General features: G+C 45.5%; 3 protein-coding genes across 8 annotated transcripts; all 3 read right to left on the bottom strand.

Moving 5' to 3' along the window:
* Positions 1 to 10,836: 10,836 nt before the first annotated feature.
* On the bottom strand, positions 10,837 to 22,104 carry EXOSC2 (exosome component 2). Its single transcript, XM_035113988.3, has 9 exons — positions 21,928 to 22,104; positions 19,980 to 20,081; positions 18,722 to 18,767; positions 17,920 to 18,009; positions 17,188 to 17,253; positions 16,871 to 16,939; positions 14,405 to 14,581; positions 12,227 to 12,355; positions 10,837 to 11,410 (listed from the first exon to the last, which is right to left on the bottom strand). Exons 1-9 carry the CDS (start codon positions 22,092 to 22,094, stop codon positions 11,330 to 11,332), a joined length of 927 nt encoding a protein of 308 aa, XP_034969879.3. The 5' UTR covers positions 22,095 to 22,104; the 3' UTR covers positions 10,837 to 11,329.
* Positions 22,105 to 31,356: 9,252 nt separating this feature from the next.
* Positions 31,357 to 48,379, bottom strand: PRDM12 (PR/SET domain 12). Its single transcript, XM_088664753.1, has 6 exons — positions 48,115 to 48,379; positions 39,329 to 39,519; positions 37,248 to 37,403; positions 34,516 to 34,627; positions 33,126 to 33,188; positions 31,357 to 31,739 (listed from the first exon to the last, which is right to left on the bottom strand). The coding sequence occupies exons 1-6, from the start codon at positions 48,377 to 48,379 to the stop codon at positions 31,357 to 31,359; spliced, it is 1,170 nt and encodes a 389-aa protein (XP_088520879.1).
* A 30,258-nt stretch (positions 48,380 to 78,637) lies between these two features.
* FUBP3 (far upstream element binding protein 3) lies at positions 78,638 to 136,543 on the bottom strand. Of its 6 annotated transcripts, none has more exons than XM_060270199.2 (19): positions 136,510 to 136,543; positions 122,507 to 122,612; positions 112,133 to 112,183; positions 111,529 to 111,562; positions 109,948 to 109,994; positions 108,717 to 108,788; positions 107,590 to 107,647; positions 101,130 to 101,292; positions 99,861 to 99,959; positions 97,807 to 97,911; positions 96,418 to 96,520; positions 95,065 to 95,165; positions 93,412 to 93,553; positions 88,007 to 88,167; positions 86,671 to 86,744; positions 85,914 to 85,990; positions 84,022 to 84,093; positions 81,766 to 81,893; positions 78,638 to 80,277 (listed from the first exon to the last, which is right to left on the bottom strand). In XM_060270199.2, exons 2-19 carry the CDS (start codon positions 122,607 to 122,609, stop codon positions 80,269 to 80,271), a joined length of 1,599 nt encoding a protein of 532 aa, XP_060126182.1. In that variant the 5' UTR covers positions 122,610 to 122,612; positions 136,510 to 136,543; the 3' UTR covers positions 78,638 to 80,268. The 6 variants fall into 6 exon arrangements, with proteins under 6 accessions (XP_060126182.1, XP_034968872.1, XP_034968868.1 ...); XM_035112981.3 differs by having other exon boundaries at positions 136,403 to 136,541; XM_035112977.3 differs by lacking the exon at positions 136,510 to 136,543 and adding an exon at positions 136,173 to 136,340.
* Positions 136,544 to 143,856: the final 7,313 nt, after the last annotated feature.

The raw sequence follows: 143,856 nt of genomic DNA, 5'->3' as shown, positions 1-143,856 counted from the left end.
CCCCCCGCTGCAGGCTTGTTGACATTCTCAAAGAACTCTGGAAAATTTAGCAAGGCATGATTTAAAGCAAGGCAAGACTTGTTATTGTGAATACAGTATTAGGCAAGCTTAGTGTTTCCAAAGCTTGAGACTTTGTTTACTAAACATCTGGCAAATAAACATGCCTAAATCAGATCACTCTCTAGGGGTATCGGAAGATTTTCCAATGCAAATGGGCCTGATTTAAAAACATAGTACGGTACATTTGTACCTTGGTTGTCGAACACCTTGGTACCATACTCGTACATTTTGTGTTCCAGTACTCGTGAGTGCTCCGGTTTGCGAACGTTCTTTGGAACCCGAACGTCTGATGCTGCTTCTACGGCTTCCGATTGAGTGCAGGAAGCTCCTGCAGCCAATCGGAAGCTGTGCCTTGCTTTTTGAACGTTTTTGGAAGTTGAACGGACTTCCAGAACGGATTCGATTCAAGAACCAAGGTACAACTGTACCATAGAATTGTAGAGTTGGAAGGAACCACAAGGGTCATCTATTCCACGTCCCTGCAATGCAGGAATCTTTTACCCAATGTGGGACTCGAACCTATGACCCTGAAATTAAGAGGTTCATGCTCTACCTATTCTACGTTTTGGTAGGTGGAGGACAGACTCCATGCCACTACTGATAGCTTGCCATTCTCCATCCTGAATCCCCTCTCACACCCAGCTATGGAAACATACAAGGCTACCAGTCAGTACTATCTGTCATAGCAGTGACTGGTGGTCATTCTCCAGAATCACTAGTCTTTCTCAGCTTTTACTGTCAGAAATCCTTTTCGTTTCAGAACAGTGGCCCATGCATCTATGTGGCTGATGCCAACTGCCAGTGATTTAAGATAGGGAGTCTGCCCCAGCCAGAGTGGCTTGGCTTTGCAGTCAATGTTACGAGAGGAACAGAGGTCTCTACAATCACATGGCAGAAGATTGCAGGGTCTGCCTTTGGAATCTTTAATACTAACTGGCAGTGACTTTCTGGGGTCTCGTGCTGGAATCTTTCACAGTCCTTGTGTTTTAGGGAGTAGAGCATCTGCTTTGCATGCAGAAGGTCCCAGGTTTGATCCCCAAATAGGCTTGGGAAAGATTCCTGCCTGATGCCCCCCCCCCAACCCGCTGTCAGCATAGGCAATATTGAATTGGATAAACCAATAATCTGATTCATTAGGCCCAGTATTATTATTTTTATCCAGCTTGTCTCCATAAGAACATAAGAAGAGCCAGCTTGATCAGGCCAGTTGACCATCTAGTCCAGCATCCTGTTCTCACAATGGCCAGATGCCCCAATGGGAAACCTGCAAGAAGGACCCAAGCACGAGAGGACTTTCCCCTCCTGTGGTTTCCAGCAATTGCTACTCAGAAGCATCCACTGCCTCCAACTGTAGAGGCAAAGCATTGTCATCATAGCTAGCAGCCACTGGTAGTCTTATTCTCCTCCATGAATTTGTCCAATGCGCCCTAAAAGCTATCTAAGTTGGTGGCCATCACTGCTTCCAGCAGGAGCAAGTTCCGTAGTTTAATTATGTGCTGTGTGACCAATCCCTTCCTTTTGCCTGTCCTGAAGCTTCCAACATCCAGCTTCCTTTGATGTCCATGAGCTCTAGTGTTTTGAGAGAGGGAGGAAGGTTCTTCCTTATACACTTTCTCTATGCTGAGCATAGTTTTATAAACTTCTGTCTTGCTGTCTCCTGCTCGCCTTTTCTCTAAAATAAAAAACCCAGAAAGCTGCAATCTTACTATGTTTGCCTATATTTGAAACACTTTTATTTTTGCACCAGGTTGTGGTTTGTGCTAGTTAAGAAGAGGTGGTGTTCTAACATTGCTTGACGGAACAAAAACAAAAACCCTGCTTTAAAATTTGGGGGGGGTGGTGGTAGTATGGTTGGATTGGATGAATTGACTCTGGACCAATTGGTAGATAAGGAAGATTAATTCTATATGTATGCTTATCGGAAATGGCCCAATGGCAATATTTGCAATTGCAGAATTTGTTAATAACCCTGTTTGGCCAAGCAGTTTTTACAACATCTAAGACACCCAAGCTATTGGAACAATTGATTAAACCCTTTGAGACTAAAAAGCTGATGATCATTTTTTATAGTTATTTGGTATCAATAAATCAGTTTGATATGCAGATTCTGAGAAATGAATGGAATAAAAAAATGGAGGTTCCTCCTGTGTTATCTTCTAATAGTGGGAAAATGTTTTAGCTTCTGTAGCAAAGGTGTTGGATTTTAAATTATGTCTTTTACAACAAAGAATAGTATTTAGAATTTATTGGACTCCATAGAAAGGGACTCTCTATGAAAACATACTGTTGGAGATGTAATAAGGGTAATGCTTCTTTGAAACACATGTTTATGCAGTGTCCCACACAAAGTTCTGGAAGAAAATACTAGGTTGTATACATATTACTTTGGGGGAAAACCTAATACTGTCAGAGAATATTATTATTTAAAAGTATCTACCCACTACTGTATATGGAATTTGACAACTGGTCAACATAAATGGATTCTTCGTGCCCTCACTATGGCTAAAAGACTGATTGATCCAAAGACAGATAAATCAAGAATGTACAAAATTGCAGTTTTTTCTTATTCTTTATTTTATTTTTTCCCCTTTTTGTATTTTTATGTACTTTCTGTTTCCTTTTTATTTCTTCCATTTAATTGATATATTGTCAATAAAATATAAATTTTTAAAAGAACAGTTGTGTCACTGGAGATACTCTGTTATTTTGAGGCTAGGCTGCATGTGTGTCACAGGTTGGCCACTGTGAAAACAAGATGATGAGCTATTAGCCTAATCCAGCAATCTCTTTTTATGTTCTTACAAAAGCAATGTAATGCTGAAAAACTCTCTGAACATACAGAATAAAATTTCACCTAGGTCTGGCCTAAAGGATTTAGAGACCCTGTAGTAGCTGATGCATGCCCTCTGGTCATCACAGGTCTCCAGATGTCTGGAGCTACAGCTGTCTGGCTGAAGCTGGTGGGACATGTCATTCAAAACACCTGGAGGGCATCATGCGGACGAAGGCTGCTGTAAATCCCTGTTATTAATAACAATGTTATATCCTGCTCTTCTGAGGGTATCCAGCATAAATAAAACCATATCATATAAGTGAATAAAAGTGCAATGGTTTCCAAAATTGGTAATGAAGAATATGAAATACAACCAGCACTTAAAAACACCTAAATGGCAGCAAAGGAACATAATGGCAATAAAACCAGGTATTGCACATTAAAAGCCTGCCAAAATGAAACTGTCTGTCTTCATTTTCTGCAGGAAGACACATAAAAGAGGGAGCCTGACTTAATTTCTGTTGGGAGAGCATTCCACCGCCGCGGGGAAGAGGAGGGTACAAATTGGCATAAAGTTTGCGTATTGTAATTTATGTATGTAGGAGTAAACTGACTGCTATAATCTAAATAGAAATGTAGTATGTCTCACTATTGGGACGCAGGTGGCGCTGTGGGTTAAACCACAGAGCCTAGGGCTTGCCGATCAGAAGGTTGGCGGTTTGAATCCCTGCAACGGGGTGAGCTCCCGTTGCTCAGTCCCAGCTCCTGCCAACCTAGCAGTTCGAAAGCACGTCAAAGTGCAAGTAGATAAATAGGTACCGCTCCGGCGGGAAGGTAAACGGTGTTTCCGTGTGTTGCTCTGGTTCACCAGAAGTGGCTTTGTTATGCTGGCCACATGACCTGGAAGCTGTACGTCGGCTCCCTCGGCCAATAACGCGAGATGAGCGCCGCAACCCCAGAGTCAGTCACGACTGGACCTAATGGTCGGGGGTCCCTTTACCTTTTATGTCTCACTATAGTGGAGATGTGATCAGGAGACTTGTGTGCCTACTCATTCAGCTGTACATATGAACATAAGAAGAGCCTAGCTGCTGGATCTGGCCAATGGCCCATCTAACCTAGGATCCTGTGACACAGTGGCCAACCAGATGCCAACTCCAGGAAACCCACAAGCAGGACCTGAGCATCACACCACTTGCACATCCCAGCAACTGGCAGAAGAGGCATGCTGCCTCTGGAAGTGGAGGTAGAATGTGAGAAGAGCCGGCTGGCCCAGGCCAATGGCCCATCTAACCTAGCATTCTGTTCCCACAGTAGGCAACTGGGTGCCTCTGGGAAGCCTGAAAGTAGGACCAGGGCATGATAGCAATCGTGAGGCTCCTCCTCATCCTGGAGAGTAGTAACTAGTGGGGTGCCACAGGGTTCTGTCTTGGGCCCAGTCTTGTTCAACATCTTTATCAATGACTTGGATGATGGGCTTGAGGGCATCCTGAGCAAGTTTGCAGATGACACCAAATTGGGAGGGGTGGCTAACACCCCAGAGGACAGGATCACACTTCAGAATGACCTTAACAGATTAGACAACTGGGCCAAAGCAAACAAGATGAATTTTAACAAGGAGAAATGTAAAGTACTACACTTGGGCAAAAAAAATGAAAGGCACAAATACAGGATGGGAGACACCTGGCTTGAGAGCAGTACACGTGAAAAGGATCTAGGAGTCTTGGTAGACCACAAACTTGACATGAGTCAACAGTGTGATGCAGCAGCTAAAAAAGCCAATGCAATTCTGGGCTGCATCAATAGGAGTATAGCATCTAGATCAAGGGAAGTAATAGTACCACTGTATTCTGCTCTGGTCAGACCTCACCTGGAGTACTGTGTCCAGTTCTGGGCACCACAGTTCAAGAAGGATACTGATAAGCTGGAACGTGTCCAGAAGAGGGCAACCAAAATGGTCAAAGGCCTGGAAACGATGCCTTATGAGGAACGGCTTAGGGAGCTGGGTATGTTTAGCCTGGAGAAGAGAAGGTTAAGGGGTGATATGATAACCATGTTCAAATATATAAAAGGATGTCATATAGAGGAGGGAGAAAGGTTGTTTTCTGCTGCTCCAGAGAAGCGGACACGGAGCAACGGATTCAAACTACAAGAAAGAAAATTCCACCTAAACATTAGGAAGAACTTCCTGACAGTAAGAGCTGTTCGGCAGTGGAATTTGCTGCCAAGGAGTGTGGTGGAGTCTCCTTCTTTGGAGGTCTTTAAGCAGAGGCTTGACAGCCATCTGTCAGGAATGCTTTGATGGTGTTTCCTGCTTGGCAGGGGGTTGGACTGGATGGCCCTTGTGGTCTCTTCCAACTCTATGATTCTATGATTCTATGTGATTCCCACCAGCTAGTTAGACCATAAGAAGAGTGTGCTGGATCAGATGAATGGCCCATCCCACCCAACATCCTGTTCTCACAGTGACTATAGCCAGATGCCAGTGGGGAACCTGCATGCAGGATCCAAGCACGAGCACTCTTCCCTCCTGTGGTTTCCAGCAACTGGTATTCAGAAAGTGTTACTGTCTCTGACCGTGGGGGCAGATTCCCGGCAGAATACAGCCATCATGTGTAGTAGCCATTGAGAGCCTTGGTGGCTATTGCTACCTACTGTGTGTGTCAGGGGCTGACAGGTCTCGTGTAGCCAGTTGAATCCCTCCTCCATTCCATTTTTAATGTTTGAGGTTTTACTGTGTTTTCAGTATTTTGTTCAGAACTGTCCAGAATGGCTGGGGCAACCCAGTCAAAAGGGTAGCATATAAATAATAAAATCATCACCATCATCATTCCACTGTCTCCTAGAAATGAGGGAGTAGCAGTGATGGCCTCCATGTAGGAGAAGCCTAAGGTTGCATGTGTGCATCTAGTCAGATGAGGGTACATAAGCTGAAGTGGGGGGTGCATGGTCCCACTGTTGCTGCAACTGCTCCATACAATATGGACCTGTGAACAGCTGTCTAGACTCTAGATGCGCTGTGTGTGTGTGTGTGTGCATGTGTGTGTGTATGCATCTGGAGTACTTTGGGAGCTGTTGTAAGTGTGCACTTTTGACAATAAATAAGGGAAATCACGAATCTTCCGGCATCCAGCTTCTAGTGTTCTAATGTGGTAAAAGAGGCATAAAAAGTTTGCTCTATTCACTTTCTTCATGCCATGCCTAAGATTATAAGCTTCTATCTTTCTGCCTTTTCTCTTAAAAGTTCCAAAGGGGAATTGCTCCATCCCATAGATCGTTTCAGCTGCCATTTTCTGAACTTATCCCAACTCCACAACATCCTATTTGGGGTGAGGTGACCAGAACTGCACAAGGTTTTCTAAATGTGGTCGCGCCATAGATTTGTATAACGTGATTTGATATTAGTCGTTTTATTTTCTATTCCTTTCCTAATGACGGCATGATGTTTCATTGAGGGAAGAAGTACTATCTCCTGAACTACAGGGAATTGTGAACACAGCATGTTGGAGACATCCTCTGCTTCATTAACGGCCTCATCGCTAATAATGCCACTGCGGGGACCCCAATTTGCCTCTGCTTTCTGAGTACAATAATTAATCCAGTCATTTGCCATTTGCACAGAGACAATATCTTGCAAAAACTAGAGAGACCCAGAAGAAGACATTTCACTAACGTCAAAGTATCTCCTCTATCTTTATTACAGCAAGCAGGCAGCATGCCTAATCTGACACTAAAGCAGCCCCGGAGCTTAATAAACGTGACACTAAAATGCACATTTCTCGATTTATAGAACTTCTCACGTTGCCATGTGCCAAAAGCAGAAAACTGACTTTGCAAGGCAGCTACCATGGCATTCTGGAAGACTTGAAAAGGCTCTCTGGTGCATGTTTGAACTGTGCTGTAAACAAGCTGGTAAGCCTGGGCCTTCTCTGAACTGCCACGTCATAAATTTGCTTTCCCTGACATCCATATTGCTTTGGGGACAGTTTCATTCATTCCCCTCCCTTTTTTATGGCTAAACAAAAACACAGGGAGATGTCTGGGTTGGTGAAAATAATGAAAAGCATTCCTGGTATGAGATAATTAGCAGGGAAAAGCAAAAGTAAAGAGTCATGGAGAACTTAAGCATAGAAGGTCCCACTTTCGTATTTTCTTTTTTGTTCAAGAAAAAGCTGCTTTGCAACTATGGCTCTGCCATAGTCCAGTCCAGAACAGCAATTCCCAAACACAAGTGCTGCAATCAGAGATTCCCCGGGTCAGCCATGCCCTGGTGTCCTCTATGTTGAGCAATTATTCTTATTATTACCTCACCCAGCTTCTCTGGGGTGTTCCAAAGTATGGGAGCAACCACTGAGAAAGTCCTCTGTAATGCACTCTATGTGGGTCTGATGGGTGCCAAGTCCTTTGTTTCCATTTCACACAAACTGATATGTTCTCAAGTTCAGTTCAAGGTGCTGGTGTTACCCTTTAAAGCACTAAATCCCTTGCAACTTGGATACCTTAAGAGATGCCTCCTTCCATATGTTCCTCCTCACATGAAATCTAATGAAATCTAAGGTCCTGGCTCCAGCTCCCTCAACCTTTTGGCTTTAAGCAAGGTATGGTAAAATATCTTGGGTTGGATTCAGAGATTATAGGAACACAGGACGCTTCCATACACTGGGTCTACCAAACTCAGTATCGTCTACACTGACTGGTAGCAGCTCTCCAGGGTTTCAGGCACGGTTCTGTCCCAGCTGGACATGCCAGGGATTGAACCTGGGACCTTCTGTACCACTGAGCTACATCCCTTAACTACCCTTGGGTCCCATTGAAATTATTATTATTATTATTATTATTATTATTATTATTATTATTATTGCTTTTGTAATCACAATTTCAAATCATCAGTATAGATATCTTTTCCACAGTCTCCAGTCTGACTGGGTTCAAACTACTTTATATAAGGGCATAAATCTAGGAAGACCTAGTCTACTTGATTGTTTGATCTATTTTGCCCTGCAATGAATTTTATTTTTTATGTGATTTCACTCTTTCCATCAAGCAAAGCAAGATGAGCAGATGGGGAAGCTTGAATATATGTATTACTCTCTATTTCTTATTCCGTTCTTAATGCTATTCTTTCCTCCCTTCTTTGTTGAGTTTTATGTGCAAGTTATAGAAAAATGAAGAGTTTTCTTCTTCTTTGACCTTGCTGCTAGAATCCATGTATAAAACCTTTGTATGTGCCAACATGACATTTAATAAATACAGAAGTAAAGGGTCAACCTACCTTAGCTGTTCTGGTTACTGAAAACATCTAAGGACCTTGAAGCTTTGACAGTTTGTGCCTGCATCAAGGAAATAGGTTTCATGGTATTGGAGAACACTCACATGATTTTCTCGAGGAGACGTCTGCCACCTAGCGCTTAGCTCTTGCCAGCACCCTGGGATCTCCCCTCGTGAAGAAATTGGATACTGTAGTTCAAAGAATATCCCTCTCTCCATCCTTCCTGGATAAACAGTTGTGCAATGAGCTTAAACAAAACACAGAGGACTATTTGGGCTACCAGAGCTGTTGGTTGCTAGTGAGGCTGCCTCAGCCTCCCAAAAAGAATGCAAAGCATCACTATTTTTTAACTAGAATCACCTCCTCGCACATATACCTGTACCTGGAGCCCTGATATCCTCCAGGTGCCCTTGTCAAACAAGGTAAAATGGATCACTGCCTTTTCCAGAATGACCCCCCTGGCTATGGAATGCTCTCTCCAGAAAGGCTCACTTCTTAGTGTCAGATTAGGACCTGGAAGGCCAGGGTTCAAATTCCCTCAACCATGAAACCCACTGGGTGACCGTAAGCTAGTCACATACTCTCAGCCTACCCTACACCACAGGGCTGTTGTGAGGATAAAATGGGGAGAGAGAGAACTATGCACATCACCTTGAGCTCCTTGGAGGTGGGATATAAATGCAATAAATTAATTCAGATTTTAAAAGTAAATGTATTGCTTATGTTAGGTTGTATCGAAGTTATACTCAGTACAGTGGTACCTCGGTTTATGAACACAATTGGTTCCGGAAGTCTGTTCATAAACTGAAGCGTTCATAAACTGAAGCGAACTTTCCCATTGAAAGTAATGGAAAGTGGTTTAATCTGTTCCAGACGGTCCGCGGAGTACTTAAACTGAAGCGTTCATAAACTGAAGCGAACTTTCCCATTGAAAGTAATGGAAAGTGGATTAATCTGTTCCAGACGGTCCGCGGAGTACTTAAACTGAAGCGTTCATAAACTGAAGTGAATTTTCCCATTGAAAGTAATGGAAAGTGGATTAATCCGTTCCAGACGGGTCCACGGAGTACTCAACCTGAAGCGTACTTAACCCGAAGCATGGGTGTAATTGGTTCCGGAAGTCTGTTCATAAACTGAAGCGTTCATAAACTGAAGCAAACTTTCCCATTGAAAGTAATGGTAAGTGAATTAATCTGTTCCAGATGGGTCCGCGGCGTTCGTAAACCGAAAATTCGTAAACTGAGGTGTTCATAAACCGAGGTTCCACTGTATAGATATATTGAAATGAATTGGCTTCAGTTAGAGTTTGGATTTGATATCCCACTTTATCACTACCTTAAGGAGTCTCAAAGCCACTACCACTCTCCTTTCCCTTCCTCCCCCACAACAAACACTCTGTGAGGTGAGTGGGGCTGAGAGACTTCAAAGAAGTGTGACTAGCCCAAGGTCACCCAGCAGCTGCATGTGGAGGAGCAGAGATGTGAACCCGGTTCACCAGATTACTAGTCTACCACTCTTAACCCATACACCACACTGGCTCTCTAGACTTGCCTATTCATTTAAATGGATCTCCTCTTGAGTAGGATTAATGTTTGTTGTTGTTTAGTCGTTTAGTCGTGTCCGACTCTTCGTGACCCCATGGACCATAGCATGCCAGGCACTCCTGTCTTGCACTGCCTCCCGCAGTTTGGTCAAACTCATGTTCGTAGCTTCGAGAACACTGTCCAACCATCTCGTCCTCTGTCGTCCCCTTCTCCTAGTGCCCTCCATCTTTCCCAACATCAGGGTCTTTTCCAAGGATTCTTCTCTTCTCATGAGGTGGCCAAAGTATTGGAGCCTCAGCTTCACGATCTGTCCTTCCAGGGAGCACTCAGGGCTGATTTCCTTCAGAATGGATAGGTTTGATCTTCTTGCAGTCCATGGGACTCTCAAGAGTCTCCTCCAGCACCATAATTCAAAAGCATCAATTCTTCGACGATCAGCCTTCTTTATGGTCCAGCTCTCACTTCCATACATCACTACTGGGAAAACCATAGCTTTAACTATACGGACCTTTGTCGGCAAAGTGATGTCTCTGCTTTTTAAGATGCTGTCTAGGTTTGTCATTGCTTTTCTCCCAAGAAGCAGGCGTCTTTTAATTTCGTGACTGCTGTCACCATCTGCAGTGATCAAGGAGCCCAAGAAAGTAATGTTTAGTCTTGTGTTATTTTTACTGTTCTTGTAAGCTCCCTTACAAAGCTTTGTTGTTGCATGGCATATAAAAACGAGTCATTAACCACTAGGAGTGTGGGGAGTAATTGTTTTGTTACTATGCTATGCATTTTTGTCTTTTTATATTGTAAAGCACCTGGTGATCCTCAGATGAAGGGCGGTATAGAATTATTTTTAATGGTTTCTTAAACCATGGTTTGTTTGATCACCTGCATCCTACCTAAACTATGGTTTGCTTACTGTCAACAAACCACAATTTGTTGCTGGCTCACAAACCTTACCTTGCTTTAATTGTGGCTTGGCATTATGGGTGAACCTGGCACCCATCCTTAGCTATGGTTTGTTTGGCCAGACACATTAGTAGTCATCAGTAGCCTCATTCTCCGTTAATTTGTTCAATTCTCTTTCAAAGTCATTGAAGTTGACGGCTCCTATGTGAGCAAGTTCCATAGTTTAACTCTGCACTGCTTAAAGAAGTACGGTACCTTCGATGTGAAGACTCTCTCAAATACACATGCACTCATTTTTTTAAAACAACTAAAGTTTATTGAAATATCTCCAGTAAAAAGAAAGAATCCACCCCACCCCCCCTGCACACACACACATAGCTTGAAGCACCCATAGTATCACAGGTGCTTTTTACGATGCTGGCTACATGTGTAGAGGAATGTGATGCTGCATTTCGGCTAGGTCATGGGCTGAGGAAGCAGTAGTCATTGAGAAGCTGTTGGCCTCCTATCCTGCTGGAGCCCAATGTATCAGCCCCTGCAGGCAGTACAGCTGGTGGTTGGAGGGGTATGTGTGTGTGAACTGTAGTCCAGCCTCATTGGGAGGGCCACAGGATAACAAAGGATACCAAGATTCTTAAGCAAAAGTTCTCATCGTTTCCACAGTCCCCCCTTTTCTATTTGGTATGGGATTTGTAATGAAATCTCACACTGGGAGAAAAAATCATCAGGGAGGCTAGATCCCTGAAAGGAAAGGACCACCACTGCCTCGCCACTTTCCCTCTCCAATCACCCCTCCAGTTCCAGCAGTCTCTGACGCGTCTCCAGCACAATCTTCTCCATCACCTCTGGCTTGAGAAGGTCCTTGATCTGATAATTAAAAAAGAAAAAAAAGTTGAACTAGCATGCAAAGAAGATCACAACACACAGCACAGATGGTTCAGGAACACTTCCAGTCAATCTAAACCCACCCTACAGCTTTTTAGAATGCTTTTGTTTGAGCAGGAAGAAACCAGCACTGATCTGTAATGTCTCCAACACTCGCTCCCTCTCTCCCCCCCAAAGCAGCTTTGCAATTGTTTTAAAAGTACTTGTAGGTTTGGGGATATTTCTCACCACCAGAACTTTCAAGGAAAAGGATAAATGAGTAAGACAACATGTGCTCCAATCAAAATCTTCATAAAAGCGAATAGCCCGTCTGATGGCTTACTGGTGTACACCTGCAAACTGCTCAGTAGAAGCTGGGCTGACATCACTGGCAAAAAATATTCTCACATCCGTTGTTAAGAGATTGTGTTTGTCTTCAGACTGTCATCGTTCATGAACGGCTAATTCAGTAGTGCAGGATCCCTTCCAGATACTGAGAGCCACACCCCATTCTAACATTATACTCACACTAAGATTGTGTAAGAGAGGGGGTGGGGGAAGAGAGACTGCATGTGTTTCGGAAGTCACACCTTTAAGGCTTGCATTAATAACTGAAGGGGAAGTGGTGTCCTATAGATATACATGGGGCCAACTCATTGGTGGGGAGAAATAGACAACTCATTTCATTACAGGAAAACATTATGGCCTGTGGAAGCCAGCAAAGTGTGTGCACATGTGGATGTATAGCCAAGCCAGCCTGCTCCTGCCCCTGCCACCCTTCCACAGCCCAGAACAAAGAGCAGCAATTGGATACATCACCTCATGAGAAAGGGATGCCTCGTAGCAGTAGAGGATGCTGGTGTCATAGAGCATCTGTTTCTGCGCTGCCAGAGCCACAACGCAGTTCCGGAGTCGGGAAATCACTTCACGGTCAGGCAAGGGCACTGGCTAAAAGGGGGAAGTAAGGAACCCACATGAAGTCAGCGGTCATTGTCTCAGGAGCAACGATGGGAGGGTGGTGAAGGAAGAACCCCAAGTTCACATACGCAACACCAAGCAGCAGTTAAAACAAACCCAAGGTTTGCAACCCAAAGAATGGTTGCAGACTGTGGTTTGCTGGCAATAACAAGCCATAGTTAAGGTGCCAGTCAGAGTTCACACATAAAAGTGGGAGGTGGGAAGGTAACTAAAAGGCAGGGGAGGCACTGAAGGCATACAGATCTATCAGACTTTGAAAAGCTGGTGTCACAGAATCATATTCACCAATTTTGTTGAAATAATTAAATTAAATAGTTTTAATTACTGTTTTGAACTTTGTTAATATCTTCTTTAGTGGGTCATGCAAACCGCTATTCTGAATAATGTTTTTCACTGGGTAGTCGGTGACGGGGGGGGGGGGGCGTTTATAGAATCAAGGTGGCAGGGGTCTGAAAAAGTTTGGGAACCACTATGCTAACCTGTGGTATAACAGACCATGGTTTAGGGTTACATGTCAACCATACAAGTGGGATGTGAAAGACTTTAGACCTAACGTGAACAGGAAAGAAAGCAAAAGACAGCCTCAAGTGATGAACATTAGTTCTGGTGAACTGTCAGTTCAGGTACAACAGCAGTCTATAAGACACCAGAAGACTGTTAGTTTTGCTGCTACAGGCTAACACAGCCAGCCCTCAAAGTCAAACACTCTCCAGCCAATCTTCCCAGGATCTCACACAGAACTTCCCAGTTCGACAATCTAAAACTGTAATGATGGAAATTGTGGACATATTGTGGATGAAGCTAAATGTTGGAAGATTCGGGACAGATAAAAGAAAGTTCTTCTTCACTCAGTGCATAGTTAAACTGTCAAACACGTTCCCACAGGAGAAGGCGATGGCCACCAACTTAAAAAGGTAAAGATAAAGGACCCCTGAAAGTTAAGTCCAGTTGCAGCGCCCAAGTCGCTTTACTGGCCGAGGGAGCCGGTGTTTATCCACAGACAGTTTTTCTGGGTCATGTGGCCAGCATGACTAAGCCACTTCTGGTGAAGCCAGAACAGTGCACGGAAACGGCGTTTACCTTCCCGCCAGAGCAGTACCTATTTATCTACCTGCACTTTGATGTGCTTTCGAACTGCTAGGTGGGCAGGAGCTGGGACCAAACAACAGGAGCTCACCCCATCGCAGGGATTCGAACCACCGACCTTTCGATTGGCATACCCTAAGCTCAGTGGTTTAGACCACAGCGCCACCTGCACCCCAAAGTCACCAACTTGGACGGTTTTAAAAGAGGATAAGACAAATTAATGGAAAAGGCTATCCATGGGTATTAGCCACAATGGCTACAAGCTATGCTCGTTCTCCACAGTTGGAGGCAGCAATGCTTCTGAATACCACTTACTGGAAACCACAGGAAGGGAGAGTGCTATTGTACTTGGGACCTGCTTCCAGGCCTCCCACAGGCACCTGCTCAATCACCGTGAGAACAGGATGCTTGACTAGATGGGCAATTGGCCTGACCCAGCAGGCTCTTCTCATGTTCTCACTGCTCATCCCTTACCTTGAGAGGTGAATCAAGTAGAACAGGAGAATGCCAAGACTTGGCCGCAGGCTGCCAGTTGCAAACACCTAGTAAATAGCTTATTCATTCAACTCCAGCCACTGAGGTCCAGTGCCGAGGGCCTTCTGGCGGTTCCCTCGTTACGAGAAGCTAAGTTACAGGGAACCAGGCAGAGGGCCTTCTCGGTAGTGGCACCCACCCTGTGGAATGCCCTCCCACCAGAGGTCAAAGAGAACAACAATTACCAGACCTTTAGAAGGCATCTTAAGGCAGCCCTGTTTAGGGAAGCTTTTAATGTTTGATGGATTTCTGTATGTTAATGTTTTGTTGGAAGCCGCCCAGAGTGGCTAGGGGAACCCGGCCAGATGGGCGGGGTATAAATAATAAATTATTATTATTATTATATAATGGCTTTTGAGGACCCTTTCTCTGCTGCGTTCCCAAGGCCTGTTGGCTCACCTCCAGGTTAGTGACGAATCCCCCAGCCTCCTCATTCTTCTGTTTGGGCGTTGGATAGATCCAGATGAACCCATTGTTGCCAAGGATAACGGAAGCCCCACAAGTCAAGTCATGGAAGTGGGTCTTCTGCCGCTTCACGAGGGAAGGGGACACCTGGACGAGCACACCTTGGCCAAGCTGGAGAGACAAAGATGCAGACCTGAAGTCAGTATAGAGCAGTCAGGATGGGAAGGTGGTGGTTAATGCACCAAGGACGCAGGAGAAAAGCTCCAATGTGCTGGAAGAGGGCAAAGTGTGTTGTAGTGGTTAGCATGTCACACTAGGACCTTGGAGGCCACATGAAGCTCCCTGGCTCACCTTGATTCAAGACAGATAAAAGGAAGTCCTTCTTCACCCAGTGCATAGGTTAAATATGGAACTCCCTCCCACAGGAGGCAGAGATGGCCACCAACATGGATGGCTTTGGAAAGGATTGGACAGATCCATGGAGGAGAGGGCTATCAATGGCTACTAGCTCCACCTGCACGGCCAGAGATAGTAATGTTTCTGAATACCAGTTACTGGAAGCCGCAGGAGAGGGTGTTACATGGGTCACTGGTCATCTTATATTCTTGGGCCCAATCACTGTTTCTCACCTTTACCTACCTCACAGGGTTGTTGTGAGGATTAAATGAGGACTAGGGCCTGGGAAAGACCAGGGTTTAAATTCCCACTGGGCCATGAAACTCTTTGGGTGACCTTGGCCCAGTCTTCCCTCTCAGCCTATCAGGGCCGTCTCAAGCATGCCCCACGCCACCCAGCCTACCCCTAGAGCCGGCCCTCAAGCATGCCCCACGCCCTACGCCACCCAGCATACCCCTAGAGCCGGCCCTGCAGCCTATAACCTACCTCACAGGGCTGTGGGGATTAAATGAGGAGGGAGAGAATCATGTATGCCACTTTGAGCTCCTTGGAGAAAAAGGTGGGATATAAATGTACAGACATTAAGCCTTGAATGCAGTCATCCAAATGGCATCAAAACAAACCTGGAAAATCTTTTACATTACAGGTTCAGCTCACATCCACAGGTTATACAATCTAAAGCATAGATATAATTTGTTTGGTAATTGTTTTTAAAATTTTCACTACAGTTTGTTAAGGAAGGAAGGAAATGAATGATTAAGGAAATACCTTACAGAGTGGTTGTTAAGGGTTACAGAAAACATGGATTGCTTTCAAAGTACTATTGGAATACTAACTATTTAAGATCCCAGGAAGCAATTGATTTGAGCACAAGCTCTGGAACAGAGCCTAACAGAGAAAGAACTCTGTTAATAGAAGCAGAGAATGCAGGTGATATGTAGGTACAGGACCCTACATTGCTTACTGAGAAAGTTAAACGTACCTTGATCATGGCTACCAAAAAGGTTTAAAAATCCATCCCTAGAGTAATAGCAAAGGCTTAAGTCAGCCCATTTTAGCAGTTATACCTCACCGCATTTTTTTAATCCAGTTTGCTGTCCTTTCACCCTTTATTCCATAATCACACTTTTCCTTTCATCTTTTAAGTAAATGCTAATCCCCCAAAGTGGGTGGGTGGGCAGGATAATCCTCAATTGCAGCCTCTTCCCTGGCAGGGACCCTCCTTTCGCTTTTATCCCAAGATGGGGAAAGCAAAGACTGTAAGAAATTCCCAACCTCATAAAGCCCTAAATCTGAGCCCCAGGACTCAGAAAGAAAGAAAAAAAAGAGGAAGTTTTCCTGTAAATGTAATAATCACTTACGCTGAGCAGGTGTTGCAATTTCCAAAAAAAAAAAAAAAAAAAGGTAGGAGGGCTTTATGGTCTCAGAATGACAGCCCCAGGAAGATCAAAGTTCAGAGCCCAAAAACTGGGGAGTAGATTCTCACAATATTCTAATTGGGGAACTTGATCTCTTCATCTCCTCAGGCTGCCTTCTGCAGGGAATTAAAAGCACCTGGCAAGGACATGCCCTGTCCTAGGAGCAAAAACCAGTGGGGCAATCATCTGATCCCAAGAGCAAGCATTGAACGAAGAACCCCACTGATTTCAGGTGCCATATACAATGCATTTGCCTGTACGGTATCTCTGCAGCCCAGCTGGGCCTTTTAAAGAATGTAACAGCATAAGAAGAGCCAATGGCCCATTTAGTCCAGCATCTTCTTCTCACAGTGGCCAACCGGATGCCAGTGGGAAACCTACAAGCAGGATTCGAGCACAAAAGCAACTCTCCTCTCCTGTGGTTTCCAGCAACTGGCACTCAGAAGAATTACTGCGCCTGACTGTGGAGGCAGAGCATAGCCATCATGGCTATCAGCCCTTGATAGTCCTCTCCACCATTGCTTTGTTTAATCCTCTTTTAAAGCCTGGCACATGTTCTGGGATATGTCCAGATTTCTCTGTGGCACAATGACAGGCAAAGTGACTTCACCACACTGAGAGCAGCACGCAAGTAAAGCTGACCCACCTTTCCGTATTTCAGGCTCCGTGTGTGCAGCGATACAGCCCCATCAGAGAACACCGCTTGGACTTCTGCCTGTCAGGATCGCTTAAGGAAATCAGCCTATTTTGTACAGGCATTTGCTGATGGGGAGGAGGGAGGAGGGAATGCCTCTTCTTAGCTTAGGGAAAGAGAACCTATGGCAGATAGTGTTGGATTTCCCCAACTCCCATCAACCGCAGCCAGTATGGCCAATGGTCCAGAGGTGTCCAAGAACAGAGGGCGGTTATCAGATTTTTCACTGCCCTTGGCTTCCCCCTGGCCAAGTACTAGAGTATGGATACACTGATAAGGTCCCCTTCCTGCAGGTAATCTCGCATTGCCAGTTCATCCTCTGCCGATCGCCGCCTCTGAAAAACATCCAGGTGCACCCATTAAAAGAAGCAAAATTAGCAGGGCTATCATTCATTTAAATAGTCAGTTGAACTTGGTATCAGAGGTCCATCTCTCTCAGTATTGCCTACACTGACTGGCAGTGGCTCTCTAGGGGTTTGAGGTAGGGGGGATCCCTCCCATCCTTATGTGGGGATGCTGTGAACCTGGGATCTTCGGCATGCAAAGCAGGCGCTGTACCACTGAGCTATGACCATTCCTCGTACAAATAAAAATTCTAGTCGTCATGATTCTGATTTAAATATGAATATAGGGAGCTGCCTTATAGCAAAATCAGACACTGACTGGCAGTGGCTCTGCAGGGATTCACACAGGGAGTATCTCCCAGCCCTATGTGGAGATGCCACTGGGAATTGAACCTGGGAACCTTCTGCATGAAAAGCATGTGCTCTACCTCTGAGCCAAAAGTCATTTCCCCTAAATGAAATGAGTGCCTCTGAGCATATGCTTGATATCAAACAGGCAGCAAAATCACAACATACACACTAATCATTACTAGGAGTATTATTCTCTGTGTGCTCAGGAGTTAGCAATGGAGCCCTTGCTTATGTGAGGGCCCAATAAGACTGCTAGGGTGTCTTTCCAAGGTTTCCTAACTGATGCAGCTTTGTGAGGGCACTCACCAGCTCCCCTCCTGGAAGATTCATGGATGAAAGGAGCAAGACAGAATCCAGCCTGGAATTGGTCTCGACTTTCCACCGTTTCTGCTGAACCTGAAAAGGAAAAAACATTTTCTTAAGTACTTGTTAAAGTCAAGAGGTTTCTCTTCAATGGAGCATGGTGAGAGGAAGATCAGCCCGGCCCTATATCCACTGACCCAAGAACCAAGAGTGCCTGGATTGTGTGCAGGCATGTTATTACCATGTTATGTTATTACAGAGGAGGGGCACCTTTTTCAGCTCAAGGGCTGCGCTATCTCAGGAAGAGATTCTTGGGGGCCGCACGCCAGTGGAGGGTGGGGCCAGAGGCAAAAGCCCACACAGAAAGCTTTCTCTGTCCAACCAAGGGAGAGATGTAGTCACAATTCAAGGACATGATCCAGCTAGGCAAGAGCACTTGAGGAAGACTTGGTAGAGTGTGCAGCCTGGTGAGAGCCCCGAGGGCCTGACAGAGAGACCTAGAGGGCCACATGAGATTCCCCATGACAAACCATAAGCCACCTTGATGACCATTTGAGCATTTTCATCTCAATGTGTTCTCTCTCATTAAATACTTTTAAAATACAAAAGTTGGTATCTTTGTGTATGTTTCAAATCTGGAGTAGGGAAGCTGTGTGGTCTGCCCCTAAGATGCTGTTCGACTCCAGCTTCCACCAGTCCCTGCAGCCAGCATGCCAACGGACCAGAGTTGAAGTCCAGCAAAATCCAGAGAGGTGCACGTTCTCCACCTTCAGCTTAAAAAATAAATATATGATCACCTCAGTACCTCTGTGATTCGTCCAACCACAATATCACCAACTTCGCCATTGTATCTGCAAGGAAAATAAAACAGAGATGACTGTCAAAAGGATGGTTCTTTGGTAACCTGCATTCTCTTGACTGAAAGGCTTGGGAACCTGCACACTTCCCCTGCCCCCAACTGTTATTCTCAAGAGTCCACCTAAAGGCAGCAAGACTAGTGGTCAGGATTGATGGTGCAAGTTGGGGGAGCAAACGATATCATTTTTAGAATCAAGGAAAGCCCCTGAAACCAAATATTCACTGGGAGGGAGAGTAAATGTGTATTGTTTTTTAAAAGAGTCACCAGTTGCTGCATAAGCCCACATCAACACCACAAAACGTAATGCTCCACCCACATTGCATGTGTTTTTGTTCTTGCTCCTTATGGGTGGTTCGCCACCCTGACCTCAGCTCAAGAAGCTGTCAGCATGAGACAGCGGCCACACACCAGGAGCAGCTTCAACTGGCCAGCTAAACCAGGAGAGGGGTAGCCAATGAATTTCAAACCCTTGGTGAATTACAGGCTCCCCCTGCATGTGAAGACAGGCTCCAGCGGATTGAGTAGGCCAATTGTGGGTCCAACAGTCAAGAAGGAAGTTCCTGCACATGCTGTAAAGGGATGTGAGGGGCAGATGGGGCTCATCAACTTGGGAAGGTAGGAAAGGAAAGGAAAGGAAAACTCTGATCCTAAATCTCCACTTGTGCCTGGCAAGCCAAAACGCCAGGATCATGTGCCCTGTCTTGTCCACCGACCTGTTGCAGGTCAATGAAGACGGACATCAATGACTGTGAGCTGAAAACACTCAACGCTGAAATTGCCACTCTACAGGAAACTAGACTCACTTTGAATGGCTGCCTCTGAGAGAAGAAATACATATTCTTCTGGCAAGGAGGGCATCCAAAAGAGCCAACTATTCACTGCGTCATCCGCATGACAGACAAACTAGCCAACAAGTTTTCTTCATCTTGTATTTTTATGTTTTGAACCATCCTGAGAGCTACAGATGAAGGGTGGTATACAAATTTAATAAATAAATAAAATTAAGCTACAATTCCCAGTGTTAAACCACTCTAGGATTCGCAGCTCCCTGAGGGGAATAGAGGGGTCCCCTAACAACTCTTGGCACCCTGAACAAACTGCTGTTCCCAGGACTCTTTGGGGGAAGCCTTGAAGGGGTGCAATACTGCTTTAAATGCATCGTGCAAATGAGGTGTAAGACAGCTACCCTTCTGGAACCTCTCACCTTGTTTTCAAAGCTTTCACACAGACCAGCTTGTTCACCCTGTCCACAACACCAGCCACAGAGGCAACGAGTTTCTCGTCTCCCAGGTATGTCCCGTGGCCTCTACCAGAGAATAGGAAAAATAAATGGTCTGGCACACAACTCTGTAGATTATTTTAAAAAACATCAGAACACGATCATTGCTCATCTGTGCATTATACTGTCCTTATTCTGCTTCGATATATAGAATGCAACTAAAAATTTTTAGGCTTTCTAGTTTAGAGAAATAGGGGAATGAAGGGTTCTCTCTCCTGCCCTGCCCTGGTCACTCATTTGTCCATAAGGTTGTCTCACCTATGGCAACTACCAAGCGAGTGTTTGAAGACATGTATAGAATAGCACAGGCTTCCCCAAACTAAGGCCCAGGGGCCGGATGCGGCCTGCGAGGCTCTTTTATATAGCCCCCGGCGACCCCCCTGCCCGCTGCCGCCATGCGCTCTTAACAGTACGCTGCAGCTGCCCACTTCCAGGTCCCCAGAGCGTCAGAAATAGCTTGTGTGCATGCGCAAGCGTCATTTCCGGCGTGCTTCCAGACCGGAGGAAGTGCATGCGCACAGACTATTTCCAGTGTTCTGGCGACCCGGAAGTGTGCTGGAAATCGCATGTGCGCATGCGTATGGGCGCGCACTCCTGCGCGCTCCGGCCCACAGCAAGATCAGCACTGGAGGCACCGGCCCTCTGCGAGATAAGTTTGGGGACCCCTGGAATAGCATATGGTGTGAAGGAAGCTAGTAGTCCCCATGGTGGCATTGCTGCCTTCAACTCTCAGAATTCTATAATTTAGGGCAGGGGTCAGCAAACTTTTTCAGCAGGGGGCCGGTCCACTGTCCCTCGGACCTTGTGGGGGGCCGGACTATATCTTGAAAAAAAAATATGAACGAATTCCTATACCCCACAAATAACCCAGAGATGCATTTTAAATAGAAGGACACATTCTACTCATGTAAAAACATGCTGATTCCCGGACCATCCGCGGGCCGCATTCAGAAGGCGATTGGGCCGCATCTGGCCCCCGGGCCTTAGTTTGGGTACGCCTGATTTAGGGCATCCAATGAACTGAACTAGATTCCGGGGGATTGCTGCAGCTCAGTGAATAGAGCACATGCTTTGCATGCAGAAGGTATCAAGTTCAATCTCTGATGGCATCTCCAGGTAGGATTGAGAAGAGACCCCCCCCCCGCCTGAAACCCTGCAGTCAGTGTAGATGATATTGAAGGAGATGGACCATTGCTCTGGCTAAGTTTAGGGTAGTTTCCTGTGATTGTCATAGAGATGCACTTCTTTCACCAATGCAAATGATGTCTGAAATTCAATGTCACAAGCTGAGCCCCCCCCCCCCCGCTGGCTTCAATGACTTTAAAAAGGGGGTTCAGACAAAATTAATGGAGGAGGAGTATATCAACAATGATCCTGATTTCCTGGTTTATCTTTTGTAGGCTTCTTGAGACTTCTTTTCCCACAGTCAAGCAGGGGATATATCATGTGCAATAAATAAAATAAATAAATGAAAGTGCATGCTCCATGCATGTTCTTTCCCCCCTATGTATTATTTTACTGGTAGTATTATTATTATTTACTAAGGGCAGCCCTAAGTGACTTGCAACCAACGAATCTGTACCAATAGTGCCTCTGAGAGCACGTGGTTTAATATCTAAACAGGCACCGAAGCCAGCAAGATGCAATGCCGCCCCATTGCACTGGGAACATCGTTCTGCACATGCTCAGGGGTACTCTTGGCTGCTCAGGTCCAGGGGCGCCGATTAAGCCCCAAGATCGGGCTAGTGGCAGGAGCGCTTGGCCCATAGCGCGCACAAACACGGCAGATGTTTTACGGAGCAACCAGCTACCCACGTGGGCTCTTCCATGAGGAGGAGCCTGTCTGCCCGCCTTCCCTTCGCCTTCCCTTCACCTCATGTATCCTGGGTCGGTGGTGATGGTGTCCCCCGGGGCCACCAGGTCCTTGTCCCACTCGCCCGCCCCGCGGGAGAAGCTCTGAGCCAGGCGAGGGCGGGGAACCGGGAGCCGCACTTCCACGGATGTCGCCGCGGCCGGTGCTGCTGCTGCAGTTTCCGCCATCTTGACTGCTGGCACGCCCCGCGGGGAGCAGGAGCGACACGCGTGGAGGAAGAGGGGTGGAGGTTGGTGAGCCGACATCGATCACTTCCGGTGGTCATTCGACAACATCTCTCTCTCTCTCTCTCTCTCTCTCTCTCTCTCTCTCTCTCTCTCTCTCTCTCTCTCTCCTTATTTGAATTTACAGTTCGTAACTGGACATTTATTCCCATGTTGCACACACGTGTGCTTGTGAATGGGTTGTACGTATCCAACCAGGTTTTGCTCTGAATAGGTCCACGGCGGTAGTGAGTTCAAATGAACCAAACTTAGGTCCATCCCGTCGTCATGGACTTATATTCAGCTAGTGAATAGGCATAGCTAGCTGAGGTTCATTGATTTCAGTGGGTCTTCTTTGAGCGTACAGAAGTTTAAAATTAGCAATATAAATACGTTTGAAAAACAGTTAAAATACAGTACAGTATGTGTATGGTGTATTTTGGGATCCGGAAGTATCATCTACTTTCATGGACCAGGAGACAGTCCCCTTTGGCGGTAGAGAAGCGCCCAGAGAAGCGTGGCTGAGCAGCCATGATGGATTCTGGCGGCATCGGGCGAAAGCGCTTTCACGTTTGGTCGTACGAGAGGAAAAGGGCCCGGGCAGGTTTTGTGTGCCTTTGAAATATGCTTCTCTGGCTCCCTCTTCTGTTCATGTGTGTTATCTTTAAAAAAGCAACAACCCCTAATATCACATGCAAATATCGCTGCCTCTCCTCCTAACCTGCTTCAGAGGATTGTTGTGAGGATAAAATAGGGAAGAGGAGAACCATGTGTGCCACTTTGAGCTTCGTGGTGAAAGTGGGAGATGCGGTTGTTGTTGTTGTTGTTGTTAGTTCAGGTCCTGTTTGTGGGTTTTATCATAATGGGCACCTGAGTGGCCACTGAGAGTTGGGGGCTCTGACTTGGACCCCAGATACGGGTGCCTAGCAAGGCCGTATCATGATGTCACGTGCACTGGGACATCATAACATCACATTATGTCCCTCTCCCAGAGCTTTCAAGGCCCTGATACTTCCAAGGTCCTGCAAGGTCTCAGGCAGAAACTCTGGGACCTCATGAGAAACCGGAGGTCCGTCCCATCTGAGGCCTGGCAGGGCCTTGAAAGTGGCATCCTAGGACCGATGGGGCTTCCAATGTCGCTTCTGGTTCCTAGCAAGGAATGGAAGTGGTGTCAGAGGTCCTCTGAGGCCTAGGACGCCGCTTCCAACCCCCCCCCCAGTGCCTGGGGTTTGTGGGTTCCCAGGCACTCAGGGCCCCCTTGGAGTTTGCACCAGTCCTGTGAGCAAAGGCATACCTATGGTCCCTTGTGCCCTTCTCATAAATGTACAAGGCAAACACATACATAAGTATATAAACCACTTGTCTTGAATAGCACAGGAGAGCAATCCTGAAGTCATTTTGACTCTCCCAAACCATTTTGACTCTACCAAATTGACCTCTGTCTTAAGGGTGTATTTGTGTATGAATAGGGTGAGCTGGATTCAGGAATTAAAGTATTTACCATCACAAAAGAATGACCAGGCTTCCCAGGAAAAGCAGTCAGTGACCGTTGTCAGGTATCCTGGCAGACAGGATTTCTGCTGTAGACCGCCTCCTTATGTGATGTATCTATGATGTTTTTTTGGGTAGTCTTAAGCTACAGGGTGGGCTATTTCAAAAGTCTTAGTGGGTACGCCCATGATAAGGGCTTACACACCATTGTTCGGGGTTCCTCCTCCCTCCTGCATGTGGTGAGTGAGGACCCTGTTGCAACAGTTTAATAAAGATAATGCTTACCAGCCGCTTTGCTTCTCAATAGTCTCTGGTTGGCCTCTGTTATTTTCTCCTACTGATAGGGAACCCACTTAAGGACTCTATATGGGCTCTTGGATACCCCATAAGGGAAAAGGAGCAGTTTGTTTTTTTCTATAACACCGCAATAGCCACTAGCAGGCAGGCGGGAGCCTAGTTGGGTCCCCCAGGAAGTCGGGAGTTGGATGGTTGCACACGCACACACAAAATTTGGGAGAAGTTAAAAGCGGTTTGGTAGTGGGCATAAAAAAGATGGCATAGGCGGCACCAACTGTCCCATCTGCCAACCCCAATCTCATTTTCCTCTGAGGCACTTGTCATCCAGACAATCTGCCTCCTGTGCCTCTTGCATACCCTCCAAATTTCCCTGAAAATAGGGATGTCCTAAGCACAAACAGGACATTCTGGGATCAAATCAGAAACTGGGACGGCTTCTCTAAATCCAAGACTGTCCCTGGGAAATAGGGGCACTTGTAAGCGCTTGCCTCCCCATTCTGAAGGAGGAGCCAGAGTGGTCCAGCTTTAGTGGGGAGGCTATTGTCAAGGCAACCATGACTCGCCCCGCCCAGCCTATGTGACATCACTCACTGCTGGCTTCAAAGGCACCAACTGCAACTGATCAGCAGTTGGTAGTGAGGAGTGAAAGAGTTGGCAGTGAAAGTTTATGAAGCCCTGGCCCTCAGCGGCCCTCCTCTGCCTCATCTGGACTTCCCTGAGGTGGGCTGGGAAGAGGGAGGGGCTGGTCCAAGGTCAACTTGTGAGCGTGGTGGCGGAGGGATGTCTTGAACCCAGGGCTCCAATTTTTCAACTTCTCCCCATTGTCTCCTAGCTTCAAGAGGCTGTGAGAGCTGCTGCAAGAGGAACGAGGTGGACTCCTAACTCCTCTTGTCTCTGAGTTTTATTGGCCTAACTCAGAAGATAAGCCATTTTTTTGGCTTACAACACACCCCATGGCCTCCAAGGAAGATCCTTGTGGGTCGCCGGGAGGTGGAAACAGGCACGACTGGGGATCCAGGTGAGCAATTTTTCTTTTAAAATTTTTTTATTGCATTTTTAAAAGTTACAGAGAAAGCATTACATCCAAATATTCAAAAAGAAATAGAAAAAAATACAAAAAGGTAAAAATATAAAAAAGAAAAAAGAGAAAGAAAAATGATAAAAAGAATTAATCAAGTACACAAAATTGTTCAAAGGATAAAAACAGTAATTTAAATATTCTATACACCAGGCTCTCAGAAAGAAATACATTTGTAATCCTTCTTTTATTTCTTTACAGGTATTTTCTTTCTGTTCCAGAAAACTAATTTTAATCCCTGCTATATTAGTTCCCTCTATCTCTTTGTGGCTTCAACACTCCTCTTAAGTGACAAATATTCTGTATTCATCTATTAAAATCAGTTTTTCCATTATATCTGTGAGTTTAAGCACAACCAAGTATTATTTTTGAAACCATATTTTGTCAGGTAGTTTTTGAAGCAATCCCATTCCTTTTTTACCTTGTTGCCTTAGTGATCTCTTATTAAGGTAAAGGTAAAGGGACCCCTGACCATTAGTTCCTGTCGTGGACGACTCTGAGGTTGTGGCGCTCATCTAGCTTTATGGGCCGAGGGAGCCGGCGTACAGCTTCCAGGTCATGTGGCCAGCATGACAAAGCCTCTTCTGGAGAACCAGAGCAGCGCATGGAAACGCCGTTTACCTTCCCACCGGAGTGGTACCTATCTTCTTGCACTTTTTCATGCTTTCGAACTGTTAGGTTGGCAGGAGATCTCTTATTAGTTCTGTTATTTTTGGCTAGTTTGAGCTACTCGCACAACTTTAATTGCCACTCATCTTTTGTTGGTATTAACTCACTTTTCCAGTATTTTGCTATTAGCATTCAAGTTGCTGTTGTCGCATAAAGAAACACTCTTTTATTTTCATTTGGGATGCTTATCATTAGAATGCCTAATAGGAAAGCTTCAGGTTTCTTTAAAAATGTGTATCTTAGCATTTTTATAGTTCGTCATTTTAGATCATGTCCCATTTTTTTTTTTTTTGAGGACATGTCCACCACATGTGGAATAAGGTTCTTTCAATTTGTTTACATCTCCAACACATATTGCTGTTATTTTTATTTAGTTTTGCTAATTTGGATGGGGTCAGGTACCACCTGTAAATCATTTTCATAAAGTTTGTTTTTTTATCAGATAGCACACGTTGAATTTTAAGTCTTTTTGCCATAATTTCCACCATTTTTCCATCTTAATTGGAAAGCCAAAATCGTGTGCCCACTTCACCACCACTTCCTTCACCTCCTTGTCCTGAAGGTTCCAAACAATAACAATCTGTATGTTTTCGATAATAACTTTTTTGTTATTTAATAATAGTTCCTTTTCTAAATCTGATATCTTTGTGTCAAATCCATTAATTTTTTTTGTCTGATTTAAAATTTTGGTTTAACTGGTAATATTGTAGCCAGTTCACACATGCCTGCTTTAGTTCTTTGTATTTTTTAATTTTTAATTGGTTATTTTCTTCTTCTAATATTTCCTAATCTCTGTTTACTGTATGGGAAAGAAATAAAAAATTACTGGAACCCAAAACCCATTGTGGTTGTCACCGGTAGAGGCAACAGCAGTGGGGGGAAAAACATGGACCTATTGTCCCAGCCTTTGATGTCTAATATATTTGCATTTTTAAAAATCATCCATTCTTTAAGCCTTCAGCTGAGCAATTATTCTGTTGCTGAGAGGAAGACGATTGTGAGGCCTGTAAGACTCTGATGATAATGGAGTCCAGAGGAGACTGACCTCTGCTTCGAGGAGACTTGGAGGAAGGTAAAAGTGGGGGGTTTTTTTATACTTTCTTTCTGACCTTTCCCCTTTGTTTCACCTGCAGAGTTGCCAGCCCAGGGCCCAACGTTGGAGCTCCACTCTTTGAAGAGGTTCGCAGTGGAGCCCCTTGGGAAGATGATCTTCATGTGGCAGGTGAACTTAGGAAGGGTACCTCAGCCTCCACCATCTTTTGCATTTGAAGCCGAGCTCTGGGATGCAGTGGGGGCGCAGTCCTTGGATAGGACATGCCAACATGCCCCCCAAGGGGACCCTGGGGGCTAGAGAGACCGCCCCCACTGATATCAGGCTTGAAAGAAGTATATTTTGGTAGCCAACAGAACAGGGGCAGTTTGAGCTTGGCTTCCAGGGTTTCCCATCCCTTAAGTGGCTGTTCTCTTCTTTCCCTTCCACCCAGACGGAGTCATCATCAAAGACCTTGAGACAGGGGAGAGGGAGATCTTGCCAAGTTAACTCCATCCATGAAGAGCGACAACCATGGGCGTAGCCAGGATTTTGGTTAGGGGGCAGGCCTTTCGTTGGCGGGGCAGAGCCTCAGTTTGCTGTTGATTTTTATTGATGGGGGGCAGCTTCCCCCCTACCCCCCTGGCTATGCCTATGGTGACAAGAGACTTCCCAGGTAGGTTCAGATACAAGAATAAGATGGGAGAAAGCTCTACTCCAAGGTCCCCACAGAGATCTCTTTTGGCTCAAACCAGGGACCTCTCCCTACAAATGGCAAATGGTTGCTATTTGACATCACAATGAATTTATTTGTACACATAGGGGTGCCTCCCCACTATGCCAGGATCCTGAGACCCACATGCATATCTGGCAGGACTGCGCCAAACAAAGGGTCCTGGACCAAAGTATTTTCTGAGATCTTGTCTGGCTCTTTTGAATTTGTGTTTGGATCGAGACCTTAATAACAAGGAACTGATATTGTATCTGTTGACACCGGCTGGGACCACAACCGCCAAATTTAGGAAGACCTCAGTAGGGCAGATTCCTCGCTCCTTCCCAAAGATGAGACTGTCAAGGCCCTTCTTCTGTGGAGATCGGGATTGGCAACTGGAGTCCCTGGGACCAAACTGCCCTCCTGAGACAAATCAGCTTGTCTAAGCCACAAACATGTCTTGAGGAACTGGATTTCTTGGAGTCTCCCTCCTCCCTCCCCCTCCAAAGCCCAACTGCATTTAACTGTCACACACACACACCTGTCCTGGCACACTCCACCCTCAGCCAATCAGCACGCAGCACACCCCAAGGTTCCATCTTCCTCTCACAGCCCACCCACTGCTCTCACTTTACCTGATATCCCACAAATGTTTCTCTACACATTTTACCATATGTCCCTTAATATACAAACCTACACAAGTCAATAAACAATGACAAATACCACACATACAAACACACACACACACACACACACACCTGAACGATTTGGGTCTGGCACCTCCTCTTTCCTTGGAGGTTTTAAGAGAATGAGGCAGTTGTTAATGGTAAGTTCTGGCATCTCTTCTATATAAATAAATTGTAACTGTCCGTTTGTTACTAATCTATGCTCTACGAAAGTACTTGACCGATAGATTTGAAAATTTGACACAACGTTGCATTCGCATACACGAGTGTTTTTATATACCTGGGTTATATAGATGTCACACCTGTGACTGGTAAAAACATGCTTTTTTAGAAAACCAGCACCATCTGCTGGATGTTAAAGCAACACAGCTGAGGATGCTGCATCATAATCTCAGGCCTCGGCTGCTGCCATTGGCTAAAGACTACCTGTGACATCACAAAAAAACATGGCAACCTACTGAATATAAATGTGAGAGCGCGCAGAGGCTGCAGGGAGTGGATGTCCGGCAGGCTGGGAGGGCTTGGGCCAGATCCTGTCGCTTCGTCCGCCAGGACCTGCTGGTCCGGCCCTTCCCAAGATGCGCATGGGGTATGCAAGGGGGGAGAAAGAGGGGTCGGGGTGGCAAATGCTATCACGCGGGAGAATTATAATGTCACGTGGTGGGGGGATCAAAGAGAGGGGTGTCGTGATGTCATGCGGCTGGGGTGGGGAACAGGGACGCTGATGGATTTGGGGCCCATGGGTTTGGGGAGGATGAATGGGTTGGGACGGGGTGGGGGGACATTCCACAATGCTTGTGGGTGGGGGAGTTACTTTCCCATTTAGCAGACTGAGCCACAGCAACACGTGGCTGGGAACAGCTAGTTTTCTATAGAATAGCACTATTTAAGCTATAGTTAAGTTATATTGAAGTAAGGCAGTGGGGAGGTCTGTGTAGTGCAAACTCACCAACAGGAGTGCCAGATTGCTTGCACCAATGTATGTGCACCACATTGCCATCTTGTCCGCTACTCCTTTCATTTCCAGTAAGCAACTGCGACTCATGTATAAATGCTTTGGACAAAGGAACAAATCTGTACAATGCTCCTGTAAAATACGCCAGTATTAATTAATTACCTGCCATTATTCATGGCAGGAAAGCGGTTTTAATTTGGGACTTTGAATCACACCAACTCTATAAACTCTGAAGTATCTACATATCTTCCATCACCAGTAATTTGTGGTGGGTTGTTTTTATTATTATTATTATTTATAATACAAGAGAGAATGAGAGAGGTACAAAGATGTATATACAACTGTGTACATAATACAATCAAATTATATATAATATCAAATAGCGTTTTACAGAGATTTATATTTACAATGTTAAAGTGACCAGCATTTCATGGAAGTCGAACACCATTTGTGAGACAACTCTCTATATATCATCTCCTTACAATAGGAATAGATATCATCAATAGGTACTATTACAAAAAATGTATATTTTACAAAAAAAACAGAACAGAAACAAATGCCTCCTTTATTGGATGCAGAGTTTACAAACAATCTTGATTGCCATGGAGAGAGAAAGAGGACTGAGATGGAGAGAGGTTCAGTCAGAGTAGACAATACTGATGGACAAATAGTTTGATTTGTTCTAAAGTTATGTTCCTACTTCACAGTCCATCTGTGATGGGAGCAGTTAGCCTGGGATTATAGTGGTGCTGAAACTCTTGTCAATAGCTGGTCCATAAGAATTTCACCAGAGGCCAAAGAGAACACGAAGCTTTGCAGTGGAGATAACAATTCACATCTATGGCAGAAAGCAGCAGGGGTCAACCTGAATTTGGAGCTGGAGAAGGCGTGAAGAGCCCAGAACCCTGTCCAATTTGGCTGGGTCATCCACCAACCATGAAGTCCCCTGCCCCAACAAACTACCTGTTAAGAACTCCAGAGCTCAATTCAGGAACCTGGGATCGAATCCTACCGCAGGGGACGATAATGGAGTGCAGGTGCCTATGAGTGTGTGGGCAGGTGTTGTCAGATCCAGAAGAGAAGTGGGATCATTTGATAACTACCACCAAACCTCTAGAATAGCCATGTGTGGTATGTGGTGGCCTCTGGATACTTATGGACTCCATCTCCCATCAACGTCTGCAGCGAAGATGGCAGGGCTGGTCCAAGATGTGTTGACACCTGAAGCGGACACCAAAATGGCACCCCCCCTCCCTGCCAAGGAAGAAGGGGGGGGAGGGAAGACCTACTTCAGGAAAACAGGGGGGGTATTGATATTGGAATCTGCTTAGGGTTGCTATATTACAAAAGGTAAAATTCCTGACACCCGCAAAGTTATGAGCTTTTTTTGGGAAACCTAACCCAATAATAGTGATTTTAAGCTTTTAGAGCTCTTCCCGCTGCTTTTTCCATTGTGTTGCCCTACATCCGGGTTTTCCCTGACATTTTGACGATTTGGCAAAATCTTCCCCCCCCCTGCCATTTTTACACCTGCAAACCAGGACATATCAGGAATTTTCCTGGTGTATGGCAAGCCTAGTTCTGCTGCCCTGGTGGATCCTGCTGCCATAGAAAGAGATCTCACCTTGTCTAGCCCTGGAGGATGACCAACAGTTAAGGATAATGGAGTCCAGCAACATCTCGTTCCCTACTCCTGCTTTAAACTTAAGAATTATTTGAAGAAGTGCTTATTCCTCTACCCTTTGCTTTTCTCTCCATCTTTGCCATGGCTTCATCTTACGCTCAGCCTCTTAGCTCGTCCCCAGAAATATATCTAACTTGGATGCCTGAGTCAATGGGCAAAATAGGGAAGACCATACAGGCCTCACATCATGAACAAGAAACCAAGATGGTGGAAATCACCCAAGGAACTTGGATGGAAATATTAAAATACTAAAATAAAAAAATTAAGTGAGTCCCCCACCTAGTTCTCACACTTAGGAATAACGAGACCTTGCCAGAGCAGAATCCCTTCATCATTCCCGTCCAGACCAAGAGGTCCATTAATCCCTCCCCAGTTTTTTGTTTCTTACAGTGGGCAGCCAAAGGCTGCTGGGAATCTCGGAAGCAGGACCTGGAGGCCCCGCTCTGCCCCCCCTCTTGTTCAGATGGTAGACGTGTGCCTGAAGATGGAAGTTCCATTTGCCAAGCCCCACTAGAAGCCGCTGCTGGATGGGTCCACCACAAAAATCCCCCGCCCCTTTCCCCTGCGCGCTCACCGATGCCTTGGTGCCCACCAGTTCACAGAAGTGCCAGGGGGCTTCCGACCTCACAGCACCATGGTGGGGATGTGGTGAGCAAGGGAGGTGGGGTGCGGCACAGGCAGGGCCGGTGAATGTGACTGCAGGGAGCCATTGGGGGGCCGGTGCCTGGCACTTTTTTGGTGGGCCCGCAGGCCGGCCAGCTGGGAATAGGCACTTTGGCAGACCTGGCACTTGTAAGGGCGCTCGCCAGTGTGGAGCCGGACGTGGTTGCGGAGGGTGGAGGACTGGCTGAAGCGGCGGTTGCAGAAGCGGCAGACAAAGGGCTTGTCCAGGGTGTGGATGCGCATGTGGGAGCGGAGGTTGCTGCGGGAGTTGAATCCGCGGTGGCAGATGACACAGCGCATGCGGCCAGTGGAACTGGCACCTGCTTCAGCCGCGTGGAAGTCCTCTGCAGGGGCAATGGACAAGAGGGAGAAGTTTGGGTTATTTCCGGCAATAAACCCCACTCCCAAACAAAACATCATTTTATACACTCAGGCTTCATCTGTAACTATATATTTAAAATAGTTTCATACCTCTTTTTAAACACTCATGGGTTCCCCCCAAAGAATCCTGGGAGCTGTAGTTTGTTCAGGGCGCTGTTATTTCCCTCCCATAGCTACAATTCCCAGAGGAATTGTTTAAACCAGGCATATGCAAACTCTGCCCTCTAGATGTTTTGAGACTACAATTCCCATCATCCCTGACCTCGGGTCCTGTTTGCTAGGGATGATGGGAGTTGTAGTTCCAAAACATTTGGAGGGCCGAGTTTGCCTATGCCTGGTTTAAACCACTGTGATAGCTGCAGCTCTGTGAGGGGAATAGATATTATTTCATTCGGGTTGTGACTTCCTAGATAAAATCTGGTGGATAAGAATGCCTTTTCAGGGGATGAAAAGGTTTTACAGAGCAGTCCTACATGTTATGTACTCGGAAGGCTGGTGATGAGTGGACAATTAATTTTAATTATTACTACTACAAGTTACATGCCACTTGATTATACATTTTAAAAAATCCCTCAAAATCGTTTACAAAAAGAAAAAAATAATGAAATCAGTAAAAAAATAGTTAAAAACAATTATTTAAAACTTTTTTAAAAATAATAAGCTAAAAGCCACCTCTTTGTGTCTGGGTAGGCTTGCCTAAACAAAAATGGTTTTAACAGGTTGAAAAGAATACAGTGAAAGCACCTGCTTGTTATCACTAAGCAGGGAGTTCCAAAGTGTGGGTGGTGCTGCCACACTAAAAGATCTGATTTCTTACAAATCTGGAATCAGTATTTTGCGGCTCCTGTAACGGGGCCAATTCTGCAGATTGAAGCAGTTGAGTGGGCCTACTTGTGATCTTGCAGGTAAGCTGGGTGCAAGCTGCTAAGGGCTTTATATACTAATAGTAACACCTTGAACTTGGCCTGGTAGCAAATCAGCAACCAGTGATCTCTGAGCGCAGGTTTTATATGCTGATATGGCCTCACTCCTGTCAGCAATCATGCTGCAGCATTCTGCACCAATTGCAACTTCTGGGACAAGTGTGAGGGATGCCCCACTTAGAGCGCATTGCATTAATCCACTCCTGAAGCAATCAATGAGATACTGAGCCCCTGATTTTAATAAAAAAAATTATATAAACCTATAGGGCCTGATCCATCCCCACAAAGGAGCCCTCTTCCCTCACCCTGCCTGGCCTCAGTAGCTCGTGTGCAGTGCAGGAACTGCCACTTTGCATAGGGGAGGGTCACTGTCACCCTCCGGTTCACCCCCTCCAGCCATCCCTCGTCTCCCAAGGAGCACCCTACCTTGGAAGTTACTCATGCCCGGAGCAGGTGAGCCCACAGATGGGGACGGATCAAGCCCATATTCTATATGTATGTCATTAATGAAATAAACAATGCAATTAATATTTATCAAGGAGGGTCGTGCAGCAACATCAGTACCACTCTATATAGAACATGAACGAAAACTTTAAAAAGACACAGCCCGAATGAAATAAGATCTTTTAAAAACCCATTGCATGCCCTCAGATTCCCAAAGTTAGAAGCCACTTCTCTCCTTTCCCCTGTATAAATACTTCTGCTTGATAGCTTCAAAGACCTACTGTGGGCACAATTATGCCCTGGATTTTTATTGGAAGACTCTGTCAATGCAGACCTGTTTGAGATCTGGATCTCACAACTCTGGAACTTAATGCCGATGGACAAACGGGCAACCCATATGTGAGAGAGTCGAACAGGCAAGAAACCTGGCATAGTTTTATTACATATGCAACATTAATGGGGCATGATTACAGGCCTCTGAGGGCATATGGAAACCTTTGTTTATAAATTGAAAGTTGGATGTAATTAACTAGATATTTGGTACTTTTGTGCAGGAGGCAGGAGCAGCTGAATACCGATTGTCGTTTCTTGTATAAATAAGTGAAAATAATAAAATATTTTGAAGGGGGATTGCATTCCAGCAAGCCCCAGCAAAGTAAGATAAAAGCATTAAAAATGGCAGCAGGCCCAGTTGATACATTTGTTTGAAACACAGCAGCTTTGCCGGTTAAGAGCTTTGCCGGTTTTATTTAAAGGCTTCCCCCGAAAAGATACAAAGTGGCAGGCCTCTATCAGGAGACTATCACACACACACACACAGTTGTGATGCTGCAACTGACAAACAACAGGAATTAAAGTGCATGTCTGCATTGCCAGATAAAAATGATTGCACCTTTCTTTCCCCCCAAGGATACCTAAAACATTTACAACAGATGGTATTAAAGATACAGTATGTGGCATCCAGCATTAGCTGGAAAAAGAATAACTCATAAATCGCATGTCAAAATGCCCGAAGGACCCTGAAAAATTCTGTGTGGTTTGGTGGGGTACCATCTTATGTGCATCAGACACATGAGACTCCCTCTCCCCAGTACAGCGTGGAATTTGACTTTCCTGGTGGTCTTAAATACTTTACCAACCTATTATTAAGTCTGTTCTCAGATATGCTGCACTGCTTTTTGTATTTGTTTCATATTGATTTCTTCAAATTACAGTACTTTTTTTTTAAAAGAGAGAAATAGAAACAGGAGGGACTGGTTCCCACTCCCTCCCCACTCCACCCTGCAAATCCTGCAAACTGGCAGAGGGAAATCCTAAGAAAGGCAGGTTTTATACAGTGCCAACCCTGAGCAGAATTCAGCCATCTCCTTACCGTGCTTACTCTTCTTCTGCTCTTCCTCAAGTCCCAGCACTCCAGGGATCCCCAGGAAGGTATTGTGGGAGTTCCCATACCAAACGAGCAATTCTTGATCCGGAGGAATCATCTATAGAGAGAGAAGAGGGGGAACGGCTTTAAAAGGGGGATAGAAAAATTTATGGAGGAGGTGGCTCTTATTCTCAGGTCCTGTTTGCCGGTTTTTCACAGGCATCTGGTCATCTGTTGCAAGGATTGTGCTGATACCCTTCTAACCATTATTCTATATTATGATATGTCCAAAGTGTCAGTCCCTGTGCTTAAGGGCTACAATGTTTAACCAATTAGAGTGGGGAACACTTTTCAGCCCAAGGGCTGCATTCTATTTTGGGTGACCTTCCAAAGGCCACATGCCAGTGGTAGGTGGGTCCAGAGGGGAAATTGAATGGAGCTATGCATGTAAAAATGTCCCTTTGTTTTGTTGGCTAGTTTCTCTGCCCTCCACCCAGGAAACCAGAAGAGGCATTATCAGACCTCAAATTCCCTCAAGCAGGGCCAGTGAGGGATATGGTCCTTATAAGAAGAGCTCAAGGGCAAGAAAGTGAGGCCTGGAGGGCCACTTCCCCACCCTTGAATTAGATGAATCAGTTGGAGAAAAAAGGATAATCTAAAATATGCTGTAATCATTCCAGCAGGAGATATTTATTTCTTATTTATATGTTTAATCTTTTGGCTGCACCTAGTAGAAGAGGATAGCCTTTTTGAAACCGAAAAGGAGCTAGCCTCTTCTGCCAGGCAAACAGCTGCAGTTTAATATATATATAAAAACTGTAGATGGAAAGCATCATTTTAAAACAGGCATCCTCTCCACACTGAAATATGCATCACATACCAGAGGTTATCTGAAATCAGGTGACCAGAGAGGGGGCCTCCTTAGCACTGCCTCCCCACATTTCTGGGAATAGCCTCCTCACCGAGGCTTGCCCAGTGCTAACTGTGATATCATTTCTGGTGCCAAACAAAAGAGAAAAGAAACATTTTCCAGGCATGGATGAAAAGGTAACACCAGCCTTTTGCAGAGAAAGGTGGTGCAATTTCTCTGCGAAAACACCCTCACATTCCACTACATCACACAGAGAGCAGTTATTTTCTTTTACGAAAGCTAAGTAGCAAAATGGCAAAAGGCGTTAGAGAGATCTTCTGCAGGAGAAAAGAATCTCCCCCTCCCCCAAAATAAACCTACAAGTGTTGCTAAAATCTTAACTATCATTTTCACATTAGGAGGCAAAACCCCAGACATGAAAGATGGCACGTAATAACTGTTCTTAGCACTTCGGTGTGCGTAGGCTGTGTTTGCATCTCTCTCTGTGTGTGTGTGTGTGTTGCATTTCAGAATGTGCTGCAGGGGTAGATGCTCGCTGTGTGTGTGGTCTTCGGGTTCCAGCATTCCCCCACATTTGCAAAGCTTTACTTGTCCACTAAAGTGAAACAGATAGATAACCTAAAGCCAGCAGTAGAGTGACCTTCAGCCCGCCCAGACTCCAGCTCCCATCAGCCTTGGCTGTTCAGCTTCAGTGGTTGGTGGACAACGTAGTTTGGCTACATCAGGAAGGCAAAAAGCTCCCCACCCCCTGAACTAAAATCCTCAGTTGCAATCTCTGATGGGCACATGCACAGATGAGAAAGAAGTGGGCAGTTGTGGCTGCCACCCATTGGAAACTGGTATGGTGTAAGGCAGGGAGCCCAACAATAGGGGGCAGAGTTGATGGATTCCAGTTTTCTCCCCATCTTCCCCCCTCCCAGCTGAGTTCTACAAAGGCAACTCTGACACTCAGGAGGAGGAAGCTAGTAGCCAGTTCCGCTCCATGGACTGAATTTAATAAAGAAGGTAGACCGGTGAGGGCTGGCTGAGGGCAGACTGAGGTTGATGGGGTACCTCCCTGTTTGCCCTAATGGTCCATTCTCCTGTAGAAATTGATGCAGAGATGTTTTCAGCTGCACCTTAAAGAAGAGGCAAAACTAAAAAGTGGATAGCCTCTTAACATGGATGTAGCTGGGGGCGGGCGGGCAGGGGGTATCTCCCCCCCACCAGTAAATAAATAAAAATACTTAGCGAACTGACCAATCAAAGGCAGCATAAAAACTTGTGCAGGGAAAAGCATATTGTGTCAAACACCTAAAAGTCCACAACAAAATGCAATTTCCAATAGGAATTTCATAGAGCCACCCCTCTGGCTTCCGAGATCTCTAAGAAGAGCCTGCTGGATCAGGCCAGTGGCCCAACCAGTCTAGTATCCTGTTCTCACAGTAGCGAAGCAGATGCCTGTGGGGAAACCCGCAAATAGGATCTGAGCCCAAGATCACTCTCTCCTTCTGTGGTTTCCAGCAACTGGAATTCAGAAGCGTTACCTCCTCTTGATTGTGGAGGCAGAGCATAGCCATTGTGGCTAGTAGCCATGAATAGCTCTACCTGCCACAAATGTGTCCGATTCCCTTCTAAAGTCATCCTAGTTTAATGACAAAATGCCTTTGCATTTCAGCAGCAGAACAAGTATACCAGCAAATTGCTTTCTCTTGGCGCTACATTGGATTCAATCCTATGTTTCTACATTTAACTCCCCAGCACCAGAAGTATTTAAAAAAAGTCTGAAGAAGCACCAGCAACTTAGGTTGAAGGCAAGTATTTTTGCTCTACTGGTGCATTTCACACCCTACACCCTCACCCGTTCCCTTGTACGTAACACCCTTACCTCAATGGCCTTGTAAAAGATGCTGTTCCCAATTTGGACCACCTCCAGGTTCTGTTCCTGCTCATTTCTGGCACACTTGATGTATGTCATCCAGCTGCGATGGTCCTCTTGGCTGGCGTCAATGAAATAACGGACTGTTCCATCTTCATTGAAGACCTGGAAAGAAGGGCAAGAGGGTTTCAGTCCATGAATCACACCCACCTCCTACCACATCTGAATAGATGCATCCAGGTTATCCCACCCCAGAAAAGGTATCATCAGTGTGCTGGAAAAGTTGTAGAAAATTATCAGAAGTTATCAAGGGTTTTTTTTTTTTTTCAAGGGCTTTTAAATCTTTCTGCAACTTATTTTTCTCACAGTGGCAAGCCAGATGTTCCAACAGAAAGCCTGCAAAACAGGACCCAAGTGCAACAGCAACCCTCTCTTCCTGTGGCTTCCAGCTACTGGGTATTCAGAAACATTACTGCCTCTGAACATGGATGCAGAGCATTAGCCATTGTGGCTGGTAGCCATGGATAGCCTTGTTCCATAGTTGAACCAAGAGCTGCATGAAGAAGTCCTTCCTCTGATCTGTCCTGAATCCTCCAACATTCAGCTTCATTGGATGCCCACGAGTTCTAGCATCACGAGAGATGAAAAAAGGCTTTTCTCTATCGATTTTCTCCATGCCAGGCATAAATTTATACACTTATGTCTATTATGGCAACCTAGTCTGCTTGTGTGACAAAGCCATCCATTCCACCGCCTCCTTCTGACTCATTCTTTCCCACAGGCATTCCCTGCGTTCCTAATAGCTGCATTAGTTCATAACCATAGTCTCTTCTGAGAAGGCCCATAAATGGATGCTGAACGCAACAATGCCTCTGGAAGTTTGCCCACCCCCGCAAGTGGTATTCTCAGGCACAACGTCTCTAAATACCTCAAGGACTACCTCTCCCCATATGAACCACCCTAGACCCTGCAAGCTTCATCTGAGGCCGTTCTTTGTGTGCCTCCTCCACAAGAGGCCTTGGGAGTGGACCATTCCTCTTCTCCCAGGCCTTTGGCTAATTAAACGTTCTATGGCCTTTTAAACTGGGGGGGGGGGTTTGTATTGTTTATTTCTGTTACTATCTCATGTATTTTTGTGTTTTTATATTGTAAACCACCCTGTGATACTCTGAGGAAAGGTGGTATAGAAAACTAATTAATAAAATAATAAATGGGTAGGTTTTATTTAGTTAGCCTGGCTCATAACCATTGATAGACTTCTAATCCTCTTTTCAAGCAATCTAAGATGGCAGTTCTCAAACATACACACTGCAGACCACTCAGAAATCACTGGGGGTGGGGATCATAGAACTGGAGAGTTGGAAGGGACCCTGAGGTTCATCTAGTCCAACGCCCTGCAATGCAGGATGTATCTCAGTAGACTTCTGAATAAACTTTTATTTGTTGTTCTGGAAATCAAACCACATATCACTCACACTTTAACTGTTGTGATCTTGTTACAGGTACTGAAGGAATTTTTTTATTTTATTTGTTGTGATCTTGCCATTCTGATATGACAGGTGTGCCTGTTTTTATACACTGGACTAGCATCAATTTGTGAAAATTTTGGGCTGTAGACTAGGCCATTGTTAAGAGTGTTAACAATGGCCTCAATCTCTGTCATCAGGAATGGGAGGATAAAAGGAAATACAAGGCCAAGTATACATATTGTGGGCTGTTCCACAACCTAAAGTAAAGGGACGTAGCTCAGAGCTAGAACATCCGCTTTGCATGCAGAATGTCCCTGGTTCAATCCCTAGCATCCCTTCTTTCCCCTTCCTAATGGGGGAATGCCTGTTTAAAAAAGAGGCATTCTTCTATCTCTTGCATCCCATCTCTTCGTTCAGGGACAGAAGACCTGTGGCCTTTCAGATGTTGTTGGACTTCAGCTCCCATCATTCCTGGACCATTAGCCATGCTGGCTGCAGGGGTTCATGGGAGTTGGAGTCCCACAACATCTGAAGAGCTATGGCTTCCCCCACCCTGTTCCAAGAAGAGCCACCCTCCTCTCTCACGTGGACACACACATGCACACATCCTTGCTTCTTTACCTCCCACATCAGATTGTTGTTTTTGCAAAGGTCCACATGCTCTGGGGAGATGATCCGGCCAGTGAAAGGTCCCATCTCTGTGCCCGCTTTGATCCAGGTCTTAGAAAAGATGCCCAGCCCTTCTCCAGGGATGGAACTCTGGGCAATAATGACCTCTGAAGGCAGCACCAAGCTGGATAACTTCTGGACCTCTGTGGGTCAGAGAGAAAGAGAAAAGGGAGGGAGAGAAAGAAGTTAAGCTACACCAGTGGTTGTTCCCAAACTTTTGGGGGGGGGCGCCCAAAATGCTCCCCACCCTACACTATAAAAAGCATTATTCACAATAGCAGTTTGCACAACCCACTAAATAAAATTCAAAACAGCAATAATTAGTTTCAAATTTATTCAAAATCCAGTTAAAACAATTCAGTGGAATAGAGTGTAAGGAAGCCCACGAAGTTCTGACTTTCCCCATGATGACTACTTCGATTGTTTTTGTTTTTTTTTGAAATATCAAATTATTTCAAGAATTTCTCCTTTTTTATTGGTGCCCCTGCTTCACTAGAGCTCTAAACAAACACAAACCCCTGTGTTGCAAAACGTAACAATCTACAAAAATGGAAACGCAACACGCAATGTACTTAGGCTGCCCCTTGGGTAATCCAGCATTTGGAGCAAGCAGGAACAGAGAAATGGGAACTGCCTCATTTTTGGATCAAAGCAGCCCAGTATACTGTTTCCGCCAGTGGCCAGCAGATGTCTCTGAGCCTTTGTGAGCAGGTTGCAAAGGCAAAGTCTGTCATCTCCGAACATCTCGGCTATACTGCTTCTGTAAATTGAGGGTATGGTTAACTAGCACAGCTGAGAGATTTGTCGTGAATTTTCAACAAACCTCAGTTCTTGCTCCTGGTTAAAAATTCCACTAACATCTGTGGGTTCCCTCCCCTATACCTTTTCTCAAACTCAGCTGTCCCCAATTTGCAATATGGGAATAACAAAAGAACTACCATGCACAGTTGTCATCCGGAGTCCCAAAAACAACACCTGTTTTTGTACACTGGGCATTTGAAAGGCAGGGGGGAGCTCAAAATCATGATCTGAGGTTCTGCTACTGCCACCGTTCACATCAGCCACCTAAGAAACACACCCCAGTTTGCCTAATGGTAGGTCCAGCCTATCATTATCATTCAATGGGTTGCTCGTATCTTCCAAAGTATAAGAGCCCAGCTACTGGATGAGGCCAAGATCCAGGGGTGAAACTAGGCTTTATTTCAAAGACTCAGTTTGGCACACACACACACACACACACACACACACACACACGAGTATTTGCATACACATAGGTACATACACAGGCTGAGAGCCTCAATGGTGCCCCTCTGAATGCTTCACACCACCCCCACCCCCTGTAGCTACAGCTCTGCAAGGTCCATCTAGTCCAGCATCCTGTTCTCACAGGGGCTGAGCACATGCCCATTGTGGGAAGCCCATAAAAGCAGGACCTGAGTGCAAGAACACTGTCCCCTTCTGTGGTTTCCAGCAACCAGCATTCAGAAGCATTGCTGCCTCCGATAGTGGTGGGAGAGCACAGCTATCAGGGTTAACAGCAATTGCCTTCCCATTCACAATTCTCACTGTCCAGAGGATGCAAGGGGGGGGGGAAGCACAGAACACCTGGGATGGGTCAGGAAAAGAGCCCAGGAAAAAAAGAATTCCACATCTCACTATCTCCATAGTGAGAGGGAGGCAACTGGCTCGTGTGCCAGTAATATGAGCAGCCGACAGAGAAACTGAGAGCTCTCCCCCCAGTTCATTGCCACTTTGTTTCCATTGTCCTCTCTTCGAAGAGATGCTTTTTTAAAGGTGAGGCAGGTTAAAAAGAGGCGCTCACCTCTCCGGTGCAGGCAGAAATCTAGCAAATTGCGTAATTGTGCTGGTGGTACCCAAGCTGCAAATACAACCCGATCTAGGGACTGATTTAGGTGAGAGTGTTTGGTTTAAATGCTGGCTGGTGCTGCGTGCACACATTACTGGCTTAAAATGCACTGAAACCATTCTTTTTCTCAATTTGGATTGAATCTGGGATTTTTTAGAAGGGGATACATCAAAATGCAGCATTTTCCAAGGACAGGATAGATATGGATGGGGGGTTAATGTCATGTGTGTACCCAGTGCTTTTTTTTTCTAGGGGGACGCATACCCCTAAACCTTTTGTGAATCTAAGTTTGGCCTCATTGCGGGGCAGTATTTCAATATGAGTAGGAAAATGAGAGTACCCCTAAACATTTTTTTAAAAGAAAAAAAAGCCCTTCCCAAACCAGTGAAGGGAGTGCTCTGGATGCAGAGTAAGATGTAGCGTATATACAGTCAGAGTCCCTGGAGAATAACCAGGGGGTTATGGCTGCGTTACTGTTTTGCATTAAGGGCTATAGGAGCAGGCTGGAAGAATAATTATGCATTTTTCATTCCAGTTCATAAAGTGCATGTGCCACTTGATTGTAAAGAAGAACAAAGCAGTTTATAAAATTATGAAATGATCAGGGTTGTGTTTTTTTAAAAAAAGCCTAAAGTATATAAATTCCTCTGGGAGATTTCACTCATTGCCCCATCCAGATGCATATGAATTCATGCTCATGCTCAAAACCCCACCACCAACACCACCGTTATTCTCAAACCTTTCCTCTTTCATCTCCTCTGTCTAAATTTAGAAGCACCCTGCGGTAGAGACTTGTCCAGGTTACATTATTACGGAAGTACCACGCCGCCACTTGCATTAAACAGGCCATGTCCGCCATGTACCGTGTTTCTCATATTATAAGACACGTCTTATATTTATTTTTTCCTCAATAAAACACACTATGGCTTATATTCAAGGGATGTCTTATTTTTTTCCTCCTCCTGCCGCGGCCGGCATTGCTGCTGCGCCTATCACTATGTCTTATTTTCGGGGTATGGCTTATATTCCTTGAATGCTTAAAAATCCTGCTATGGCTTATTTTATGGGTATGTCTTAAAATATGAGAAACAGGGTATATTTAAAGCCTATTTAATGCACCTTTACATCATGTTCCCAGTATCCTGGGAGCTGCAATTTGTGGAGGGTTCTGGGTAAACTACAGTTCCCATGATTCTTTGGGGGTGCCATGTGCTTGAAATGTGTACTAAATGTGCTTTAAAAGTATGGTGTGATTGTGGAGATTATTTTTATTTTGGGTGTGTGTGTGTGTATAAGCCCTTTTAAATTGAGGGAGATTGACTATGTTACCATAGATCTATCCCCTGAGCGAGAACTTAGTTCAACGCAGCCTATTCACTCCAGTGCATAGATGATCAAAAGCCAGGAGTGCAAGATGGCACAGGAACAGTTGTGCTATCTATAAAACACACTCTGTTAAACCTACATGGCAGTCCACGTTGCAAACACACGTCCCTTTTTAAGAGACGATTGGACTTCTCCAGCTAAGAAGCTGGAGCAGCTAAGAAGCAACTCACAGTTGGTGAGTGCTGACAGCAATGGAGACAAGAGAGGGCTGCTGATCCAGAAGTGGAGCCAATACGAAGTTTGCAAAAGTATGAAAACCCATTTTAAGAAAACTAAAAGAGGCACATCCCTCTTATGTACAAATGAGAGCCATGGGAAATAATGGAAAGGAAAATAGGAAAGGAATGGAGTATTATGGTGAAGGGCACAGCTGGCTGGCTGACTGGCTGGTGAATACCCAGCAAACATTTTATCACAAGCCTCACTTGTAAGTAATGTTACACACATTTTGGATTCCAAAGCTCAAGCCTTGTCTCTATAACAAAGTACATCATATACACATAGCGGAACGCTCTCCCCAGGGAGGCTTGCTTGGCACCTTCATTATACACTTTTAGGCGCCAGGCAAAAATGTTCCTCTTCCACCAGGCCTTGGGCTGATTAACATCTTATATACTTTTTAAATGTTTGGGCAGGGGCAGTTATTGGTTTGTGGTCTTTGTTCTTGTTTTTATTATGCATGTTGTGTTTTTATTCTGTATTTTATGTTGTGAACTGCCCTAAGATCTACAGATGGTGGGCGGTATACAAATTGAATTAGTAAAATAAAATAAATAAACACTGAACACCTGTAGAGCACCTCAGCACTCCACAAAAGCAGGTGACAGCGTGAGCCACACCAGCATAATGCATGGAGGAACGGTGTGCTTCCAAGCTATATTCTCTTGAAGAGATTTGTGTTATTCTTTAGCCATAAGGTTACAGCAATCATTTTTTAAAAAATGCTTACCTCTGAATATCAGGCGCCAAGAAGAAAGAATGGGGTGGGCTGTCCCTTAAAAACCTGGCATTTGGCTGTCCTCCACTGGAAACAGGATCTTAAAGCAGATCAACCATTTTGTCTGATCCATCAAGGCTCTCCCTATATGCTCTTAAAATCACTTACGCTCCGGAAATGTAGCCTCTACATTCAGGAAATGGGCCAGTTACCAATTTGCCCATCACACACACACACACACACACACTACAAACACACAGATACCACCCTACAAGCACACACAGACACACAATTGTCACAAACCATCACTGTTGTGTGTGTGGGGAGCCCATCTCTGTTGAGTGGGACCCTGATGAGTATCCTCAAAGTCTTATCTTGATGACCCCACAGACCCCTGCCAGGAACCAACCATACATACTAGGAATGCACAAGCTTTCGTGATAATCCACACAGACACACATCTACAAATCATGCCGAATATAATGGCTATGCGAGGGTGTGTAGAATACATAGGTCCCCCCTTGCCTCACCACCCAACCATAGACCCCAAAAGCACAATCACTTGGCCCTCAGTCACCAACTTAGAGAGGTGTGCGGATGTTTGGTGTAACTGAATTGGGGTCATCATGCAATATGTTGGCAGAGAATTATAGCCCACTGAGTTTTACTCAGAGTAGACTCCTAGTGTTGGGGACTCCTAGGTGTGGGTTTCTCCAGGAAAAGTATGCATTGGTTAACCAGTTGGTTAAAATGTCCCCACTGAAACTTCAAGTTCCACTTCAGGGGAAGGGGGAACATCCATGGATAAGTGGAAGAGCATATACTATGAGTGCAGAAGGCCTAGGCTGAACCCCCACCCCACTCCCCACTGCAAAGGCATCTCCAGGGAAGGCTGGGAAGATGCCCCACCTAAAACTTTGGAGAGTGATGGTGGTTAGTGTAGACAATACTGAGCTAGCTAGACCCAGGGTCTGACTCAGTGTAAGACATCACTTTTTGTTTTAATCAGTCACTTATTCAGAACCATGAGGACTAGATCCTTAGTTATAGGGAAGGGCTGCAGCTCAGCAGCAGAGCATCCACTCTGAGTGCAGAAGATCCCAGGTTCAGTCACCAATGGCATCTCCAGGTAGAACTGGGAAGGCACCCAATCTGAAACCCTGGGGAGCTGCTGCCAGTCAGTGTAGACAATACTGAGACAATACTGAGCTTGATAGTCCTAAAATCTGGACTGGTATACAAGCAGTCAACAGTGTCACCATCAGGGCAGGACTTGTGGAGCGGATGTCTGGGGACCCTCTCAGCAGAATAAGCTGGAGCCCCCACCCCTCAAATGTATAACTGCCACAGTTGGAGCTAAGTGAATGCACATTAACAACTGAGGTGAGGAACACAGGAAGCTCCACATACTGTAGTTCCATTTTGTCTACACTGACTGGCAGCAGCTCTCCAGAATTTCAGGCAGGGTTTCCCTCCCAACCCTACCTGAAGATGCCATCCAGGGTCGAACCTGGGAACTTTTGCATGCAAATCAGGTGCTCTACCGCTGAGCTATGACCCTTGCTCTAAAAGCCAATTAAGTTTCTAGTCCTTGTCGTTCTGGGGAAATAAAAATATTTATTTTGCAGGAACACAAAACAACACACACACACACACACACACACACACACACACACACACAGGCAAATAGTCATCAAGTCCAGATTTGGAAATTGTGTGCTTTCTAGTTTCCCACAGGTATTTGGTTGGCCACTGTGAGAACAGGACCGCCAGACTAGACAGAACCCCTGGCCTGATCCAAGCAGAGATCTTTTTGGGGATTCTAAACTGTGCCCCTGCTAACCTCACACACAGAATCTTCTCACTCACAGATCTTCATTGATGGGGTGTGCAGTACAACACACCCTGATTGAGGCCCTGTGGGGTGCATATACCCCATGGAATGGGGTGGAGGAGAGCGGGAGCATAATCTTTTACAAGCCTCCCTTTCTAAGCCAACCTTTTTCCCACTGGGAAAAAGTGGGATGTGGAACAAGGGGGTTCCTGGGCTGGGGAGGGGGAGGGTGGAGAGGGTTAAATAGTGTCCATTGCACTCCATAAAGCAATTTGTCACACTGTTTAAAGTGATCTGCATTCATTTAAGTCCCTTGGATAGAAAATCACTAATTCTAAATTCATTAGCCTTTGGAGATCGCTGTTTGCCCGTCCATGGTCGGCCCTGAATGCCCTCAGAAACTTGTTCTAAAAGGCCCAGGAATTTCTCTGGACAAAATGGGAGAGATTAGCTGGTTGACATCCCTTGAAAGGCCACAGAATGGAGTTTTCATGGCAAATTAAGAAAGGAACAGTAATCTTCCAGGGAGGGTGGGGGGAGTGTAGAAGCAGGGAGTCACGGAGATGCCAGCAGGGAAAATAGACCGTCCTAGGATTGATGAATGAGGGAAAAGCACTTGAGACATTTTGAAGAAAAAGAAAAATGTGACCCCCCCATCAATCCTTTCTTCTTCTTCTCTCCGCCCCCCCTCCCAAATTGCCCTTTTAAAGTTCTTGGTTTAAGTGGGAATTTCTCTTCCCCCCCCCTCAGGTCAGGCCCAAGTTAACTAAATGAATTTAAAATTTCCTTTATCAGTCAGCTGCTATTACACGCCTAATAAGAATTTAAATGCCAAAGGCTTTTCAAAGAGAGAGAGAATGAGGCTCATACTTTTTGCGGGGTGAAGAGCTAAATTCAAGGGGAAGACGGATTGAGAAAGGCAGAAAATGATTATTATATATATATCTATAAGATTAAAAACATCTTTTGGGGACAAATTTACACTCTGGTTAAGTTGAGAGGCAGAAAAGTATGTGTTTAGTTCTTCTGAAAGGGTGGGTGAGGAGAAGGAGGGGAGAGGATTTTGGAGACCATTCAGATAACACAGTGATGGGAAAATCCCAGTGCTTTTAGAATTGGTCTAGTGGGCTTTTACAGAAGCTGGATGGGTTGGCTGATTTATTTGTTTTGTTTTGGGATTTTTATTTTTATTTTCTCCTGGGGGAGCGAATCGAGGTCTCCTGTGTATATCAGATCTGGCACTGATCTGTTACTTCATCCTTTTCGGGGGGGGGGCGCTGGGGGTGGAGATCCCAACCTAATCTTGCGACTGCACGCAAAATCATCAGAGTTTCTCTCCTTGCGCTTTTTAGATTTCTTTTTGAGGACAGGTAAGGTACTTTCCACCCGTCCCCCTTTAGGAACACATACTTTTGCTGTTGCTGCTGGCATCCTTCTGTCTCGAGGGACAATGGAAGAGCATGCTAAGGTGGGGTAAAGTCAAAGTGTTGGAGAGTTACAGCGCCTGCTGTGGAAGCTGCCTTCATACTGGCTCAGACCACTGGATCCATCTGCTGAATATTGTCTACACGGATTAGCAGTGGCTTTCTCAGGATTTCAGGCATGGTTCTCCCCCTACCTGGAAATGCCAGTGAGACCTTCTGCATGCAAAGCAGCTGCTCTACCACTGAGCTCCTGGCCTTCCCCTTAAAAAGAACTAAGATTCCAATCCTCGTGGTTCTGAATTCGAGTTTAAGTAGGGACGTGGGGAGCTGCCTTCTTTTGAGCCAGGCCAGTGCTCCATCTAGTTCAATATTGCCTACACTGACTGGCAGCAGCTCTCCGATTTCAAACACGAGGTCTCTCCCAACGCTACCAGGAAATGCCACTGTGGATTGAGCGTGGGACTTTCTCGCTCTATCGCACTTCCCTTTATTTCTGGGGTTGCAGAGCGCGCAAGGAGAGAGAAACTGATGATTTTGCGTGCAGTCGCAAGACTTACGCATCGCTGGTTAGAGGGGAAAAACAATTTTCGAAAACCCATGCTTTGAGGGGAGGATGTGAAATGAAGGGTGGAAGAGTGGGGTGCTGGAAAATTATTCAGCACTTTTTTTCTTGTGAGCCAGGGGTTCTAAAAGAACTTTGTGTCTCTCAGATTTGGGAAAAAGAAATCCCTGATGAATCCACAGGCGGAATGGGATGCCTTTAGGGCATTTCTTAATAAAGGCACATTTTTGTTTAGGCGGAGCCAATAGTGTCGAGAGCTACCTCGGGGCTTCATCGCGTCTGGTTTCAGCGGGAGAGATTTTGAAAGCGCGCCTCAGTTTTCCCCATGGAAGGCAACCGGGACCCCCCTCCCAAAAAGTACGTATTGGAGTCTCGCTGAATACTGCCCAGGAATGCAACACTCAGTTTATAGCCCTCTTTGCTGTTGTTGTTGTTTTTAACAGACAAACTTCCTAAGGCTGTAACCCTAACCCACTTACCTGGGAGTAAGCTCCAAGGGATGCAATAGAAATTACTCCCAAACAAACACGGCTGGAATTAAACTTTCCAGCTGCCACCCTGACCCCACTTACCTGGGAGCAACACCAGTTGAATGCAACAGGACTTACTCCTGAGTAGACACGGTTAGGTTTGCGCTTGGAAATTATTCTCACACACCCTTCTGGAACTCTATCCCCCCCCCCACACACACCGACCCTCCAAGAGGTCTCTGAGGACGATAGACTCACCTCCAGAGAAGGACTGAGCCAGGACCTCCGCCGTGAAGGCCGTTTTGGGGTTGCTGTGCGCTCCTCCTCCGCCTCCTCCGCCTCCACCACCACAGCCCCCGGCGGCCTTCTCTTCGAAGAGCTGCTCGCCCAGGACGTTCCTCCACCGGCCGTAGAGGAAGCTGTGCAGGATGTCCGACGTGATCACCTCGGCCAGCGAGAGCCCGGGCCCCTTCAGCCCCCCCTTGAGGACCAGGGCTTCCGCGGGGAGCACGGAGCCCATCATAAGGACAAGGTGGGGCGAGGCTTTAAGGGAGATGGTAGATTTTGGGGTGTGTGGGAGTGTGTGTGTGAAAGTGGGGGGGGGCAAGCTTGCAGCTGGGGTCTGTGTGGGGGTCAGAGATTCTGGGCAGCTGGTTCTGATCTGTTCGGGAAGAGAGAGAGAGAGACAGAGAGAGAGAGCATGAGAGGGAAGTGGGCTGTCCCAGGAGCAAGTGGACCAAGCCACTGCCTGCTTAGCAAGTGGCAACAGAGTCTTCTGGGCCCAGGTCCTGAGGGCTGGTACTATATATGCGCTCCGATGACCCCTCTAATTGGTTATTAATAACCCCCCCCTCCTCTACCACCCTGACGTCGCAAGATAGACTTGTTCTACCATAAGGAGCCAGCGCTTGAGAAAAGGGAGAGAGTGGGAAGGAGGGAGGGGGGCCTCCTCCTTTAGAAGGGGTGGGGGCAGCTGATCCAGGCGGAGAGGCGGAGAGTCTGCCTTTCCTAGCCCACCCTGAGCCCACCAATGGAGGCAGAGACAGAGAGAGGCAGGACGATGTGGGGGGGGGGGAGAGAATCACATCTTTCGACACCTGCTATTTCCAAAGGTTCCTGGCACACACAAAAAGCCTTGCCAGCCTCTTTAAACAACTCCCGGGAGGACTAGAGAGGAGAAGAGAGTTTAAAAATTAAAATAATAATGTTGATAATAATCTAGGAAGGGATTCTGGCACACGCAGAGATCTCACCGCACCTGCAAGGTCCGGGGATCTATTCCCCGCCCCCTCGATTGGAAAGAGGGGTCTTTTTTTAAAAAAGCGCAAAGAAGGGAATACTGAGGCTAGGATGAAGTGGGTGTTCATTAATGGGGCAAGTGGAGAGCCTCCATACACCCGCCCAGAGGTGTAAGGAGCGAGCGATCGGCTGGCGTTCCACCCGAGAAAGAGAAAACGACGAGAAAACGAGAACCGGGAATCTTAGACGTGAAACTGACCAGGGAAATGGACAAGGCGCGCTGCGCTTGGGTTGGAAACTGAGAGACAGCGCAGATCGGAGGGGTCCTCTTATGTTTTTGAAACAATATGAATAAATATAGATACTAGATACTTCTCCCACCTGCCCCAGCTCCCAAATATTACGCAGACCTCCTCAAAATCTCCTGCTTCCCTTGACAAAATCCACATCACGCGCGTCTTAAGATGTTCGATTCTTTCCTAAGAGTTTCTGAGCTAGTGGAGACGGGGATTCGTGCCCTTCTTTGGACGCTCGTCGTTTCCACCCAAGCGATTTCTCTCCCAATCCGATCGCCAGATATAATGGACACAGGACTTTTTGGGAAGAGACGCGGACGCCCGGCGAAGGAAAAGTGCGAGCTGGGTTCCCAGAAACTCGGGGGCGCTCTCCATAGCTGCCAAGTTTTCCCTTTTCTCGCGAGGAAGCCTATTCAGCATAAGGGAAAATCCCTTAAAAAAAGGGATAACTTGGCAGCTATGGCGCTTTCTCTCACGCAAAGATTGAGGGTTGCTCAGGAAGGGCAAGTCAGATAGAATTTCAGTGTAGGGTTAGGTGTGAGAGAGATTGAGAATAACAGACTACAGAAGAAATTGTTTTAAGCAGATAAAGCAGGAGGAATTTTCTGAAGCTTGTTCGGAGAACGTCTCTACCTCACTGGATGGATGGGGCAGAAAGAACGCGAAAGCAGCTCCGTCGATCCGCTGCTCGGAACCGCTTTTAAGCGGCAGAAACGGGAACGTCTGAATAATTTTTAAAAAACAAACAAACACTAGCCTTACAGAATTACCTGGGTGAAAATACAGAATGTCCTGGTCGTGTGCTGATGTTTTTTTTTTTAAAAAAGCAACAATCTTTATCTGTCTCACGCATACGCGCTTTTTCGTTTTAAAAACGAAAATGTTTTTTCATAGTTGACGTTTTGAGGGATGATCAGGAAAGGAACCAAGGATTCTAAATAAAAACAAATATTCCAAATCTGTCAGTCTCTTTTTCATATAACGCCGTCCCACTTTTTAAAATCCGGAGTGGAACTAGATTACACACACACACACACACACACACACACACACACACACAGAGAGAGAGAGAGAGAGAGAGAGAGAGAGAGAGAGAGAGAGAGAGAGAAGCCATTTGTTTTGTTTTGTTTTACATTTCAGAACGGAAATCACCCCCCTCTCCTCTTCAGTACCAAAAATGATAATCTCGACGGCTGTCGTTATAACCAATGATAATTAGATACGGATCGGTTCCCCTTCACCACCAATTAAGTTGCCTCAAACCGGATCAAGAGGCGAAAACGATTTCAAATCCGTTTAGGCGCCTACGAGACAGGGGTCTAAGTCTAGGATGTCTTCTTAAAGCTTCGCAAAGTGCAAAATCATCCCTAAAACTCTCCGGATGTGCCTTTTTAGGTTGAAGGCTACGGGACTGAGAAAGATTTGATTGATGGATGAAAAAAACCCAGTAGGAAACATTTTCATTTTATTTTCTCCCCGACATCCCCCACTTTTCTAACCGTCAGTAACAGAAGCAGATTATAGGGGCGACACGATATTTCTCTCCCTGGGCATAAACACAGTCCTGAGAGAATAGAGGGTTCAAAAACAAAACAAAAACCCAAGCAGCCATCTGCGCAACCCGGACCCAGGTTTGCAAGTCCCGGACAGGTAATCGGGAGTCTCTCTCCCAGGGGCACTGCCAGGCACGGCCAACTTTCGCTTAGGGAGGACCCGATATATAAATCGGGAAGGAACTCAGAATTTCTGTTATTTATATTATTATAAGGCTATTGTTGTTATTGTCGTCGTCGTCATTAAACAGAACCACAGACATCTGAAAAAGGCTAAAATCAACGCCTTAAACTTGGATTTAGGGGCGCAAAGTTTGTGAACTGTTGAGAGAGAGAGAGAGAGAGAGAGAGAGAGAGAGAGAGAGAGAGAGAGAGAGAGAGAGAGAGAGAGAGAGAGAGACGCACAAGCGCACGAGAGAGGTAGATAAAAGAAACACGGAGGCACATACATCAAGATAGACAGACGGACAGGCACACACCAGAAAGAGAATTAGACATACACAATTAGATACACGCAGAGAGTTAGATACACGCAGATACATATGCGCAAAGGTATACACGCACACACGATAGAGAACGAGCGAGAGAACGAATTAGATGAGAAGATAATACACATCTGTACGCACACGTTATTTAGAGAGATACGCGGAAAGTTAGATACAGGGACACACACAGAGACGCAATAGATTATGCACAGATATACACGATGGAGTTTACATATGCACACTCTATACATACATAATACACACATATAGATACACACAGAAATACAGACAGATATAGGGAATTAGAAACAGGAAAACACGAAAACCAGACGTATTAGAGACTCAGAGGTTCAAATTTACCCCCCCCCCCGCAAGTCTTCCCAGCCCAGCATTTCCTCAGTCGTCCCCTTTGAGACCCTTTAAGACCCTGACCCTCACCCTTCCCCTCCTCAAAATTTTGCCACTGGTTGGAGAGGACCAACTTCGCAATCGATGGTTGCGGGAGGGGGGAATAAAATATCTCCGGCCTCGCCGTCCCCTAAGAAGATGTTTTAGGCACAGAAAGATATAATATTTAAATATTTAGAGGGGGGGAAGCTATTCCTCAAATACATGAGTAAAAAGTCTGTTGTGTCTTTAAAGCTCCCTGGATTTCTTGAGTGGAGGCGTAGGAAGGCTTTGCCATTCAGGTCAAGAGATATGAGGCAGGGAAAGAACTTGCATTTGACCCTTTGTACTGTAGGACGCGGATTCTCACAACCGCTTTACACGGATCATCTATTTCGCAAGACGTTGAGGTTGAAGACGAAAACGGATCGGGGAGGTGAGATGAGGTTGGAAAGCTGGAAACCTTTTTCCTTTGACAGGCTTTTGTGATCGCTGACCCGGGTTCACACGGGTTTCCCATCCATACTAGCAAAGTTGCGCCTGTGCTGTGCAGTGCATGTGTTTGCCTGTTGTACGTACGATTTAGGTGGTTTTTTAATAAAAAAAATATTTAGTAAGGAAGAAGCTTGAAACGGTGGAGTACAAATCACTTGTGAAGCAGCGCGGCCCCGTGGCAGATTCATCAACACGGAGTAAAAGGATCTGATCATGGATAGGGTGTTTTAATTGCAGAAATTTTATTACTACATTAAAATTCCGGACGGGAGGAGAATAGAGTTCTGTACTCTCTTTCGCAACAGGCACCCACCCACGCTTGCGAGTTGCCACCCTTCTTTCCTGGGTTTGTCCCCTTGCCTTTAACGCGCCACACACGCGTTTCGGAGTGGAAGCTGCGCGCTGGGTTCTGATCCTAGGGAAAAAACTCTCCCAGCTGATTAATTATTTTGGCCTGGCTGTTGCTGGTTAACAAAAGTAGGGGGTGCGGGTTGTTGACGTGAAACCCAATATGCTTAATCTCTGCAGAGACTTTTTGCTTCTCCTGATCAGAGGACACATTGCAAGGGACCAAGCTCCCGTTCAGCAAAGGCTTCCAGCAAGGTCCCCATCAGCTGCTCATTTCAGGCAGGGGTTGTATGCGAGGGAAAGTTTGCAAATCACCCGGAAGGAGCTGATCAGGAGGGCTACTCACGAGCATATTAACTCTAAGGCTGCCCAGGGACTTTACTAGGCACCCAGAATATTCGGAGAACAGACACCTGTTTGCGGGCCATTTGCAAAGTTAGAAAGTAGCTTACAGGTGCACATGTGGGGTTTAAATGTCACAGGAAGCCAGTCATTTCAAAGCCCTATCCAAAGCATCAAAAGTAAGTTATTTGACTGTCAGATCTCTTCACCAATCAGAAAAGTTCTTCAGCTAATTTGCATTCAACCTTCGGTCACCTTCCAAACCAGTTCCACTTCAATTTGATTACTAACGTCAAAAAGATCCTCCTCAGAATCAGTTCAATTGTCCGTCAGTTACTCCCATTTATTACTCCCCCAAGTCTTCGCTGGGTAAAGTCTTCTCTATTTAATTTAAGAAGCACATAGTTAAACTCTGGAATTTAGTCCCAGAAGAAGTAGCAATCGCCACCAACTCAGATGGCATCAGAAATTAGGCAAAATCATGGAGGACAAAGCTAATGATAATATCCTACTCAGCCACCATGAAAAGCCACACACCCTTCTTTTGATTTCCTCTGAATCTGTTAGTCAGAAACACTCAGGACAATTCGGGGCCCGGGCTATGTCAGCCTAGTAAAGGCTACCACCCTGGTAAAGTAGCCTGGATGTGAGACCTTATGGGGACTCACCTGCAGGCTGCCTTGGCTTATGTCATGGGTGGGGGAACTTTTTCAAAACTTCAGGCAACAGCCTTTCGGACAGCCATGTCTAGAGGTAAGAGAGCTTTCAAGTCCCCCCAGTCAGTATACATGAACGGGGGTGGGGGGCAGATTCAGCAGCTCATAACTCATCCTTCTTCAATAAGCCCCTTCACAGGCGGACAAAAATTCCAAGTTTGCTTTACATAAATTCAGGTGCATCCATTACCAAGTTCTGGAGCACACCCTACAGGAGCTGATGTCACAGCAGTAGCCTGGCTCAGACTGAAAGCCTATATAACAGGTGAAAACTCTGCCCCTTTTTGGCTCTCAGGAAGACCCCAACTCTGGCACATGCCTACACAAGCTTCCTTCACCTCCAGAGCAGTCTTGTGCAGTTGGCAAGGCACTGAACCTGATCGCTCAACTGCCCTGGCCTTGGTGGCCACTCCATTAGGGCAAATGGGGCACTGCCCCACCAACCTCAGCATGCCCTCAGCCAGCCCCCACCTGCTTCCCTTTCTTACCTGCAACCAGTCCAAGGGGCAGCCCTGTCTGCCAGCTTTCTCCTCCTTAAGTCTCAGGTTGCCCTTGTAGAACTCAGCAGGGAGGAGGATTGGGGCATACCTAGAATTAGTTTGTTCTGCCTGCCACTGGCTGTGGCGCCACCTACTGTTGGGCTCCCTGCCTTCCACCCTACCAATCCCAATGAACACCATCCATCATCACTAGTCCTGGAATTAATGGGGTGGGGGGAGCAGCTGGCCCAAGCTCCACCGAGAAGCTGAAGCAGCCACCCTAGGAACCTTCAGTGCTGTGGCTGGAACTGTGGGATCTGGAGGTTCTTTAGGGGTTGTTGCTAGTGTGGGAGTCCACTGGGTTATTTGGGGAGGCTTTTCACCAGAGGCAGTTTTAGGACAGTGCAGCAGTGATTTAGAATGGTGTGTGAGAGGCGGAGAGGGATGCCAAATTTTAGTGTTGTACAGGACACCACTAAAGTCCGAGAGCCCAACGTCTGTCACTGCTTTTGCAGACACCCTAGGAGGTTCTGGAGGGCACACTGTCTCCTGCAGGCACCACACTGGCAAAGCCTGACCTAAACAGCCTCCATTTCTTCAGCTGAGCTGCATGAAGTGCTTAGATGTGAGACTGCACAGGTGGACTTGACAGAGGGCCAAGGTTGTGACTCAGCAAATAGATTTGGCTCTACCTCTTTCAGCTTTGTCTGTGCCCCCTCTTTAAAGAAACACACAATCCAATCCAAACCAGTGCAATCCAATGTGAACTGCTCTGTTCTCATATTGTATCGTATCGTATCGTATCGTATCGTATCGTATCGTATATAATATCATATCATAGAGATACAAGAAAGAAGATTCCATCTAAACATTAGGAAGAACTTCCTGACATTAAGAGCTGTTTGGCAGTGGAATTTGCTACCAAGGAGTCTGGTGGAGTCTCCATCTTTGGAGGTCCTTAAGCAGAGGCCTGACAGGCATATGTCAAGAATGCTTTGATAGTGTTTCCTGCTTGGCCCTTGTGGTCTCTCCCAACTCTATGATTCTATGATACTTGCCTGGGCTTTAAGCCTTCTGTCTCCTGCCCAGCTTTATAATGTTACAGATACCACAAGCTGGATACATCCCATCTCTGAAACTGCAGTCAGGATATAGGAAATTCTGAGCCTGATAGACCCCTAGTTTGACTCAGTAAAAGTCTGATGTGGCCAGAAGCAAAATTAGTAGCCACTGCAGTGATTAGTGGATCATTGTGACATCATCCCCATGAACGTCTGTGGCCAAGTGGTCATGGTTTGGCAGCTGTGATGCTCAGGAGTTGTGAAAGTATGTGCAGAAGGTCAAAGAGCTCTGGTTGTGGACGCTTGGCTACTTGGTTGTGGACACTTCAGGAATTAGCTTGGTGTAGAGAAAATGGATGCAGAAAAGATTTGCTCCCTCTCTCATAACACGAGAACTCATGGATGTCTGACGAAGCTGGATGTTGGAAGATTCAGGGCAGATAAAAGGAACTCCGTTTTGATGCAGTGCATAGTTAGACTGTGGAGCTCGCTCCCACAGGAGGTAATGATGGCCCCCCAACTTAGGTGACTTTAAAAGAGGATTGGACTGATCAATGGAGGATAAGAGCTGTTTAAAAGTGGAACAGACTCCCTCTCCTTCCTGGGAGGTTTTTAAGCAGAGATTGGATGGCCAACTGTCTTGGATGCTTTAGTTGACATTCTTGCACAAGCATCCCCTAACTGCAGCCCTCCAGATGTTTTGGCCTACAACTCCCATGATCCCTAGCTAACATCTGGAGGGCCGAAGTTTGGGGATGCCTGTTCTTGCATGTCAGGGGGTTGAACTAGATGACTCTTGGGGTACCTTCCAATTCTAGGATTCTAAGGCTATCAATGGCTCCTAGCCATGATGGTTACATTCTGCCTTCACTGCCAGAAGCATTAATACTTCTGAATGTCAGTTGCTGAAAACCAGAGCAGAGTACTCTTTTGCTTGCATCCTGCTTGCGGGTTTCACACAGGCCTCTGATTGGCCACTGTGAGAACAGGATGCTAGACCAGGCTTTATAGGTCAAAACCTGCACATTGAATTGGGCCTGGAAACTACCGTAATTGGCAGCCAATGCAAGTCAAGCCAGGATCAGTATAATACACTCAATACACCTTGCTTCGGTGAGCAACCTGGCTGCTGAGTTCCATACCAGTTGAAGTTTTCAAAGTGTCTTAAGAGGCAGCCTCACATAAAATGCATTGCAGTAATCAAACCTGCAGGTTACCAGAGCGCAGGTGACAGAAGTTAGGCAACCCCTTTCCAAATAGGGGCGCAGCTGGGCCACCAGCGTAAGCTGATAGAAGGCGCACTGCACCATCAAGGCCACCTGAGCCTCAAGCAACAGCAAAGGATCCAGAAGGACCCCCAAACTGTGTACCCATTTCCTTCAGAATGTACAAATAGTGCCTCTGCCTTATCTGGATTGAGCATCAGTTTGTTGGCTCTCATCCACTCCAGGCAAGGTTATGTTGAAGCTCAGATTTGGGTTAGTTTCTTTCATGCTGTATTTGGACTTGAGAGGAGCTACTGACTAGGGTGCCCTGACGTTCGTCTCTTAAAGGGAGAAATGAGCAGGCTGCAGCAATGTAATATTATGAAATTAATGAGACATAGCCTAGGGACTTATTAGACTGCTCGTGAATCTAGCCCTGATCTCCATCTTCAGAAAAACATTAATAAAGTCAGGTTCGCTGCCTCATACAGATATTCTTGATGGTTCCACAACCTCTATATGGACCACCTGCAGTTGGCAAACATTTGATTGAGGGCTTTGTAAAAAAAAAAAAAGTTTAGAAGAAGCACCTTGAATATGGGCCAGCATCTTCTCCACCACCAAAATATTAAAGCTTGAAGTTCCTTTTGGAGAATGCTCATCTCAGCCCCAAATTTTGTTGAACATCAGAAGTGTGTGTTAGACAGAGACAACCCAAGACATGCCACTAGGCAAAATTCCCTGATGCCCCACCAGCCCCACTCAACAGATCCAGGTCCCCTCCCACTCTTTGCCCTTTACATTGCACCACTGCTGCTTCCAGCCCCATCGTCACAACTGTATCCTCACAGTTGGTTAGAGTGTGGTGCTGATAATGCCAAGGTTGCAGGTTTGGTCCCCATATGGGCCACCTGCATACACCTGCGTACTCCTGGGGGTCACTTGCAATTCTATGATTCTAAGCTCCAGCTGCACCCGCGCTGCCAGCATGATGCTGCAGCAGCAGTTAGGGTGTGTGGTGAGATCAATGGGGCTGTGTTGGTGGCATGGGTGAAGTCACAGTGAGCCTAGCAGCAGTGCAACAGAAGGGGGGGTCAGTTCCACTGCCTGAAGCAAATGGCTCCACTTAGCCTAATGCACAGGCTGCCCCTGCAGCTGCTGGATCAGGCCAATGGCCCATCTAGTCCAGCAACCCATTCCCACTGTGGCCAACTAGATGCCACAAGCAGGAACCAAGCTCAATAGCACTCCCCTGTCCTGTGGTTTGCAGCAAATAGTACAGCGGTACCTCGGTTTAAGAACAGTCCGGTTTAAGAACAATTTGGTTTACGAACACCGCAAAACCAGAAATAGTGTCCCGGTTTGAGAACTTTACCTCGGTCTAAGAACGGAATCCGAACGGTGGAAGGGCACCGGCGGCGGGAGGCCTCATTAGGGAAAGTGCGCCCCAGTTTAAGAATGGTTTCGGTTTAAGAACAGACTTCTGGAACGGATTAAGTTTGTAAACCGAGGTACCACTGTATTCATAAACATTACTGCCTCTGACCATGAAGGTAGAATACAACCATTGTTACTAGTAGCCATCAATAGACTTTCCTGCCATGAATCTGTCCAATCCTCTTTTAAAGTGAATTTCAAGCGTGTCTGATATGTGCATGGCTGAATGTGCGCACATCGCACCAAACCCAGAAGTGACCTGAAACTGTTACAAAACTGTCATGAAAAGGGGTGGGGCAGGGCATTTGTAGGCTTTTCAATGGCATTTCAAATATATGAAATTTCATTGAAACACACAGTGCCTTGGAACGTTACCCCCTGTGTAGATTGGGAGTTTCCTGTACCCCACTCACTGTTGGCAATTTACGGCAGATGACTATAGAACAATTTTTTAAAAAATAAATAAATTAGAGAGGAAGGAAATTAAAAATGAAATTAAAAATGATATGGACAATTTTGATTAAAAATAGACAAAAATTTGCAAGACTAGAAGGAACACTTAATAAAAATAGAATAATCTTATACACAAGCATCTATAGAAATGAGGCAACTGTTTGATAAAGTGGAGACTTTGGAAAGTAAAAGTTAAGTTATAAACAGAGATGGGCAGATAGTTGGATAGTTTGGCATTAATGAAGCTAAGAGAAAAGGAGTTCTACCTAAGATTGAGAGTGATTGCAGAAGAGGAGGGTGAATATATTTTTGTTGGCATCTGTCCATCTCGAGAGACAATGGAGTGCACCTCTGGGGGTGAAGCCAAACCGCTGGATTACCAGCACCAAAGTGACTTCCTGGGCTTTGTGTATGGAGGTCCTGGGCTGCCCAGATGACAAGACTCGCTGATGTGGTCCAAAGGAAAGGAAAACAATACCATTTGGCACCAGCTTAGATGCAGGAATTGCCAGAAGGAGGCATACAAGGCACCATCCAACCATCTTAGGGACTTGACTCCAGATTTGTGTAGGGTTTAATCCTTAGCCTTTCCTTCTCCTGAAGATATATCACTGGCCGTGGAGGTTTAGGATCAGAGTTTTCCATCTCCTAGATGGGTTACCTTCTCAGGTTGATGAGCCTCATCTGCTCCTATGATATTAGGGATAAAGCTATTAATTCCCTGGCATGCATTTTGGAAAAAGATGTGGGCAATATGGAGGCAGAAATAGAATTTTTTTTAAACAGAATTAATACACATGTTGCAAAATTAGCAACATACTTTATGGAGAAATTCAAACTGGAAATGGAAGAAATACAAGTGGGCGAGAAGAAACAGAGTTTGGAGCTGTAGGTATAGGTTAACATTTAATTGAAGCCAGAACTTTTCCTTCTAAGAATAATGAATTTTCAATTAGAAAAGGACCACGGAACATTATTTCAATATATGATCACAGTGGTGAGTTTTTTATATGCACAAAGATGGAAAGATTGATAATTACCTACCAAGGAGGAACCAAGGAATTCCCCCCCTAAATATATATCTTTCAGATGACGAATGGGAAGTTTCCCTTTCCCTTTTTTCTTTCTACCCCCCCCCATTTTTAGTTTGTGATTTTTATTTAATTCGTTTCTTTTATCTTTGATATTGTAAAAGAAAATTGGGTGTTTGATATCATTTTCCAAACTTTAATAAAATCTATGGGGGGGGGAGGGGAGAAAGAAGAACAGTTGACGAAGTGGGCATGTTTAGGCTAGATAAGAGGAGACTGAGAGGAGATATGACAGTCATCTTCCAATATCTAAATGGCTGTCACATGGAAGATGGAGCAAGCTTGTTTTCTTCTGCTCTGGAGGGTAGAACTTGAACCAATGGCTTGAAGTTACAAGAAAAAAGATTCCAAGTAAACATGGCAGGGGGCGGGGCAGATGTCTGAGCGTAAGAGCTGTTCAGCAGTGGAATGGACTCGCTTGGAAGGTGGTGGAGTGTCCGTCCTTGGAGGTTTTTAAGCAGAAGTTTAATGGCCATCTGTCATGGATGCATTAGTTGAGGTTCCTGCATTGCAGGGGGTTGGACTAGATGACCCTTGGGAGTTCTTTCCAACTCTACAATTCTTTGATACTGTGTTAGACTGTGGTCCTGCTTCTGGGCATACCATTGGGACATCTGGTTGGCCAGTGTGAGGACAGGATGCAGGAGCAGGCCATCAGGACTCAAGTTCAATTGGAGCCTCGGATGAAATACTTTATCCTGGTCTGCATGCATTCTGGAACCATTTTTAACTTCCATCTCAGGAAAGATGATTCAAAATCTCCTCTTTAGCATCACAGTCCCCAGCTCTTCCAGTCAGCCCTCCTTCCTTTATTGGAGAGGGAGGGGTACGTCACCATAAGCACAGCCGATACCAGAACCATTCTGCCGCCACCAACAGAGGGTTGATCACCCTCGATCAGCCTTTATCTGTGGGCAACAATCCAAATCAGCCTCAATCAGCCTTTATCAATAAAGATGTCCCAAATTTTGGTTTGCACTCACAAACCCCCAAATTGTGACGGTCCCTTTCTGAGTATGGGTTGGGAAAATGAGGGTCATGTGGATCGGCTCTTAACTTTGAAGCAAGCTCAATGGTGCCTATGGGGAGCACACACCCCCGGAATAAATAACTGCCCCCTGCACACCCATGCAAGGTTCTAAACCTCAGGCTCAAATCCACTTGCTCTCCTGCACCTTCTTATCATGCCTTTATTTTATTTTATTTTATTACCTTTCCTCCCCCGCCCCTTTCTCAATCTATCCAAAAAAGAAAGATTTTGGAGGAAGCCAGTTTAATATTCATGACTGTTAATAGAGCAGACCCCTTTTCTTCCAGACTCATTGTTGCCCTGGTATTTCCTTCTCTGTACTCCCACAGTGATTCAGAAGGACTTTAATATTCATGGGTGTTAATAGAGAACCCCTAGTATATTGGGGCATTGTTCGGAGGTGTACATATTGCAAAGGACTCAATAGCCACTGTTTCCCTTTTCTCTTTCTTCTGCCCCCCTCCTTCCCCGCTCCCTTTCTTTCATTTTTTTTCCTGCACTCCAGATTGTGACGGGACCCTCCCCCCTCCCTCCCCCCCAAGTCCTTTTCTCCTTTAGAAAAGGAAACATCTTTATTCCAGCTTTAGACTTTCTGGTTTCCTATTCAGAAGGCCTCCGAAATAATGTCAGGAGCAAGAACAGTGCATCAAATCAATCTTGCATGGTCTTTTGGAGACCAATTTGACATCCATGGAGTCGTGGTCTTTTTTTCGCTAGCTTCTTCTCTCTCTTTTTTTTAAACAGAGGAGGGGTGATGAAGAAAGACGTGCAAAAGAAGGAGGGGGATTTTGGGAGGGAGAGAAACTAGAAAGAGCCCAAGGATGGAGTGATTTGAAGGGGTGGGTGAGAGAAGGAAAATGAGCAGAGATGTCAATGCGATAAAAAAAAGATTAGCCCCCAACAGCTGCTTTGGGGTGGGGTGGGGTTAGCTGGGAGGGGTCTTTTCCAAGCCTCTTTCAGCCCCCCCCCTAGTGCATGAATAGGGATGTTATGTGTGTTGGGGGGGCGGAGAAAGAGAAGAGGCAAGATTGATTTATGGTTCTTGAGCGTCAACATTTATTGCTCTTAAAGTGTGCAGGGGAAAGTCAAGAGAAAAGGGGGACCCCCCATGGAAAGGAGGAGGCCTTTTGTGGGAAAGGGAATCGAATGAAGAGCGGAGAGCTCATCTACAGGGACTGATGGGAATTTGATTGGCGGGTGTGTGTGTGTTTGTGTGTATTTGTGATACAAATTCTTTTTATCGTGCTGCGATCTCCCTGACTTTTTTGGGGTGGCGATGTGAGAGAGAACGGAGTTGGTTCTGCAGCTGATAACTAACTATTGGGGGGGGAGGCAGATTTTCCTTTCTCCCTCAAAAAAGGGGGAGGGGAGGAGGAGGGAAGAGAAAGAGTCCTCAATAGCTCTTGAAGGCCTCTCTATGGCTACAATTACCAATTTGTGAATGGGGGAAAAGAAAAGGGTTGAGTTTCCCTCCCTTTGAGTTTGTCCTCCTTTTCACCCCCTATCCACACACACCTCTTTTCACCCCATGTATACAAACACCTCTTCTTTCCCCCCATCTTTTTTCTTTTGTAAGAAATCCACCCCCAAATGAAAATCGGGGGGCCTTTCTGTGGCTGGTTGGTGGTTGAGCCACATGTGGCTGTGAAATTAATGGACTTGAGATTTATATAGATGCAGATAGATAGATAGACAGACAGACAGACAGATAGAAGGATTATTATTTATTACCTGTTCTTCCACCCTGAGGCTTCAGGGCAGGTTACAACTTTGAAACATAACGTCAAAAGCAGTTTAGCATACAGTAGTATAAACAGGTGTAATGATGTGGGGGAAAGAATGGGGTGGTCCTTTGGGTTACACAGTTTATCTGCATGTCACGCCCATTCATTTCAATGGGCCTACTCTGAGTAGGGCTCCTGTTGGAGCCAAAACCCTAAGAACTCAGGCATAGCGATTAGAGCGTTGAACTAGGATCTGGGAGAGGCTAGGGTTCAAATCGCTGCTCAGCCGTGAAGCTCACTGGGTGTGACCTTGGGCCACTCACTGCCTTTCTGCCTATATAGCCTATCTCACAGAGTTGTTTTGGGGATTAAATGAGGACTGGAACGTGGGAGACCAGGGTTCAAATCTCCACTTGTCCCCCATGAACGTGGTTCATTCTAGTTTCACATAGCCACATGAGCATGCAAAGGCAAAGCCTAAAACCTTTGAGGCAAAGTATTCAAAGGTTGTGGGACCCAGGTGGCACTGTGGTTAAACCACTGAGCCTAGGGCTCGCTGATCAGAAGGTCGGCGGTTCGAATACCTGTGACGGGGTGAGCTCCCGTTGCTTGGTCCCAGCTCCTGCCAACCTAGCAGTTCGAAACCACATCAAAGTGCAAGTAGATAAATAGGGACCGCTCCGGCGGGAAGGTAAACGGCGTTTCTGTGCGCTGCTCTGGTTCGCCAGAAGCAGCTTTGTCATGCTGGCCACATGACCCGGAAGCTGTCTGCGGACAAACGCCGGCTCCCTCGGCCTATAGAGCGAGATGAGCGCCGCAACCCCAGAGTCGGACACGACTGGACCTGATGGTCAGGGGCCCCTTTACCTTTATTTAATTGAGGACACAAGGAGAAGGGGACGACAGAGGACGAGATGGTTGGACAGTGTTCTCAAAGCCACCAACATGAGTCTGACCAAACTGCAGGAGGCAGTGGAAGACAGGAGTGCCTGGCATGCTCTGGTCCATGGGGTCACGAAGAGTCGGACACGACTAAACTACTAAACAACAACAACATTCGGACGGAAGTTGATTTAAGTTAATTAAGGTTCTCAGAGTAGATCTATTTGAATTGATGAACACGACTCGTTTAGCTCTCATTAGTTTCAGTAGTACCATACACTGAAAACATGTGACTTCTCCCCCACAAAGAATCATAGGAACTGCAGTTTCCCCTTTGGGGAATTACAACTCCCAGCACCTTGAACAAACTACAGTTCCCGGGATTCCTTGGGAGAAGCAATACATAAAGGTATGGGTCATTTAAGGTAAGTTAAGGGGCATTAAAAAAGGATGGTGAGGAGAGAGCCAGAGCCCCCCCATCCCCCACTAAGCGGAGCTCTGATTCCTTTCATTCACCCCCTCCTTCCCAGCAAGCCAATCGATTGGGACCCCCCCCTCCCCCGAGACCAGAATGGTTTTAAACCAGTGGCCGAAAGTCTGTCTTTTGAACTTTCTCTCTTCAATCCTCCCCCTCCCCAAAAGTCTCCCCTCCTTTCGCCTATGCTAGCAGATTTCCTTCCCAACATCTGCTTGGCCACCAAATCTAGGCTCTAGGGCAGATCTTTAAGCCTCCCTGGTTAGGGCGGGAAAGGAGAGGGGGCAAGTCATTAAAAAGATATTAGCGACCCCGCGAAGACGCAACTAAAGCACCGACCGGGCCATTTATTGATGTAGTGGCTGTGGGGCGGGGGGGGGGGGGGAGGGCGAGCAAAAGGAAACCAACCAATTTCTAAAAAATAAAATAAAATAGGGATTTCTGAACCCTGGCCTGGAAGGAAAAGGCACTCCCGCCTGCGCTGACTTTAACTGCCCCCCCCCCGCCACTTCCAATGGGCCCTTTTAGGAAAAACGCCGCCGGTGTCTCTTGCAGCTGAACCATCTGGGAAGGGGGCTTGCCGGGCTCCCCCCCCCCACATCAGCCTCTGCCTTGCTGCTCTTCCGTCAGTTTCCTGCCTTCTCCTTCGTTCCCCTCTTGTTGAGTATTTGGGACATTTTCCCTTTCTCTGCGCGCCCACATTCATTCATTCTGTCTCTCACCCACTCCTGCCTTTCTCACCCCTTCTATTACTACTACTACTACTACTACTAAATTACTCTTATTACTGTAAATATTCTCATTATTGCGAAATAATAATAGATTTGACGCAGAGTGCCCAAACAATGGGTCTGATGAATCCAACTATGTTTCATTCTGAGTTGACCTATTGAAACTAATGGAACCTTAGTGAGTCAGGTTCATCTAATTCAACGGGTCTGCTCTGAGTAGGGCGAGCAGCGGATACAACCCAGTTCTTCCCTACCCGCTTCTTCTTCTCCCCCGCCCACACCTCATCAAATCTTTTCCATGCCATCTCTCCGCACTGACCAACAACAAACATAAAATTAAAACCACCCGTCTTTAAAAAAAAGAAGAATAAAAAAGAATAAACTAAGCTTGGAGCCATCAGGTCCTTTGCCAATGGACGTAAAGCTCCCAAGTTCTCCCTTCTCAGCCTGAGATGATGCGCTCTCTCTTTTTTTGGTGGGGTCCACTCCCCACCCCCGCAGATCATTCTCAAGGTGTCATCAACGAGCAAGTTCTTTCAGATTTCCCAAGCTCACAAAAGGCCAAGCTGCTGTTTGGGGTATTTCCCCCCCTCTTCTGCTTTCTGGAAGCCCCCCCCCCAAGAACAACCGCAAGCAAGCAACAAAAGAAAGAAATAGCCAACGTTTTTCAACAGCTCTAACTCAAGGAGGGAGCGAAGGAGGCGCCCCTTTTAACTAGAGGCGATCCGGGCCTGGGAGGAGGAGGAGGGGGGCGCGCGCGCTTGTTTGTAGGGATCACGTTTAATTAGCTGCGGACAATTCCGGGAAGACAAAAGCACCTCAATCTGGATCCAATCCGAAACTCATTTGGAACAGCCTGAACAAAAAGAAGAAGAAGAAGAGGGGATCGAGCAAAACAGCTACAAAGGGGGCTTTCTTTGGGGAGGGTGAAGGGGATAAGGCAGGTGACTGGCACGTGGAAAAGAACAAGCCTCCGTCTCTCCCCCCCCCCCCGCTCAGGTCCGAGGTAGGACTTCAGAAGAGTTTTTCAAAGCTGCTTCAACATCCTTGACGGGGCTCGCCCAGCTCTTAATGGGGGAGAGAAGACAGAGGAACCCTCTTTTTGGAGAGCAGCGCCTTTTCGCCCGAACGCTTGGGAACGTCGCCAACTGTTCCGTGCGTCCCGGCCGCTCCACGCCTGGAGACAATGCCTTTGGAAAAGCGGGCCTAGGAGGGAAGGAAAGAAGCGGAGCCGGGGAAGGACATCACCATCCAATTAATGTTTTCATCGCGCATCCAAGGAAGCTGAATGTTGAAAGTTAGGAACAGATAAAAGAAAGGCCTTCTTCACACAGTGCATAGCTAAGCTGTGGAACTCTCGGCTCCCCCAGGAGGCAGGCAATGGGGGCCACCAAATTGGATGGCTTTAGAAAGGGGTTGGACAAACCCATGGAACAAAAAAAAACCCACTATGGCAGATGTGTAGATTGCAGTAAATGTTTCTGAATACCACTTGCTGGAAACCACAGGAGTGGAGAGTGCTCTGGTGCTTGGAGTCCTGCTTGTGTTGTGGGTATTCCATTAGGGTACCTGGTTGGCCACTGTGAGAATAGAACACTAGACTGGAGCATTAAACACATAATTAAACTTTGGAACTCCCTCCCGCAGGAGGCCGTGATGGCCATCATCTTGCATAGCTTAAAAAATGGAATGGGTGATTTCATGGAGGAGAGAGCTATCAGTGGTTACTAGCCATGATGGCTGTGCTCCGATTCCGGATTGGAGGCAGCAATACTTCTTCATACCAGTTGTTGGAAACCACAGGAGTTGTTGGTCCCTGTGAGAAAAGGATGCTGGACCAGATTAAGGTTACCATATTCCCCCCCCCATGAATCCAGGGACACTTTTCAACTTCCTACTAAATAGATGGATTTTGTCAGGGGACTGATTTGAAAATCTGGGGACTGTCCCCGGGAAATGGGGTCGTCTGGTAACCTTAGACCATATGGGCAAATGGCCTGAGCCAGCAGGCTCCATTTATGTTCTTAAGGGCACATCCCAGCTGGGCAAGAACATTTGAGGCATGAAAATGGCCTTGGGAAGGGTTATGGTGGCCAAGTAGAGAAGCCCAAAGGGCTGCATTTGGCTTGAGATATTTGCCACCCCACCTTCTTTTGAGCAACAAGCCCTTGCTTCGGTTAAGTAAATAAACGCTGGCAAGAGCTTAGAAATGAAAAAAATTAACACCTTTCCTTTTAAAAGAAGGGAAAACATGGTATCAGTTGACCCCCTTACGCCCATTCAGCTACACTGATTGGCAGAACTGGCCTTGTGACAAGTAATGACTATTCCACATTTGTAAGAACTTGCTGTTTTAGTGTGGCAGAACCTATACCTTGGAACTCCCTGTCTACTGACATCAAGCAGGTGCCTTCACTCCTCTCTTTCCCATCACCTTCTAAAATCATGTTTCTTTAGTCAAGCCTGCCCAGATGCTTAGGGAGTTGATGCGAGTCTTAACCTGTTCTTAGTCTATTGTTACTTTAACTTTTTGAATGTCTTAAATTATTGTTGTTAATGTTCCTTAGTGATATTTTTATTGTTTTGTCTTCTTTGTAAGAAGCTTTGATACTTTGCAGCAGAAATACAGTAATAATAATCAAGCGGTGTACAAAGTTTATGAAATAAATAAAGTTAATAAATAAATGCAGGGGAGACACTTTGCAAACTTCCAAGAAGCAGAGCTTGTGTTGTCTTAAAATTAATTGCCAAGGTCAAGGATTTGGAAGTAGTGGGCAGCAACCATGTAATCAATTGGCACGCCATGCTGTGCGTTAATGGCCTCCACTTTGAAAGATGGCACTCGGGGGATTTTGAAAATGTACCTGCATGGTGCCAGCCACCCAGCAGTATGATCTTGGAGTGGCTGAGATATTTCAAAACTCCATTTCATTCCCAGAGTCTTGACTTCTCTGCAGTCTCTCTGGTTCCTGTGTAAACATAGCCCAAGTCCATCAACAGTCTGATTATCATAGCGAAGAAGAGATTCAGGCATTGTGTCATTCTCTTTGCTTCTGTGGGCATCACCAGAACCATAGTGAGATATTTATGCTCCTTTCTCTCTCCTATAAAGATTTTTTTTTTCAAGATCACTTTAGCAAATAGTCCCGCACATTTTTAATGAAGTGGAAAAGGCAGCTTTGGGGTGAATGTGCCGTGTTTCTGAACTATCCCATCAGTTCATAATAGGGTCTAGGGAATAGATGAATTGCTCAGTTTCGGCTTTTTGCAGATTCTCATTTAAATAACAACAACAACAACAACAACAACAACAACAACAACAAAGCCAGTGTTCTGTAGTGGCTAGAGTGTTGGACTAGGACCTGGAGACTAGGGTTGAAACCCCCCAAGCTGCCACGAAGCTCACTGGTCACCTGAGGTGAGTCACTGCCTCTCAGCCTAACCTCATCGCAGGGTTGTTGTGGTGTTTAAATGAGGAGGAGAACCATGTTAGACATTTTGAGATCCTTGGAGAAAAAGGTGGGATATGAATAACTAAGTAAAATAAAAACAAAACAGTGTATATACAAAATACTCCAAATCAGCAAAATGGGGTCAATAAATTCAGCCTGGTACAATCTCACACTTTGTACAGCTTGGCATTTTGAAATATCCGGAAATAATAATAATAGTAATAGTAATAGTAATAGTAATAGTAATAGTAATAATAATAATAATAATAATAATAATAATAATAATAATAATAAAAAGAATCCCTAATGAATAAGACTACCAACATACTAAGTACAGTAGGTTCAAGTTTTAATTTCAAACCATCAATAAGATAGATATTTATCTGTGTCAATTTTCCATTTTGCTCATAATATTGATTATAAATAATAATAATAGGTTTGTAAAACCCATACTGCTCTGTAATCTTATATGATTCAAAATGTTTATATTTGTGTACATTAAGGTGGGCTATGAGTTCAAGAACTAAGCAGCTGATTTGTAAGTTTGCGGCTTTTGAAAACTTATGAAATTATTTGCTTTTTTTTAAATTAAAAAAACCCTATATAATGGAGTTTGACTTTTTTGTTCTCATTCTCAGATTCTTGCTTTTTAACTTTAAATTTAGTTATGTGCCATTCCATGATAATTCATTATTTATATCCACCACCACCACCCCATCTATCAGCAGTGAATTTCTCTGTGGTTTTCTATATGGTTTTGACCAGGGGTCAGCAAACTTTTTCAGCAGGGGGCCGGTCGACTGTCTCTCAGACCTTGTGGGGGGCCGGACTATATTTTGAAAAAAAAATATGAACAAATTCCTATGCCCCACAAACAACCCAGAGATGCATTTTAAATAAAAGGACACATTCTTCTCATGTAAAAACATGCTGATTCCTGGACCGTCCATGGGCCGGATTGAAAAGGCGATTGGGCCGCATGAGGCCCCCGGGCCTTAGTTTGGGAACCCCTGGTTTTGACTAAAATACACATTCTGATGAGCAATTTCCCTCTTGAGATATTGCATTCCTGTAAATCATTTTCATGATTATACCTTTTTTTCTTTTCTTTTTAAACACACACTTTCCTTTAATATATGCATTTGTCTGATATTCGGGAGGTTAGGGGTTGGGGAATTGCATTGCAAAATTCACAGAAGGGCAAATTACAAAGCCTGGCTGCATTTCGTTCTATGAAGCACAAATCAGGTCATTTCTCATCAAAGTGAAAACAAAACCCAGGGTTGTTGCCCCCTCAGTGTTTCTCAGAGTAGGCCCACTGAAATTTTCAGGCCTAAGGTAGCCATGCCCATTCCGTTCAATGGGCCTAGTCTTGCTGGGTATAACATAGGCCAGTGTTTCTCAACCACTGTTCCGTGGCACACTAGTGTGCCGTGAGATGTTGCCTGGTGTGCCGTGGGAGAATTACTTTATATATAGTCAATATAGGCACAGAGTTAATTTTTTTAACATTTTCTAATGGTGGTGTGCCTCGTGATTTTTTTCATGAAACAAGTGTGCCTTTGCCCAAAAAAGGTTGAGAAACACTGACATAGGCTATAACCCTGAATTCTCCCCCCTACCAGGGTCTCAGGCAGATAAGGTCCTTCCTTACTCTCCAAAGAGCTCTTGGACAGAAAAGCTCCAGGGTGGTATCCTACACTCAAGAAAAAGGGAGCCTCCACCCCAACAATATGAAACACCCATCACATCAAATTGTGGTTCCTCACAGGCTGCTGATCTGTGTTTAACTACCAAGGCAAACCAAACAGATATACAGTACAATGAAAATCTGTGGTATTTTAGTGCCTGATAAAAGCAGCAGGCCTACATTTTAGAGCCCCCTTCACAAACAACAACAAGGTCTGTTATCTTCTTCACTGGAGTTGTTCCACAACAGATCATCACAATTTTTAACATTTAATTTAACTACTACATCTCAGATTTTGATTAAAATTGCTGTGCTGGGTGGTCTCACAGATCAAAATCCTATGCCTTATAGTTTTTGAGTTATGTGAAGGGATGAAAATTAATGAAGCTTAAATTCTGGGATCCCTAATCCCAGAAGTACCAGTTTTTGGGGCCTTCTGGGATTAGGCATCCTGAAATGTAAGCTTCATTCATTTAATAGTAAATCTGCTCCTGCCTGCTTTTGTTGTTGTTGTTTAGTCGTGTCCAACTCTTCGTGACCCCATGGACTAGAGCACGCCAGGCACTCCTGTCTTCCACAGCCTCACGCATTTTGGTCAAGCTCATGTTGGTAGCTTCAAGAACACTGTCCAACCATCTGGTCCTCTGTCGTCCCCTTCTCCTTGTGCCCTCCATCTTTCCCAACATCAGGGTCTTTTCCAGGGAGTCTTCTCTTCTCATGAGGTGGCCAAAGTATTGGAGCCTCAGCTTCACGATCTGTCCTTCCAGTGAGCACTCAGGGCTGATTTCCTTAAGAATGGATAGGTTTGGTCTTCTTGCAGTCCATGGGACTCTCAAGAGTCTCCTCCAGCACCAAAATTCAAAAGCATCAATTCTTCGGCGATCAGCCTTCTTTATGGTCCAGCTCTCACTTCCATACATCACTACTGGGAAAACCATAGCTAGAAAGCATCAAAATTTGAGTACTATAATGTGGTCTGTGTTGGGCTCCCCTTGTGCCTAATCAGGATGCTTCAGCTGATGAAAAAACTGCAGCTAAACTATTGATGGGGACAGCCCATCGCCAGCGCATAACAACAGCGCTCAAAAGTCTGCCCTGGTTGCCTATATTCTACTGGGCCAGGTTCAAGTTTCTTAATTCATGAGGCCCTTAGCATCTTGGGTCCAGGATACCTCAGGGGAATAGTGGGGGAGCAGGGGGTGCTGTTGCCCCAGGTGCACAATCTAAGGGGGCACGAACCAGCCCCCTCATGCTCTGCTTGCAGCGGGATCTGGAGAGCACAGAGGATGAAGATCAATGATCACATGAGTGCTCGCCCGTTGGTGGTGGGGGCTGGGGAGTGCAGAGGGTGAAGAGTATCCTCTGTACCCCATACCCCCAGCATGTGTGCAATCCTCCCCTGCTTGGGGTGTGCGCATGCACACTCGCCCGGGACACTGGCAAGCAGCACTACGCCCCTGGCTGTTTGTGGGTCCCCTGTGACTTGGATCCACAACTCAGGAGTCATGCTGCGTTCAGTATTGTAGGTCCAAGTCTGTGGAACTTCTTCCCATCTGAGATCAGACAGGCCTGTTTGAAAAACACTTATCTATTTCAGCAATGGGACGCAGGTCACACTGTGGGTTAAACCACAGAGCCTAGGCTCGGGCTTGCCAATCAGAAGGTCGGCAATGTGCTGCTCTGGTTCACCAGAAGCGGCTTAGTCATGCTGGCCACATGACCCGGAAGCTGTACACCGTCTCCCTCAGCCAGTAAAGCGAGATGAGTGCCACAACCCCAGAGTCGTCCGCGACTGGACCCAGTGGTCAGGGGTCCCTTTACCTTTACCTAGTCCAGCAAGGTTTTTTTTTAATTTGAAGCCTGGTTTTATATTTTGAACTTATTTTTTTACCTTTTTTCTGCACTGTTTTAAATTTTCAGACAACTGAGATAAGAGGCAGGATGAAACATAACCCAGATAAATGGTTATTATTTTGAATTACGAGGGTGCACTATAATCTTTTCAGTGTTTTCAGTGTTCCACTGGCCCTGGAAGCACACCTAAAGTTGGAGAAAAACAAAGGGGCACCTTTTAAACTTTTCCCTGTTGACAAGTGATCTTCTGAGTGATGCTTGAAATATATACCGTAGTAGGAAAGCCACCCCCTTCCTGGCTTTCCATTTTAACCATTTCCTGCCCACCTGGTCTGCAAAAATAAAGACCAAGAACTACAGCAAGATTGTTGTCCTGCCTGGGGTTCTGGATAAGTTTAATATTCTCCAGTGAATAACCCAGAGAGTTTGAGGTGGGGTAGGGGTAGGGCAGCAAAGTTGAGTGATGAACCCCAGACAATGGGAATGGCCCAGTTAATCGCTTTGGGGCAAAAAGGACACCTGCACCCAGGGATTAAGAGAGCCATCCAGGAGGGACAATGAGAGATCAGAGGCTTCATGCTCTCCCCCTCCCAGCTAAAAAAACTAATTGAAAGAGGATTTCCCTCAGAGATAAGGGAAGGGGTGGAAAAGGATTTCTAAAGCAGGAGGGGTTGTGTTTGTGTGTGGGGTGTGTGTGTGTGGAATTAAGAGATGGGTACAAGCACTTTACAGAATGTACCAAACTGTACCAGAATCTTTCATCAGTTAATTGGTTAAAAGTTTGGGGCTGCATCCGGCAATGTTTACTTGGAGGAAACCCATTGAAATTAATGGATCAAATATATGAACATAAGAAGAGTCTGCTGGATCAGGCCAATGGCCCATCTAGCCCAGCATGCTGTTCTCACAGTGGCCAACCAGATGCCCCAGCAGGGAAAAACTCAAGCAAGACCCATACAGAGCAATTATCCTCCTGCTGTGGCTTCCTGCAACCGGTATTAATCTTTTCTGCCTCTGACCTTGGAGACACAGCACAGCCATCCTGGCTAATAGCCATTGATGACCCTCTCCTCCGTGATTTTGTCCAGGCCATCTAGACTGGTGGCCGTCCTTTTATTCTGTGAGAGTGTTCCAAAGCTTACCTAATGGGCTGCATGAAGAACTTTATTTTGTCTGCCCTTAATCTTCCAAAGTCCGGCTTCATTGGATATCCATGAGTTCTAGTGTTATGAGAGAGGAATGATAATGTTTTCCCATCCACTTTCCCCAGGCCATACGTAATTTTCTAAACCTCTATCATGCCAGGTCTATCATGGTATCCACTTCTCACAGCAGCCAACTAGATGCCTATTAAGGGGAAGCTTACATGCGGGTGGCGCTGTGGTCTAAACTGATCAGAAGGTCAGTGGTTCAAATTCCCGCAACGGGGCAAGCTCCCGTTGCTTGATCTCTGCTCCTGCCAACCTAGCAGTTCGAAAGCACATCAAAGTGCAAGTAGATAAATAGGTACCGCTACAGCGGGAAGGTAAACGGAGTTTCCGTGTGCTGCTCTGGTTCGCCAGAAGTGGCTTTGTCATGCTGGCCACATGACCCAGAAGCTGTACACTGGCTCCTTCAGCCAATAACGCGAGATGAGCGCTGCAACCCCAGAGTTGTCCGCGACTGGACATAATGGTCAGGGGTCCCTTTACCTTTACATGCAGGACCTGGGTGGAACAGCACTCTCCCTGCTTGTGATTTCCAGAATCTGGCATTCAGAGACATGCTGCCTTAAACATTGCAGTTTTTAATTTTTTTTATTTTAAACCATTTGGATATGAATGTTTAGATTTTTTATATATGCTGGTTTGCACACATACAATGCAACCTTTGCAAAATGAGAGTGAGAATTTTTCATTGTTATTACATTCAGTTTCGCTTGAGCACCCACTGCTCTGGTAGAATTTTGCCCAGCTGTTTTGCCTTTCATGTCATAAAGACGAGTGGAAATACACATATACACACCCCGGCCCAAATCGTTGTAGAGGAAAGTGTTGGTGAATGGGTGTGTGTGTGTCCAAACCCCGCTCCCTTGAATCCTATCAATAAATTATAAATACGGTGAAGGGAAATAAGATCCCAATAAATCAGTGTATTGTCAAATGAAAATACTTAAGAGTTAAATAATGCTTGGGCCACCAGCAGCGAATCTCTCTCCCCCACCCTGAGCTATACTTTGCTAATACAAATTACTGTAAATAAGAAGGGGAGAGCGAGCGTGATTTAAGCACACAGGTTGCTTATGAGGAGGCATGCAAGGGAGGAGACCTATCTCCTTTCGTTTAAGAATGACATAGAAAACCTATTTTCATTTCAAAGAATGTTTGGTACATGACCCACACTGTGAGTCTCTTCATGTTTGTTTGGTAGTAAATCTGTGTGCAGCAGGGATTGCTCCCATGCAAGGCTGTGATCCTTATCCAATCTACCTGGGAGTAAGCCCCATTGACTTCAATATGGCTCATTTCTGAGTAAGATCCAAGCCTTTGGCTCTCCAGATGTTGCTGGACTAAAGTTCCTATCAGTTCCAGCAAGCATTGCCAAAGGATGATGGGAGTTGGAGTTCAGCAACATCTGGAGGCCCAAGGGTTCCTCACATCTGATCTACCATATCTGAATGAATTCCATGGGGCTTACCGTACTTACTGCCAGGTAGAGGGAGAAATCTGAAGCAGTTCTGTGCTTAAAAGCCTCATAAACTTGAAAGCCTTGTTATCTCTTGCTAGAGTAAAATGGGTTCATAAATTACCTTGGTGCTCTGGAAGTAAAGGATGTGGGGTGGGGAGAACTGAACTCAATTCACATTTAAAGGTGAACCCACCTAATTCACACTTTCTGAAACAATACATAAACTGAAAAGCAGACATCCTTTGGAATTCACAATTCTCAGAATTTTGCAATGCAATTCTCTAGCCAAGTAGTGTGCACAAAAATTCACAAACAAGGGTACGGAATGCAGATAAACACACCTGTTAGGGAAAATAAATGTACAAAATACATTTTGCTAGGGAGAACTGCTTTACAAAAACTGTGTACTGTATATTGGAACTGCATACAAAAATGTGTGTTGGGGGAAATTCAAGTTAAAATGATGAACATTCATGAGAATTTTTTTTTTTTTTGCAGAAACGGAGCAGGAAATGTGAAAAACTGAATTTAAGATTGAAAAATTGAGTGGGGGCAGGAGAGATGGATTGGTATATTCAGCACCACTCCTGTGCGCCTGGAAAGATGGCTTAGAATTGCAACCTCAGGCATCAGTGAACCCTATCCAGAGATGTGCGCGTCCAAAAGGACAGGTGGTCAGATGTAGACGCCCAGAGGATGGATGGACGTAAAGATAAATACGACACAACTAAAGTTTGATTGTATAAATGTAAGTTTATTTGAGAGGTGCACAGACTTGTATGTTTGTTTTTATTTCTGTATATGTATTAATTTTATTGCTGTATGTACCTAACTCAGAAACATTTAAATAAAAAATGATATGATAAAAAAAAAGAGGATGGATTCCATCAGCTTTCTTTCAGTCCGAGAAATATTTATTCTTGCAATGTTGACAGAACAATATCCAAATGAAAGAATATGTATGGAAATATCCACTTAAAACGAAGACTAGAGCCACAGCAGTTAGACAGAGAATATAGAAGGTCCCAAGATCAATTCTGAATGACATCACCTGGTAGGACAAGGAAAGCCACTGCCAGTCAGTGTAGACAACACTGAGCAAGATAGACCAACGGTCTGATTCAGTGTAAGAAAACTATCCCATCTTTGGTAAATTTATTTCATCCCACTGGGCACACCTTATAAAAATCCAGAGAGGAGTGGCTATCGGCCATGGTACATAACTGAGCTTCTGTGGTTAGAGGCGGCAGCTATCCTCCAAAGACCAGCTGATGTTGCCTTTTATGTTCTGAGGAGCTGCTTCCCAGAAGCTTAGGTTTGTATGCAGTAGACCTTTGCTCCGAAGCAGCTAGATAGCTCTTTTGGAGGAGCAGATAAATTGAATGGCGGGAGTTTGAGAAGATACTGTATTTATCAGCAACTGCTAATCTTGGTACCCACCTGCTACCTACCTGCTGCTAATCTTGGTGTTCCAGTGGAGGGTGAAGAAGGCGCTGCCCTACTGACCTCAATTCTGCCCTCAGCTGGTCTCCACCTGCCTGCCTCCTTGCTTACAACCAATACGGGAGGTGGCACAGCCCATCAGCTTCCTCCTCCTCCTTAGTCTCATTGTAAGAAGAACCTGCTGGATCAGGCCAATGGACCACTAGTCCAGAATCCTCTTCTCACAGCAGCCAACTAGAAGCCCCCATGGGAAGCCCACAAGCAGGACCTGGGCACAAGAGCCCTCTCCCCACTGTAGATTCCAGCAACTGGTGTTCAGTAGCATTGCTGCCTCCAGCTGTTGAGGCAGAGCAAGGCTTTCCTGGCTGGTAGCCTTTTGAAAGCCCTCTCCTCCATGAATTTGTCTGATCTATTTTAAAACCATCCAAGATAGTGGCCACCACTGCCTATTGTGGAACAAGTTCCATAGTTTTAACTCTTTGCTGCATGAAGTACATGTTGTGTGTTGCCCTCATAGAATTCCACAGGGAGAACGGAAGCAAAACCAGTCTCCTTAACCTGTTCTGCAAGACCCAATTGAATTACCACCTTTTGCATGGAAGCCTCAACGAGGATGGTCTTCCTTGCTCATTGTACAAATGGGGGCCACCAATAGGGCAGTTGCATGTATGTGAACTTGTGGCCCTTCAGATGTTGAACTACAACTCCCATCAGCCCTGCTGTTGGCTGTGCTTGCTTGGGCTGATGGGAGATGCAGCTTAGCAATTTCTGGAAGGCCAGAGGTTATCTCAGTCATAAGAGGTCCACAGTTCTGGGGCCACCACTGAGCAAGACAACCTAACGTAGGCAGCCAAGGAGGACCCCCCCCCCAAAAGTAGATCTTAGCAAATGCACCAGGATTAAGCTGGTGAAGGCAATCTACAAAATATAGAGGCTACAGCCTGCTTCAGGGATTTCGAGCTCTGCTTTATCAGGGTTCTTGTTCATAAAAATATTGGAGAAAGCTCATTGCAGGCACTGATACTGGAAGAACTTCACAGCGAAAGAGATGGGGATTTTAAACATAGAGCTAAATATAGTTTTAATTTCCAGAACATCAGGAGAAAGTGTAGAGAGGGCTGTAAGAAATGTGGGTGGTGCTGATGGTAAGGATGGGCGTAGGAGTAAACATTAATGGAAATATACGGTTCTGTAAAAGCGAAACCATCCAGAGTTGGTTCTGGATGCCAAGTCCCCCCCCCTGACTTTCCTGCAGCTCTTAGTGCAGGGGTGGGGGTGGCAGAGATAAAGAGATGAAAAATCGATTGCTCGATTTGGTAACATTTCAAGCACTTAGAATACTTATTCCCTGACACCAGACTGCTTATGAAAAACCCGGCTCCAAGAGGCGCCATTCTTAATGGCCGGCCCAGTTCCAAGGGCCTAGCGAAAGTAGGTTGCCCCACCCACTCGATATTTAAAGGGGGGGGTGAGTGGGAGGACTAGGGCTGCATGAAAGCCAGTTTCCATAATTCATATTATGGACATTTCCACTAGGGAGCCGCTATCTCATGTGTACTTACAGATACATTTAAGAAAATGCATCCTCCCCAGCTTCTCTCCCTTGGACCATTTATGAGTCTCGGGTTGGACGAGCCACAATGCTCCCGTCTTCAATTAAAGGACACCTTTGGGTTCATTATCACACAATTGCTCCCTGAGAAACCTACCAAATGCTCTTTTGGCAGCAAGCTTGGAAGATGAATTAGGAGGAAGTCTTCTCCGTAATGTCCTCCCCCCCCCTTATTCCCCATCATCAGCATTTATACCTCCTCTTCCCTGTTGCATACCAACCGTCCGTCATCACCCCCCCCCCGGCTTTTCTTCTCTTCTGCCCAAGTGGCTATTACCATTCCCATCTTTCAATATGTGCCTCTCGATTCTCTGGAGGTGTATTGAGGAGATGCCATACCCAACCCCTCCTTTCTTCCGGCTTTCAACCGGGCCCCCGAGTTGCCACTTTTGCAGATGGGGTCGTGTGTGTGTGTGTGTGTTTTTAAAAAGAGTGAGTGAACAGATGCCAGGCTGGTTGGGGAGGTAAATGGGTGGGGCGGGGGGGGTGGAGAGAGAGAGGGGAGGATGAAGCTTGATAGTGGTTTCATTCTTTTATTTCAGAAATTCAGGGTATGACCTAATCTGGGTTGGGAAACCAGTTGAAACTTTCTCTAATCCCAAAAAAGAAAAAGGGACAAATTCAATCTAGTTTGACAGAAGGGGGGTATTTTTTGGGGGGGGGGATAAATAAGGGGACAGACAGGCACACACACATGCACACACACACATACATACATACATATATAATTTTATTTGTATGCCTCCTTTCCATAGGTCAAATCATGCTCAAGGTGGCTTACAATATGAACAGAACACACCACAAGATAGGAAAAGTAGTCATAAACAAGAAATAAAACATCAAAAAAATACACAACCAAATCCATTCATATTCTCTCTCTCTCTCTCTCTCTCTCTCTCTCTCTCTCTCTCACACACACACACACACACACACACAGAGAGAGAGAGAGAGAGAGAGAGAGAGAGAGAGAGAGAGAGAGAGAGAGAGAGAGAGAGTGTGCTACTAAGAGTGGTAATGGTAATCTTCAGGAAAGAGTTTTATGCCAAGAACTCGGGGGGAATACAGCAGCAGTTTGCAGCATAATCTGAGCCACAACCAACCCATGGAGGAAGCCTTATTGGGTTCAATAGGGTTTACTTGCAGGTAAGTGGGGCTAGACCTGAAATTAGGAGGGTTCTGGCTGGGAAAGGAGGGAGGAGAAATTAGAGTGGTAGGCAGAAAAAATGCCACCAAGCTTGAGATGCAGAGAAGAGCAGCAGGAAATCATCTGAGGAGTTTTGTTTTTTTTGCTTATAACATGCCTCCTTTTAGCGAGATGATTCTTTGCTCTGGGGCTGTTTCATACTTTGGGGAGGGAAAGGAGAGACCACCTTTGCAGCTCTGCAGTTGCAAGATACCCTAGGTGTGAAATTTCGGCACAGTTCAGAAAGAATGAAAGGTCTCTTGATTGGGAGCTAACAGCACTATAATATAGCTTTTTAAAAAGCTAGTCACACACACAAACCCACAAAAAAAGATAAAATAGAGAGGATGGGGAGGCATACTTTTTTTCTTTTTTAAAAAATGCTGCTTCTGAATGACATCTCTCCCCCCCCCCCCCCGGTACTGTAATGGAGCAGTGATAAAAAACAGACTTTTAATACTTAACCCACAAGTTTCCTTGTGGATTTGCTTTATTATAGAGAGAGTGTAAAATGCAACTGTCAGTCAAATAAAAAGAACAATTTTTCATTTGTTTAAAACACATCATGCTCAATATTATCCAATTGCATTTACCTATAGTTAGACATTTCAAGCATTATAAAGAAATCAGGGAGGGGGAAGGATCCTAGAACAATAACTTCAGTACAGTTCAAAACGGAATGTCCCGCAGGTCAATTAAAAATGTCAAGAAAAAATAGCTTTACTTCCCGTTATTATTATTTTTTTCTCCTTTAAAAATACACTGTTATCTGTACAAGAAAACACTACAAGTAAACATTGGAAACCATAATATCCCTTTTATTAAATCAAAAAAGTATTCAGCGGCATACCTGGGGTTAATACTAGATTTATTTTTTTATTATTTCTCTAGGTAAAATTTCGACAAATATTAAGATAAGAAAATACTTATAAACGAAGAAAAAATTGAGGGGGGTGGGGGAAGCAAACACACACACACACCCTGGAATTAAAAAATAGTTACTACTATTTCATATGACTTAATGTTCCACAGTGTTTGTTAAAAGTACTAATAATAGCAGTTTTATCTTAATATTAAAAATAAGAGTATTTCTGAAATAGACAAAAAGTATTTTGTTTTTGTGTGTTTTTCGTTTTAGACAAAGCTTGGAGGTCTTAGATACACAGATGCAACCAGAAAATGGAGAACATGGAAAGCAGAATAAAATTGCTAAAAAAAAATTAAAACACATCTTTTTATATTACCCCTTTAGATCTCTAAAAATTATACAGCCCCCCCTACAAAAATTCCCCCCTTGATAACCAGCCTGACAGCAAACAGTAACTGTCTTGATAAAAGAATTCACACAATTAATTACAATAACATATCATAGTTCAGTTTCTTTTCTTTCTTTTCTTAAAAATGCAATAAAATAAAAAAGAGCCAAGATACAAGAAATTAGAAGTCATATATTTAATGAATTTACATATTTAAGAATATTTAAATACTGTTTTTCAAAAATTTCTTTTTTTAAAAATTTGTTACATATCACCTAAGACTTCCAAGCCTTTTTGTTGCAACAGAAAAGATTAAAATGAAAAACACAAGGTGGAAGAAAGGGAGGTGGAATACACACAATAAGGGGGGGGGGACTAAAAACACTTGTTGAAATGTCACAGCTCTGGGGTAAGATTTGATGACGGTTATTCTCTGGCTTCTCCCCCTAACCCCAAAAAAGGAACCTGGAGTTTTGCTTATTTTCTTACTCTCTCTCTCTTCTTTTCCTTATAAAATTTGGAAAACAAACAAAAAGCCCCCCCCAAATAATTAACATTCCCCCCCAAACAGATTACCCAGCAAAGTCCATAAAGTTAAGTACATTACTAATTGTTCCTGATTCTTAGAAAAAAGTTCAATGTAGATTATCCTAACAACTAGTGTTTCACCAAAAAAACCAAAGCAAGATTTCTTCATCAAAATGGTGCAAATCTAGAAACCCTCTGTTACAAAAAGGTTTGTTTCCACAATGATTCCGAGAGAGCAAGAGAGAGAAAGGGGGGGGAGGGGGGAAATAACAAACAAAGAAGAGCCAAGGATGTTGTTCTACTGCTCCTGCAAATTGAGAGAAGGGGGGGGCAGGGAAGAGAGAGACAAAATGAAAAACCACTGTTAAGAAAGAAAACTTTCAAGAACATCTTAGAACACAAGAACCACCTGGCTGGATCAGACCGGGAAGGCGCACCTAGATTAGAGGTGGCTAACCAGTGTGGATTTCCAGATGTCGTTAGGCTGCAATTCCCACCAGTCTCCAGTGAGTATGGCTGGTGCTCAGGTGTGATGCAGCAGTTAGAAGGCCAAAGGGTCGCCCTACCCTGATCTGAGAAGTAGCTTCCCTGCTGCATGCAAGAGGTGGAAGGATGCCTCTATTTGGAAGACATTATTTTGCGGGAATGGCAGCAGCTCCCAGCCCCACGTGGAGATGCCAGTGGGGATCGAACCTGGGAACTTCTACATACTATCTGAGAGCCAACTCTCTGACTTATAGAAGACACCTGAAGGCAGCCCTGTATTGGGAAGTTTTAAATGTCTGATGTTTTAGTATGTTTCAACATATGCTGTGAGCCACACAGAGTGGGTGGGTTAAATTAAATTAAATTAAAAATTCAAAGTAGATGCTCTACTACTGAATTGCAGCCCCTCAGGGTGGGGGCTGTAAGGCAGGGGAGTGGGTAAGAGCACCCCCTCTTCTCCAGTTAGCAGACTCCTACCTTAAAAAGCTAAAGTGTAAGAGCAAAGTGTAACTTCAATTTCAATTCAGAGGAGTGCAAACAAACCTCAGCTCTCAGAAAAATGGGGAAAACAGAAAATCAGGTGCTTGCCAGCAGGGAGCCCATTACTTAGAAACACAAGCTACACCATTAACAATTCTGGCCTTTGCTTTCACCAGGTCCAGAAGAGGCTAAGACAAGTTTGCAAAACTTCACGTAATAAGAGCCAGCTGAATGAGGCTAATGGTCCTTCTAGTCTAGCCTCTGGTTCACAGTGGCCACACGGATGCCTGTGGGAAACAGGATCTGAGCACAAGCCCTCTCTCCTCCTGCAGCTTCCAGAAACTGGTATTCAGAAGGGCCACTGCTTCTGCAGAGGCAGAGCATAACCATCATGGCAAGTAGCCATCAACAGCCCCTCTCCTCCACGAATTTGCCCAATCCTCTTTTAAAGCCATCCAGGTTGGTGACCATCACTGCCCCCTGTGGGAGTGAGTTCCACAGTTTCACTATGCCCTGTGTGAAGAAGGCTGTCCATGAGTTCCAGTGCTATGAGAAAGGGAGAAAAAGCTAAGTTTCGAGTTTTAAACTAAGTTAAACTTTGGTAAACTAGGTTTGGAAAGCAGTCACCCCTTCCAGAAACCCAGGCAGAAATTGTTTCAAAAACTGGGAGGTGATTCTTTGGGAGCGGGCAGTTGCTGATATGTCACAAGCGATCTTGTAAGATACACAGGGCTGGTTTTTTCTGTGGAATTATTTCAAGACTAAACTATGCAAGGAAACAGCTATCAGGAAGAAGGGTGTAGATACAGCAGGAAGAAGTGAGACCCACCTGGTTGTGGGCCTGGCCTTGCCCTAATGTCTGCCCATAATAAGCAGCCTGCTGTCTGTAATACTCTGCCCAGGCCATCGTGTAGTCAGGCTGGGAGCTGGCTTGAGACACAGCAGTGGCAGCATGACCTGGAGGGATAGGAGGTGGAGAGAGAGCAACAAAGAGTCAAGCATCAGAGGAAGCAAGTAAGAAAATACTCAAATGCACCCACCAAACCCTGATCTCGCCCCTTTCCAAATACAGGACCCAGGGCAGGCATCCTTTAATCATGATTAGCCCCCCCCAACAACCCCCAGGGTTAAGATCCCAAACATGCACAGTAAAGCATGTCCTCAGCCCAGAACCCTGGTGAGCTACTGACAGTGTCTGACTCAGAGTACATCCGCTTCTTATATTCCTACTTAAATCAGACTCACAAGGACTAGATTCTTTATTTTTAGGAGAAAGGCTACAACACTGTGGCAGAACATCTGTTTTGCAATAGAGAAGGTGCTAGGTTTAATTCACAATGACTCAGGCCCCAAATACCTGGAAGATTACCTCCATACCCTACAGATTCTTTCTTGGGTGCCAAGACTGGCTGCAAGAGAAATGCTGAGAGCAGAGAAACCCCTTGCACATTGCATTCATAGACCTGACAAAGGCATTTGACCTCATCAACCAAAGACTCTTTACACAGCTTAACAAGACAGGATGTCCACCTAACCCCCACAAGATGACTGTGTCCTTCCACAAAAAACGGGTGCAGCACCGTCCAGAAATCCAGCTCATCCTCCAGTGACTTCCCTATAAAGAGTGGTGTGAAGCAGGGCTGTGCTCTCAACCCCAACTCCCTTGGACATATTCTTCTTCTTGTTACTCTCAAGAAAAAGCCATGACTTTAGCTCAACTGCAGACGGTGTCTACATCCACTCAAGGAGCAATGGGGGTTTGTTCACCCTGGCAAGTCTCTGCGCCAAGACAAAAGTGGTGCATCCAAGATGTTGTTTGCAGATGATGCAGCCTTGACAGCGCACTCTGAGGAAACTCTACAGAAACCATCTACCATTTTGCCTGAGTCTGCAGGGAGTTCGGCCTCACCGTCAGCCTAGCAAACACCAACATCTTGGGTCAGGATGTCACCAGCACTCCATGCATCAGCACTGGCGACCACAGGCTTGAGGTGGTAGATGACTTTGTCTACCTGGGCTCCACCATAACCAGCAACCTCTCCACTGATGCTGAGCTAGACAAGCGTATTGGCAAGGCAGCTACAGCAATGGCTTGCTTCTCTGAAGGGATATGGGAGAATATGATGCTAATGTCCAATACCAAGATGAAGGTCTACCAAGCTTACATATTGAGCTTTATGGTAGTGAGACATGCACAGCTAACACCTGCCAGAAGTGTAGCTTCATTGCCTTCCACATGCAGTACATCAGGAAGGTTTTAGGGATCACATGTCCAGCAGAGTCTCAAAAGAATATGTGCTCTTCCAGGCAGGCTCCCAAATGACATGCTCTACAATGAGCTGGCATCAGGCACTAGGTCTGTTGGCAGACCAACTCTGTTACAAAGATGTCTGCAAATGTGACATGAAGGCTGACAACATCAACCCCGCCATGTGGGAATCCCTTGCAGACGACCACAGTTCCTGGAGACAGTCAGGTCATACATCAATAGCAGTGACCAGAGGAGGAATGAGCACTGGGAGGAGTGAAGAGAGAAGCAACGCCCTGGTGCATCTGCAGCAGCACAACCAGACGCATTCATCTGCCCCAGCTGCAACAAAACATGTCTCTTCCGTTTTGGTTTCTACAGCCACAGAAGGAGCTGTAACTCTCCAACAGTTTGACTTCACCCCCAAAGGAACACTCCTTCATTGTCTTCTGAGGTAGACTGGGTGCCAACAAAAATGTTGTAGATGAACTTCTTCATCCTGGGTTTTGACACTTTAGATGTATATTTTTGGAACCCAGCTTATTTCTGTAGTGGCAGGTTGCTTTAAAGTGCTTTTAATTTTGTGTTTTAATTCTTGTAACCTACCCTGGGACCTTAGGGTGAAGGGTGGGTAAATTAGTAATAATAACAGCCCACCTGTCCCTGTAACCTGTGAGGAAGGTTAGGCTGAGAGGTAGCAACTGGCCCATAGTCACCTAGTGAGCTTCATGGCCAAGTGGGGATTTGAACCCTGGTCTCTCCCAGGTCCTAGTTCAACACTCTTAATTACTGCAACACACCCACTCCACTCCACTCCACCCACTCATTTTCACTCACTCTGTTTCTTGTAATAGTCCTCCCACGCCTTGCTGTAGTCTGGTTGGCTGTTCTGCTGTTGGCTCTGTTGACCTGTACAAGACACCGGGGAGACAGGAAAGGAGAAGAAAGAATAATGGGTGGGAGGTGCAGAGAACAGTGCTTCTTGCACTTGGGGGGGGGGTGTTATCAGGTTGTTGTTTTATTTTGATTATGTATTTTGTGGTTTTATATTTTGAGTTTATTCTGTGAACCACTCTGAGACCTCAGAGTATAGGGCAGTATATCAATTCAATAAATAATAATAACAACACAACAACACAACAAACATACACAACACTAGCCCTGCATGATAGGCAGGTAGGCCCCCAAAGTAGCTCATGGTGAACCTTCCTCTAAAAAAGCAAACATAGTTCTGATTACAGGTAGGTAGCCATGTTGGTCTGACATAGTCAAAACAAAATAAAAAAATCCTTTCAGTAGCACCTTAGAGACCAACTAAGTTTGTCATAGGTATGAGCTTTTGTGTGTATCTGAAGAAGTGTGCATGCACACGAAAGCTCATCCCTATGACAAACTTAGTTGGTCTCTAAGGTGCTACTGGAAGGATTTTCATAGTTCTGAATAAAGGGCTGAATTAAACAGGAGCACAGGAAGCTGTTAATGTCCGGCCACTGGTTCATCTAGAGCAGCACTGTGTACTCTGACTGGCAGTGACTCTCTGGAATTTCAGACAAGCATATTTCCTAGACCCACCTGGAGATTGAACTTGGGACCTTTTGCATGCAAATGATATTCTCAAATGCTGAGCTACAACCTGACTACCAGTCAGGAGACATGTCTGTAACAGAGTTTATGAAGAAGGCTTCCCTCTATAGAGCTGGCATTCTTGATTTTTAATGTAAAGGGGGCAATAAAAATTAATAGCACCTTCTGACCACCTAACTACCCCGCACACACCCTGTTGCAATGGGAAGCTTTTGAAGCAGGGGTGGTTGTGTGGTGGTGGAAGAGGAGGACAGTGATGTGCAGGGCAGCAAAGTCCTAACTTGAAGAGTGTTGAGGGCTTGACCAAAGCATTCTCTTCCAAGGAGAGTGACACAGAGTCTGCAGCAAGGCTGACGGGACATGCTGAAACACCATGTTCCATGGCAAAGTGTTTTCACCCCACCTCATTTACTGAAGGTGAGGAAATTAAAATCTAGAGGAAATGTGCGGGAGGGCTGTGGGGAGGAGAAGTGTCCCCTCTGCTCAGAGGCAGAAGGGGAAAGAAGCGGGCACTTGTTGTTAGTTCTGATGAGCAGAGCTCTGAGCGCGATTCAGTCTCGATCTTAAAGACAATGGAATTATAAGGGTGGGGAAGTGGGAAGCCCAAGTTAATAGGTTGCTACAGATATGCCTAACACGCAAACCTGAGCTCATGGTTTGTCTTGCTCCAGACAAACAGTAAGCTGTAGCCAATTTTTGTTGGTGGTGGACTATTGGTGGTTTGGCTGGAGTGGCACAAACCACCTAGATTTGGACATAAGGTTAAGCTAAACCATGGCTTCGTTGTGAGTTGTGTGGCAAGCAGGATGACCAGAGAGAGAATGGGAAGGAATTAAGTGGTTGTGATTTTAGCCAAAGTTTAGCTAAAGTGCTAGTAGAAAACTGGGCTGCTGCATGACAGGGAACTCCAGATATTGTATGTTTGAAGTCATGCTTCCTTTACGAGTCCCAGGGTGGGCAACCTGTAGCCCTCCATATGCTGTTGGACCATGACTCCCACCCAGCATAGCCAATGGTAAATGGGAGATGGTAGCCCAGTGACATATGGAGGGTAAGAGGTCCCCCACAGCTGAGCCCAATCAACTTAAATGTGGGCGATCCTTGCACCTGTCCCCCTGCAATCCCTACAATTACAATACACTTACTTGGAACCTGCTGCCCAGGCTGCTGCCACGTCGGATAGGTGCCACCCCAACCCTGCGTCATGAACGCCTGAGGACCGCTGTGGAAGACAAGGCCATTAGCAACAGAGGAGTGAAAATGAGGTGGTTCAGGAACATTGGTGAGTTGGGATTAATGTTTGTTGAAAAGTGCTGAAACTGAACATGCTGTGTAAGAGATTAGGTGTGGATGAGTTTCACTACTGACATATTGGTATAAAAAGGCACTGGTTCCAGTGGAGTATTTTCTTAGAACCTTTCCCATGCCCAGATGCTGCTGTACTACAACTCCCATTAGTCCCAGCAAGCATGGGCAATAGCCAGGAATGATGGGAGTTAAAGTCCAGCAACATCAGGAGAGCTAAAGGTCTCCCACCTTGATTTAAGTCAATGGTAAGACGGCCTCCTGCCCAAGCAATGATCCAATGGAAGGAACCAATGAGATTTATGACAGGGAAGGGAAGTCCATGCTATGATTATCAACCTTCTAAGGCTGCATGTGCCTACAGGCATCCCAGTAAAGCTTGGGAGGGCCACAGTCCTTGCCCCTGACTCCCATCCCATCTCCCAGAGCCTCAAAATTACAAGCTTTAATTAAGTTCATCAGGGCAGTGCACAGACTTCTTGTTCTTCTGCAAAAGCATTGAAGACCAAGGATGCTGCTCAATCACACATACAATCCTATTTGAGGGCAGGGGAGCAACCTAACGGTGAAGGGAAAGCAGGGAAGTAAACTACTTACTTTTGGTGAGGTGTAGCAGGTGCCTGATTGAAGGGGCTCTGGCCAAAACCTCCAGGACCACCCAGACCAGTACCCTGGAGAAAAAACAAACAGGTAATTTATTCACCACTCTGACTGGACTTAGTGAGACTGCACCTGAGATTTAAGGTGCTGAGGAAGGCTTCTCAAAATGGAGACTTTAATTCTCTTTCATGTTTACAGATTTATAAATAGCTTCGTTCTGAGGGGGTACAAGATAAAAGTAGGGTAAGCAATGCAGAGCCCACTTTATATATATAAAAAAAGCAGCAGTAGAATCATTCCCTGAAACCTCTAAGAGCAATACAGTGGTACCTCAGGTTAAGAACTTAATTCGTTCTGGAGGTCCGTTCTTAACCTGAAACTGTTCTTAACCTGAGGTACCACTTTAGCTAATGGGGCCTCCCACTGCCGCCATGGGGCAATTTCTGTGCTCATCCTGAAGCAAAGTTCTTAAGCCAAGGTACTATTTCTGGATTAGCAGAGTCTGTAGCCTGAGGTACCACTGTAAATCCCTATATTATGGATTTTAGAAAAACAGTAAAAACGCTATCTGCATATATGCAATTAATATCACATGAGGGATTGGGCCGCCCACTGGGTAAGGCCTTCTGAAATAAAAATGCATTCAAATGGGCGGCTGAGCATTGTGACGTTAGTTGCCTCTCTGATTGCAGCTGGCAATTAATCCCAGAGTTCTTATGCAAGATGCACAGGACGTGCTGAATGGGGCTGTTGGGTTTCCCCAGCACTGGCTCTAGGCTTCAGAACAGTTTTTGTATCTGTACAATGGGAACAATGGTGCCCCACGTCACTTCCTGGGACTCAGCATCCAGCAAAAACGCCCACCATCTTTGCAAATTAAAAAAAGCCTCAAGTACTGAAGGAGAATTACCATGGTGGATGTTTTGATCCTGGCGGGGGTTTTTTTTCTAGACCAGGCACAGGCAAACTCCTGCCCTCCAGATGTTTTGGAACTACAATTCCCATCATCCCTAGCTAACAGGAGCAGTGGTCAGGGATGATGGGAATTGTAGTCTCAAAACATCTGGAGGGCCGAGTTTGCCTATGCCTGTTATAGACCAATTGGATGGTGATTTGCAAGAGGTTGGACTAGATGGCCCTTGGGGTCCTTAATCCAACTCTACAATTATATTATTCTATTATTTCAATACTTATCACTTCTTTCTAGCTGTATACTGTAACAGTGACATTGTTTTGCTAGTCTTGTTCTTCATTTGACTGCAATTTCCAAAATAATTTTTTATTTTAAAAGATGATGAAGAAGAAAGTAGATGGGGAAGGGAGAGCAACTTACACCAACTTTCTCATCTATGAGATGTCTCGCAAGCTCAATCTGCTGGGAGATGCCCCGAATGGTGAATATCCGTACATTAGGGTCCGTGTTGGGAGGCGGGTTTCTCTGGAGCTCTACATGGGCTCCAGAATGTTGGTTTATGCTCTTGATATTCTCTCCCCCTGCAAAGAAGAAAGAGGGGAGAAAGAAAAAGGAGATGGAACCTGATCAGACTTTTACTTTATATATTCAGCAGCAATCATGAGTGCATGAAAGAGAAGCAGGAAGATCCAACCACATGGATTAGATCTGTCCTCATCACACTGCCATGTCCTTCAACTATCTTGGACTACAACTCCCACCATGCCACAGTAGCAACAAACACACAGTGATAAACCAGCGTTTCCCAACTTTTTTTGGCCCACCACCCTGCTCTGTGGTTCTATAAACTCACCCCAGTTCCCCCTATAAAAAGCATTATTCAGAATAGCAGTTTGCACAATCCACTAAGAGAGCTAACAACACAAGAAAATTCAAAACAGTAACAATTAATGGCACATTTATTCAAAACACAGTTAAAACTATTTAGTTTTAATTTAACCAACGTAATTGATTAAACTGATCCAGTGGTGCCCCCCTTTTCAAATAGTCACTTACATCTCCAGCTCCCACTGCCACCCATTTGCCTCTTAGTGCCCCCCTGAATCTGGCGTGATAGTAAATTAAAGAAGGGCTGTTTGCTCAGTGGCAGAGCACCTTCATTGCATGCAGAAAGTGCCAGGGTCAATCACCAGAATCTCCAGCTAAGGCCAGAAATGTTTGCTGCCTGAAACCTTGGAACAGTGCTGCTGGCAATAGGCGTAGGTGGACCAACGGTCTGAATCAGTAAGGTAGCTCCCTATGTACCATATTTAAATCAGCCCTTAATTCAGAACCACGAGGACTGGAATCTTAGTTCATTTTTAGGGGAAGGACCACAGCTCAGTGGCAGAGCAGCTGCTTTGCATGCAGAAGGCCCCAGGTTCAGTCCTCACTGGAATCTCCAGGTAGGACTGGAAACATTCCCTGCTTGAAACCATGCTGCCAGTCAGTGTGGACAATACTGAGAAAGATGGACCAGTGGTCTGACTCAGCATAAAGCAGCTTGCTATGTTCCTGAAGCGGTAGCCAGTGCAAATTAAAAGGAAAAAGTAAGGTTAGAAGAGAGCAACCCCTCAGGAGACCTAATCTGCTGCTTCCTTTTGTAGGTGAATAAGCAGGTGAATGGGCACTGGTGCAATTAGCTGTTCCCTCACAGTGAAATCATGCACCCAGAGCACAATTTATCCCAGCAAATTCCCAGAAGAGGTCTTTGGTTATCTGAGATAGAGCTGGTGGGATGTCTGCTGATAGCGATGGAAACTCTGAAGATGCTACCTTTGTTGTTGTTGTTTTTTTAAAAAAAGAGTGTGAAACAGTAGCAGCTTGTACTAGGGTGGAGCAAGACTAATGAAAGTTTGGTTTGACTTGGCGGGCCAGGAGGAGAAAAAGGCAGCAGCACACATACGCTCTTGGAGGAGGGTCTCCGTCTCTTAATGAAATTTGCTTAACAAAGGCAGCGGCTACAATGGGCCAATTCTTCTTCTGTCGGAATTTCACACAAGAGGGGAGGTTAGCCTCAGCTTGCAGAGAGGGAGACAAAAGGGGTGGGGAGTTGTGATATGCTTGACCCCTCCTGGTCCTGGATACAGCCACCAGTCAAAACCCAAGGCAACAGGGTGGAGAGGGCACTCTGGCGATCCAAGCGGACAAAACCAATTAGTTGAGCATCTGCGGCAGCTTGCTCTGTTCCGCCAACCCCCTTTCCGATGGGTCAGCGCGAGTAACTGGAGCAAATCCCAACCTGGCAGCTACCAGGCATAAACACGTACGCTGAGTTGATATCCGTGCAAAGCAAGCAATTCCACCTAGCACAGAACAAAACGGCTGCTGCTACTCCCGACTCTTAAGAAAACCATCCAATCTGACCAAATGTATAATAAGAGGCTCACGGCCGGATCAGGCCAGCGGTCCACCCAGGCTAGCATCCTGTTCTCACAGTGGCCAACCAGATGCCTCAGTGAGGAAACCCTCAAGCAAGACTCCAGCACAAGAACATTCTCTCCCCCTCCTAGAGTTTGCAGCAACTGGTGTTCAGAAGCATTGCAATCAAGTAAATGGTTAGAAAAATCTTCCTGGACTATAACCAATTCAGGCTTCGAGCAGTAGATTAGATGTTATTTTATTACAATCATAACCTGCCCCAACTCCCAAAAGGAAGCCAGGGCAGCAAACATACCTGTGATTAAAAATAAAAATGAAAAGAAAATGTAAGTAAGATGTTTAACAACTTCTACAAAGATTAAAATGTCTAAAAAACATATTTACGAACAGACTTTACCAAATCATTCCTCTCTGGGTAGGCCTGCCGAAATGGAAAGGTTTGCATGGAGATGGTGCCTGCCTAATGTCAAGAGACAGGGAGTTCCAAAGACCTCCCACACTAAAGGAACAACTCATAATGAATGCAGAGCAAAGACTGTGTGGCTGTTGTAGAAGTGGAAATTCTACAGACTGAAGGGACTTACTTGCCACACTTCCATTTACATCTTTTATACACACAAATGCAAGCTTGTGAAGGAGAAAAGTTGAAGCAACAGCCTCTTCATGGGCATGCATGCTTTTTTCTGCATGTACAATTTAAAAAATGGTGGGGCAAGTATTGTCACTGTAAATCCCCCCCCCCAAGTGATCAACAGGCACTGCTAGCTTTACGTTTGGGGGGAATCTTTGGTCAAGGCTGCCTCCGCGGGGGGCCCTCCTTCAGTGAGTCCGCCTTCACACTGCATTCAGGATCCCTCTTTGGTTTGTTACTACCAACACAGTTCATTCGTAAGCAATACAATTCCAAAGGGACTTTGCTAAAAAGAAGACTTAAGGCATTATCTTGCAGCTCAATTTACTAAGTCATCACATCGCTCAAAAACAGCCCGTCAGTTAAAATTGGCTCATAATGAAACGCCGCCAGCGAGCCCACTATTTGAAATAGGTTGTTAGGACGTTAGGATGTCATGAAACTTAAATACACCATTATCCTCTTTCTTTTAGGAAGCTTCTTGTATGGATGTTAAATGTGTAAGCGAGCGTCACCTTTTCCCCCCTCTGCCCCTTGAGAAGTCCACCCATCGGCCTTGGACCTTTTGCCCTCCCAGAGGCATTCAAAAGGGGAATCTCACTCCCAAAGACATTTCCTTCGAGGAAGGAGAAACGAGGACAGATAATTAGCCAGCTACTCAATAAAACGCCTGCTTATGCCTCTCAGTGCCGCGTTAATTCGAGTATGAGATTCTTTGAAAAGAAAACAGGGGAAAAAAGAGTGTGGTTCTCCGTTTCAAAATAATTAAATTCTATCTAAGGGCTAGGAGTGAGGAATTCTGCGAAGCTGGCTGGGGACGGACTACTGATCTCTCAATAGAGGAGAAAAGCGGTACAATGGAGGCAGTGATTGGTCACAGACTCACTTTTGTCTGACCATTGCCTCTGGTCAAAACCAAGTTTTGCAGCGTTCTCCCCCTTGCCGCCCAAAGCACTACAAAAACTGAATGGAGGAAATATTTGTTGCTGCAAATATGAAAATGCACCACAGGCATTGATAGTGAGTTTCAACTCTCTGGGAACGTCTAGCTTCCTCCCATCACCATTCTGAGCAACTCCCAACCCACACAGAGGAAGCGCCTTCAAGGGAAACACAATTATGAGGGGGGATGACATGACGTTGTGCTGCCCAATGCCAGAAGTTTCACCTCTGTTCACGAGCGAGGGTCACCCGCTTCGAACATGGTGCCTTTCTGCACAGACCCATTCAACAGAAGAGCTTCCATTCTTCCACCTGACCACGGATGCATGTGGGTGGGTGGGGGAGCGACTGAGCAGGCGAGGCCCCCCGCAGCTGGACGTGAAATTGTAAAGCAATTAATCAAACGGGGCTAAAAGGCAATGTTGACAAGAGAAGGGGCTGGCCACGCTATCTGTCAAGACTGCTGCGTTTATCATGGAAATCCAATGGGGCCCCGGAGAGGCAGCTGTCTGTCTCTGCAGCAGTGGCACACACAGGAGGGAGGAAGACTTGACCACTGCAGAACGGGCTGGCCCCAGACCTCACGCCACCATTACCCTTTTAGACAAGAAGGACCAGGAGTAACGATTATATAGTGAGGATATTTAAAATATAGACCAATAAATTGGAAACTGATGCAGAAATGTAATGGGCTGCAGACTGGAAAAATGAGAGAACGTAACTGGCAGCTCCAACTGGTCCATACATTCACCTGATACATTTACAGTCTATGTTCCGCAATCTTAAAGGGTTGTGAGCAAAGAGGCAGTCTCGCTGCCTGCTATTGTAATACACTGATTCCTTTTCCTGGGAAACTCAATGCCCAAGTCTAGGCGTCACCTATAAGCTCTGGAACTGCTGCTGCTGGGCAGCGGTCACAGTGTTGGACTTAGGGGACCTAGTTCAAATCCCCTCCCACACATGAAGCTCACTATCTTGTTTTATAGGGTTCTTATCAAAGGAGGGGTGGCTGTTTCATGTACCTGAGGCTCCTCAAGCAGAATGAAAAGATAGCAAATAGTGTCTCAAAAATGTATTCTTAGAGCAGCAGAGCCTGAACCCCATGAAAAAAAAGGAGCCAGGCAGGTCACTCAAGGAAGGGAGTTTCACAGAGTTTGGGGGCCACCACAGAAAAGGCCCTGCACATTGCAACTCTGTCAGCTGCCTGGTTTTTTTTTTAAATAAAAACAACAACCCCAGAAGGCAGTTTGAGCATGTAGGCCTGTTTCCACTGGGGGAGGGCAAAGAGATGCTATTGATTGATTGCCTTTATATCCTGCATTTCTTCCAAGTTGGGATTTGGCTTACAACACTTAAAAACATCATTATAAAATACAGTAGCCCCTTGGCCTATTTTACCCTCGGGTAAAGTAAACTTTACCAGCAATTCAAATCCAGTTTGCCCCAACAGCAGCCCAGTGATCAGCATCACCTACTCCTGAATTTCCAAAGGTCCATCTGAGCAAGGAAATATTAGCTTGCCAGTGGAAGGAAAACAAAGAGGGAGTTAGTCTGACCTCTTGGGAGGAACTCCGCAATATGGAAGCAGCCACCAAGTCTCCCTCTCGTGTCACCACCAACCATGTCTCTGATGCTGATGGAAGACTGAGAGAAGGCTGACATCAGAACACTGGGAAAACTTCCAATATCTGGTAATGCAGAACCACCTCCCACTTTTAAAGTACTGAGTTTTAAGATTTCCATGCATTTAGTTCTGTTCCCTACAGTCAGTTGGACTAGACGCCACTTGGGTTCCTTTCAACTTTACAATTCTATGATTCATGCTGCTTACCTTTGCCTATGACCAGGCCGCATTTGTCAGCTGGCACTGTGTAGGTGATTTCATGCATGCCCCCAGGGGTTCCAACACTCCAGTCTCCGCGGCTGCGCCCTCTTCCCCGAGCCACAGTGAGGCTTCCAAAACCATCACGCTCCTTGAAGAAGAAAGAGGGCACACCTGTTAACATGTTTACGGTCCTCCTGGGACTTGTCATTTGCTGCATTGCCATACACTCAGACAACAGCCTTGCTGCCCAATGGATCTGTTGAGCTGCTTAAAATCAGAATTTGCCAACCTGGTGCCTGCCTGATGTTTTGGTCTACAACCCCCATCAGTCCCTTCTTTAATAGCAAGACCCAGTGAAACCCCAAGGATTCTACACACAGCCACAATATCTGTGTTTACAAGTCCCTCCTATCCTGGATAACGGGCAACAAGTCTGTTGGCCTTCTGTGACTGTGGTGTGGACCAGCTACTCTCCAAGGTCTTTATTTCTGACAGAAAGTGGGTTCATCCTCCTTTCCAAGTTTCTAGTCAAGGGAAACAGGTTTGAAAATGGGAAAGCAGTGTCCAAGTGCTGCAATTTTTGGACAGGTATTTTGCCGAAAGATTTTCAGACTAAATTTACCGCACCAGCATTCACCAGGGCCAACTTAAGGACGTGTGAATTTATTTGCTCTACTAGCAAGTCTCTTGATAGTATGCAGAAGAGATAACAACATCCATGTTTCTCAGCTTCAATATATGCAAATGAATGAAAGGTGGTATCAGCCAACCTGATAACTCACCCAGCTAGTGAATTCCCCCCCCCCTCAAAAATCACCACTTAAGTATGTAACTACCTACACTACCAGCGCTTATAGGAAAAGGGTCATGGCTCAGTGGTAGAGCACTTAGCTTTGCATGTAGAAGATCTCAGGTTAACTCCCCAACATCTCCAGGCAGGGCTTGGAGTGACTGCTTGAAAACCCCATGAGCGGCTGCCAGTCAGTGTAGACAATACTGAGCAAGATGGTCCAGTGCTCTGACTCAGCAGGTTGGTTCTTTTTTAATTCAACCTTTTATTCAGAACTGTATGAGGACTAGAATCTTAGTTAATTTTGAGGTGAAAGGCCATAGCTCAGGGGTACAGAACCTGCTTTGCATTTGGAAGGTCCCAGCTTCAATCCTAGGCATCATCTCCTGGTGGGACTGGAATGAATTGTCCAGTCTAATACTCTGGACAACTGCTACCAGTCAGCATGGATAATATTGAACTATAATATTGAGCTACATAGACCAATTGTCTGATTCAGTGTAATAATAATAATAATAATAATAATAATAATAATAATAATAATAATTTATACCCTGCCCATCTGGCTGAGCTTCCCCAGCCACTCTGGGTGGCTTCCAACAGAATATTAAAACAGAATAAAACACCAAACATTAAAAACTTTCCTAAACAGCTTTGTGTAGGGTTAGGGCCACAGTTAAATAGCAGAACATCTGCTTAGAATGCAGGAGGTTGCAGTTTCAATCCCCCCAATGGCATATCCAGGTAGAGATGGGAATGTTCATCTGCCTGAAACCCTGGAGAGCTACTGCCAGTCAGTGTAGAAAGCACCAATCCAGACAGATCAGTGGCCTTACTCTGCATCTGAAACTTTCCTATGTCCCACCTACCTGCGCAGTGATAATGAGTTCGTTGATTATGTGAGCTGCGTGCTGACACCGATCTGGAAGGCCCATGACCTGCGCAACTCTTTCCGGACTAATCCCATCATCTGTGGAGCAAGAGGAGACAGACCCTAAACTAAATACAAATACAAAGTGGGAAAAGGCAGGGATACAAATACAAAGTGGGAAAAGGCAGGGAGGAAGGAGCTTCCCATGAGAGAAGGGAAATAAACAGGCCACATGTCCACTCAGTGCCACCAATATATGCACATCTGGCTCATACAAGACTATATGGAACCTCCATTCTCAATAAAGATGGAACTTAAAATGGGAGAATACTTTTATTATTTGCAAATGGAATCTCTGTCTGTGTTAATACTTTATCATCCCTTTGGAGTTGTGTTGTATCTTTGTAATTTGGTCCTTCAAGGCTGTGACACTTTTAGGGTTTAACTTTTAATTCTTCATTTTAGTTACTTTTTGTTATGTCTGCATTTTTGTTGTTAACAAATCAATAAAACCAACCAATCAATAAAAAAGGAAATTTTAAAAAGGGATAAAACATGCCTCCAGGACTATAGCTGAGGAAGCAATATTTATATGGTGGCAACAAGAAACAGGGGCAAAATCTCCCAGAGGAAAGGACTGCCACATCACATGAGGAATTTAAGGCTATGCAAGCTGGCACTGGAGAAAAAACAAAATACGATACAGTACCTTGGAACAGAACCTGCCCTTGCCCCAGGCATACAGACTTACAATTTTGTAATTGTTTTAACATTTTTATTGTGTGATGTTATTTAATGCTTTTATTTTAAAATGCAACATACGCTGGTGAAATTAAGCTCCTGTTGCTTTGGACTGATTTACAGTGCCCCTCGCCAAAGTGTTCCCTTGTGCTCTGATCTCCTCCCCAGATCTTTGGCTGTGGGCCTTGCACTGAAATGAGATGGGGATGTGACTGTAAGCTCAGGGGTGCAACACCTGCTCAGCATACAGAAAGCCCCTGGGTTCAATACTCCTGCCATCTTATAGGCAGGGCTAGAAAAGACACCCTGCAAGAAGTCCCTGGAGAACTGCTGCCATTTGGTGGTGGCAGTACTGAGTTCAGTGAACCGACTTTATATAAAGGCTATGTTCTCAACTTTGGGAAAGGGGCATAGCTTGGTGGCAGGCTCAATTCTCAGCATTTCCAGATACAATTGAGAATATCCCCTGCCTAAAACGCTGGAGAGCTGTTGCCAGTCAGTATACAGACACTATCTGAGCTGAGTGAAGCAATGATATAAAACAGATTCCCTGGGAGGGAGAGAGAAAATGGTTGCCAGTTACAGGCTATACACTAAAAAATAGACAGACCTGGTTTAAATTGAATCCTAACACCAGCATCATTCTGGATCTTCTTTATCATCTCTCCATTTCTTCCTATTACGATTCCCACTGCAAACCTAGGCACTGAGACCTAGCAGGAAGAAAGAAAAGCAGTGAGAGGAAGCAGACCCAGAAAGGTAGCACACAAGACACCCCGTTAGCTACATCAGGCAGCTTGAATACCAAGCCAAGAGACACATTCACATACTTAAGAAAAAACATTGCTACCACTTTCTGGAACAGAAAGCAAATCATCCCATGTTAAGTCCAGCTCTGCAATTCCCAGAGGCAGTCACGCACGTATCAGGAAGGGGGGAAATCTAAGCATTGTTTGCCCCACTTTATACCTCAGATTTGAACCCTACACTCCACATCCAAAGCTGCACATTCTGGGGATGGGAAAATGGGAAACCTTAAAAGCCTAGTAGTTAGATGTGGCCCTTTCAGGCTTCTCTGTCTGACCATTGGGACATGCTGGCTGGGGCTGATGAGAGTTGTAGTCCTAAACATCTGGAGGGCACTGGGCTGGGGGAAGACTGTTAACACTGTTTCGTGCATGTAGTGCAGCCTCTTTACCAAACTTTTTTTCTGTATTTCTGGAAATTTGAAGGGCTGGGAAGGCAGGATGATGAACCCAGAGTAAGAAGGGAGGTCAATGCCTCCTTGTCCCACCGGCACTGGCTGATGCTCCTCAGGGAGCATATTCCTCCAGACTCAACCTTGGCGATCCAGTGGAAGTCAAAAGGGTGACAAAGTCCAGACAAGGATGAAGTTGACATCACTGGACAAGATGAATGCACCAAGGGACTGGCCTACTACTACATTCTTTTGCTTAGCATTTGCTTATACTCTATTGCACACACCCATACCCCAAAATAGCAGACGTTGGTGTCATCAGCCCAATCCTGCAGAATCAGGTCTTCCGATAAGAAATTCAGCCAGTGTTTTCTATTTTAACCTTCAAAGGTTTGCTTTAAAATTGTCTTGGCCACCAGCCTTATGCTGACAATTAAGAAAGCATGTTCTTTAATAAGCTAGCTGATGACAGGTTTAAAATTTTTTACTATGGTTTTTATAATTGTTGTTAACTGCACTGATACTTATTTCTATGAAACTGCAGTAGAGAAGCATTTTTTATACTGTATATAAATGTGAAATTTTCACAGCCACCTAAAACTATGCAAGTACAGTAACACTCAGCAAATGAATGAATAAACATGGTGATGATGATAATGATAATAATAATAATAATCTCCCCACTCCCTATTTTTCCCCAGGGAGAAGATTCCTACTGCAGGGTGTTGAACTAGATGACACCTTGAGTACCTTCCAACTCTACAATTATATGATTCTGTAACATACAAGACATGTCCATACCTCTATGCTGCCTCCACCCATTCTGGAAGTAAAGTCGTTGCGTACGCCTCTGAAGTCCGCCTGGTCTTTCTCTCGAATGATCTCCAGTACCATCTCTCGTGCTTGCTGTACAAATGCAGGAAGAGGAAAACAAGCTGATTACAGATTCTTTGGACCCTAGCAATAAAATGTGATCCCTACCTCCTAACAGGAGTGGCTTCTCCACAAGCTAACCACTTCCCCCAAAGCAGGGGTATTCCATTCCGCCATTTCTCTTCTGACACACTCAACATTCCATGACTATTGCGCATGCTCAGTCAACCCTGTTTGGGATGCTGTTTCTTCCCCTTCCCTTAGAGCAGCGATCCCCAGACTACGGCCCGTGGGCCGGATACGGCCCAAAGGGCTCATTTATCCGGTCCGCAGCGACCCCCGCTGCCCACTCTTACCGGCGCGGCTGCCCACTTCCAGATTGCAGGAGCGCCGGAAATAGCACATGCGCAAGCATCATTTCCGGGTTGGAGGAGGCCCGTGCGCATGCGCACAAGCTATTTCCAGTGCTCCTGTGACCCGGAAGTGCGCCGGAAATAGCGTGTGCGCACGCATATTAGCGCATGCGCAACCACCCTCCGGCCCGCCGCGTGATCAGCACTGCAGGCACCAGCCCGAAGCCCGGTAAGTTTGGAGACCCCTGCCTTAGAGCTTGGGGTTTTGTTTGGTTTGTTGTTGTTCTGGTTTTGCCAGAAGATACCTCCCTTTTCATTCAGTGGCTTCATCTGCATCAGCCCGTTACCACCCGTGTCAAATATTTACAGCATGCAACAACACTGCCCCACCCCCACTAGTTGAGTAGACTCTTGCAAACTTGCAAGCTCTGGTTTCTGGTGGCGGCGGCAGCAGGGGGGGGACTATATCTAACTTCCTGAACTCTCTCTTAAGCTTTCATGAACAAAGCAAAAGTTTGTTTCTAGACCTTGTGGAGGTACGTTTAAAAATATTCAACATCCACAAAAAGCTTACACTGTTTAAGAAACTGAGCTTTCAGATTTGGCCCTCCCTCAGGACCACTTTTCCAGGCCACCGATCCGTAGTTAACCTCCTGCCATAACCTCACTTCCATTTCCAAAATGCACTATCACTTTATTCGAGATCCAAAGGCCTCTTCTCAAAAAGAAGATCACACCTATTACACTTCTCTCCTGCTAATCTCCCAAGGCTCTCAAGGCAGCATATATGGATGGGTTCCCCTATTTTTTATTATCCTCAAAGCAACCATGTGAGGCAGGATTAAGAATACAAGAAGAGCCCAGCTGCTAGTCGAGCACCCTGCCGGCCAACCTATTGGAAGCCTGCAAGCAGGACATGAGTGCAACAGCACTTTCTCCTCCTGTGGTCCCTGGCACCAGCTATTCAGCATATGGCCTCTGACAGTGGAGGTAGAACACAGACTTCAGGGTTAGGTTGGCCCAAGGTTCTCCAAGGAGCTTCGTGGCTGAAGTGGGGAGTGATCCAAACCTAGGGCTCCCCTCACCGAAGAACATAAGATGAGCCCTGCTGGATCAGGCCAAAGACCTATCTAGACCAACATCCTGATCTCACAGTGGCCACCCAGATGCTTCTGCGAAGCCTACAAGCAGGACCCAAGCCCAAGAGCAGCACTGTCTCCACCCTGTGATTCCAGCAATGGATAACCCCAAGCCTGAAACAGTTTTCCAGCATGCCACACTCAGTTTCTTTATTGCAATTTCATGAAGCATGCAGAGGCAGCTTTATCACCGCAGTGCAAGGATTTTCATACTATTCTGTGCCCAAGCTCTAATTGTGTGGGTCACTAATGTAAAGGCAGGGTGGGTGTGGGGGGTGCAAGATGTAGATGGGGAAAGAACTGTTGGGCCCATAGGCTTGAGATGCCCCCACCCAACTCCATCGTACACACACACACACACACACACACACACACACACACACACACACGATACAAGAGACTGCAGCTCACAAATACTGCCAACTGTGCCATTGTTCCAAATCCTCCTAACGTTCCATCAGCACAACGGCAAATCCTCTTTGATACACACCTGTACTTTAAAAGCATCGCCGGTAATCCGGAGAGGTTTATCCGCTCCAGTCGGCAAAGGGCCATCTTGGATCATAATCATTTTCACGCCTGTTCGTTCCTGCAGACGTACCAATGGCGATGGGGAGGGAGAGAGAGATATATAGTGCCACAAAAAATAAATGGAAATGCCAAAACAGGCAGAAAGGCTAAGAAAATAGGAAAGGAGGGGGATATTAAAAAGCACAGATAAGCAATAGGAGCCCCCCCCCGCCCCAACCACCGCTGCAGCTATGGACATTTATGTAGTTAAGTGGCTTGGTCTAGCCAGGTTTTCCTGATGACTCCATAAAAGAAATGCAAGCAATCATGAAATGAAGAGAGGAAAGCAGACAAGGAAGCCACACTTTACCACCACCACCCAAACACATGCAATTTCACTTTGACCATTAAAAAGCTAGTGGTCATGGTGCATCCATAGAATTGTAGAGTAGGAAGGAACCCCCAATGGTCATCTAGTCCAGCCCCTTGTAATGCAGGAATTCAATATATTTTATATAAAACTCTGCAGGGGTGGAAACATTGTTGCCAACATAAACTGTTGCAGGTACCAAACAACCCAAAATAAACTGCACACTTATACTGGCTATAGCTGAATGCTTCCTTCTAACCTTGCTTTGTGGGGGTGGGGTGGGGGATCATGTGGGTGCACCCACACACAGGCACACCCAATTCAAGGTGCTGGCTTTGACCTAAACAGCCTTATTTAGTTATAAAAATATGTACTGTATATACTGCCTGCTGAATTTCTATCAGCAAAGCAATCCACTGGACTTGGCTAATTACACTAAAGGCTTGGTTTCTCTTTATCAAGTGAACCTCGCTAATTCAGAGAATGATTAACAATGCTCCTGCAGATGATCTCAGTGATCAAGTGTTCAGGGTATCCCCGAGATACCCCAGACGTAACTTGTTGCCCGGGTTTTGTGAATTAATAGATTGTGTGGCTCAGGGCATCAATGCATCAAGGACTGTCTCTCTGTACAAAATGAGTGGTGTCTGAGGCCCATCTAGATCAGCCTGCTGCTCTCTCGGTGGCTAACCAGATGCCCACTATGGGAAGCCTGCAAGCAAAATAGGAGCACAATAGCACTCTCCCTATCTGCAGTTCCCAGCAACTGGTATTCAGAGACATCCTGTCTCCAACAGCGGAGGCAGAAAATAGAGCCACCATGGCTAGTAGCCACAGACTCCTCCTACTAGCACCTGCCCGAAGCTGCATCCTGCCCACCTGTAGCTGCTTGATGGTTTCTCCACCTTTGCCAATGACGAGGCCCACTTTGGATGCCGGAATGAGGATCTCTTGGATTGTGCTGTTGCCGTCCACGTCGTTGTGGAACCCAGGCCCATTCCGACAGCGGTCCACAATCTGCCCCAGGAGCCGCTTTGCTTGTCTTTGGGGGGTGGGGTGTGTGGAAGGGAGAGAACAGAGGGGGAGAGAGAAATAGCCTCTAGGAAAACAGCTATTATATTGCAAACACCCCCATCTCGCTGGGTGTAAGGGGTGGGGACTACCACTGGAATACAGGAAGATTGAGGGGGCGGGGGAGGAGAGGGGGAAAAAAAGAGAGAAATGACAGGATACAGAAGGGAGAAAATAACCAGCGGCCATGATGGCAACTCTCTGCTTTGGATCAGATTCCCCTCTCTCAGGCACACCCCATTTTGGAGTAGGAGAGAGTGGAGAAGGAGCTCACAAAGTCCAACCAGCACCTCAAATGCTTCCTTTTCACTGAGGTGGCTTTTCCTACCTGATACACCTTCCCATCACCTTGTCCACTTGTAGCTCAAGTGGAAGAGCATCTGTCTTGCATGCAGAAGGTCCAGGTATGATTCCCTAGCATCTCCAGGAAGCCCTAGAGAGACCTCCTGCCTGAAAGGCTAGAGAGCCACTGCCTGTCAGTGTAGACCACACTGGGCTAGAGTCAGTGTTTAAGCTTGCTGCTTAAAATCATTCCTTTATTTAGAACCACGAGGTCAGGAATCCTTTTGTTAAAAGAGAAGGGCCACAGCTCAGTGGCAGAGCACTTGCTTTGCATGCAGAAAGTCCCAGGCTCAATTCCTGGCAATTCCCAGGCAGGGCTGGGAAAGTCCCTTTGCTCTCAAACCTCTCTAGCCACTGCCAGACAGTGTTGGCAAAACTGAGCTAGATGGAGCCATGGTCTGACTCTGTATAAGGCAGCTTCCTGTGTTCAGTCCCTGATGCTTCTGGTCCCTATGGCATCAGTTAGCCTCTGGTGAACTGACACCTAGCTCACCCAGCAGCACACAAAAGGAGAAAGACACCATCCTTCCACCTTTGCATTTGTGCAGGTTTTGAACAGGATGAAACTCAAGTGAGTCACTTGCAGCAGCAAAAGGAATGCACTCTCTCTCTTCTCACTTAGCTCTGAAGAAACAGACCTTTAAGCAGAAAGCCACAAAGTCTCCGCCCAGGTACTCTGTGCAACAAATGCATAATGCACCTCAATTTTTCTGGATCTTACAGCTTCTTTGCCTTACAGTTTTCCTTTTGCTCCAAAACAAAAAATACTGGAGGAAGGGTAGAGGTGAGATGGGAGCCCACTTCAGTACCAGCACAAAATAAATACGCAAAAATTCCAACCAGACTGCTTTGCCCTCTAACATGCACCTCTCAGTTATATTTATCCTTACAACTACGGAAGAAGAAAAAGAAAATCCAGGAAACCTCAATGCTTTTTTTCAATCATCCAAAAGCAACTGAAAAAAAGGAAAGAAAAGAAAGATCCCAACAGATGGATTTGGAAAAAACCCACCTACCCAAAGGCTGCGGGAGAGAAAGAGCAGCTCCATATGGCTAAGTGGGTTCCTGTTAAAGCCAAAGGCTCGTGGCTCCAAGTCCCAGCGGGGAGGTGGTCGTCAAAATGGCTTGGGAAGAGGCAAGCTCAGCTCCTGGGGAGGGGGAGGGAGGAAACACTGACCCTAAATTTTTCTATAGGGCAAGAGAGAAAGAGAAAGAGAGCAGAATCCCCACCCCCCACCCCCACCTGGGCTGTTGGGTGGAACATACAGTACTTGCAAGGGGCTTTGGGAGGGGCAGGAGGTGAGGGGGGAAATAGCCAGCAGCACCTAGGAGAATGTCTCACACCAAAGGAAGTGGCCGGTGGTGATGGTGGTGTTAACTGACACATGCCCAGCCCCAAATGGAAGCATTTTGATCTGCAGGTTTCTGCAGAACCAATGCCTCATAAGTTAATAACCACTTAAGAAGAGCCTGTTGGTTCAGGGCAATGGCCCACCTAATCCAGCTTCCTGCTCTCACAGTGGTCACCTAGATGCCCCAGTGGAAAGCCCCTCACAAGAAGGATGTGAGAGCAACAGCAACTCTCCCAGCTTGTGATTTCCAACAACTGGCATTGAGAGGCAACCTGCTCTTGATACTGGAGGTATAAAATCAGAACAGCCATGCCGGATTCAGGCCAGTAGCCTATCTGGTCCAGCATCCTGCCCTCTGAATGGTCAACTAGATGCCTCATGGAAAACCTGCAAGCAGAAGCTGAGTGCAACAGCACTCTTCCCTCCTCCGGTTTCCAGCAACTGGTATTCAGACTGCACACAGGCAGAACATAGCCATCAATAGCCTTCTCCCTCTAATGAGGAGGATAATTAGTTGATTGAGGCATGTTTCTGGTAGTGCCCTTTTTAGACTGAGAACGTAGATAAAGGAGGCCACTTGGGCATGCAGTCATCCTGGGGAAAACAAGAACACCCTCATTTGATCAGATGTGGCCAATGAAAACTAGCCACTAGGCCAGGGGTCCAAAAACCCATCCACCTAGGCAAGTGTTTTTCACACTCGAAGAACTGGGGCTGCCAAAGCAATGCTCCCCTCCAGATGTCTCTTGGGACTCCCATTTCCCCTCACCTTTGAGGATTGTCCTTACTGGCTTCTGGGTGTTAAATACTCAACAACATCTGGCGAATGCCACACCGTCTGGAAGGATACATTTTCTTCCCCCAAGAGAGCAGTGATTAAAGCATTGGACTAAAGACATGGGAGATCAGGCTTCAAATACCGACTTGGATGGACCTCCAGTAAAAAGGAATGGTGGATTGTCATTCTACCAGAAGATAAAATTATGTGGTGATTGATGATACTCAGACAGACATTCTGGATATTAAATCACTCTGGAAAATAAGGGTGACTGAGTGGGAGAATCCTCATATGCTTTGATTGAGGCTGTTCTCTGCTATCTGTGCCTGGGGACTTGGACAGGGGTCAGAACAAGCTGAAGAGCAAGTACCTGACACTACATAAGACGTACACCTTTATTAGTATAAAATCTGTATCCTCTCTTAAACACTTTCAGGATAAGAAAAACTATCTCGGATAGATTTATCTGTCTGCTGGTGAAAATCTGCAATTGGAAATCCTGTAAAAACTACTTTCTGTCGTTAAGAGTAACAAAGGGAAAATGGGTCTAAGCTTGATTTATGGATGACAATAAAGATTAAATGGATGAGGCAATTATTTCTTTTCCTTCTTTGGGGGAAAAATGAAACTGAAAGTAGAGAGCCCTCAGTGGGGAAAGAATCTTGCTGTGGCTGTGACAGTGCTCTTAAGGTGGAACCTTAAGGGGGAGTTGGAACTTTTAAAGAAAATGAGTTACAAATAACATCAAAAACATCAAAAGTATCCAGTACAGCAAATATATCTTTGACTTTTCCAGTGACTGTTGGGATCATTCAAAAGTTGTTGGCTGAACAATTAAAAATGATCAGATCAATGTTTGATGAATCAGAGGGTGATGAAATAGAAAATATCCAGAGACTTAATCAATGAAAAGCTGGCAGGATTGGATGATGAAATAGTAAAATGGGGGAAAGCAGATGATGAAATGGGATTGCCTTCTATCCAAGGATTTGGAGGAGAGGATGGAATCATTAATAGAGAGATGGAGAGTCACCTGCATTTGACACTGATGGCGCTGCAAGAAAAATAAGCCTATGGAAAACCCCAATCCTGGCCTTTCTTCAGTTTTAGCAGAGAGAAAGTATTCTGCATATAATTTGGAGTGAATTTAGAGAATGATGCTAATAAATTCATGGTGCTTTCTCTGGAAAAAAAATGAAAAGGGAAGCTCCTAAAGGAGGAGATCCAGAAACTATCGTAAACAACATAAAATGGAAAACAGGAAATTGAATTTGAACACATGGAACTGGGTATGAATTGAAGAATATATAGTAAGGGGAGGGGGAAATTAATTTTATTAATAGGGATAAAGTTAATTATTAGTAATAATAATTTGGGAATCCCTCCTGAATATTTCATGGGAAGAAGAAATGAATGATTAAGACACTTTGACTTAGAATATGGTTTGACAGAAAGTGGAGAAGATGAATATTAACACTGACGGAATGTCGTTAATAATCTTTTTCTAATGTAACCAACAGACAGAAAATTGGAAGCTTATTTTCTCTATCTTTAATGTTTCTTTCCCCTTTGTTTTTCCCCTCTTGTCTTTTCTTGTTTCCCCTCCCCCCCTTTTTCTTCATGTTTCTTTTGGAATACTAGGTTTGGGGGTCTTTATTAAGCTCCAGGAATTAAGTATCTATGGGGTGGTGGGTGGCTGATGGAGGACCCTGGGTGGAATAAAGGGAAGTGTTGGTCTCCCAGGGTGAGAGGCTAGGAGGAAAAAATGAGGGATTCCAAGTGAGAGCTAGGAGGGACTGCTATCCTCTATAGGTGGTGGGGGCTAAGAATCGCCTCCAGGAGAGGACTCAGTATTCTACTTGGTTCTCTTTGTAGTTTCTGTAGCTATTATCTTATTGATAAACAATGTATTCAAATACCCACTTGGACATGAACTTCACTGGGTGGTGGCCTTGGGCCAGCCACTGCCACTCTCAACCTATCTCACGGGAGTGGTGTGGGGATTAAATGAAAACTAGGACCTGGGAGAACAGGGCTCAAATTCCCCCCTCAGCGATGAAGCTCACTGGATGGCCTTAGGCTAGTTACTTCCTCTCTCAACTTAACCTACCTCTCGGGGTTGTGGTGGTGGGGAAATGGGGAGCAGGAGACAATGTATGCCACCTTGAGCTCCTTGGAGGAAAAGTGGGATATAAAAATGTAAAAAAAAACAAAAAACTCTTGCACCTGCTGTTCCCCCCCCCCCATTCCTCTGCTGCTGCCTTTCCTTAACCGATCGTCCTCAATGGCAGAAAGAGGTTCTCTTTGCTCACCAGGAGTGTGGGGAGGGCTTGGAAATGTTTCTTCTCTTCAACAAGCCACTGTTCAAGTGAGCCAAGACCTTTGGATGCCTCTGTAACAGGCTTTTTTATAAAAAAAAAATTACACAAAAGGGAGAGAGATCCTTTGTGCTGCTCTAGGAGGTTTGAGAGAGTATTGAGGAGAAAAAGCAGGAACGAGACATGGCTGACATGCTTTGAGAGGTCCAGACTATGGAAGCACGGAAAATAATAATAATTAATAATTAGGATTACAATTTGGTTCTTTTCTTTTAGTTTATTGTTTTCAATTGGAGAATGATCATATATTAATGGGCAGTTTGTACTGGAAAATTAATAAAAATGATTTTAAAAAAGAGAGAGAGAGTATTGAGGGGCCTCCCCTCATTAACACTATAGCTTGAAGATGGTGAGCCACACCAGTCTTCGGGAGCTTCTTTTCTTCATCAAGCTACAATGCAAGTGAGAGAAGACCCTGCGTGTCTCACTCAAGCCCCCGGGTGTCTCTCCGTTTACTTTCCCAATACTTCGGTGCAAAAAAAAAAGAGGACTTGGTGGGCGGGCAAGCAAAGTAAATAAACATGAGCATAAAAAGAGCTTACTGGATCAGTCCAATGATCCATCTAGTGCAACATCCTGCTCTCTCTCATAGTGACCAGTCAGACACCTGTGGGGAAACCTGCAAGGAGGACCAGAGCTCTAGAACACTCTCCTCTCTTGTGGTTTCTAGCAACTACGATAGTATTCAGAAGCACTGTAGAAGCAAAACAGAGTCATCACGGCTAGTAACCATTCTCTTCCATGAATTTGTCCAATCCCTTTTTAAAGCCATACAATCACTGCCTCTTGTGGAAGCAGGTTCCACAGTTTTAACTATGCGCTGCATGAAGAAGTCGTTTATTTTATCTGTCCAGAATATTCCAACAACCAGTTTTGTTGGATGTCTGAAAGTTCTCATGTTACAAGAGAGGGAGCAAAACTTTTCTGCATCCACTTTCTCTATGCAATCCATACTTCTATAAATCAGTTTCTATCAACAGAAACAGAGGCTCCCCTGAAAGCTGAACCCTCCTCCAAGTGGTGCTGCTCACCACTTGCCATTAATAACAAGAGTTGCATGTCAGAAGGCCAGTTAAATGCTTCTCTGGGGTCTTCTCTGCAACACCAGGGTAACTTTTCAACCCTTAAAAGGGTGCCCTCGTTCAAGCAAACTCACTTGAGAGTTTTTGTAGAGGACCACAAAGTCAGTCTACGCTGCGAAATGGAGGTAAACAGCCCTTAAATGGGCCAAACTGTTGAGCTATTATGTATGAGATAGAAGTTTTTGGAGCAGAGTGAGTCTATGCTGGCTATAAAGAGGATAGCAAGCAACTGAAGAGAAGAAAAGGGGTAAGAGAAAAACAAAAAACGAAGAGGGAAGAGGACTAAGGGGGAAAAGTGGAGGCAACCATTGTATATGCCAATTAGAAAAAACTCACTCAATGCTCTCTGGCGTTCCGGTCAGCACGCAGGGCCTCTCTGGCATCCCGCCACTGTCTGTAAAAGACAAAGCAAAAGAAAAGAAAGATCAACAGGTACTGGGTATCTGATAATTCTCAGCAGCCTATCAGTTTCCAGCTGGTTGAATAAAAAAGGCTTGATTACTTCAGTGCATTCTATGTTGGGCTGCCCTTGGGCTTGGTTTAGAAGTTCCAACTGGTGCAGAACACAGAGGCCAGGCTGCTCATGGGGGCACCTGGCTGACAGCATGCGACACCTTTGTTGAAACATCTGCACTGGCTGCCCACCCACCACCGAGCCAAGTCCAAGGCAAATTAGTCTTGTACTAATTTACAAAGCCTCAAATAACTTAATAAACTTAAATAAATAAAGCACACACAGAGACACTCTGCCTGGCTATGTGTAAAACAGACTTTGGCTTTTGGAAGCACAGAATCTTGAGTTCTGTCCCCTGTATAAATCATCCAAACAAGCAAGCAAATTCTGCACACATTCCCTTCAGTGTCCTTGTTTTAGACTCGATATTGTTACTCATGGGGAACAAAGTGATGCCAGGCTTATACTAAAGCTCGCGTGTGCAACGAAAAAAACTCACCTGGCATTGAACAACTTAGGACCGAGGTTGCTATATCCATTGTCAGCCCTACTCAAGAGTAGACCCCTTGAAAATTAATGGACCTAAGAGAGTTGGTCAAGTTTATTGATTTATCAGTCAACTCTGAGTAGGACTAACAATGGCTGCAACACCATGGATCCAAAATTGTTCAGGGCTTTTAAAGCCGTCTCTAGATTGCCCCCTTCTATGGAGAAAGGAAAGTACTGATTTTGGGAGAGGAATGTGGGGCATATTTTTTCCCATTGGGATTGATCCTTCTTGTGAATGGAGAGGGAGAAGGCTCTGGCCCTGGCAAGAAGCCTTGCAGAAGAGTACTTTTGGAGTCTAATAGGATGTTTTACAGGACATTTCTATTATTCTAGCTTTTAAGTTGGTCAGGCCATTTTATATTTAATATACCAATGTAAAAGACTAACAGGTGTGTGTAATCTTAGTGCTGCCTTGGTTCTTTGGGAAGCTGGAGGTGGTGAGGGGGTGAAATAACCTTACCTGGCGCAATCTGAATTTTGCAGCCTGACTCTGCCTGAATCCGAGAAATCTGCTCACCACCCCGGCCGATAACTGAAATAAAATTTGGAATTGATCAGGATTTTGCTGCTGCCAACAGAATAGAATATTGCTGGGTTTTTATTATTTCAAGAGCAAGATGTGAACAAGCACATGACTGAAGTTTTGCATTCAACTATGTAGGGAGCATTTGTAAACTTAAATGTCTGGAAGAAGATGAGATGAAGATGCAATGCTCTGAAATCACAAGTTTCAGGTCTCCCGCCCACCTATCTGTTAAGTAAGTGCAACACCTTCAGTCAACAAAAAAATGACCACTCCCAGTCAACTCTGCTAAACCAATACTGTAGCTAAGTTTCAAATTCTGCTGGCAGGCCATCCTGCTTGTGGCTTTTGGGGCATCTGGAGTGAACAGGATGCTGGACTAGATGGGCCTCTAGCTTGATCCATCAGGGCTTCTCTTAAGTTCTACATGCATGCCTGGAAGCAGGATGCCTTTGAATACCAGTTGCTGGGAGTGCACTCAGCTTGATGACTTCCCACAGGCATCTGGTTCATCAGTGCGAGATCCAGATGCTGGACAAGATAAGCCACCTTTGGCTAGATCCAGCTGCAGGGCTCTTCTTACGTTCTACCACCACTACCTCCGAGTACTAGTTGCTAGGAACTACAGGTGGGGAATGTGCTGCTCAGGTCCTGTTTGTGGGTTTCACAGTGTGGGTGTCACAGTGGCACCTGGTTGGCCACTGTGAGAACAGAAAGCCAGACTGGGTGGGCCCCTTTGGCCTGATCCAGCAGGGCTCCTGGGACCCTGAGCAGGCAAGCACATGCTTCACACCACCAAGCTGCACACCCTCCCCCTTGAAATAGCCCTTCAATGGTATATCCTACCCCCCTACATACACCCCAAACCATTTCTCCTCTGCTCACCCCCTCCAACCCCCACATTACCGGCAAAGTTGGCCATCAAGGTCTTTAACTACAGGCCACTGTAGCACTCAGGAAGTAACTAAATTATCCTCAATTGATTTTAAGGTTCACGTGGAAAGCATTTCCCCCGAAATTGCCACGTTCTCAGCAGCATTAACAGAAATCCACGCTGTTATGCTGAGCACTACCTATCATAATATATATTAGTCTTCAGATGGAAGGAGTGTTCACAAAGGCCCCGTATGAAGGGAAGAGAAAAATTGCTGCAAACTGGAATACTTACTGAATCCAACCATTTTATCAGGCACTTTGAATTCTTCGGTTATTACCCTGAAGAAAAGAGAAAAGGGAAGACTCATCATGACAGATAGACATCGTCGCCTTTTCCAATAACATCAACTGTCACAGGACATTTAGGAAATTGAGTTTCCATCCCCAGAAAGTGAAGTAGGAACTAGTTCCAATATTATGGAAAACTGGGTGATGAAGAATGGAGCTTTTAGCCAGTAGTCCCTACCAGCTTCCTACAAGGGTGACTGGAAAGGTGCCCCCAAACCAGTCAGCCCATGCCTTAAGTGCTGTCGGGAAGGGCTTGGTCTTGCCCCATCTCAGGGCATGAAGCACATTACAGACATGGGCATGGGCATGGGCTTTTCAATGTGGTGGTGCACCAACTCTAATGTGGTGGCCTTGGTACCAATGCTGCTGAGTTTACAAGGCCAGCTGAAAGGACACTTCTTTGCCCAGGATTTTGCAGGGGTTTGATTCTGTTTGGCTGGCTGCAAATTAACAGCTAGCCCATCTGTACTACTGAGGAGGAGAGGAAAGTAATATAAAACATATATTGCTGATTGTGGAAAAACAACAACCTGAAAGTAGGTTGTGCCCAGGATCCTATTCCAAAGGCAAAAACTAGGCTGGGGTCCAAAAAGGCAGGCTGTTTTTGAGTATACATCTGGTGGGTGGGGGATGGCTTTGGGATTGCAGTTCTTGAATACCACCAGAACACACATCATGCTACACGGCAACCTGCTTTCTAAACCAACTGGGAAGGGCCACAGCTCTCCCAACAGCATTCTCCAGGTAGGAATTTTTGGTAAACCACTTCAAGGGTTTTTATACAATCAAGCAGTGAACAATTTCACCAAATAAGTAACTCAATAATAGGACTAGGGAAGTCCTCTGACCTCACACATGTGAGAGCTGCTGACAGTCAGAAAAGGCAATACTGAGCTAGATGAATTAATGGTAAAAGGTAATTTCCTATTTGGAAAGAGACATAGCTCAGTGCCAAAGCACCCACGGTGCATGCAGAAGTTCTCAAGGCTCCAAACCTGACAGCATTCTCATGTAGGACTGGGAATGTCCCCGGTCCCAATCCTGCTGCCAGTCAGAGTGGACAATACTGCACTAGATAGATAACTCGCCTGATACTGTGCATACACATACAAACACAACACTCTTACTGATAGCCTTTCAAAAGAAGCCTATGCTTTGGCACAAAAACCTGTTGTTTCAAGGTTTTCGTGGGTTTTCCCCCCAAACTCCATTTGGTTACCCTAAGCAGCTTCATGAATCTCGGCCTGACACAACGTTTAAGTCAATGCAGACCGTCCTTTCTGTGTTACCCACTGCGTACGCCTGCCTCATCTCTATCCAAACAAATGCATGCAATATCCAGGAACACAAGCAGAAAACTTCAGTCTTGGGGCGGGGGGGGGGAGGGTGTGGGAAGAGGAGAAACTGAGCCTACGCAGTTCTGCCACGTTCTCAACCTCTGACTCCCTAACACTCCAGTACAGATGGCAGATCAATAAACAATTAGAAGTGATCAATAAATAATAAAACATAACCCACTGCTTACCTTTGATGTACCAGGGCCCCTAACTGGTTACCTACTGTGTCGGAGAAGAGAGAGAAAAGAAAAAAATCAAAGCATTAGTACGGATAAACTAACTTCATCTCTATAGCGGGGGGAAAAAAGAGTTCTTACCATTTTCATCAAGGGGGGAAAAGAGAGCGAGAGAGAAAATAAAGGAGAAGCAGCGCTAAAAAACAGCAATTTAGGTTCAGTGGCTGAAATGTGTTACGTGGAACAAGAAACAGGAGGGGATTTCTTGATCAACAACAGCGGAGAAGCGAAGTGTCCAGCTGAACGCAGGATAGGAAATTGATCCGCCTTGCTCCCATGTGGTGAGAGGCATGGGGAGGGGGAGAAATCCAGCACCTCAGGATCCCAGAATCCCTAGAAAAGTGCAGCCCACCCCAACCCCCCCAAATTAAACCCAATGTAAAAAATAATAATAAAAGATCAAGCAGATTGGTACAGCATTTAAAAGGTGGGGAGAAGAAGAAGCCATAATACACAAGAGATTTGGAAGGATTTAGTCTAATCAAATGCACTGAGAGAGAACAGAGAGAGAGGGAGAGATTGAGGAGGGGTTTGGGAGTGGGGACTTGCAACATACTTCTCTGGGTCTCTCTTAACTGTGCTCCATGGAGCCAATTTACCCGAAGACCTGTTAAAGGAATAGGGCTGTTAAAGAACCTTGCATCATCACCAAGTTTTATGTGCTATGACATTTCTATTCAATACGACCAGGGGAAGAGCTATGTGCAAGGTTGTCTTCTGTGAGCGCACACATACCCCAATCAGAAAGTTTCCATTAGTTGTTGTCACTACAATTTATTACCTGCCCTTCACCCTAAAGCCCTTGGTTGGGTTACCATTATTAAACCACAACCTTAATGCTAAAACACAATATTGCATGATATCAGAAACAGTTTAACACAACTTAAAATTACAAAAAGAGGTGTATCCTAAAAATGTACATGTCTCAAGTATACACAACTTATTCTTGCATTTGCAGCAGGGTTGAATAGATGACACTTTGGGTCCCTTCCAACTCTACCATTCTAAGATTCTATGTGCCAAAAGCCAGGGTAAGGTGATGCGTCTTCTGCATTTGCCGGAAGATGCATAGTGAAGGCACCATATGCACCCACAACTTGGAAGCTTAATACCAGGGAGAGTCTGTAAGGAAGGATGCGGTGTTTCAGGTATTTGGGGTCTATGCTATTTAGGGCTTTAAACACTAAAGTGAGCACCTTGAATTAGGTCCAGAAACAAACCAATACATCTATTTAAAAACAAGGGTTATAAGAGATCTGAAGGGAACCCCAGCCAGCAATCTGGCCACTACATTTGAGACCAACTGAAGTTTCCAAGTTTCCAATGTTTTAGGCAAATAAACACAACAGGCGAAAAGATGGCCAATCTATTCCTGCTCTACATCAATCACTTCCTGACAATACAGGCCCCCAAAGTCATTGACCAAGTGCCGATATTTTTATTGCTCTGCATCTCTTAGAATGGGAGCTGCCACTGAGCAATCAACACCCTGATATGCTATTTGAAAGTTCCCATTGCAAAATGAAGGAGCTCGTATTGGCTTCTGATCAATCTCATGGGAGCAGCGTATGACAGAGCGGGGAAGCCGGTGGCCAGAGCAGAATATACGAGTGATGCAAACGTCTTTTTTAAATTGTGGAGAATGAGAATGCTGGGATTGGGGGGGGGGAGAGCTTGCTAGCTGCCATCCCAAATCCATGTCTGCTCTTCTCTACCCTGGACTGCAGAGGTTTAAAGGGATGCTCTGGACTGTCTTCTATCCACTAGAGCAGTGTTTCCCAACTGGGGGCCATATCCCCCCCCAGGATATTGGGACCACAGGTGAAAACTGCATAAATTGGGGGCACAGAGGGAAGTAAGAAGTGAAGGGGGACGACGACATTTTTTAAAAAATCCTCATTGGCTACCTATCCACTTGGCCAATCAAAGGTGTGTAAGGGGACAGCCCACCAGGGCCTAGCACTCCTTTTTGCCACATGCATTTTCTTTGAGCAGCCCTGGTTTGCTTCTGAACTGTGCCTAGCCGAGCAGGGTTGTCTGCTGCTGCTGACTTGCACCTAAATAAATAAATAAGTTTCTACTCAGCAGAAAGCTGCATTGAGTTCAGTGGGCCTTACTCTGAGGTAACGGTGTGTGGGGCTACAGTGTTTTATCTAGGCAGCCGGGGCTCCTCCGGATGACAATATCTTTTTGCACCAGGTCAGTGAGGACCACTTGCTTTTTTATTTTTCCCAATATATACATAACTCTCTTTGCACCTTTTGGACTGTGTCTGCAGGTTTCCTCCTCTGTATCAAATAACTAGGGTCACATGAGTGTTGCTTACTTTAAATAATACACGGAAGGTGGATCTCCCTCGGAAGGTTCTGGACTCTCCTTCCTTGGGAGGGTTCTAAGCAGGGCTTGGATGGAGACCTGGCATGGATGCTTTAGCTGTGTTTCCTACATTGCAGGGGGTTGCACTAGAAAGATGACCCTTGGGGTCCCTTTCAGCTCTATGATTCTATGTTTTTGTTGCTTCAACAATATTTCGTTATGTTCCTATCATTTCATGTAATTGTATTTTGTAGAAATTATAAAAATTATAAATAAAACATGTTCTATTTACAAACAAAACATTTAAATAGCATCCTTTCTACCAGTAGGGGGGGGCAGATGGCCGTAGCCAGGATTTTTGTTAGGGGGCAGAACCTCATATTTGTATTGATTTTTACTTATGGGGTGCAGCTAGTCCTCTCCCCCCCCCTTGGCTACACTGGGGGCTGGGCACAGGAAGGAAACAAGGTTGGAAGAGGGCTATGGTCAGAAAAAGGTTGGGAAACACTGAACTAAAGGACAGAGGGGCTCTTACGCTAGCAGCTTAGTGAGTTTCAATGCTGTGCAACACAGAGATGCAACACTATGATGGCACTAAAAGAAACTCATCCAAATGGTGCAATCTACTGGACAATCATCACCTGTTTATGCGCACTCTAGTGCAATGATGTTCCTTTGGGACAAAATGTTTTGCTGGTGGAACAAGTATTACATACACACACACACACAAACACCCCACATCGATTCTTGAAACAGACTGTGGGGAAAATTTGAAATTGCTAACATTCTACTACTGATCCAAGAACTATTCAGCAATATAGAAATAACGGTCCGAGAAGGTTTAAATGGCGATATGACTGATGCTTTTAAAATGTCATGAGGAGTGAAACAAGCTTGCATTCTGGCTCCCACTCTTTTAAACTTTCATATTAATGATTTGGTGCCAACGCAAATTCCCCATCCCTAGTAATTAGGAACAGAAATATCTCAATATTAATGTAGACAGATGATTTAGTGCTCCTTTCCCAACTGGGCCTCAAAAATCTCTTGGAGGTGTTCAGCACAAAATGTAAACAGGAAGGCCCATCTATAAATTACTCATTATGTTTGGCAAACACAGTCCTAGGTATAAATGGTGTTCAAATCAAGAAGCCATAGGACAAACTTGCTCATTTAGATGCCTGCGTGTACTCTTGAGTAAACTCCTCGGTTGGAAGTGTCAAATGGAGGCAGTGCAATTTAAAGCACTGAAAACCATAAGGACATAGATGAAGTTTTATTACAATAAGGGAGGGCAGCTGATTGAATCTGCCCTAAATATATTTGGTAGCAAGTGCTTGCTCAAATGTTCTGTATAGCACTGAAATCTGGGGCTCTGATTTGAACTCCATTAAAGTTTTGGAAACTGTGCAAAATATTTTTGGGGGAAGCTATACTCTCTACCAGACCTTTTTTCCAGCTGGAACTCACTGGAACTCAGTTCTGGCACCTCTCATGTGGGCACCATTGCCATTATAAGAGAACAAGGGAGGCATTCTTGGTGAGTCCCAGCACCTCTTTTTCTAGAAAAATAGCACTGCTCTCTACCATCAGATCAGCAGCTCTTTTTCATACAGAATCCAGGTAGTCAACAATTAAGGCAAGAGCAGACTGCACTCAGTTAATCTTTTTTTAAAAAAAAGGCTTCTATGGCTATTGAGCCTCTTCCTGCGTTGTGCTATACAGAATTGGGTGATAACCAACTCCAGAAAGCAGCTTGTCAAGGTGTTTTGGACTATTACTATTTTCAAGAACTGAGCTCTGCATTGTCAACTGAGGGATTGGCTCTTCTGAATATAGCAATCCAGAAGGGACCTACAACTAATTAGAAACACAATTTTTTCCCCTTGGTACCCACACTTGCGAACTAGAGCTAGTTATCTAACTCTGACTAGTTTCCTTAAGAAATGCTTTCATTGAACTGTGTTTCTAAGTGATGCCCACAGCAGTCTTGGATGGTCACTACAACAAGGTCCCATACACAGGGAGATTTTGCATTTGTATTCATGTCACGTTTGCAGACATGAAGGCTGGCAACATCAACTCGGCCAAGTGAGAATCCTTTGCAGACAGCCACAGTGCCTGGAGACTGACAGCCAGGTTGTGTATCCATAGCAGTGTCCAGAGGAGGAATGACCATTGAGAGGAGTGCAGAGAGAAGAAATGCCACGGTGCATCTGCAACCGCGCAACCAGATGCCTTCATCTGCCCCAGCTGCAACAAAACATGTCTCTCCCATATCAGTCTCTACAGCCACAGCAGGCACTGCAACCTTCCAACAGTTTGACTTCAACCCCAAAGGCACACTTCTCCACAGTCTCCCGGGACAGACGGATGCCAACAACCAGAGGCACCAATAAGCTCATCCAGTGTGATTTCAGATTAAACTTCCAAATCACTACAACAATTTATAGTGATTTCATCTAACTCCCCTTTCCCTGATGTTTTCTTCTCTCTAGTATAGCATGTATGTTGGCAAATTAGGTTTTAAAAAGGCAAAATATTGGAGCTGTCAGAGAGGGAAACTGTTTTAGTGCTCAGGAACTTGGCAATGTCTATTTTTATTATGGATTATTATATCATGGATATATGTTCTGTATTCTTTTATTAATACTATTACCTAATACAAGTTTGTCATGGCCTTTGGCTAGAGCAATAAAATATGAACTTGACCAACGAGGGTTCTACAGGTTTCCTATAATGAATGAGAAGCAAGTGATGGGTAGTGTATCCAACTACTGGTAAGTTTTGCTCAAAGTAGACTTACTGAACTTAATGGACGTAAGCCTACATATGTACATATGAACAGATCATACTACTTCAACCCACAGTTGGCTCATATTTTTAATGGACCATAGATTTTTAAATATTGGTTTTTTAAAATTGCTGCAAGTAGAAAATAAGTGCATCAAGGAACAGAAGGCTGAGTCAGAACCAAAACTACAGTTTCCTACTTGCAAGAGCATCTGTCTATTCTCATATTTGAACAGGGTAGCAAAGTCCACTATCTCATGTCAAGGTTCTGCCAGAATTCAGAGCAACCTTACGCAAAACATGTTCAAAAGATCACCTTTTCCCTCACCTCTATAACACAAACCCTGCAAGACATGGAAGCATGTGCAAGCAGTTAAGACTAGAAGGCAGTTATCCTTCCTGACAGCCCTTGTGGAGGAAATAAATTAAAAGAACATCAGAGCCCAAGGTTGCAAGGTACAGACAATCTAAAGCTCTATTTGCTGTCAAACAAGCCCATTTTGCTCTGAAAAGAGTTAGGCTAATAGAGAAGCAAACCTCTGGCTTTTTTTTTTAACAGGGAGGGGATCGTTCAGAATGCAAGCTGCCATTTACTATCGAGGCAGAAAAAATTTCCCCATCAGCCTCCAAAATAGAAGGGTCGGCTGAACTTGCAGCCCCCATCATCGCGTATGCGCTCTTTCCCCTCCCCACTTTTACATCTAGCGGGCACAATTTTAAGTTTAACGGCTGTCATTTTACTGCAAAATAAGGGAAAACGTTGCATAAAAATCGGCCCCATTTTCCAGGAGCAGCCCCCATCATTCAAAAAAAAAAAAGTCTGAGTCTACCTAAATTGAGAATTACTCTGAAGAAAAGACAATCAACATCCATAGGATGGATTCATTTTTGTTTTGTCTAAATGAAAACATTTTTGACAAGTGTTGAAAAGAGGTCAGTGGCCAACCACAGCAGACTTGGACCACTTTGACCTTCTCCTATCTTCACTATGGGACATAGTCGCAGTGGCCTTTGAGGCTCTTAGCTCCTGCTTGTTTCAAGACATGCAGACAGGCACATTTTGCAGCACATAATTTAAAAAGGGGGGAATCTGTTCTGTGTTCCCAGCTCCATTACAAGCCCAGGTCAGTTCAGCCAATTCCAGCTACTGCTGTACATTAAGGATACTTTAAGGGAAGGAGGTGGGTGTTAAGATTGCATCTTCAATATGGCCAATAAAAACCCCTCCACTCTCTCTTCTCCCCTTCCCCCAACACCCTAAGAACTTGTTACAACCAGCACACTGCTGTTAAGCGCCTCATGCATAATCCTCCATCAATCAGCTGCCCATTTACAGAAATGGATAGGTATGCTGTTAAAAGTCATATCTGACGCTGAAGCTCATTGCTGCTCATACCAGCCATGGTTAGGAAAGCCGGCCCAAGAATATGCACGAGTAATAGAGGTGAAGAAAAGGAACAATGAGATTTCGAATGCAAGCAAGACAAGGGCCCCCTTTTTCTCTTGTTGTCCCCCTGCCCCCCAGACAGCTTCAGCAGGAACAAAATAGGTAAATGTCAGTTCAAAAAGTTCCCAGAACTTTTCCCACTGATGCAAAAAATTCAGGCTTATTTGCACTGGGGGGAATATAATTTAGCATGCTTTAATAAATGAAACTAAAAACTTTGAAGCACTGCCATGCTAGCTAGATGTACTTAGGAAAAAAAGGTGGTTTCCCCCCCCCCCCTCAAAAAGGAGAAAACAGAACATCATAATAATCTCCCAGTTTAAGAAATTTCCTCACCCCACATGGTAGCTCAATCTTCATACAGCCAGGGGTACTTCCTAGTTAGCTCCCTGCCAGCAACGGGGCTGCTGTGGAACCTTCTCTATGGCCCTTATTTCTCTTTCAAGTGAAGATCTTCATTATACTAGTCTGTATCTTTCTTGCAGTTACTTAACTCTTCTTATTTAAGGAACTGTTTGTTTGCATACTACATTGTGGTGGCAACCATTTTACTTGTTTTATAATTGTATATATTGTTGCAACCTGCCCTAGGGCTCTATGGCAAAGGGTGGGCAAGAAATCATGCAAGAAATCAAATAAATAAATGAATAGAACAGGGATCAGCAACAGCCTCCAGAAGGCTTGGGATCTGGGTGAAAGGGGTGCATTGTGTAGCAAATTCTCTACATTTTCAAAGCTAAGCAGGGTCAAGTATGGTTTCACATTGGATGGGAGACAGCGTATTGAGATTACTACATGACACTCAACTTCTAACTCTACAATTCTATGAATTCTGAATTTTGCAGTTGCATTAATGGTTTTTTAAAAATCAATGTTATTGTCAATTGTTATAAAATGCTTATTGATTGCTTGAGTAGTCTGTTGACTGCAAATAAAATGATGGTAACGGTAAAATCCTTAATAAAATCAAACAAATCGGGGGCCGTCTTCTCCCTTGCTGAAATCAGGCTTGAAAGAAGAACCTGTAGCCAAGAGGTTGCAGCATGCGTGCTTGGCTGCACTGAGTGCTTGTCGGGCCCACAACCGTCTCTCCTGTTCACAAATGTGCCCAGGAAACCTTGATGAACACAGTCATAACTGAACAACTCCAGGGCCACCAGCTGTTCCATGTGACAACGAAAGTTAAAATGTAGCAAGCACATATAGCTGACTGGTGCTGAAATGTATTATAATTTAAGTCAGTGCCTAGTTGGGTAGTCTGATACATTTGTGAAGTTTTTGTTTCAGAAATAATTACAGGGAGCTGCTGCCCACAAAAACACTCAAAATGTCTTTTTTGCCAAGCATGAAATGGAGAGCACATTGTAGCAAGCCAAGAGGGGGAAGGGGGGGGCTCACCCCATAAAAATTACAGTATTTTGTTTGAGCTTAGAAATAAAGTAAAACTCACTACAAATGAAGAAAAGAGACAAAAAGAGTTCAGAGAACGCACATCCTTTCAATGCATTTAGGATCTCACAGTGAGCTAGCAGAACATTTGCAGTTAGCCTCAGACAACAGGGCAAAAGCATTTACACACCATGAACTTAAATATGCCTCAAGCATTCAGGAACTAATCATAGAGGAATACAGGTTTGATGGGGGACCTGAGACCTGCCAGTGACCTATAACTCCCATCATCCAGGTTGGTTGCAGCTGACAGGAGTACAGCGTTTAACAATATATGGAGGGTGAAACAGTCCCCCAGCCCTGATCTAAAAAGAGGCATCCTGCCATCCCGATTGTACCAAGGAATTCTGTTACTTAGATCAGATATGGGGATATATGTGGCCTTCCAGATATCGCTGGATTCCAACTTCTATCATCCCTGGTTATTGGCCACTATTGGTGGCTGCAGGGGCTGAAGGGAGCTGGGGTCCAACAGTATATGAAGGACCCACAAATATCCCCCAATTCTTGTTTGCACTAACTAAACTTAAGCATTTTGAAAACCTGTAACAGGGCAGCAATATCCAGAATTTAGAACATTTAAACATTTCACTTTACATTCTGAAACCACTCTTATTTTCCCCTCCAATCTTTCCCAAACTCACCAATGGTTCCAGTATTGGGCAGGGTGTGTGTGTGTGTGTGTGTGTCAGATGTGGGTATGTATTCTCATTTTTAAATCAAGGTTTCCAAGCACATACCAAGCACACCCCCTATTTGGGGAAGGGACTCAAATTTAAGAAAATGGGGGAGATGGCCCAGAGTTGTTGATCTTTATTTGCAGAGGATTGCCCAGTGTTGTTGAGCTTTTTAAAGGTGGGATTGCTGAAAATCGCTCACCCGCACGAGCCACAAAATCTGCCTCCCATCTGCCCCATCACCTTCAGAAGCTGCCTATTGCCCGCCCAACTGACAGAGCATCAGCCAATCAACACCACCCATTGATGCAGCAACAAATAACACACACAATAGCTACTGACAGCCGCGGCAGCAACCAATCAAATGTCCACCCTATGCACTACCCATGTATAAAGTGACCCCCACTTCTTGGCATGATTTTTAAAGAAAAAAGCATAGCCTTATACACAGAAAAGTACAGTACGCTGATTTGGCCAACTTATTTCTGATTGCAGCCCCTCATGTGGCTGCAGTCAGTGGATGCCACTCCAAGAGGGGTTTTCTGGGAATCCCCGGATGCAGAAAAGTCTCTACACACCTGGCTCTTTGAAACCAGCCAATAAGATAAAATCACAGCAGGTTAAACAGACCACATTTAGTCAGGGTAGTAAGCTTTCAAATACCAATCTCAGGAGGGGAGAATTGTTGCATGCAGCTCCTGCTTGTGGGCTTCCCACTGATTTGCTACTATAAGAACAGAAGGTTGGACTAAATGGGCCAGGGCTCTTATTATGTTCTGTTCACTTGGGTTAACATGAGCCAGCTCAATGGTGTTTACCAGCCAACCTATCTATGGTCCCACACACAGTCAGGCTAGTCACATAATGAGTTAGGGGTATATCAGCCTATGGAAACCAACAGACTAATAGGACATACCTAACTCTGCAGCCATTGAGTTTGAACCAGCAGACTCCTGCTGCCCTCTCCCCTCCCCTCGCTTCCCAGGCACAGCTTCAACTGAATTTCACCATCAATTAATCAAGGGAACATTCAATCTAGCGTCATCAGCATTGCCAAAACCTACTTGTCATTTGACAAGCCCTGCCAGCCAGGTGCAAAGTTTTGATCAGTAATGTTTAACTACCACGGTTCTGTTTTTTCTGGGAAAAGAGTAAAGTGGCTTTCCAGACATAGTGACTGTGGAAGACATTATTCTCTTAATCACTTCTGGCATTCCAGTGTTAATCTGCTTTTTAAAAAAATAATTTTATTTATAAACTTTAACAAATAAACAACATTTCAAATTTAGCAATCCATCATTCCTCCTACAACTTCCCCTCCCTCCCTCCACGGTTCCCTCAAAATTTCAATTTATGCTGTATACTCTATACTTTCACCTTATCTCACAATAAAAACAAAAAGTTCTCCCCTACTGCTGCTCTTACTCAAATCCTATTTGCGTTAACATTTTTACACTGAGTTTTAAAGTATTCTGCAAACATTTTCCAATCTTCTTTAAAATCAGTCTCTTTCTTATCTCTAATTTTACATGTCAAAACTTGCCAATTCTACATATTCTATCCATTTCAGCTGCCAATCTCCTTTGGTAGGTACCACCTCATCACACCCTTTTTGTGTGTATAAGATGCTACCATTCCGTAAAGAAATAGATTGATCTGTTTTGGAGTGGGGGGGATATCTGCTCCAGTTATCCCTAGTAAAAAAGCTTCCGGTCTTTTGGGGAAAGTTATCATAAATTCTAACTCATTATAAATCATCCTTAGGTACTTTGCATATTCACATGTGGCAAAATGAACCATCTTTATACAGGGATGTCCAACAGGTCAATTGGGATTGACTGGTCGATCCCCGGGAGGTTCTGGTCGATCGCTGTTGATCATGGGCTCCTTTTCCTTTGCTTTTACCTAACAGCAGCCGCCCCCGCCCTCCATTTTCACATGGAACGGAAGTCGGAGTTTTTGCTGTGAGGCAGATTGCTTCCATAGCTATATTTGCTGAAACCCCCAAAAAGGGACATTCTCTCCTAAAAAAAAAGCTCAGCAACTTAGACCCAAGGGGTAGATCACTGTTTCCTTTGAGTAGATCGCAGTCTCTTGGGAGTTGGACGTCCCTGTTCTACTACAATGCTATTCTATTAATTTGCGATAAGCACTCTGGCAGTGGACATCATGCCACCAAACCCCTCCCCAAAATATTATGAGTAATAGCAAGTATCAAAAGGCAAAACAGAAGAAAACAGAGACTTACTTCCATCATCCAGGGGCCGTTTTACTCCGTAACCGTACACTGAAGGGTCCACAAGCGGTGTGGAATTATTCAAGTGAGGGATCTCACCAATTTTAGCAGCCATTTGCTGTAGAGAAAGAAATAAGAAGTTTGGAACAACACGAGCAAACTAGTTTACTTCTTATGTGGCTGAAACAGCAAGAAACAGCTTTTACAGCAATATATATATATTGCGGGGTGGCGTGGGGAATCAAAATTTCATCGTGCTAGAGTGTGACCAAAAGACACACGATGCAGCATGAGTGAGAGACGGAATCCAAGGCTATGCAGATGGCGGCAGGTTTATAAAGGCAGGAGAAGGAACTGATTAGTTAATGGACTGAGCCAACCAGAGCACAGTACGGATTACCTGGGACCTTGGTGGGTTTGCTCCTATAGATGACGCAGATACCGCCAACAAAGACATAACAAGTTGCACCCCTCCAGGGCCACTGCAACATCATACTCTCCCGCTGCTCGTGCCCATTTTCCTGACTAAATTAATTAGAGGTGCCTGTTCCAAGATTCTGTTAACAGTTGAGCAACAGGCTGAAAGCAACCCCCACAGAGATGCTTTAGGAGCACATAGGACCATGGTCTGGCTCACAACTCAGCCATGATCAGCTGGAGGTCTCCTCCACATGGGAGGTGTACAAGTCACAACTTTGGTGGGGTATACAGGGAGTGTCCACCCAGAGGGTATGGTGCAGCAGTGAGGGGCTATGGGAGCAACATGACACAGTTTCACTTATGTTTCAAAGGGCCACTAGTGCAAAGGAACAATGCCATTTTGGTGGCTCAGCCAGAGGGAACCAACCCCACACTGGCAACCAAGAAACTGAATTGATGTCACATGCCGAAAAAAATACTAGGAAGCCCAGCTAGTTGGAGCTGCATCTCAACCAGAGACTCCCCAGGCAGCTTGGCTACACCAAGGGGTGGCTAACACGGCACCTGCAGGCACCAGTGTGCCTGTCACTATCTCCAATGGCACCCATGAACAATTTCAGTAAATACCCCCTCAAAAATCCAAAATGCATTTAAGACTTTTTGCTCTCCTTGCTCAGTTCCTGTTTGCACTGACTCAGCCTATCAAACATCAATGTCATACCCTACCCACCCACAGCTGGGAAACCCATACATGCTGCTCTCTCACCCCAGAACAGCCACAACACATCACGTGCCCCCACGTCAGGATCAAGCTAATAGCTGACAAATCCTGAGCATCTTCTAATACCAGAACACACAGGGTGGGGTAATAAGAACTCTCCCTCTCTATATAAAATAGTAACAGGGCTAAACACATTTTTACAAATGCAGTACTAAAATGGAAGATTTATTGGGGGTGTCAGGAACAGAAAAGAGACTTGCTTATGATGTTCTAAAAAAAAGTAAAGGACCCCTGACAGTTAAGTCCAGTCACAAACGACTCTGGGGTTGCAGTGCTCATCTCGCTTTACTGGCCGAGGGAGCCAGCGTTTGTCTGCAGACAGTTTTTCTGGGTCATGTGGCCAGCATGATTAAGCCACTTTTGGCAAAACTAGAGCAGCACACGGAAACACCTTTTACCTTCCCGCTGGAGCGGTACCTATTTATCTACTTGCACTTTGGTGTGCTTTCGAACTGCTAGGTTGGCAGGAGCTGGGACCGAGCAAGTGGAGCTCACCCCGTCGCCGGCAAGCCCTAGACTCAGTGGTTTAGACCACAGCACCACCCGCGTCCCTTATGATGTTCTACAAGCACATAAAAACAGAAGCCACCTTATCACACCAGGCAACCCTGAGAACTGCAAAGCTGTTGCTGAGACATCTCTTTTTCCACTTTAATTTGTCTCCCCCCCTTTTTAAAGTACAGTAGTAATGAGAAACCTGCAACCCCTGGGATGTTACGGGGAATCCAACTCCCATCAGCCCCTGCAGCTAGCATGGCCAATGGTCAGGGATGGTGAAAAGTGGAGTCCAGCAACATTTGATCCCTGATCTAGCTTGCAGCATCATTCCCTACTGCTCGCAAGAGATCGAAGAAGCCCTCTTATTTAGAAGATGCAATCCTCATGAGAGAAGAGGTGACCTCTTCTTAGATCAGGGAACTGTGTGGCCTTCCAGACCATGTTGGGACTCCAATTCCCATCTGCCCCAGACAGCATCGCCCAGCCCAAGCCCCAATACCTCTCCAGCTCACACAACCCAGAGGGGCATTAGGGCTTCCTTAAAACTGCTCAGCTGGGGGAGGCAAGCCTCCCGTTCCCCAGCTGAGCAAGCCCCCATATCACTCTGACTCAAGCAAGCTGGTGGGACAAGGGGCTTCTTCAAAGGCTTAGGCAGGCAGAGCCTGAGAAGTGCTTGCTGTGGCTGGGAAATATATCATCCAAAACCGATGTTAAGTCCATTTTAGTCACTCTTTAATGACCCCTTGCACACTCTTTGAATACAAGTGACAACCATTTTAGGTCCGTCCAAATGATGTATGATCACTAGCGCACAGGTCCTTTTGGACCTGAAAGAGGGAAGCAGGTAGTGGAATGGGGGGAGGGGCAAAACACAATTATGCGAGATCTGCCAATACATGTGGGGGCCAGGAACAGAACCCCCATGTGAAATGGTTGTTGCCTATAGTCACGTACATACCGGTATAACCTTTCCTGACTTCTCAAACTATGGTTTACACTGTCTGCTTCCCACTGTGTTAAGGCTGTGTTAAGGCTCACATTAAACCACAAGGTATCTGAAGAAGTGTGCATGCACACGAAAGCTTATACCAAGAACAAACTTAGTTGGTCTCTAAGGTGCTACTGGACAATTTTTTAAAACGTCAAACCAACACGGCTACCTACCTGAATTAAACTACAGTTCCCTGTTATAGCTGGAGAACTCTGGCTTAGCATTGGTTTATGAATGAGACAGATAAAACCAGTATCTCCTGTCCTATTACAGAATCATAGAACTGTAGAGTTGGAAGGCACCCCAAAGGTCATCATCCAATTCCTTGCAATGCAGGAATCTCAACTACCCTGGTTAGATGAGATTAAACCACACCTCCCCACTTGCAAACTGCCCTTGCAGTGAGAATAGAATAGAGACACAAAGGGAGTGGGGAGTGAGCAGCACAGCCATGATACATCAGTAGTAGCAGGGAAAAGAGCTTACATAGACAGAGACAGACCCATAAAATTGCTGCCCCAAACATCTGCCCTAAAGTACATTCCTCTAGGAAGAACCCCAACCTTCTGATCCACCCACAAAAAAGTCCATACCAACAACATACAACCTACATTCGAAATCAGCAAGAGCAGCATCGTTCAGGCTTCCTAAGAAACAAGAGTTATGTCAGCTAACTCAATTATCTGAGACTTGTGATGTCCAGGATAAAGGGGGGTGCGGGGGAGAAAAAGACTAGAAGTTCATGAATGCCTGTCACAATAGAGGACGGCTGTCACAATGGAATTGTCACAAAGGAATGAGCTGTGGGGTCTCCCAAGGATCTGCTCTGGGACCTGTGCTATTAAACCGGGTTCAAAAATAGTGTCAGAAACTCAAGATATATAAGCTGGGCGCCAAATGGCTCCTTAAACCAAGGTTAGTTGCCAAAACAAAACATCTAGTTGCCATTTATGGGCAAGATGGCTCTAAAGTCTTCTTTTTCATAGACTGACTGTGACTGATCAGTTAAACATCTGGCTAGTTCTGATAACAACCCTGGGCTAGGTTAAGAACTTTGAGAACTTAAAGAAGAAAAGTCATTTTATCCAGGGACAGTCCACATATATATTGGTCTATTCCTACCTCTTTTTCTTAATGGCAACATGGACCATTCATAATATAAGAATATTCTTCACAACTGAGAGCAAAGTAATGGGGTGGGGTAAGTGCAGACAAGCTACTTTTAGTCCAGCATCCTGTCTTCACAGTGTCCAGCCCAGGTGCCCATGGGGAACCAGCAAGCAGTTCAAGCACAAGAGTTCTCTTCTTTGGTTTCCAGCAACTGGTATTCAGAAGTACTTCTGCCTCCAATGGTGGCAGCACAGCATAATCATTGCAACTACCGGTAATAGCCCTCTCCTCCATGAATTTGTCTAATGAATTTGTCTAATGAAAACAGTGTTGTTTTATTAAAAAAACAGGATGGTGAAAACTCAACCAGACTATGAAGCACTCTAAAGGACCTCTCTGCACTAGATGAACAGGTGTCAAAAATAACAGATTTTAAGTAAGAGTAAAGTAATGCATACCAAGCAGTAGTAAATCCCTAACTCAACTTACACACTGATAGGGGTCTGAACTGAGAGTAGTTGACCATGGAAAAGGATTTGGAGTCATGGTGAATAATACCACCATTATCATTATTTAAATAATTTATAGAAGAAATACTTCTGAAATTCATTTCAAAAAGAAATGCCAAAGCGCTTCAATAAATAGTTCAAGGAAATCAAAGTTTGCATGTTGGTATTTGGCAAGATCACCACTACGATTATTACACAGACTCTCAGAATCACTTATTAATGAAACATTTTTGGCAAGCCTAGTGGATACTAGGGGACTCAAACCCATACCTCATCCACCACCTATCTGCACATTGTGGGTTGAGCCTGAGAAACCCTGGTTTTCCCATAGCCAAAGATGAAGGAGTTGAAACCCAAGTTTCTCAAGCCACCTCCCACAGATTATGTGGCCTCCTCAGCTACAATGCAGGTCACTGATAGAGGTCAACTATGTATGTGCAACATACCAGTTCAAAAGCACAAACCTGCTGTCAGAATAGAAAGCAGTTTTATGGCCCAACAAGATTCTAAGGCAACTCCATACATCTTTTCACATACCCTCTAGAGCAGCAGCCTCCAACTTTTACAGACGTGGGACCCACCTTTAACCCAACCACAATGCTCAAGGCCTCTTGCAATATGAATCATTTACATGATTGCAAACATAACAGAAGTAGCCATAAACAAGAAATAAAACACATCAAAGGGTACACAACAAAACTGAACAAATTCCCACATAATTCATTTTAAGATCTAAAAATAAAGATACAATAAATAATATCAATGACAACAACAACACCCCACTAAACAATACCCCAAGATTCTGTTCACCTCCCAGGTCAGATGGGGAAAGTCTTGCAAGGTAGGGAGCAGGTCTTCCAGACCTCAAAGCTAAACATGTTTGGAGACCCATACCTTTTTTTCTACCATAGATGCACTGTGTTAGGGCTGCTGATCCAGCCCACCTTAGATCAGTCCACGAGTCTTTTTTGGATGGAAGGAGGGTCTCAACACATCAGCTGAAGAACAGTGCTCTAGAGAGCATGGGTAGGCAAACTAAGGCCCAGGGGCCAGATCCGGCCCAATCGCCTTCTAAATCCGACCTGCGGACGGTCCAGGAATGAGCATGTTTTTACATGAGTGGAATGTGACCTTTATTTAAAATGCATCTCTGGGTTATTTGCGGGGCCTGCCTGGTGTTTTTACATGAGTAGAATGTGTGCTTTTATTTAAAATGTACCTCTGGGCTATTTGTGGGGCACAGGAATTCGTTCATTTCTCCCCCCAAAATATAGTCCGGCCCACCACATGGTCTAAGGGCGGTGGACTGGCCCACAGCTGAAAAAGGTTGCTGACCCCTGCTCTAGAGTCCACAAGGGTCCTTTCAACCAAAAAAGTTATTTAACACACATACTATGTGGTATCAGCCAGGCATTACATAGAAGCTGACACGTCCCAAGAAGGGCAAAAAGTAGCAGGAAAAAATAAAAAAGTTCAGATTTCAGGGATGCAGGGGGTTGGATTAAATGAGCTTTTGGGTCCCCCTTCCAACCCTACAATTCTATGAGGTTTATCCTCAGTTATACTGCCACAGAGCTTGGGGGCATATTTGCAGCTACAGAACACTACTAGTCCTCCAGCATTCATCATAATGTCATCCACTGCAGACAGTGCACTCACCCAAATCCCCCTTTTCACCCTCTCTACTTTCAAGAAGATCATTAAGAGGCCTTAAGGAGTTCCCAGATTGCTGCCCCCTCCGCAAGGAACAGAGGGCAAGGCACAAGAACTTCAATCTCTGCTGATTTCCACTTTCTGTCTTCCCATCTTTCATTTTCCTTTCCAAAACACCAGACCAGATCTCTTGAGAAAGATTCTAGACTGGTTTGTGCCCCACAAGCAGTTATGATTATGAAGCCAATATGTCTTCTGGCAACTAACAGATATTTGGTGGCACAACTTTTCACAGGCCAGAGCAGAAATTGGGAGCTCCCCAGTTTTCTACAACTCTCATCATCCAACCCTAATTGAACATGCTGGCTGAGGCTGATGGGCTGCAGATTCCCCTTCCCTAGCCTAGAGTCTATTTCCTCAAGGTGTGTGAAGTATTACAGTCAATTAACAATGATATTATGTACAGCACCCTCCCCCCCCCAACACCCAAAAATAGAGATTACTGGGAATTGTAATGTAAGCCAGGTAGAATGCAGCTCTACCATTCTCAAGCAAACAGAAAGATCTGTTGAAACATACATGTATGGCAGAGATATAAAGCAGAGCCTTTTGTGAGGTAGCACAAAAGCAATATAAATCTGCTCTATGGGAGAGAGTCCCGGCACCTTATGCTCTTTCTTAAGTAAGGTAAAGGTAAAGGGACCCCTGACCATTAGGTCCAGTCGTGACCGACTCTGGGGTTGCGGCGCTCATCTCGCATTATTGGCCGAGGGAGCCGGCGTATAGCTTCCAGGTCATGTGGCCAGCATGACAAAGCCGCTTCTGGCAAACCAGAGCAGCACATGGAAACACCGTTTACCTTCCCGCTATAGCGGTTCCTATTTACTTGCATTTTGATGTGCTTTCGAACTGCTAGGTTGGCAGGAGCTGGGACCAAGCAACGGGAGCTCACCCCGTCACAGGGATTCGAACCGCCGACCTTCTGATCAGCAAGCCCTAGGCTCAGTGGTTTAACCCACAGCGCCACCTGGGTCCCTCTTAAGTATGGAGGGCCAAAAGTTGAACGGGTGCTAAATACAGTACTGTACTGGTCAACACATCAACTGGTGGTGGTGGCTTAAGAGTTTGGCATAGGGTTGTCATGGCATAGCACATGGGGGGGAGTTTAACCCTTTCCTGCCCTGCCCACAGTCCCAACCAGAATATGTCAATGGAAAAATAAGGCAAATTTATTTCAGGAACTGTTTGGGCTCTATTGAGAATCTGATCACACCCACAGCATACATTTAAAACACAATAAACCACAAAACTGGTCCCAAAGAATTTTGAAAACTGTAGTTTGTTAAAGGTAATGGAACGTGTAGAACTGTGAGGAGTAAAGTTCCCAGGATTCTTGGCTGTGTGTGCTTTAAATATATGAGGTGTATGAAGCCTGACTGAGAGAACTGCAGTCCACAAAAGCTTATACCACAACAAATCTGTCTTTTAAGATGCCACAGGAATCTGAGCTGCCACAGACTGGCAGCCCTCTGGATGGCAAAACAAGCAAAAATCATTAAATTAGAAGAAAACTCTTCCAAAAGAATCATGCTGGACATCTCCTAGTTCTGGCCCCTATCATCTGACCCCTACTCTCTCCATTTCTCTCCAGGAGCCGCCCCCCCCCAAAAGAACCCAAGAATCTCTGACAAACACATCCCACTCACCCCCTGAAGGGATAAGACCAAATGAAAACAGTGAACAGAAAGACAAAATTGCCAGCATCTTAATTCCATTACACAAATCTGTGTGCTGAGGCCCAACTCAGGAATACTGCTTACAGTTCCAGATGCTGTATCTCAAGGAGGATACAGCACAGCTGGAAAAGACATAGAAAAGGACAACTCTTCTATGAGGAAAGGCTACAATGAGATTATTGAGAATGTTTGTCTTAAAAAGTATATGCGTAATGTGCAGGGAGAGGGGAGATACCTCCACTGTCAGAGGCAGTAAACCTCTGAATACCAGTTGTGAGGAATGGCAAGTGGTGTTTGAGTATTGTTGCACTCGGGTCTTGCTTATGAGCTTCCCAAAGGCAGCTGCTTGACCATGGTGAGAATAGGATGCTCAACTAGATGTCACTCTGCCGTAACACAGGTTTAGACTCACAGGGGGTGGGGAGCTAGCAATAGCTACTTGCCATCTTGGTTGTATGGCAGGGGCAGCAAAACTGTGGCCCTCCAGATGTTCTTGGATTCCAACTCCTATTAGCTCTAGAGAACATGGCAAATGGTCGCAGTGATGGGATCATAATCCAACAATATATGCCACCCAAAGATTAAAGAAGGCTGGCTAAGGGGGTGGAAGGTACACCACATGGTTTACAATAACAAAGGCCCTGCAAGGGCATGATTTCCCATTGATTACCCCACCCACCCACCCACCCATTCCCTAGGGAGCTACCTCACTGTGTCCTAATGGTAGGGCCAGCTCCAGGGTCAATGCTCACACATTCCTAACTCAAGAATTCAACTCAGCCACCTCTGCTGTATGTTACCTCCAAGTTCAGGAGAGGTACTGTACCAGCTTGCTAAGAAGCAACATCAAGGATACTACTGCCTTCATACAGTATATTTCTTTGCTTCCCAGAGACATCTTGGGAAGATATCTAAAGAGCAAAGCATCTGCCTTGCATGCAGAAGGCCCCTGGTTCAATTTGCAGCAGCATCTCCAGGTGGAGCTGGAGACAGAATCCTGTCCAAAACTCTACAGAACTGCTACCAATCAGTGTAGACAAGACTAAATGGACCACTGGTCTGACTTTGTATCAAGCAGCTTTCTATGATCCCAGGAAGGGCTCTGGCTCTGTTGCAGAGCATCCACCTTGCATGCAGAACATCCCAGATTCAATTCCTGGCATCTCCAGGTAGGGCTGCAGCTTTCTACGTTACTGCCCACTGTGAGAAAACAGGCTGCTGCTCTTGTGTCCTTGATCCTGCAAGGCTCAGTTTTTACTAAGCCCTCCTAGGAACAGAACATTCATGTCCAAAGGCAGTCCACCTGGCAGGTGGATGTGGCAATAGCAGAAAAGGGTTGCTATTTTCACCCCCAGGTTATAGGGCTCCCCAAGATGCTTTGGTCTTACTGGTTTGGGTGGAGGGGAAAATAGAATGCCTGTTTGATTCTATGTCCAGCAGGACTCTTTTAGAAGTTCCTGTAAAAACAAACAAACAAAAAACCAAGAGAGACATCTACTTCCTCAACTGGACATTTACATCTGGCTGCAGAGCAAAAGCAGAGGAGCCCAGCAAGGTAATCCCCCCGTTTCTGCATAGAGACCAGCAGTCTTTGGTTCCCTCTCAACCGTCACCCAGTGGCAGCTTGAAACTGTTATATTCCCACCCACCACCCATTCTTCTTTCCTCTTGCATCATGTATTTTCGATAGCAAGCCTGTGAGGGTAGAGGCTGTCTTACTACTGACCTTTGTTAAGTTGTTCTGTGAGGCTGCCCCCCCCCCACACACAATGGAACAGGGTAAAGAAAACTCTCTAAATAAAATAGATGAAAACATCAGCGGCATAATAAAACTTTCAGTTTTATTCAACAAAGCCCTTTTGGTTGTATTAACCATAACAAATGTTATGTTAACTGTCCAGAGGCAGTGTACCTTACAAAAAGCAACTGCTGGAGAGGGCCATTGCCCCTTATCTTGCCTGGGGTGGGGCTCCCAAACAGGGCAATGTGGTGGTGCTATGAAAATTATTATTATTATTTATTAAATTTGTATACCCGCAGGTCGCAGGGCGGTTCACGTAATAAAATCACAATATAAAATCACAAAATACATAATCAAAAGAAAAGCAAGAGCAACCCAATAATACCCCAACACATTTTAAAAGGGCATTGAATATCATATTGGCCACTGTCATGAAAACCATGACACTGCCCAATATAGACATTTTGGGACTAAGCAAGCAAAGCTCCATGACAGCTTTTTTTTAGCTACAACAAGCAAAGACTTCATGCCCACAGGCAGTCTACCTTTGGAGAACAGTTGCTGAAGGAGGGAAACGGGTAGAGAGGGAAGCCACGTAAGGGAGGAGAAGGGCCGATTTGGGGGGGGGGGGGCTTCCCAAAAAGCACCTGAGCTTGAAAAAGAGGCTGCTGGGCTAGTCCTCCATGTCAGAGGCAGTCTATCAGCAGCGCGGCGGCGGTGGGGGGGGAAGCTGGAGGTGAGGACATGCAAAAGAGAAGGAACGCTGCTTCAATTCCTGCATTGCCGAGAGCTGGAGTATATGACCTTTGGGGTTACTCCCAACTCTACAATTCTATGACTCTATGAAACATCCTGCTTTGGGAGGGGGCTTCCAAAGTGGAATCTGAGTTGGGAAACATGGGGGGGGGGGCAGTGTTAGAAACTCAAATACGTAGGATAATTGCCAAATGGCACCTTAAACCTAGGTTATGGTCACCACAACAGAATATCTAATGGAAAATCTAATGGCAGTGGAATTTAGTACAGTAGTAGTAGTATTCATTTCATTTCTACGGTATACTGCTTTATATTTTAATGAAAAAATCTCAAAGTCATTTACAACACATTAAAACATCAAACAAAACAATCCAGAATACAACAAATTCAAGTTTCAAGGAAGATATTTCAGAGCCTTCTCTAAGTGACATTTTGTTTTCCCCATATTTATTTATCTACTCATAGCCGCCCCAAGGCAGAAGTACTCTACCATGTCGGACTAGGACCTGAGAGATGATCAGAGTTTAAATCCCCACTAAGTCATGATGCTCACTGGGTGACCTTGGGCCAGTCACAGCCTCTTAACCTACCTCATAGGATTGCTGTAGGGATTATATTGGGGGGGGGGTGAACCACGAAGAACAAAGTGGGATATAAATGCAATAAATAAGCTCTTCCGCTTACCTGCTTAAGAAAGCTGGAGCGGCCTGTCAGATGGAGATGTCAGTTACCAACCTGACATCCAATGATTTCCACATGGTCACAATTGGACCTGCACCAGTTGCAAAATGCACATGGCGAATTTCTAACATGGGTATGTGTGGCCAACATTAATTATACTCAGGGTTAGACCCACTGAAAATTATTTGGCATGAGTAGCTTGACTGATTTCAATGAGTCTGCTTTGAGTATTATTATCAATAAATTGTAGTTAAGCTTACTACCAATCCTTCACCAGCAGGTCCCAGATTTGGTTCAAACAATTTAAAAATCAGAATTAATAACAATTAAATTGTAAACAATATTACAATCACAGTAATGGGGTGATCACCCAAAGGCCACTTAGGCAGCCTACAACATCCTAGGCCAAAGAGACCCACAGCTGGGCTCTTCTTGGATTCTTAACTTGAAAACCTGGAGAGCTGCAGGTAGTCTGTGTAGAAAATACAGTGGTACCTCTACTTACGAATTTAATGCGTTCCGAACACACATTTGTAAGTCAAAAAAAAAACTGTAAGTCGAATCCCATAGGAATGCAATGGGAGAAAACATTCGTAAGTCGAAGCAACCCTATCTAAAAATTCGTAAGTAGAAAAAATCCTATCTAAACCGCATCCAAGATGGCGGATGGAGCTCCATTTGTAAGTAGAAAAATTTGTAAGTAGAGTTATTCGTAAGTAGAGGTACCACTGTACTGTGCTAGATAAACTGCAAAAGTCTGACTCAGTACAAGGCAGCTCCCCATTTAATTCAAAACCCTGAGGACTGGAACCTTGCTGTAACTTTAGGGGAAGGGCCCCTAAAGTTCATCATCAAAGCACGTGCTTTAAAGGTCCCAGGTTCAATCCTCAAGACATCTCCAAGTAGGACTGAGAAACACTCCCTTCCCAACACCCTGGGGAACTGCTGCCAGTCACTGTAGCTAGACCAAGGGTCCATGGCTCAGTGACAAGAGTATGCATGCACAAGACTCCAGGCTCAACCAAAGCAGCATCTCCAGGTAGGGCTGGGAACTCTCCCCTGCCTGAGGCATTACTGAGTTAAGACAGATCACAATACAAGGCATATCTTCCTGTGTTCCTAGTTTTAAAACCATGACCCTACTCCTATGCAGTTTGGTCACAAACCGAAAAGGCTTCTCCACACCTGACACACAGCATTAATATATGTCACCCTTTCCCACACTGGTCTCCCATCTCGCAAAAGGAAGCACGACAGGTGGCCTCTGCCTTCTCCCATATGCCTCGTCCAGGCCTGCCCCAGACCAGCCTTCTGACCTTGATGGACCAACAGTCTGATTCAGTATAAGGCAGCTCTGTAAGTCCCTCTTCAAATCAGCTTTTATTTCAGAACCATAAGGACTGGAATCTTAGTTCATTTTGGGATAAGGCTGCAGCACAGTGTTTGAACATACAGTATGTTTAAAAGCAGGCATCCCCAAACTGCGGCCCTCCAGATGTTTTGGCCTACAACTCCCATGATCCCTAGCTAACAGGACCAGTGGTCAGGGATGATGGGAATTGTAGTCCAAAACATCTGGAGGGCTGAAGTTTGGGTATGCCTGTTTAAAAGTCCCAGGTTCAATTCCCTGCAGCATCTCCAGGTAGGGCTTGGAACTGCTCCCTGTCTGAAACCCTGGAGAGCCACCCCCTGTCAGTGCAGACAATCCTATCCAATACTACCCTAATAATCTTACTGTAAGGCAGCTTCCTATGTTCCTATATTATGGGGAATGGTTGTAAATCGGTTGCATGCAGAAGGCCCCAGGTTCAATCTTCAGGAGCATCTCCAGCCACACCTGGGAAAAGACCACCTGCCAGAAACTGCTGAAAGCTGCTGCCTATCAGTGTAGACCAAGATAAACAGACTCCAATGTTCCAACTCAGGAAGTTACCTTATGCCTCATTGTGTACCATGGGGGAAAATGTTTCCCCACACCTGACACACATCCTTTCCCACAATGGCTTCCCTTCTCCCAGGAGGAGGTGTGATGGGCCCACCTTCCATATGCCTACTCCTCCTCCTGGCCTGGCTTAGCCTACCCCAGCCCAGCCCACTGAGCTAAACAGGACAATGTTCTTACTTGGTAGAAGACAGCTTCCTCATGCCCCCACTTCTCATCCCTTTATTCAGAACCACAAGGACTAGAATCTTGCTTTCCTCTTTAAGAGAAAGAACTGTGGCTTGGTGTCTCCAAGTCCATTCCCCCATGCCCACATCTCCAGGTGGGGTTGCGAAAGGTCCCTGCCTCAAAGCCCCGAAGAGCCACAGCCTGCCAGTGTAGGCAACGCCGAGCTAGAGGGCCCCCGGCAGTCTGCCTCCTTTGGGAAAAGAGGCCACAGTTCAGTGTCAAGAACGTTTCCTTTACAAAGGACCGGCGAGTCCCCCCCCCCCAACACACACACACACCAATCCGCCTGAAACGCTGGACAGCCTCTGCCTGCCAGTGCAGGCAACACTGAGTTAGATCCACGCCAGAGAGCTCGGGAAGTTGCCTCGCGTGCCACGCTATGGCCCCTGGATGGGTTGCAGTTCGGGGCAGACCCCTGGAAAGGACCAAAAACGCCTCCCCGCGCCGGCCTCCCTTCCTCCCACACACCCCAGGAGGAGGCCCGAGGGGCTACCTTTCCCCACTTCTCCATATGCTGCCTCCTCCTGCTGCCAAGGCCGAGGCGCGCGGGGTGGCGAGGTGAGGCGAGGGGCCGGGCCGGGCCCTCCTCGCCGTCTGCCATGCGGCCTTCGCCCCCACCCACCCGATCTTACCTGGCGGACGCGGTGCAGCGCGTCGACGAAGCCCTCGCTCTTCCCCGCCCCCGCGGGTGCCGCGCTCGGCCCCAGAGCCAGCTCCGCCATGACGCGCGCGCCGCCGCCGCCGCCTCGGCCCAGGCCTCCTCCCGCTGCCGCCGCCGCCTCGACCTCCTCCTTCCTCCTGGGCCTCCTCCTCCCTCCTGGGCCTCCCCCCGCCCGGCCGCTCTTGCTGGCCGCTCACTCACTCAGCCTCTCCTCCGTCCAGCGCCCGGGGGCTCAATCTCGCTTCGCCTTCCTCTCCCTCCCCCCCTTCTCCCTCTCCCTCTTTCTCTCTCCGCCTGGGGACCCGTACCCGGAAAGGGAAATCCCGCCCCTCGCTTCCGCCCGATACAGGAAGTAGAAGGAGGGAGGGGCAGCCAGGGAGAGGAGCGACAGGCCGGGAAAGAGGCGCGGCGCTAGCAGAGCGAACCTCTGCTTCCGGGGGAGGCAGGCGGGAGGAGGAGAGGACACGTGACCAGGGCGGGCTCCGCGTGGCTTGTCAGGAAGGGCCCAGATAGGAGGAGCCTAGGAGAGGAAGGGGAAGGGAGGAGACGGGAGGGGGAGGAGCCTTAGAGAGGATCCTTCCCCCTCCTTTATACTTCACATTACTATGCATATGTATTTGCGGTACTCAAAAGCACACCCACTGTGGGCTTGTTGTTTTTTAATCTAGTTTTAACGTTGACCACGTTTCTGTTTGCATGATCCAGGGCAGCTGCAGGACTCAGGCCTGTTGCAGCGCTTTCAGTCATCTTTTATATTTATATGATGATGATAATGATGGTGGTGTATTCAACCTACAGAACTCAAACTTTGGAATGACATCATTTGTATACTGTAATTTAAATAATAATATTTATGCCAGCTGAGCTGCAGGGCTCAGACTTGTTGCAGCTTTTGTATTAACATTTTATATTCAGGTAATTTAAACAACAAGAAGAACAATATTGTTGCATGCTGCCCAAGTCACTGAGCTGTGCAAAATTCCAAGGGTTCCAGGTGCTTATGCCATGTTCGGTTTCCTTGGAAGCAGGGATGGTGGATACTAGTGTTTTTAGGATATATGGGTAAATTTACACAAATTTACCCTGGTCTACCAAGGTTCAACACTGTAGCCCAGGGGTCAGCAAACTTTTTCAGCAGGGGGGCGGTCCACTGTCCCTCAAACTTGGGGGGGGGAGACTAGTTTGTCTACCCATGCTGTCTAGCCACAAACTTTCCTCCCCAATCAACCAAAAGAAATGGTGGGGGGCGTAATTCAAATGGTGTACTTCAAAAGGTGGCAAGGTGACCATCCTGCTCATTCCACTGAATGGAGTTCTGGGCCCATTCACTAGTTTTTGACATAGCTCCTCCCCCCTCGAGTCACAGCACAGCTGTGAGTGTTCACTTAGGTGCCTCACCCTGCCACTTTTCAATGGGTTTTTTACCCTTCTCCTAACAAACTTACCGGTATATATAAATAACATCCTTGCCAGCCAGCTCCCCCTGCCACCCCCAACTAACCCCCCAGGGGTGAATGCGGGTGAAGATGCTCCCTCAGGATTACAAGGACAAAGTCATTTAGGGCTTTAAAGGTCAAAACCAACACTTTGAATTGTGCTCAGAAACATACTGGGAACGTATCTAGGTTGGTGGCCATCATTGCTGTCACGGTCCGGTCGGCGGGCGTCAGGACCAGAGGCAAGATGGTGGTGTAGAAGCAGGAACAGGTGCAGGGCTGAGGGTCCAGCAGCAGGCAGTCGCAGGGTCAAGGAGCAAGGCAGAGACGAAGGTCCAAGGAGCAAGAGGCAAGGCGAAGGCTCAAGGAGCAAGAGGCAAGGCGAAGGCTCAAGGAGCAAGAGGCAAGGCGAAGGCTCAAGGAGCAAGAGGCAAGGCGAAGGCTCAAGGAACAGGAAGCAAGGCGAAGGTTCAAGGAACAAGAAGCAAGGCGAAGGTTCAAGGAACAAGAAGCAAGGCGAAGGTTCAAGGAACAAGAAGCAAGGCGAAGGTTCAAGGAACAAGAAGCAAGGCGAAGGTTCAAGGAACAAGAAGCAAGGCGAAGGTTCAAGGAACAAGAAGCAAGGCGAAGGTTCAAGGAACAAGAAGCAAGGCGAAGGTTCAAGGAACAAGAAGCAAGGCGAAGGTTCAAGGAACAAGAAGCAAGGCGTCGGCAAGGCAAGGGTCCAAGGAGCAAGGATCAAGGCGTCAGCAAGGCAAGGGTCCACGGAGCAAGGATCAAGACGTTGGCAAGGCAAGGGTCCACGGAGCAAGGATCAAGACGTCGGCAAGGCAAGGGTCCACGGAGCAAGGATCAAGATGTCGGCAAGGCAAGGGTCCATGGAGCAAGGATCAAGACGTCGGCAAGGCAAGGGTCCACGGAGCAAGGATCAAGACGCCAGATGCAACCAGGCAGGGATAGCGTTGTTGTGGCAAAGAGCTGAAGGGAAATGCGGAGCTTTTATCCCTCCCAGCTCCTGCCACCAGGTGCAGTGAGGTATCAAGTGGCATCACCTGAGTGACCACTCCTTGCCTCTCCAGCACAAGCTGAGGCAGACCCCAGTCCTGCAAAGCACTACAGGCCCCAGAGCCTGACTCCTGCCCATACTCCTGACAATTGCTTTAGTCTTCCAACATTCATGGAGTTGCCCTTTAGTTCAACATTTTTACTACAGGTCTTTTCAGTGCTGTTTTTCTAGAAAAAGAGGTGCCAGAGCTCACAATGAACTTCTCCCTTGTTCTCTTAGAATGGCAATGGCGTCAACCTGAGAGGTGCTGGAGTTAAGTTCTGGTGAGCTCCGCCTGAAAAAAAAAAGCCCTGTGTCTTTCACAAAGCATGTCAGATACAGTAAATAGTAAAGGTTGGTGCCTATTTCGGCTGCTAGGGTGGAAAACAGGGAGCCCAAACAGGTGGAGCCAGAGCCAATGAGAGGGAGGAGCCAACTAATTCTAGTTTGGTCCACATCCTCCTCCCTAGTGAGCAACACTGAGACTATGGAGGTGGAAGCCAATAGGCCGGTCAACCCCTGGATGAGATGTAAAAAAAAGAAGGCAACTGGTTGGGAGCTGGCTGAGGGCAGACAGGTTGGCAGGGCAATGCTCCATTCACCCCAACGGACCAGCCTCCACTGCAGATAACCAATCAGGCCACTCTGCCAAACCTCCAAATTACTGCCCCCCCATCTCTATTTTTTACTATTACAATCAGGATTTGGGCCCTAAAGTTCTAATCACCCTCTGATGATTGCACTAAGGAGTAAAGGTTGCCATATATCCAGAATTCCCCTGATATAGCTGATATTCGGCCCTAGTAAACAGCATCCGTGTGGAAATCACTTAAATGTCCGGAAAAATCCAGACATATGGCAGCCCATGTCAGAAATGTTGTTTTTGGCAAATTTCATTAAAAATAGCTGAAAAGCTCAACAACTTTGGGCAAAATAAAAAAAAGCTCTAAATGAACTTTTGTGTCACTTTTTTGAAATATGGCAACCCTACGATAGCTATGAGTACTAATTTGATTGTAATTGACATTGATAGCTCTGGGATTTGGTACCAACATGCCAATGTTGTGCACACCAGAAAATTCAAGCCACAGACAAATTCTATGCAGTCTGGTTAAGTTTTATTTCTTATGCAAAGATTAATGAACATGGATAAAAACCACCAAGTTCATAGAGTCTTTTCAAGGTCTTTTCAAAGACTTTTAACATATCTGCACTACACATTTAAACTATACATTGGCCACCTCATGAGAAGAGAAGACTCCCTGGAAAAGACCCTGATGTTGGGAAAGAAGGAGGGCAGAAGGAGAAGGGAACAACAGAGGACGAGATGGTTGGACAGTGTTCTCGAAGCTACGAACATGAGTTTGACCAAACTGCGGGAGGCAGTGGAAGACAGGAGTGCCTGGCGTGCTATGGTCCATGGGGTCACGAAGAGTTGGACACTAAACGACTAAACGATTAAACAACAACATTTAAACTGCTCTTTTTCTATAAAAATTGGTGCCGGAACTCACCATGAATGCCTCCCTTGTTCTCTTAGAATGGCAATGTCACCTACCTGAAGGGTGCCAGAAATGAGTCCCAGCAAGTGCTGACTGAAAAAAGCCCTGCGTTTAAAGCACATTTCATGAGCATGGCTTCCCCCACAAAATCTTGGGAACTACTTTATTCATTGCAGAGAAAAAAATCAAGTACTCTTAGCAAACTAAAGTTCTTGCAATTCTTTGGAGGGGAAGCAGTGTCCTTTAAATCGGCTTTAAATGTATTATACAGATGTGCCCATGTTTTGATACATACTTTTGTGGGAATTGAACACTGCACATTCCCATTCATTTTGTTGCATTGCTTGGTTTTTGTAAACTCAATAAAAATTGTTATAGAAATACATATTTATTACATATGTTATATATGTTTGTAATAAATGTGTATGTTATATACCTACATGTTCAAAATGTTTATGTGGAGTGTATGGGGTGTTAGAGGAGGGGTAGAATCTCTGGTGGGGGACATGTCATACTCCTGGGGTAGTCCCCCTTTGGTCCGCACCCTGCACTCAGCTCTTACCTGTAGCTCCTAGAAGCTGTCAGCATAGGACAGCGGTCACACCCCAGTAACGTCTTTGATTGGCTGGCTAAACTAGGAAAGGGTTTCCATCTAGAAGGAAAACTCTGAGATCCTAAACCCCTGCTGCCTTGTGGTCCAGGACCTCTGTACACACTTCCCAGGTTTGCACCCCTGGGAGCTCACTTCAGTGCTGCTAACACAGCTGTTTGACTTCAACCTGGAGGAGCACTTCGTTGTTTCTCGAGACAGATGGATGCCAATAAAATATGTTTATATATTTATTTTGATTTATTTATGACACTTATTTCTTATCCATAGCCTTATGTATAGGGCTGAAATCATGGTGGCCATTTACCCATTGTCCCCCAGAAAGGAAGTGCATCACTCCTGAAAGAGGAGCACAAATCTGCACAAAAAAATTATGCACTCATTTATATCTATAGTTGCAAATTAGAAACAAATACTATAATGTAAAGAGAAATACATTTCCCTGTAATGGGGAAGAAAGTGACCAGGTGACCCATAGGCTTGCACTGTCTAGGTGAATTTCAAGCACTCTGATCTCTTTTCTTATCTTTAAGCTGGACTTGCACAAGGTGGCCTTCAAATGGAGAACACTTTGGAATAACAGACTGCCCTGTAAAAAGTCCTGGGATATGGTCTTGAAGGCACACAAGACCAGCATCTTGCTGAAGTTAAGCAGCTCTGGGTCTGATCAAAATCTGAATGGCAGACTACCTGGGAACTACACATACATCACCTAGAAGAGGAAGAAGAGGAAGAAGAGGAAGAAGAGGAAGAGGAAGAGGAAGAAGAAGAAGAAGAAGAAGAAGAAGAAGAAGAAGAAGAAGAAGAAGAAGAAGAAGAAGAGTAGTTTGGATTTGATATCCCGCTTTATCACTACCCGAAGGAGTCTTAAAGCGGCTAACATTCTCCTTTTCCTTCCTCCCCCACAACAAACACTCTGTGAGGTGAGTGGGGCTGAGAGACTTCAGAGAAGTGTGACTAGCCCAAGATCACCCAGCAGATGCATGTGGAGGAACAGAGACACAATTCCATGACAAAAAAGGTCTAAAGGCAGAGCGGGTGGAGCAGGAAGAAAAGGAGGGGACTCGTTTGTAGAAAATTACTTGAAGAGAGGTTAAGGAAAGGCCTTGCTGCAGAGAAGAAGGGTCTCTGTGTATGACACTTTCAGATTTCTGATGGCAAGGTGGAAGAGGGGAGGAATTGGGTAGACGTAAAGGAGGAAGGGAGAAAATATGGTTGGGAGGGAGGTAGATGGGTGAGAGACAGTTTAGGGTTCTGGGGATGAGAAAGCTTGAGAGGAGAAGGAATTGGGGAGGGCAAGGAGGAAATGGATGGAGTTAAAGGGGACATTTCCAGGACTGTAGAGGAGCAAGAGGGGGCACTAAGATAAATGAAGGGGAATATGTCAGTGTCCTTTTCTTCCTTGTCTGTTCCTTGGCTGCTTCATAGGAGAGTGAGAAAGGATGACGAGCCCTCACTTATTCTGTAAAAGCTGCACACATTGCATTTTCACACCGGCACCATGTGTTGTGAAAATGAAGTCCTAGATCAGGGGTCAGCAAACTTTTTCAGCAGGGAGCTGGCCCACGGTCCCTCAGACCTTGTGGGGAGCCAGACTATATTTTGAAGGGGGTAAAAGAACGAATTCCTATGCCCCACAAATAAGCCAGATGCGTTTTAAATAAAAAGATACATTCTACTCATGTAAAAACACACTGATTCCCAGACCATCTGTGGGCCAGATTTAGAAGGCGATTGGGCTGGATCCAGCCCCCAGGCCTACCCATGTCCTAGATCAGGCATCCCTAAACTGCGGCCCTCCAGATGTTTTGGACTACAATTCCCATCATCCCTGACCACTGGTCCTGTTAGCTAGGGATCATGGGATTTGTAGGTCAAAACATCTGGAGGGCCGCAGTTTGGGGATGCCTCTCCTAGATTCAATGTAGTAATTTAGAAGAGGTGTTTCATTAACTAGCAAATACCCATGTATGTACAACATACTTAACAACACAGCTCATACCCTCCAACCGCCCCAGTTTTTGTGGGACATCCTGGATTCACAGAAGCATTCCCAGCTTCTGTTTGGATCCGAGAATGTCCCACTTTCCACCTCCATAACCGCCGCTGCCGAGCTCGGGAGGAGGATGAGCTGGCAGAGCTTCTCCATGGCCACCACTGCCAGCCTCCTCCCTACTGCCAGCCTTCTCCATAGTGGCTGCTGGAGAATGGGCAGAACAGAGGTGTAGCTGGGGGCAGGGGGGTGCACTGGGTGCCAATCACCCAGGGGGCGACACTTAGCACGGGGCTTGCAGTGCGCCCAAGCCATGCATCTCTCCTAGGAATGACGCAATGGCTTGGGTGCCTGTTGGCTCCGTGCTGCCCAAAACAGCAGCGTGGGGCTTGCGTCCACCCGCCACATCCCCCTCAGCCGCCCTACAGCTGAGGGAGAGGAGGTCAGTGGACTGCATTAAAGCTCCGTGCTGCTTTTTTGAGCAGCGTGGGGCTGACCTGACTCAATACAAGGCAAATTCCTGTGTTCCACACCAGGCCTCAATTAAAAAAAAACATTCCCTTTTTGCTGGCCCTGAAGTCTGAGTGGAGTGAGTTTGTACAGACCTAAAACATAATTCTTAGCACCTTCACTGAACAGTAGGTCCCAGAATCCTTTGCAGGGGGAAGCCATGACAGTTAAGCTGTATATTCATAGTGTAGATAATATGCACTACTAGTTGCAACCAGACAACTTCGAGTTACTTTTTGTTGTTTTGTGAGGAAAATGTGATGTCAAAAAGAGAGCTACAACGGTTGGCAACACGTGTTGAGACATATAGAGGGGCAAATGTGCATCAGGCAGGAAACTTGAAGCGGGAACCATGGCCACTTTCCAGGCCACCTTCCCCAAGAAACTCTGTTGTAAGGCAAGAGTGCTGTAAAATTACTTCAAGATCAGGAAGGAAAACGATCTGGCATTTGGGCACTCTTGACAACCCCAGGGCCTGTGGTGTGTCTGAAATGGATCAGCTAGGCAGCTGACAGCTTAAAGCTGACAGAAAGATTGACTGCGTTTTTGTGAGGAAAGA

Source organism: Zootoca vivipara, chromosome Z2 (genome assembly GCF_965207765.1).
Source record: "Zootoca vivipara chromosome Z2, rZooViv2.hap1.1, whole genome shotgun sequence".
Classification (NCBI taxonomy): Eukaryota; Metazoa; Chordata; class Lepidosauria; order Squamata; family Lacertidae; genus Zootoca; species Zootoca vivipara.
This window is presented reverse-complemented; position numbering and strand designations above follow the sequence as displayed.

Excerpts from the sequence above, each read along its gene's own strand:
- EXOSC2 (XM_035113988.3), bottom strand. The coding sequence starts at position 22,094 with ATGGCGGAAACTGCAGCAGCAGCACCGGCCGCGGCGACATCCGTGGAA. Across the intron at positions 18,768-19,979 it reads GTGAAAGCTTTGAAAACAAG|ATACAATGGCGAAGTTGGTG; the intron begins GTGAGAGGTTCC and ends TTTTCCTTGCAG. Across the intron at positions 12,356-14,404 it reads GATTCGTCACTAACCTGGAG|CCAGTGCCCTTGCCTGACCG; the intron begins GTGAGCCAACAG and ends TCCCCCTTTTAG.
- PRDM12 (XM_088664753.1), bottom strand. The coding sequence starts at position 48,379 with ATGATGGGCTCCGTGCTCCCCGCGGAAGCCCTGGTCCTCAAGGGGGGG. Across the intron at positions 39,520-48,114 it reads GGCTCAGTCCTTCTCTGGAG|AGGTCCAGAAGTTATCCAGC; the intron begins GTGAGTCTATCG and ends TCTGACCCACAG. Across the intron at positions 33,189-34,515 it reads GCAGAAGAAGAGTAAGCACG|AATATGGGCTTGATCCGTCC; the intron begins GTAAGGAGATGG and ends ACATACATATAG.
- FUBP3 (XM_035112977.3), bottom strand. The coding sequence starts at position 136,262 with ATGGCGGAGCTGGCTCTGGGGCCGAGCGCGGCACCCGCGGGGGCGGGG. Across the intron at positions 86,745-88,006 it reads TCATAGATGAGAAAGTTGGT|GGTACTGGTCTGGGTGGTCC; the intron begins GTAAGTTGCTCT and ends TTTTTTCTCCAG. Across the intron at positions 84,094-85,913 it reads GCCTGGGCAGCAGGTTCCAA|GTCAACAGAGCCAACAGCAG; the intron begins GTAAGTGTATTG and ends TGTCTTGTACAG.